This window comes from Manis pentadactyla, chromosome 1 (assembly GCF_030020395.1).
Source record: "Manis pentadactyla isolate mManPen7 chromosome 1, mManPen7.hap1, whole genome shotgun sequence".
NCBI lineage: Eukaryota > Metazoa > Chordata > Mammalia > Pholidota > Manidae > Manis > Manis pentadactyla.
In genome coordinates, this window is record NC_080019.1 from 211,577,657 (window position 1) to 211,721,835 (window position 144,179).

Below are 144,179 nucleotides of genomic sequence, written 5' to 3' on the forward strand. Positions count from 1 at the left end.
GGTTACCAGAAGGTTCATAGATAATTTAGTAAATATATCAGTCTCTATTAAGTTGATGGTCACTCTATTCAAACACAGTCTAAAAGTACTTCTTTTTTATTCTTTTTTATCCTCCACACTTTACGTATTTGATGTCATAATCTACATTTTTGTATATCTTTTAACTGATTTTGTGTATAGTTGATTTTACTACTTTTTTTCTTTTCTTTTTAACATCATACATATTTAGTTAGTAAATTGGTCTACTACATTTACTGTGAGTTTATTTTTACTGATGAAAAATATTTAGGCTTAAGAATTTTTCAATCTACAGGAGTCCCTTTAATGTATCTTTTTAAGGCCACTTTAGTGGTGGTGAATTCTTTTAGCTTTTGTTCATCTGAGAAACTTTTATTCCTTCCTTTATTTCTGAATGATAACCTTGCTGGGTAGAGGATTCTTGGTTGAAGGTCCTTTTGTTTCAATACATTAAATATTTATGCCATTCCTTTCTGGCCTGTAAAGTTTCTGCTGAGAAATCAACTAATAGCCTTATGGTGTTGCCCTTATAAGTAATTTTTTGCCTCTCTCTTCAGCTGCTTTCAGTATCCTCTCTTTATCCTTAAGCTTTTTCATTTTAATTATTATATGTCCTTGGTGTTGTATTCCTGAGGTTCCTTTTGTTAGGGGCTATCTGTACTTCAAGGACCTAGTGTCTCTTTTCTTCTCCAGATTGGGGAAATTTTCATCAATTATTTCTTCAAAGAGACTTTCTAATCCTTTGTCTCTCTCTTCTCCTACTACTACCCCTATTATGTGAATATTGTTTTGTTTTGTTTGGAGTTGTCACAGAGCTCTCTGAGCATCCTCTCAGTTCTAGAGATCCTCTTTTGTCTCTGTTCCTCAGCTTCATTGCTTCCTGTTCTCTAATTTTCATCTCATTGATTGTCTCCTCTACTTGAAGCAGTCTCTTATTCGTTCCCTCCATTGTATTTTTCATTTCGGTTACTGTACTGCTTAACTTTGAGTGGCTCTTTTCAATTCTTGTCTGTTGAAATCCTCCCTGAGATAGTCAGTACTTTTCTGTGGATTAGTGAGCATGGTTATGTCTGTTATTTTGAAATCTTTATCAAGAATATTGGTGATCTTCATTTCATTTAGCACTCTTTCTGGTATCTTACTCTGTTCTTTTGTTTGGAACACATTCCTCTGTCTCCTTGATTTGTCTGGATTTCTGTGTTTTTTCCTTTGTATCAGATAGATCTGCTATACCTCCTAGTCTAGAAAGTAATGGCTTTATGAATAAGGTGTCTTGTGGTGCCCAGAAGCTCAAGAGTCTTTGTTCACTTGTGCCTGGTTCTCCTTTGTGGTGGAGCTTCAGTTGCTGTTGGTGGGCTGTGGTGGGTCCACCTTTCTGCCTACCTGCTGGCAGTGGCTGATCTCTGTCACCAGAGGCCCTTTGCGAACTGTGCAGTGGCACTTCTGCAGGGATCATTGTGGACGGGGCTGCCCCTCTACTCATCTGCCAACAGTCACCAATCTCAGTCTGCTACAGCTGGCAGCTCACATTAGCCTTTCCTTTGTGAGCCTCTGCTGGGATGTTGTGGACCCGGCACCTTTCTGTTTGAATGCTGCCAGTGGATGTTAGGATGACTTCTTAGAGACATGAAATAGGACATCGACTAAGCTTTGTGCAAAGTCTGTTACATACATTTTTTTCATTTAGTTCTCACAATAATCCATTGATTAATTAATTGATCAGTACATTTTTTTATTATCAATAAATATTGAGCTAATATAATTAATAATAGTTAACATGAATTGAGCGGGCATTATGTAAATCCTTTACAAATACTCTCTATATTTACTACTTAGGATTACTTTGGTAGGTAGGTATTGATATTATTTGATTTTATAAGCCAGCAAAAGAGGCATTCAGAGATTAAGAAACTTGCCAAACTCGTAGAATTGTCTTGAATCAAGGCAAAATTCAAATCCAGATCACTCTGCCTTAAAAGCCCATGTTGTTAACCACCACTCTTCATTGCCTTAAATGTTTATTATTATAATTAACATTGGAGAAGTACCTTTCAATTTACAATAGGCTTTCGTAAACCCTTAATTTAATCCTAGCCTAATAACCTTGCAAATGAAAATTCTCTTATATATTTTTCATTCAAAGATGTAAAACACTCTTAAAATACATTCTTAAAAGCCTACTTAAAAAGGTATTAGCAAACCAAAGAAATACCAAGGAAAGCTAAAAAGCTGTAACTGTTTTACTTTATTAATGCCAAGTATATAAAAGTTGGATCACAATTCATGATAATCAGTATCCAAAGGACACTGTTCACTTAATTATGGAAAAGCAAAATATTGCAATGAATGAGCCTTTACTTTGAGATCTAATTCTGTATTTTTAACCAATTAAGGAAAATATCATACAAACCAAATGTATTTTTAAAACAATGGGTAATAATAGATTGTAAAATGGGATCATTGGAATTGGTAAATATGATAAATGAACTCAGGCTGATGACTTCCCTGTTGCTTCCATTTTACACAGGAAGATCTGAAAATTCAGGATATTAATATATTTGGGTTGTTGATTATTTTGTTATTCTAGTGAACAGAATCTAAACGAAAGGGGCTATGCCTGAAAGAACAGGATAATTATAAGTAAATTGACATTTTCAAGTAATTCTATTCCTTTCATCTATAAAATAACCTAGAAATATTATTGTAAGGTAAAATCGAGCCAAAATGACCAGGCAAGGAGGCAACAAATGAGCCAAAAGTTTAATAGGGCACAATCCCCGGCAATGTTCGCCGGTCTGGTTAGTTACAGGCCGGAGAAGTCGTGCCCAGCAGGCAGGCAGTGAGTTTATAAAGAAGTTAGGGGGAGGGAGAGCATAGGTCTACAGTGGTGCGAGGATTGGCTAGCTTAAGGCACGTGTCATTGACTTTTACAGTAGACAAAGGACGAGAAAGTTACTACTCCTTTTCCAGGTTGGGAGGGGGCAGCAGCTGGGGATTTTGGCACATCATCAGGCCGGAATCTGTTGGTCTCTTTCCCTTACTAGGCCGGGGTTGGGGGCTTTGCTGCCCCCTTTCCTTATTTGGTGAGGGCTGAGCTCGTCTGTCGTGCTCACCCCTCCATCCGGTGCCTCCAGCCTTACAATTATAGAGCCACAGAATCATAGGATCTAGAGGTAGAGGGTTCCCCAGGAGGTTGAATGTTTCCCTTCCACAGGTAGAAGCATAAACTTGCTAAGACAGCCATCCACTATTTTACTTCATTTCTTCTTTGCTGGGTGTTTAATACCAACTTGTTCTGTCTTGTAAATCTTCACAGGTATCTGACTTGAGTTTATCAGTTTTGGAAATTCCTAGTTTCCAGGACTACCCACTTCACTTCTAATCTGCCTTTTCACCACTGAGGATAAAAATGTGACATATAGTTTTCTCAAAAAGTTAGAAATGTTGCTATTTTGAAAACTGGGCACCCATCCCAAAGTACTCCATTTTTATGCAAGAGATGAATTATGTTTGGACCTAGGTGATCCCCTTTTAGTAAAAGCTCTCAAGGGTGAATGAAGCACCTGCCAACTAGTTAAAGGGATAGTAACCAAGATGAATAAATTAAGTCTCCCTTTTGTTTAAGCCCAAAGTTTTCTTTCTTCCTGACCTCAGTCTCTGTGGGATAGAAACAGATCCCCACAGAAAGCCCTTATAGCCCAAGAGACGGCAGTGATTCGTTACCTCTAGTTTACAGAATACCAACAATTCATTAGAGTGTATTGTAAGGTATTTTTTCATGTTTCTAAATAATTAAACATATTTGTCATAGACTTATAATACATTGAGAATTGGAATGTACCTGAGAGATATCCATTCCAATTTGCTTATTTGCAAATGAGAAATTTTGTTACTGAGCAATTAAATGCCTTACCCATGTTCATATAGCCACTTAGTGGCAGATGTAAGGCTGGTCTCTTGACTCACAGTTTAACTTTTTTGTCTAGAAATCTTTCAATTAATATTGGTAACTTCTTGTAAATAAGAACAATGTCCATTTTTCTTGGGAGAATAGCAAAAGATCCTGACTGGACTGCAAAAGAGATGCCTCTTTAAGACAAGACTTCAAAAATGACCTTTAAGGGCGTTCTCCATATTTCTGATTAGGAGGTGCAGTAACCTTTAGCGGAAGAAAAGGGCACTCAAAGAATAGAGAAATAATAGTGGAATTACTTTGGCAATTACCGTTACAATTACAAGTCCACCTTTGAAAATAGATGGAGAAATCAGGAATGGAAAGAGTCAGCATCATAGCCTATGAGAAAAACAGATATGTCAATATCAAATATCTAAACCAATCCATTGACTCCTCTGGTTGAAATATAATTGAAAATATACAAACAGTGCCTTTTTTTCCACTATAGTAAGTGGTATTTTCTACATAACTATATGATATTAAATCTGAAGAATTACTTGGTTTCTTTTCATTACAATGAACTATAACCTCATCATCTGTAATGTGGAAATAGAATGACCTAGTGAGCCTGACTCATATGATAAATACAAGTTTAATAAATGACCAGACTGGGAGACCACTGTGGCTTTGAGTGAAATGTTGGAGCTCTGTGTGACTTTGCCTCATTAGAGATGAAAATTATTTCTATTTGCCTTTCTTTAGACTATTTAAGTGTTGACTGAAGCCTCCCAGATCCACATAGTCTATGGAAGAAGAGTTATGTTGTCTCAGATGAGGAAAAGTTTCACATCACTTTTATTTAATCTCCTAAATTCAGGATAACTGAGTGAAAGAAATTAGCAGGTGAACCAAAGAGTATATCTTTAACACTTCCCACAACACAGCCTTTGCTTTGCCCACAAAAGCATCATAAACAAAGCCTATCTTAGCATAGCAGAACACTGACTGGACTCATTCAACCCTTTTTTTGAGCAGGTAAAATTAGCTTTGGCTATCATTATCTCTTCTAAAAATTCAATGGGGAAAATTTTTTACCTTTTCTTGGACATCCACTTTTCAGTATACCCAAATCCATAATTTTCTAATTTTTTTCCAGAATTAAGAATTTTGGTATGGGTGACACAGAGTATCATTTGTAAAAAATCTTCACAACTCTGCCCTCCATCAGTTCACAGTCCCACTTGGGATCATGACAGTGTTTTGTTTTGTTTTTTCAATTCTTCTGTTCTTTTTCCTCTTTGGAGAAGAGAAGCAGTGTCTTTTAATAGTAGTTTACTCATTTAGGGATCTCCTGAGAATAAATGAAACCATTATGTGTTGAGGTAAGCCTCTAAACAAAGATGCCCTGAGAATCTCGATAAAATTCAGAGCTTTAATGCATAGTCACAGAGTCCAGACTCCCTCACTCTCCTGTGCCAGGCTATCACTGAGGTTTGTAAACATAAAAAGGTTTTACCCCCAGTTCTCTCATAGGTTCAGCTGTAGGGCCAAGTGAACACCACATCTCAGCTCGGTGCCAGGCTTATTCTATCTCTAAAGTAGGTATTACCATCTTTGACATCTTAACCAGAGCTTCTAAGTGGTTTCCTATCTCCAATATTCACTAGGACTCTACCTGGACAGATGATTTAAACAGTCATATGAAATACAAATATTCATACCTGTGTGGCACCTTTTTGGATATAAATGCATTTCCTCATTCATTAACAGAAAATTAAGATACTAATTTGGGGGATATGCTTTCTTCAACTGAAGTATTCTTCAAGAACTGACAACTAAGGTATCAGCCTAGCTCTGCCACTTGACTTAAAATTTCTGTGTTCCATTTTTTTCCCCTCTAGGGAAAAGGCCAGAGGTTTTGTAAAAATAATGAAGCCACCACTGGATTTAGATAATCCCCTGGACCAAAAAATGCCCTGTGAACTCAAAATAACTAGTTATTCTGTGGGCTTTGTATGTTTCTGTGCATGCATTTATACCAAGCATTTTACACTGTTTGCCTGAATACTTCTTCATCAAATTAAATTGTTTTCATGTTTTTTCTTTCAATATCCCTTGACTACATCAAGATCCTTGATTTCATGTTAAGGCTTTGAGACTTTGAGGATAAGCGATGGAGGTTCCAGTTCAATCTAAGAATTTCAGAAATTGACTTAAACTGTAATCAGAGTAAAGAAGAAAGTGTCAGAGTATTTCTGTCTGTAATGGAAATAACCACAGAAATGCAAAAAGTCTTTCTCTAGTCTGTCCTAACCAATTCTATTTTAGATTCCAAGGCAACTGTCAATTTAATACCAGGGCCCCTTTAAGCAGAAGTTTTGACTTGCAGTGAATTTAACAGGTTGCAGGCCATTAAATGACTGACTCTCTTTATAACAGTTCCCTCTCTCCTTTGTTTAAAGAAAATGGAAATCACATAGTCTAAAATTCCTGATTATTTTACTTCCCCAACTTAATTCCTCTAACCCACTGGAAGAAACAATGCTTCAGGAAGAATGTTTCGATTTTGATTTCCCTGGAAGCAGACTGAGAAAAAAAATTTAAGTAAAAGTAGTTTATTTGGGAGATAATCCCAGAAAATACAAGGAGGAAGAGGAAGCAAGATGAGGAAGGTACCAATAAAGGGTGTGTGATGAAGTAAATCAGCAGGGGGTTAACTGGAGCTTATTTCCACTGGGGAACTACAAGAACTGGCATAGAACACATGCCTCCAAGCTATCTCAGGGGAGGGTGAGAGAACTGTGGTATTTATATAACAACTCCAACAACTGCCACCAGATTTTAGTTGAGAGCTGCTTATGGGAAGATTGTGCAATTTACTAGCAATAAATCCTTGATGATAATCACTTAAGTCATCTTAACTTCATTTTCTCATATGCAAGTTGGAGATGAATCTTGCGTTACAAGATTGTGGTACAAATTCCATGTACTATTATATTAACGTGCTTGGTAAGTTACAAAGTTACTATACAAATGTTATTTATTATTAATACAGATAAATGCATGCTCCATTACCCCAAGCAGTATTAAGTCATATGAAGAAGCTTAGGCAGACAGGTAGATAAATATCAAAAGCAGTTCATGATCAATGCCATTACAGAAGAGCAATCTTCTCTGATACCACAATGGCTTAGGAACAGAGGCTTTGGAATTCCAGCCTTGACTCTGTGACTGTGTGATCTTGAGCAATTTTCTTGCTCTCCCTGAGTCTCAGTTTTCTCATGTATGGAATGGAAATGACAATTGTTCATGGAGTTGTTAGAAATATTAAATCAGGTAGTGCATGTAAAGTGCTCGGTATTTATTGATGGTGGTATTATCATTACTATCAATATTATATATTACTGTTATTATTTTTGCTGCTGGTGCATGGGATTCAGACAAAGGAGAGTTTACAACTAATTTGGAATGTGGTCAGGAAGAATGTCATTAAATGGGATAGTACATGTGAAAGCTCTTAGTAAACTCTTCCTCCTATTGTCAATTTTAAGGAATGATTATTTATGAATGAATAACGTTATATGACTTGGGCATTATAGTAGGTATAATTATGTCAGGCAGATATGAGAGAGGAGAGGAATGGTAAGCGTTAGAAAAAGCATGTGGTTATGAGTATAGACACGGGCACTGGGGCAGGTTTTGCAAACAGGGGACATTGTGGTTGGGACACTCATGAAGCTTATTCAGCAGAGGAAGAGCTAAGTGGGGGATGGAGTCAGAGTATGTAAGACCTTGAAGGGCCAAGGTAAACAGCTGGAGACCCAGTGAATATTTTGAATAGATCAATGAATTGGAATCATTGCCCACTGGTTTATGCTCCTGAGCCACCTTCTACTCACATGTTGCCTTTTCAGTCCTGAGTCCAGAGTTACTGTTGTCTCATTTAACTTTAATTTACTTCTCCTTACTCTATCCTTCATGTTGCTCTTCTCACACATCATATTAATCTCTTTGTGCATCTGTCCTTATGCTGAGCTCTCTACCTGGAATCCCCTTTACCTGTTCCTTTCTCCTTAATCAAATCTGCCCTAGCCAGTCATGCATTTAACTAACCTGCCCATAGTGATTCCTTCTTCCTTAGCATATTTAACATTTTCCATCTCACCAGCTAATTGACCCATCTCCCAACAAAAGTAAGACCTTTGAATGCAGAGAGTGTGCTTTCTATTTTCATTATTCCCTACATTACTGGATGCACAGAAAGTGCTCAGCAAATGCTTGACTGATGAGACAGGTAGCCATTAAGATACCCAAGGATCTCAGCATGTATCCAACAGGTCAGTGATGTCTTTCTGTAATATGCCTAGTCATGACTGGTAGAGCAAAATATGACTGGCCTGTCTCGGCCCCTTCTAAAGAGGGTCTGGTGGTGTTAACATTACATGGCTGCTCTGTGAAATGGGAACTGTGCAGCTTTCAGGTAGTAATTTGGGAAGGAAAACTGACTCATTCTATGATGTTTCAGATATAATTGACTTACATGCTTTTAAATTTCACCTTGATTCACTACTTGCTCTAGGCTAGAAGATAAGAGACTCAGTTTTAGTTCCAGCCTTGCCATTAATTAGCTGTGTTGACTTTGGGTGAGTCTTTTCCTTTCTCTATTAATAATAGCTATCATTTATTGGACATGAAGTGCTAGGTACTTTACTAGGTGCTGTACATTCATTATTCCATTTAATCCTCACATTAGCTCCATAAGGTGGGACCATGACTATTTCTGTTTTCAGGTGAGTAAAATGAAGCTCAGGTCATTGAAATACTTTGCCCAGGGTCATAGAGCTAATAAGTGGCAGAATCAGAGCTCAAAACCAGGACTGTCTGGTTCCAAAGTTGATGAGCTTAACCATTAGGCTTTATTTCAGTTCTTTAAGTCTCAGCATTTTTGGCCTTAAATGAAGAGATGAGATTAGGATCTCTAGGATGCTTTCCAAGTGTGTGGTTCTTCTCTAAGAACATGTGTTATTTCAGGCATGAAATTGATATCAGTAATCTGTAACCTAACTACAGTCAACTCAGCTTCTAGCCAAAGCTACTCCAATTTCACTGAGGAAACTCTCTCACCTACCCTCTTACCTGGCAGTTTTGCAGGGGGTATGGCGGGGAAGTGGCCTGGATCCAGGACCAAGCTGGTCTCATATTTCATCCTTGGGCCTCACTACTTGATTCAGGCTTGGTCATGTAACTCAATTCAGGCTAGTAGTAATCATACTCAGGGCTTTTATTATGACTTTTGGGGGAAAAAAGTACTTATATTAAAATTGCATCTTGGAGAAAGCACGCAGTCATTCTGCATGTTGCATTCTTCCATGTGGAACTTAACCGACCCAGGGTAAAGCAGAGCCCAAAGAGAGGACTGGGTCCTGGTGACATTGTGTTATCCCTTCAACCCAGCCTTACCTGAAGTCAGGCCTAAAGCTGGACTCTCCAGATAATTAAGCCAATGTTTTCCCTTTTGGGGGTTTAGTTTTCTGTCACTAGCCACTGAAAAATAAGATGAGATTATGGGTCTTTTCTTTTTTTGCCAGAAATCTACCAAAATCATACTGAAGAAGCAATTTCTTCAGAATCAGGCCCAGCCAGAGCGCATCAGGCCTTGAATCCTCTTTAATTATTGTAGGAAATATATTATTACAGTGAATGGAAAGGCACCTAATTTGTCATGTGATAAAATATGTGCTAATGGTACAGTGAAAACTTTATGATTCCCTTCTGCTATTTGGCTTCCTGATCATTTGCTTACCTCCAGAAGATGTTAATTGCTAATTGTCAATGTGCATTTCAAGAAAGTGAGCTGTGCCTGTGATGTCTATTAATTTCAACTGGCAACTCATTTCTGTCCCTTCCATTTCTTTGTAATTACATCTGAACTTGGAAATATATAATCATTTAGGTTAAGGCAATGTGACTTGATTGACTGAATTATCTCTGGACTTTTACATAAGTCACTATGTTTCATTGAATCGTAGAATTTTAGATTTGGAAGAGACCTTTAGAGAACAGCTTTTCCAACCCTTCTAATTTAGTACATGAGGTAAATGGCAGGCAGACGTTGGTACAGAGTCACATGGTAGTTAGAGGTTGTCAGGGTTTAGAATCAAGGTCTTCTGACCTCAAGTCCGGATGATTTTCATCGGATCACACCACACCACTTCTCCTGACCCTGTATTCATATAGTACATGAATATAAACTACAAAAGCCTGAGAAACATGTCAAATATTTCCAAGTCTGCTAGATAAGAATTTACCTCATTGACACTCTCCCCATTGAGATAGGCTAAAGGGAGCACAAACTCCTCCTGGGTAGCCAATCCAATCACAAAACCTATCCAGAAGTTAATATAAAAATGTTAGGCATTTTTCCTCAGAAATTAAGGAATTTGTGATGGATTTTGGTGCCTAGAAAAGAAAATAATTTTCTAGGAAAGCACTTACAAATACAGATAATTCTGGAGTTTTTATTTCTGTAGATTAGATCCATAACTCTTCTTAGCAATACCGTTAGAACTTCAATTTGTGTTGACTATCCTTGGAAATAAGAATGTCCCAATTATTCATTATATGCTGTAAGTTTATCTGTTTCTCCATTTCATATTCACTTGTTCACCAAGATTTGAAGCATATAAGGTTTACTACCATTGAGAGAGAATACTAAATTTATTTTAAGATCACTGAGTTCATTGTAGACTCAAGCTACTTAGCAACTAGCAAGATTATAGCAATGTTATCCTAAGTTAATGGATCATCAGGGAGTCCTTCTCAGGAACTTAATCTGTATACTGCTGTCAGTCACTTGCTAGAAATAAGAAATCAGAGGAGAATCAGAAAGGAGACCAATAGGAGACTTAGAAGCTCAATACTTTTTTAGATTTATAGGGACATATTTTAGTGACAGTAAATAGCTGGCACTGCCAACAATCATCCCTGAGGTTGGCTAACGGAGGGCACAGGTTGTTACACCATCTCTTGGAGTGGAGGGACAGCTGCACAAATTACCCTTTGAAAATGGACATGTTTAAGTGATGGCACTTTTCTGTTGTCTCTGAAAACTGCAGTTTATGTTGCAATTCATCAGTAGAGCATCGACAACAAGGTTTAGGTTCCCTGAAATTTCAAGCTTTTTATAAACTGATTTTACAATAGAATATGAGAGCCTCAGTTCAGAATTAGAAACATAACTTGCAAACTTATTAAGTAAACTTAGATTTTCACACCAACTAAAAAAATAATATTACAAATATGTGTTCAGTTATTGATTAGTATTAGTAGCATTAAGTTCAGAAGAAAAAGAAGAGTAATTTTGGGAGATACCAAAATAAGTCTCAGTGTAATTTTTCCTACAGTAAAATGACTTGGAGATGATTGTACACTTTTCTTAAGAGACTAAGCAAGTGATATTATTGATCCTGATAAGTTCGATTTTTAAATGAAGACAATAACCTTAGGATCTAGTTCTATCTTATGGAAGAGCTGTTGGGAGCTTTGTGGGGGCCTATTAGAAAATATTGAATTCCTGTTAAAAATTCTGTCAAGCAAGAAGGAAAAGTCTCCACCCTTTGCCAGTAGTAAAGCATAATTTATGGACTCGAACGGTTAAAGGTGAGTGGACAAGTTTACTGCTGATTTAGTGTCCTGTCTCTGCCGTTTTTTAAAGCTGCACATAGTAAAGAAAGGAAAGGCCTGTTGACAGGAACTGCCCTCTTGGAGCCATGGATGCGGGTGGAAGGAGAGCAGGAGACTGAATGGGGTGTATAGCCATTTAACAAAGTTGGCAGGTGTTACAAAGATGGCCGAGTTAACAACACAGAAAGGCCCCCCAGAGCCTATTCACAAAACCGCTACAACAACTACCACCTTAACAAAAAGCCTCCCAAGTCAGTGAAAGAAGGGAGAAAAGCTGGATTGTAGGCCCCCAGTGACAGCTGATAGGCAAGTATAATGCCAGCTCTTACTGAGCACATAAACACCTCCAGGACCTTCCAGGGCCCATAATCCTACAAGTCTTAAGTCATGGCAAAGGTGGCCTTTACCTGATGTCTGTGTAGTGGTGTGGACCTATATTTGAATACTTCTCTAAGAGCCACAGAATGCCCAAGTTAGAAGAGATTTACTCATTTCAATTAGTTAAAACCCTTTGTTGTGAAGATTAAATCATTAATTCAGTCTTCAACAAATACTTATTGAGCCTCTACTGGGTATCAGACTTTATTGCCTGATAACCCAGGAAGGCTGTTTGTTTATTGAGTAACAACTGTGTGCCAGGCATGACGCTAAATTAGTAAGATGAATATAGTTCTTGCCTTTTGGGAATTTTCAGTCTAGGGAGGAGATAGACAATAAGCAAATAAACAAATAGAGAGCATATAAATTGTTTTAAGTACTAAGATGAAAACTAACAAGAACAGTATCAAAGAATAACGGGAGGAAGCACAAAGCTAAGACCAAGAGATGGATCACGTCTTGTTCTAGACCACTCAAGAAGTTAATGATTGGCAGGGATTGTTTGTTGAATTATTGAGCTCTTACTATGCACCAGGTTCTAATCTGGGCCCTGGTGATATAGCAGGGAAAACAAAACAGATTAAAGACCCAGTGTTCTGGATCTTAAATTTTAGTTTGGAGAGATAGGCAAAAATAAATGGACAAAAAAAAAACCATATAGTATGCTTGGTATTTCTAATTACTTAGTTCTAGAAATTAAAAAAAACAAAGCAGGGAAGGGGTAAGAGGACTACCATATGAGGGGTGAGATGGTCTTTTAAATAGCTTGATCGGAGAAGGCCTCACTGATAAAGTGACATTTGAGCAGGTACCTGAAAGAGGAGAGGAAATAAGCTGTGTGGGTATGTCAAGGAAGAACATTCTAAACCTGCTCCTGCTCTCAGTGTGTCCTCACTTGTGTTCACCACATTTCACATGCTCAGTAGCCACAGTTGTCCAGTGGCTACAGTGTTAGACATCACAGATCTAGAAGATTTCCATCATTATAGAAGTTTTCTTGGGTAAAAAGAAGGTGCAGGCAGTGTGCAAAGTCCTTCAGATGAAAGAGGGCTTTTTGAACAACAACAAAAAGACTGGTATGACAGGAACAGAAGATTGAGAATAGGAGGGGAGGAGTTCATAAAAGTAATGGGCAGAATGATAAGATTTTATCTTGCAAGGACGTGGGCTTCCACTCTAGGGAGATGGGAAGCCATTGGAGAGTTTTGTGCTAAAGAATTACGTGCTTGGTCTTCTATTTTAAGGGCTCATTCTAGCTACTCTGTCAAGAATAGTGTAGGGGGCAAGGGAAACCAGTGAAGAGACTTTTACAGTCAACTAGGTAAGAGATGATGGCTTTTGATCCAGATGAGAACCAGTCAGACTTTGGATATTTTAAAGGAAAACCCCACAGGATTTGGCAGTAATTTCAAGTCAGAGGTGATGATGATGTGCATTGGGTTTTTATCATCGAAGGTAGTGAAAGTAGTTGGATTCCGATTTTATACTGAAGGCAGAGCCAACAGGATTTGCCAGGGGAATGTGTAAGTGGTATGAGAGACATGGAAGACTGCAGGGTGATTCCAAGTTTTGAAGTTTGAATGAATGAAGGATGGAATTGCTCTTAACTGATATGGAGAAGATTTTGGGTAGAGTATGGGGGAAAGATTGATGGTTCAGTTTTGAACACATTAACTTTAAGATACTGGTTAGGCATCAGCATAGAGATGCCAAGTAAGCCGCTGCATATTGAAGGCTGGAATTCGAGACAGAGTTCTGAACTGGAGATGAATTTCATAGTCATAAATGTGCAGATGGCACTTAAAGCCCAGAGACTGCAGTGAATGTGGGCAGAGATGTGAGAACTGAGCCCCAGAGCACTCCACTGTGAAGTGGTCAGGGAGATAAGGAGAAACCAGCAAAGGAGACTAAGAAGGACTGGACAGTAAGGTAGGAGGAAAACCACAAGGGTGTGATGCTGTGAATGCCAATGGAAGAAACCATTTCCAGGAGGAGGACATGATCAACTGTGCCAAATGCTGCTCGCTGTTCAAGTAAGATAAGGACTTAAAATCAGTGATTGGTCTTAGCCTCATAGAGGCCATTGTCATGAAAGTGACAGTGGAGGTGTCTTTGTCAAGACTAGTTTCAGGGAACTGGATCCAGAGAGATTGGAAGGAGAGCAAGTAGAAAAGTTCTGCTGTAAAGGGCTGCCGAGAAATGAGGCTGAAGCAAGGGGGAGAAGTGAGTCAAGGTTGTTTTCTTTCATTGAGATGGAAGAAATTACTGCACATTTAAATGCTGACAAGGATAATTCAGTAGAGAGGGAAAATTAATTATGCATGAAAGAGGGAACAATTGCTATGGCAATATCTTAAAGCAGACAAAAGGGGATGGGATCTAGTGCACAAACAGGGATAAGGAATTTAGGTAGGATCAAGGATGGTTATTTCAGAATGCCAAGAATAACAGGAGGGAAGGAAGAGCATATGGACACAGTGCAAATGGGTGTGTAGATGTGACAGTGAGAGCTTAAGGAGTTTCTTTTTTGATTGGGTCTGATTTCCTAGTGAAATAGGAAGCAAGGTGATTAGCTGAGAGGGAGGCAGTAGAAGGAATTGGGGGTGGGAGGAGAGAGAAAGCATGAAATAATCCAGGAGAGGGGAAGAGGGGATAATTGGGAAATGCAGTAGGATTATTGGTGAGCACTGAAGTCCTTTTGAGATTAATGATCATGAACTTAAAGGCAGAACATTTCTAGGAGTTGTAATTTTTCCCCAGCCATGTTCAGTTACACAGATAATTTCAGTGTTGCAAAGAGCTGGAGTTAGCTAGGGTGGGGTTTGGTTGGAGAGTATGAAAGCAAGAGGAGAGGCCAGGTAGTGGGGGTTGTGTGCACGTCAAGGAATGTAATGATGTAACAGGAATGCAAGCTTGGTAAGGAGATGAAGCTCTGGGGGTGTAGGGACAGGAAAATAGCATTAGGACTAGTGGATTGCTTGTTCTGGTTAGGTACAGAGAATAATCAGAGTGAGCTGGAATGATAGAAGATGGTGGATGGAGAATGGGATATTGGAGATTAGTGTATAGAAAGTTGCTAAGATCTAGAGTGTGGCTGTGAGGGTGAGTGGCTGGGGTCATGTGGGGGACAAAGCCGTTGAAAGAGAGGAACTAAGTTAAGGGATTAAAATGCCAGGCAATTGGAAGTTAGCTATGTGGATATTAAAGTCATCAGAAATTATGACAGGAGAAGTACTGGAGAAAGTGACAAACAAGTTGGGACCTAAAATATCCAGGAATAATGGAGAGTGACCTGGGGGTCTGTAGAAGCCTGTAACAAAGAGAAATAGTAAGTGGTATGTATAGCCAGATAGTGTAGGTTTTCTAGAGGAGGGAAGTAGTGTCTTTAAGTAGGGTGAGGCTCCTGCCACCTCAGCACCAATTCTTTCCCTAAACACCTTTGGCGTCACCTAACTCCATAATAGGGGATTCCTTCTAGATGAAGCAAAAGGGCTGGGTCTGCTTCCCACTTGATAGAATTGGTATTAGTCATTATTTTTGTCAGTTGAAAACAATACTGTGCACTGTAATATTTTTGGGTCTCAGTGTCTTGAATAGGACGCATGATTGTAGGCAATGCTGGAGAGAATACAGTCCATTGGTGAAAGCCCTCAGTTTCAGAACTAGAGAATCCTATAATCAAATGCCCCTTTCACTGCTTTATAACTGTGTGGCTGTGGGCGAATCACTGAACCTATTTTTCCCTCCATGTCCTCATCTACATAACAGAGTTAATAGCAGTATCTGCTGCCTCAGATTATGGTGAGGATTAAGGGAAATAATCTAAGTTAAGGGCCTTGAATGTACTATGCATTTGGTAAATTTTCCTATTTTTAAAATTCAGGTTGTGAAGTTTATCTTTATTCAATAAGGTTTATTTTACAAAATTAATTCATTCCCTAAATTGGCAAGTGGTTCATTCCTTTCAAGAACTGTACTTGTAATTCAAGTAGGTGCCACCAGGGGACCGGAAGGCCTGTTAGATATCCCAGATACACCTCCTCTCACTGCTGGCCTGGCAGGTTGTGTCCTCTATTCATTTGAGAGGAAAATTTACTTGTGACCTTGAACAAACCATTTAATCTTCTGCACCTTTGTTTCTGTAGGTGTAAGCCGAGATAATAACACTTCTATTACCTAACTCAGGATTACACGAAGAATCAAATGATAAGGGCGAATTACATTGTGTACCATACTATTTATGTAAACATAAGAGCTTTGTGTTACTCTTACTACTAACACTAGCCATTTATACATTTTAAATGAGCTTTTCCCCAAATATCTGGGTAAACTGATGTTTGTGTAACTGGGGTTCATAAAGTTTTGCCCTTGTCCTCATCTGAAATTTTTGTTTTTTTATATAAACAAAATCTCCCATGACAACCTTGTAGCTAACAGTTCACCAGAAGACAAGTTCTGTCAGGACGGGGCTATGTCTGTCTTGTTCCCCATTTTATTCTTAGTACTTGACATAATATCTGACAATAAATCAATCATTGAACCCATCAGTCAGTTTGTTACTACTTGGAAGACGTCTACCTTCCCAACCTACCTAATTTTTCACTGCTCCCCATCTTAAAATCCATGTTCTAGCCATAACAGACTACTTACATTTCCAGGAATGCATCATTTACTTTTATACCTTTGTACTTTGCCTGTATTGCTCTATCAACTGGAATTTTACCCCTGCTTTTCCAAACTGCAAAATTCTACTTTGCTTCAAAGACCACTCATAAAACAGCCTCATTTTTAAAATGTTTTATGTGCCCTGATGAATTTATTCAAACATTTGAAGACTGAATAACAATAGCAACAAAACAAAAACTAATCACAGTCTCTATTGTATTTAAAGGCTGCAGAGGGAAATGGGTTGTAGAATAATATCTCTATGTGGTTATCAGGTCACCCTTCAGGACTGGTGATTGTCCCACTAAGTTGGCAATTGAAAATGACAACCAAACAGCTAAATATCCAGATATAACCAGTCACTTATTTCAAACTTTTCAAAGCAAAGACATCACAACACCTTCTATTCTTTAGCATTTCCTTGAAGGTAAAATGGGATTCTGAAACTTGCTACATTCAGTTTATTAGAATTTACAAACAATACTCCGTGCTCTGGGAGAGGAAAGTAATAGAGCCAGGAGGAAATAAGACAAATGTGTTCAAATCCAAATTGTGAGGCCTGATGGCTTGCATCCCAGATTTTTTTAAGAGATGGGCTTTTCATTTTGTTACAACTCTTGTAGTTAAGGATTTATGTTAAAACCGTGCAGTCCATAAAGGTTGAAAAAACTGAGTTTCTTTATTAAACAATAGGGGTAGAGGTGGGGACTAATACTTTTAGACCAGGAAATGGTAGCCATAGGAATACTGTCCTTTTTGAAATCTTCTTTATTGTCCCTATTAAAAGATGTTCACTCCCAGCTTTTCCTCTGCACTGCATTCTGTGTGTGCAGTTACGTTTGTATTGACCATAATGTCATATTATAGTGGAGCATATAAGCGTTTTCACTGTTACATAATGGGATCTCTATGGGCAGAGATGAGTCTTATTTATAATTGTATCCCCAATGGCTACTACAGTACCTCAAAAGTAGTACATGCCTAAGAACTACTGACTGGGTATATAAGTTGCCAGTAGCTCTGTGCTGATTATTTTACATGAATTATCTTTTAAATAATTGCAATAATATCCCATGGGTGTGATTGCTATTATTATCTTCATTTTACAGATAAGTTAAAAAACTTAAAGAGGTTGTCCAAGGTTTCAGTAAATCAGAGAGCCTATATTTGACCTTAGACAGTTTAACTCCAGAGCCTATACTCCTGAGAACTTTGCAGTTAAAATGAGGGCTTTAAATACAGCATTCTCATCTTGAGCATCTCTAGTTCATGTGTCAAGAAGACAACTTTGCAGAATATTTTTGTGAAAAATAGGATTTGCTGAAACCGTGCACTGCAGAAGTCTGCTGTCTTCTCTTACATTGTACAGTTATTGCTGCCTTTCAACTTTATTTCTTTAGCAAAATAAAGTCGCTTCATTTCATCTCTTCTTGAAAACTTAGCTGTCAATTCCCAGAAGTACTGTATTTCTAGAGAGATGGGAAAAGGAGCAAAACATGAAAGAGGCACTAGAAGAATAGGGTGATTAGACAGAGTAATGCTCATCTGGGCCTGTTTCTTTTGTATTCATGGTTTGGTATGAAGCAGATTCTAGTAGGTCATAAAAGAGCCTTTTCTTTGATATTTTCATTGCCTTTCTATAAAATTTCCCTATCCATTCTTTCCTCCTCTGAACTGATTTAGGAATCTAGAATATACAATTTAGCATTTTGTGTTTACCTAGATGTTTCATAACTGCAAGATACCCTAAGATTCTGAGATTTTAGAGAGTTAAGACTAAGAGACACCTTAGATACCATTTGTCCAAGTTCTTCCTTTTCAAGTGGGAGAATGTAAATGACTTTCCTAGGGCCCTACAGCAGGCAAGAAGTGGCAGGGCCACAATCAGGAGGTAGGGCTGCTTGCTTTCAGATTAGGAGTTTGGCCACTATATCAAACTTCCTCTTGCCTTTTAAATTAGATTTTTAAAAATCTCTTAAAATATATTCTTTCATTTAGCTAACAGACATCTGTGAAATGTCTCCTATGTGCCATGCATGTCTTGGTATGAGGTACAAAGAATAAGCTGTGGTTTAAGGAGCTCAGGCATGGAGTGAAACATTCCCTGAAAACATATTCTTACCCATGGTGAGCATTAACAGTGGTGTATAGAGAATGCTCCCAGGGCTTGTCTGCCCAGAGAATTCCCAGAGCAGGAGTTTCCCCAGACACAGTGGAAGGTGAAAAGCACCCCAGCAAAGGGCTGGGCTTTTGCACTCGCATGCTGCATGGAGGATGATGGTGTGGCTGAAGGCAGAGTGTGTGAGGTAGGGGTGGTGTGAGGGTGAGGTGGCCATGCAGGGAGGGAGGGAGTTGCTTGGGAAGTGGTGGGCAGAGGAGCACCAAACTGTGAAGGGCTAGTATGGCGAACCAAGAAGGACAAACTTTATCCTGTAGGGAAATGGGGAATTACTGCAAGGTTTTAGGTGAGAAATAATAGGATCAGATAATATTCCTTCTACCTTTTTTTCAAACCTCACATAGAGTCAGGCTGGTGCTGGAAAGATAAAACATGACTCTAATTAATTTAAAAAGAGAGTGATAAATTTGTTATCAATATGCACTTTCTCCTTTAGGAATTTCTGGAAAATAGCATACTTTATGAAAATTTAGCAGCATTTTTGGACAATACCTACCCTGCTTTATACATATGGTGGTGGTTGTAAAAGTTACAACCTTTAAAATAAAGGCGTAGTCCATTTATTCTGTTTTTTACATGTTTTTATTGAGCTGTAATTCGTATACCAAAAAATTCACCATTTTAACTGACTACTTCAGCGCTTTTTATTTTAGTATGTTCACATAGTCGTGCAGCCAGCACCACTAATCCCGGAACATTTTCATGGCCCTGAAAGAAACCTGTGCCTCTTACCAGTTGCTCCTTATTCTCTCTTCCCTCCCCAGTCCCTGACAAACAGTAATATCCTTTATGTAGATTTTTTTTCTAGACCTATTCTGGACTTTTCATATAAATAGAATTATACAATATGTGGTCCTTTGTAAATGGTTTCTTTCACACAGCGTTAATATTTTCAAGATTCAGCCATGTAGGAGCATGAATCAGTACTTCATTCCTTCTTATGGCAAAATAATATTCCATTGTGTACACACACACCACATTTTGTTTATCCCTTCATCAACTGATGGACATTTGGGTCATTTCCACTTTTTGGCTATTATGAATAATGTCACTAGGAATGCTCGTGAATAAGTTTTTGTGTGGACGTACGTTTTCAATTCTCTTGGTTATATGCCTGGTAGTAGAATTGCTGGGTCATATGGTAACTGCATGTTTAAGCTTTGAGGAACTGCCAGATTGTTTTTTACAGGAGCTGCACCATGTTACATTTCCTCTAGCTGTATATAAGGGCTTCAGTTTCTCCATATGCTAACCAGCACTTGTTATTGTTTGTCCTCTCTTTATATGGAGTAGTTCTCCACTCGACATAAATATCAGAATCTCACTATAATGCTGCCCTGGCATGCACATAGATGAAGAAGAAATAGAGAAAGAGGCAGCGTGGATTAGTAGAAAATGCTCAGAAAGAACTTCAGGGATCCATACTGGGCACTTGACCTAACGATCAGAGGTTGACAGTGGGTATTTCAAACCCACATTGGCCTTCATTTCTCTGAGTTGTTTCCTTCTGTACAGATTATACTTGGTATTTCCTTCTGTGGAGAGTGCCATATAGTAACATTCTCCAATTTTCTTTTCTTTTTTTTTAAAATTTATATTCTTGCAATTTTTCTTTTTGTGATTTTAGTATATTAATTGAGATCTTTAGCTCTTCCTGGGCTTGTTCTGTAGATGTTTGTAAACTCACCTTTGGTCTTCTCTGTGATAGTTGGATGTTAAACATTGCAGAGGATGTTGTGAAGCTAAGCTTTATCACCACCAGTATATTATAAGCCCGTCCTTATCTAGCACCTTTTTACGTGGTAATACACAAGGCCATTTATTTCAAATTGCCAAGAACACCACGGCAAGAAAGTAACACTCTAAGATGAGAGCCCCAGCGAGACTTGTCAAAATGTGCTTCTTTTGCCTCTTTTAGTAATACTCCTCAGTGATTATTTAATGATTGAGTTGTTGCAGCAGGAGAGAGGGTGCTTGTTGCTCTGGGAAGGGACCAGGGATGGGCCGCAGCTTGGTGATGCAGTAGAGGCAATGTTCTGCCCTTACCTTGTTGAATGCACACGAGTCTGAGATGCAGATGCCAGCACCTTCATCTCTTTGCCTGCCTGAGGGCTTTCTGTGATTACCTTAGTACACTTGCCTGCTTGTAGGCTGAAAGTGCTATGAAATTAACACCCCAGGAGTTGTCCCTAACCAGTGACTGATAGGAGCTGGGGTGTGCATTAGTTTCCTCTGGCTGCTGTAGCAAATCCCTGTGAACTCAGTGACTTAAAACAACACAGATTTATTATGTTACAGTTCTGGAGGTCAGAAGTCTATTGCAGGTTCCAGGGGCTAATGTCACAGTGTCAGCATGGCTGTGTTCCTTCTAGAGAGGATCTACTGGCTTTTTCTAGCTTCTAGAATTATTTGGCTTGTGGCCCTCTCATCACTCTGACCTCTGCTCCATCGTCACATTTCCTTCTCTGACTCTGACCCAGTCAGTTCCCTCTTACAACTGATCCTCATGACTACTTTGCATCTGCCTAGATAACCCTGTATAATCTCCCTATTGCAATATGCTTAACTGAATCACACTAGCAAAGTCCTATTTGCCTTGTAAGGTAATATATAGATTCTTGGAATTAGGATGTGGACATCTCTGGGGGTCATTATTCTGTTTTCCCCAGTATATAAACACCCCAGTTCCCTCACTCCTTGAGTAGGTTAACCCTGAGCGTGTGTTGTACACACTTCCCAGAGTTGCCCAGGGGCATTTAGCTCTGGCTGTCCCCATTTGGTTACTCACTTGACAATACACCCTTTCCTGGTTTCCTTCCCTTTATTGTTTTTTTGCTGTACCTATTTCCTGGGTTCGCTTCTCATAGCTCAGTTCCTTAACTTTTGTAAACCCTTAGAAGAGTGAATTTCATTATGTTCTCAAAGAATGAGAACAAGTCAAAAGGACAGAAGAGCCAGTTTGAAGGAACTCCTACTGACCAAATCTGGGACAATTAGAGCATCAAAATAAATAATGATCATAAAGGAATACAATCTATTGAACTAAAATTAAGAGTTCAATGATAAATAAACAACAAAACAAACTAACAAATAAATAAGAAGAGAAAGCTCTTCCTTACTGTCAAAATCTAATAAATGTAGAAGGGAGGATGGACTTTTAAAATCATCATTTGGCAAATGTCATAATAATAACTGATCCAAGAAAGAATATTCCATGGATGCTAAAACCAGGGGGTGAAGGGTTGAGAATAATAGACATTTTTGTATTCTCATAGTATTTTCCTACAAGATCATTACAAAGGGTAAATGAGTAACTTTACATTGGAGGAACCATGGAGAAAACCTGGTAGACATCACCCTAACCAAACGATCCATTTGGTTAATGGGATGCATTCATAGCATATGCTTTCTGATAAGATGCACTGAGAGGACCTCAGCATCACAGCCCAAAGTGCATACATAACTTGAATCTAATTGTGACAAAAGGTGTGACAAAACCAAATTGAGAGACATTTTATAAAAGAGCTGGTCTGTCCTCTTTAGAAATGTCTGTGTCATGAAATATAAAGATTCAAGAACTATTCCAGATTAAAGGATACTAAAAATATGTGAAAACTAAATGAAACATATGCACTTGTATCTTTGTATTGCTATAAAGACCATTATTGGAGCAATTGGAAAAATCTGAATAAGGGCTGGAGATTAGATAATAGTATTTTATCAGTATTAATTGCCCTGATTTTGTAAATTGTACTGTGGTCATATGCAAGAATATTCTTGTTTTTTATGTTTAGAATGTTTAAGACAATATTTTTATTTTTCAGAAATACACACCAAATTACTTAAGGATAGAGGAACATCACAATGGAAACTTAAAACAGTTCAGAAAACAGGGTGGGGAATAGTGAGTGAGTGTATTTTAAAAACTGTAGTAAAATATCATTTAGAGGATCAGGGTTAAAAGTATCTGGGGATTATTTGTATGATTCTTGCAGCTTCTATGTATACCTTAATTATGACAAAACTTAAAAAATGTAAACAAGTGCAAGGAATTGAAGTCATTGGGTTCATTGCTCTGCTTACTTACAGATGTTATCTTGTCATTATAAGTAAAATGTCCTCCACATTCTTAAACCACAATATCTCTGTCTTCACCATGTCTTAGGAAAGCGCTGACTCTTGAATTGAGTTTCTAATACTTGTTAATAGAGCACTGGATTTAGAATCAAGAAACTGGAATTTGAGTTCTGGCCCAGTAGTTGTGAGAGCTTTGATAAGTCATTTTGCTTTGCTTGGCTTCAAACCATGTCTGGAATGTTAAGGTTTGAACTAGTAGTTATTCCTTATTCCTTCCAGAACACTTATTTATGATTCTCTAATGTCCTTTGGATATTTAGATAACTGAATCTTTTCTTCTGGAGGTCAGAAGTCTATCGCAGGTTCCAGGGGCTGTGATTCATGATGACTCTGCCTCATGATAAATTTATTATGAATTTACATCAAAGATATTTCCAATGTAGGATTGTTTGCTAGATTTCTCATATAGGAAATTGCATAAGTGTAGGTAAACAAACTTCATATTAGTGACTGTTGGGAACAATTTTCTTGGTGTAACAAATAAGCCCTTTTTGCTGAGTTGAGTCTGAACTGGTTTGCTTCTGTAATCTCCAGGCATGTGTGGGTTCCCAACTTACCACTGAAGTCTGAAATGAACAATGTAGTGGAAACTGCTAGGAACAGGGTGATGTGAGCTTAGCTACAGCATCAACCCCACATCTGCTTCACTCCTTGATATTTGGCCGGGGGTTGTTCTCTAGTCATTGCCCTTCCTCTATCTTAAATAGAGGTAATGAGGCTTGAATCTCCCTCTTGCCTCTCAGGAATGCTGCACTGATGAATGGAAATGCCATTTGCTAACTGCTGTGAGCCCTTTTCTTGGGAATATTTAAGTAACAAAGCACCCTCATCAGAGTACAGTCAGCTCGCTTCAAAGCCAGCACCAAGGGACTGAGTCTTTTCACATTAATGTGATCTAGAATGTACCGAAGATAACTTTGCAAGAGGAAAGGAATAGACTGCCCTCTCTCTCCCACACCAGTTCTTCATTTTGCAGTACTTTTAAATTTTCTTCATAGCCCTTGTCATAAGCTGCAATTAATTAATTATTTAACCTATTTATTCATGAGTTCCCCTCAAGAACATAGGTTCAAAGAGGTCAGGAACAAATCTGCTTTGTTCTCCCTGTGTCCCTAGAGCCCAGAACACTGCCTGACAAATAGAAAGAGCTCAATAAAGACTTAATTTAGTGATGAGTGAATTAATTATATAATTCATATATTTTTGCTATTCCTTATGAGAGGATTTGACCACATTTGCCAAGATACTTACTTAAAACTGCTCATGAGCTTTCAGATTTCAATAACCAAACAAACAATTTCCCATGAATGTAGTTTTACCAATTATGGACAACAGATAAATAAATAAGTTGGTACATGATACTTGACATGTCAGTCTCTCTTATATCCATGGCCACTTCTTAAGGTGTTTCAGTGTATGTACTTGGTAAGAGTGAAATGGATAATTCAAAATGTGGATTCTTTTTAGGTTTGTGAAGTAATCTGTGATCTATTTATCTGGTGAAGAATCTCTCACATTTTGTTGTGTTAAGTTGCTGTAAAAACTGCTTCAGTTTTATGTCAGTTTTGAAAAGCTAAACAGTCCACATGGCTGAAGGCAGAAAGGAGTTGAGGGGGCGCAGTAGGGATGCACACTGGGATTAATCATTTGCCCTAAATAATCCCCAACCTGTATATTTCTTCTATGGGTGATTTTTGCTTCTATATAGCTTTAAAAGTTGAGGCAATTTGTGTGTTAAACCTTCCAACAGCCACCTGTGAGGAGTGGAGTCACCTGCCCCTCCAGTCCCCTCTGTGCTGAAGCCCAGAGTCTGATGACCTGCAGCCATGCATGAAATGGTCAAGGGGAAAGATGGAGGCTCTTTTATTGACTGCATCAATGCTTTAATGGTAGCTGAATTTGGAAAATAGACAATGTTCTTGAAACTGTACTTTTTTTTTTACCCTCTCTGAATTCTAGGGAGGTTATTTTTAAATATATATATAGGACACCTGATCTATGGTCATAGATCCCTTTGCCTTTCTGAAGAATGCCATTGACTGTGTCATTCTCATTGTTCAAAACTCTCCACTGGCTCCCCAACACTTGCAGAATAAAGTCTCAAGCCTTCAGTCTTGCACTTGGTTTTCCTCATAATCAAATTTCAGTATAGTGTCTTGGTTATGAGCATAGATTCTGTGATGAAATAACTGATTCTGCCTCTTGGGTGATCTTGGGCAAATTGCTTAACATTTCTAAGCCTTCAGTTTCCTTGTGGAGAAAACAGTGGAACCTGTCTCATGGGGTCTTTTTGAAGACTAAATGAAATTATACATATGCAGTGCCATTGTGCCTAGGACATTGTAAAGGCTCAATAAAAGGTTATAAAAGTTTACCTCTCTCTCCTGATTCAGCAACAGAATTAATTACTGTTGTAAGCACTATTATAAGAACCCCCTAATTTACATTTTCTTTCAGAATTCTTTAGCGTCACACTTTTCCTCACTCCTTCCCCCATTTCCCAAGTTCAAATGATGTTCCTTATTCACTGATATGCCCTGTCACAGGGTTGCCTCCTCTCTAAGTGCTTCTACAAAAGCAATTCCTGCTTTCCTGCTCTTCACAATCAAAAGTGATCTCTCCTTTCTCTAAATTCCCTTGACATTTCTTCTGAGGTGAAAGTGGCAGCCACTTGAATCAAGGATGCTCTTAGGTGGTTGAGATCTGGAGAATGTATTTCTTTCCTATGCGTATCTGGGACGAGGTGATGTCAGTCCTTCCTAGAATGCTGCTTGGCCCTAAGTGATCATGGCCAGCATATAGTAGATGCTCAAAAAAATATTTACTCAGGAAAAGGAACTCTGTGGAGTGAAAGGAACTTTCTTTGGCTACCATGTGTATCAGTCCATCGAAGACCTCCTTTCATCCTAAATTGAAATTCTTCAGGGAGTGTATAAAGTGAGATTCCAGGAGCCTTTTTGAACTTTGAGCCTGTGGAGAATTTGGTGACATTTCAGATATATCTTATGGCTCATAAATTTAAGTTGGTTTTGAGGATTCTATATGTGAGAACTGAATCTTTCCTGATTATTAGTTCTTTTCCCTATAATGATTGTTTTCGTTCATGGCCCAGGTAAAAAAATGATTGCAAGGGGAACAGAGTGCTTTGGTATTTGAAAAGATTATTATGGTTTATTTCTATCTTGCCATCTTCTTCCTTCACAAAATGGCAGAAAAAAGAGGAAGTACACTGTATTTTGAAAAAAAATGTCTCTTTTCAAGAAGATTAGAAATGGCCTGTGGCTTTGCTTAGCAGCATTGATTTGGTCAAGGTGTTGGGGTAAAAACAGAAAGGCACTGCCCACATATATTATAGGAGCTAAAAGCAAGACTTTCATAACCAGAACTGTATGTGAGCATAGATTATTCATCCTTGACAGATTATGTGAAGTAAGCCTGAGACAATTATCCTGATATTGCAAGGTAGAAAAATTGGGTGGAAATCTCAAGTTTTCCTATTTCTGAAATTCAGGACGCTTGGGCTGTAGTTTCAGTTTCTCCACTCACTGGTTGAGAGATCTTGGCCCAGTTGATCTTTTTACCCTGGATCTCAGTTTGTCCATCTGCAAAAGAAGGGTATTAAACTCAATGGTCTGCAAAGTTTCCTCCAACTTTCATTTATCCGTAAGCCTTTATGAGATGCAATTAGGTTGGAGGCGCCCACTTGGTAAGTGAGGAAGCAGAACTTGCTTTGTATGTCATTTTAATGAATGTGCCCTACCTAGAGTTCACAATGACTGCTGGCTAACTGTATTACCCATCCAAGCAGGACTTTTATGGGCTGAATTGTGTCCCCCCAAATTTATATGTTGAAATCCTAACTCCCAGTACCTTAAAATGTCACTGTATTTGACGATAGGGCCTCTAAAGAGGTAATTAAGTTAAAACCAGGACATGTATATGGTTCTGATACAATACAATACAAGTGGTGCCCTTATAAGAAGAGGTGATCAGGACACAGACACACACAAAGGGAAGACCCTGTAAAGACATAGGAAGAAGATAGCCATCTATAATCCATAAAGAGAAGCCTTAGAGGAAACCAGCCTTGCTGACATTTTACATCAGATCTCTTTTCTCCAGAATAGTGAGGAAATAAATTTCTGTTAAGTTTAAGTCATTCAGTCAGTGGTACTTTGTAATGGTAGCCACAGAAAACCAGTACAAGGACTCTGTGTTCTCCAAAGGTAAGTAGAAATTCTACTAGGGGGCAGGAGGGGGGATTTTAGAAAAATTAAAGTGAGAGGAAATAGTTTGAGGGGCTACCCCTAAAATTTTGTTTCCTAAGTACCCAGTCTTTGGGGCAGAAGTTGGACATATATTCACTTATTCCTTGGTGTTAATGGCAGGTTATGCAGGGAATAACAATTAAGGAGGTACCCAGGGTCATGTGCTGTCTTAGGCCTAGGGATGCAGTAAGTGAGTGATGACAATGTGATTCCCCCCCCTCTGTCTTCTAGTGGTGGATAAAGTCAGCAGCTTTCATGATTGGTCAGGAGAAAACAGGCTGGTGAGATAAGGTATAACAGGGTGAACTGACTTAGTCTGAGAGTTTGGGGAAGTCTTGTCTAAAAAGCTCCAAGGAAATAGTAAGAGTTAAGCAGGGAAAGAGGAGGCAGTGTTCCAGGGATAGGGTATGTGTGAAGGTGGGAAGGTCTGATCAAGGATATGAAAAGTAGCCTAGTGTGGTTGCAGTGCTGAGAGCAAGAAGCAGGGATGTATAAATTGAAGCTACTAAATTAGAAAAGATAAGCAGCTTCATAGAGGAAGAGACCAAGACTAGGACTGGGATTGAATCATCCAACCATTCAGCTTTGCGTGCTGGCTCTTCTTGATCATATCGGTCATTCTCTTCTCTCCAAGAGGAACAACCAAGAGATGCTCAAGCCAGCCATGTGCGATTTCTTAGAATTCATGGAAAGAGCTTTTACTATGGATTTCCCTTTCCATGTTCCCTGGAGAACTGACAGGGCCAACTTAAAGAACATGTAAAGACTAGGATCCTGCCTCCACTCTTCTAGGTCTGCCTTGACGCTCTCTTCACTCCCCAGAATTGATGTTGCCTGTGGAGAAGAGAACCCATGTGAGAGAGGGGCTGGGAATAATTGTAGAAATGTCAGAGAAAAGGCCGGAAGGAGAGAGTAAAGAAGACTGAAACACAAAAGATCAGTTTAAAAGGCTCCTCCTTCAGCAAACTTTGATTTGTCCTTTCTCCGTTCCTACCACGGTTGCATAGTACAGAGCTTTTAGGGAGATAGATGTCTGCCTGCACTCTGCCACTGAGCAGTTTTCTGTCTGTACTGTCCCCATTGTTTAGCATTCCTATGGCAGGTACATGATTTTCTTTCCATGTCTCCCCTACTCTTCCCCAGACTCCTTCCCAGCCTGGCCATTGGTAGTTGTGTAACATGAGGAAGATTACATATGCACTCCTGCTAGTTGTCTTCAAAGTGCAAGGTTTTCTGGAAAGAAACAAACGAAAAGGATGGCTGTGCTATTTTGAATAAGGCTTCCAGAGTTTGGGAATTGGGAAAGTGTACTTCGCTGAACTACAGAGAATATGTACTTATCTGCCTGAGGAGTGTATGAAGCTACCACATTCGATGACAATTGCTATTTGCCCAGAAAATGTGAGTCGTTGTATCATGTGTCCAGGATACCACCTTGGGGGACTAAGTACAAATCCCAACAATCCTGGGTTACCAAAGTGCTCAGCCCAAACAGATATCCTCGGTTGCCTGGTTTCTATAAACTCGGATGGAAGTTAAGGCAAAATTTCCCAGGCTTCAATACAGAAGAAGAAAAAAAATGGAGAACACAGGAAATACACTTTATTTCCTAAATCAACCAAATGCCAGCTTGCTCTTTGCAGCAGTCCAAAGCCCTATTATCAGACAAAACAGAATCTAACTAGGAAGATGAATTTGCTTCTAGCAACTTATTTACTCCAAAGTCACAGTTATGAATGAATGAATTCATTCAAAAAAGCTCTGTTGACTCTTGGGTTGTCCAGCGTTTTTCATTGTCCACAAATCTGCTTGTCTCACTTTATATACCCAATAGGAAGCTAACTATGACTTACATTGTCTGTCTGCGGAAATTGATTGGAATGAAGATATCTGTAGAATGGTTATTTGAATCTTTCTCTGGAAGAGACAAATAATTCAGAAGGAGTAGGCAGGGCTGGGGTTGTTGGTAAAATCTATAGACAGTCTTGGTAAAATTTCCCATTTATAAAAACACCATTATGTGCTATGTCCACCAATATATTTGTTAAAAGCAGAATTAGGACAAAGCAACTTTTTTTTTTAATCAATCTCTTCTTGTTATCATGAATTTCTATTCTCAGGAATTAATCAAATTAAGAGTCTAAAGGAAATCCCATAGGAATAGATTCTAGCTTCAGAAATATATGGTATCAGGCTGTATTACAATGTCTTTGACCTGTTTTACTTTTGGGGGACAAAGAGTGCAGTGTGTGAGTTTGGGAGTAGATGTGTCAAAATATGCCTTGTTCTTTATTGCTATTCACAGCCCAAGGCCTTGTCTGTTACAAAACTAAAAAAATCATTTTATTCTAAGCAAGTGGACCATAAATATTTGTATTAATGGTCTAGGAATAAGTTGAAAAGAGGGTTACTTTGTGCTTTAAAACCACACATAATCAGTTTCCATTTCCAAACATGCATTCCTATTTTCTTGTTACCACAGACACCAAAGGAAACTTGTTTTAACTGCAGGCTTCTAACTAGGGTAGACATCAGGATTTAGGGCAACCTCTCATCTGTTCAATGCTTAGGTTTTCCGTATTACCACAACTGAGATTCTACATTGAGGCCCCAAGGGCTAGGAAGGTTTATTAAGCTGCTCTTGTGGGCTTCTTATCTCACCAGGTAGGCACTCCCCCAGGGATTATGTGCAATGGCTAAAATAAAAAAAAAATCAGGAACAAAGCTCCTTCTGGGGCCCACAGTCTTATTGTATAACTCAGCCTCTCCCTCTCATCCTTGCACAAAAAGTTGTATTTTCTCTTGTACCTTGGATTTCTATTAGTCACCCTACAATTTTGGTAGCCCTTTCTCTATCACCAGAGTGCCTCCAGAATCCCCAGCTCCTCTGGGAAGCTTTCTTCCCTATCCTTGGAAACTGGGATAACAGGGATTTGCTCCCTCTGCTGAGAATGCTCTTCCTCTGGATGCTGGCTTATTGAGTGCTACCTCATCTTCAAATTCTGAGCTGTAGTGGGATTTGAAGTTTGAGTTCCCAAAGCAGCCCGGGTCCTTCTTCCTTGTGCTTTTGTGCTACCATTTCATGCTGCTGGTAGTACTTCCATACTGAGTGGTCTTTTACATACGTACGGACTTTAACGTCATGCTTTCCAAAGTAACTCAATTATATGGGAAGTTACTTATTTTTGTGTGATGGGAAAAAAAAACTGGTTCACAAAACCATGTATACCAGGATTCTAATTGTATATTCGTAAGGATATATATCTTTACAATCATATGTATGTATACATATATAAATATACACACAGAGGGAAAAAAGACTAGAAGAAGGTACACCAAATTCTCACTTAGTTATTTTGGAACTGTGGAATCATACACTATTTTTCCTTAACACATACGTTTCTCTAGATTGTCTATGATGAATATATATTACTTTTAGAATCAGAAGAAAATGCCATTTTAAAATGAATGGCAGATAGGAACTGTCTTATGGGGGTCCACACCTAAGCACTTTGGTGAAGTCAAACATTGTTATAAGTGTGTGGTATCCTAACAAGAGGGAATATGGCAACATGCATTTTAGTTAATATTCATAGAGGCCTTGTTTTCATAGTCTCATCAGTAGAACAGGAGATATGTAAATCAGTTTGCCTCTTAGAAGATAGAAAGTAATATATTTTTTAAGTAAAGCCTGTTGAGATCACAGAGATAAGGGATTAGGCATAAAACTCTTCATTTTAGCAGTTCCAGGGATGATTTACAGGAATGATTTACAGGAAAGTTAACATTAGGTTACACAGGGCATCAGAGCAAGGCTGTGCTCCAGATGATGTGGAATAGCTTAAAAGAATAGATCAGAGGAGTGGTTAAAATGTAGGACTAATCTTAACAGTTAGAAAGGAAGAAGTGAGGCAATGTTTTCCCTTACCTAAGCCTGTGGCATTGATCTCACATTAACCAACTTTTTATGGGAAGGACCATGAAAGATCCTGGAAAGTCTTGAATCCTTTTTCCTTCTCCCCAGTCTCAGGAAAGAACTAAATCAATCAAGCAAATGAGATGCCCAGCACGTGACCCCGAGTTCCTCTTTATCTAGAAAATGGTTTTGCGGTTAGTCTTGGCCTTGGAGTCTGATAGCCAGGGTTGAAATCTTGGCTTCCTAACTTATGACTCATGAACAGACACTCAGTTTCTCCATGTTAAAAACAGGATATACCAACTTCATAAAGTTATTGTAGGTTACATGAGATAACACAGGTAAAGTGCTCTCAGCACATCTAAAACATTCCAACTTCTTAATAATGACAATATATGATACCTACTCTGACTTCCACTGCACCCCAGTGGCCTTTTACTTTTTCCTCTTTGGCTTGCTGTTATTTCCACATACTGATCTTGGGTGGGGGCCTTAAATTAGATGCCTATACTCTGAGGCCTCACTGCTCGGCAGTGCCTCCCTTTGCTCCACTTTTCCTTCTGTCTCAAGTGCCAAATTGGATTTTGGTTTATGTGTTCTACATTCCTGATCCAGATTTAGCTGACGGGCCACTTTATAACTGAAAATCTACAAGCTTTAGTCATATAGACCCTGTGTTTAAGTTCTGCTTCTTACCAGTGGTGGGATTTCAGGTTAAATTGCTTGCCTCTCTGAGGTTGAGTATTCATTTTTCTTCTCTCTAATGGAGGGACAGGGGCACTAACCTCCTGGGGCAATTAAGCAGATTAAATGTAAACGATCTTTTTGACACTCCTAGCAGAGGGCTCTGTATACAATAAATGTCTCTCCCTCCTTAGTCCTTCATAAGTAATATTTAAATAGTTTGTTTTCCTTTCCCCCATGACCACCCTGTCTTCTATTTATATAAATGAGACAAGCTAACTTGCAGACTGATGAATTAGAATGCTACTTAATTCAGGACAGCCTCCGTGTTAGGAATTCATGAACATTCTGTCACGACCCAGGCTGAGACTTACCTTGTCAGTTCAATCTTAGGGGAGAGAGGGAGGCCAAGGCGGAGAGGAGAAGAGTGGCGTGGGCTGACCCATTTGGCACCCAGAGCTACTTTCATGAGGCGTATGCAACTAGTTTTGTGTCATATCAAGTAGACAAAACAGGGCATTTGTTTTTTAAAAGGAGGGCTGTGTGTTTATTTTTTAAAAGACAGCCTTTTAATGTCCTATGGTGTCTAGATGGACTTATTCAGGGGAATGGTTGCCTGAATATAAATATCCCACAAACTCTGCAAACTTGGTGATTATAAAAAAGTCATTTGTTTCCAGATGTCAGATACCATTCTTGCAACTGCCCAATTATATGAACTCCACATTTCCCCGTTTAAGCTTTGGAGCTAACAATTGAGTTTGTCACTAATTTTACATAGCCTTCCATGGTTTACTGCTAAGGAAAGAATGAGCTTAGAATCTCCTCCCCAAAATCTTCAAAATTATCTGAGTGGGTAACAGAGAGGAGAGTATAGGGAGAACTGAAAGTTACAATTAAAATTTATCCTGAGTAGACATAGTTTTATTGAGTATGTCACAGATCCCCAGCACATAAAGCTACTTAGGGGGAAGAGAGAAGAGCATTTGAAGATATAAAGCTTTCCAGGTTAACTCTGATGAGCTCTCCTTTATCCATTTTGCCTTTTTCCCATGTGCCCTGCGATCTCTGCCTTAGAACAGATGCTCCTCCCTCCACCACAGAAGGGCACTGGATGGGAGAGAGGAAAAAGATGTGAAGGGCCCCACCCTGGTCACCAGCTTACAGAGCTGTATGGTCTCAGGCAAATGATGACTCCTATGGGTGTGTTTCTTTATCTGCAAATTAGGAAGAATAATACCCAATTTACCAGAACCATTTCTGGGGATTAAATTAAATCCTCAGTTTCTCAGAATATATAGTACTCTGAGCTACACCAGTGGTCAAATGGCTGTGGGAAATGCTGGATACTTTATATTCATACTATCAGATCTCTGAGGGGTTCTACAATAAAAAAAAAGAACCACTTAATTCTGTTCACCTGTTCTGGGCAGTGCTGATCCAGCAAGTACAGAACTAATGAGCTCCCTCATCATCTCGCTCTTCTTACCAGCTCCTCTAACTTGGAGGACAGAGGAGAGCCGGTGTCAGTGCAGGGGGGAGGCTGGAGGACAGGGCAGGGAAATCATCCCCACACCAGATCAGATCAAGTCCTGCCAAGGTGGGACTCCAGGCCAAAATCATTCTAGAACTCAGGATGATGACTCTAAAACTCATCTTTAAAGAAACATTTTTCCTCCAGCTACTCCCTTATAAATAATAATAAAAAAATCTATTTGCAGGCAGGGTGAGAGAGGAAGAATTGAGGTGAAGAAAGCATTTTCAGTTGTAGTTGGAATGCATCAGAAGTAGTTAAATTCTCCTTTTCAATGACTAGAAAAGCAGAAAGTATGGTTTTCCCAGTAAAGTGTTAAAAATATGAAATGATTTTTTTCTAATGCTAAAAAAACAATAATGAAGTAAAAAAAAATGGCTCAGAATATGAACACAGAAATAGAAAGCAAACACCAAGGAAGGATTGATTGTGGTATCCTTAGCAAATGAGTGAACGAATAAATAGGGATCCACAGAGAGAACATAATGGACTTTGGTATTAAAGCTGATTCCTTTTTGTCAATCACACAGCCAAATTAGAAAAAAAAAAATACTGCATTTTTTTAATACTCATGGCATCAGTTCAGTTTGTTAAGTAAATGGGCAAATTTAGGAGAGCCTGTTTTAAGAAACTGCTCCAAAAATAACCTTGTGAAATCAGGTTAGAGATGCATTATATGTCCCAAGGGCAGCAGGAAGCAAAAGGGAAAATATGAAATTAGAAAGTGGCCTGTAATAGTCACTTTGCTGGTAAAGGAGCTACAACCTCCATTATCAGTCAGGACCCAGTTTGATGCCTAATTTCACTGGCTAACTTACCAAATTAAATTAAGTACAAATGAGGAAATACTTGGCTAGGGAAAAGAAGACTGTACCATTTTGCTATCTATCAACTGAAAACCAACTGAATTAGCACAGACAAGGAAAAATAAGCTCAAATATTTTATTGGAGGAGGAAAAGTTACAAGGGATTATCTCCCCAAAATGGCCTGGCAAAATGTAGTTGACAGAAGCACCCAGATACCCTGGTGCCTGCTCTATATCCAGAAAAAAGGAATGGCTGTTTCCAATCATTTATTCCACTAATATTTGAGCACTGATTAGCACTGATTATGTGCCAGGTTCAAACCATTGCTTTATGGGGTAAACAATGCCTCCTCCCTGCTCTGGGCCTAATGCTTCAGTGTCGCTCCCCGTTTACTGCTTGCAGAGTTAGCAGGAGAGTTGGTTAGATGTCTACTACTCTTTGGAGATATTTCAAGACAAGAATCTTCCAGTGGGAAACCCTTCAATGTGGCATCCAAAGCATCTCCAATTCCGTTTCCTGCATGTGCTCTGCAGCACCAACAATGTAGACGCTTTCCTGATCCTCCAGTCTGCCCTTGTGCTAAAATTTTTTCGTGAGTAAACGGAAAGTTGAGTATATAGTGTATTTTTAAAGCATGGGCACCAGAGCTTGTTAAGAATTGTAAAAGATGAGTTTTCCATGGGAATCTGGAAGGCTCCTGGCCTCAGAGCAATAGACAGAATAAAGGGTCCTCCGTGGCCAGGAGAATTAGGGGAAGTTACAGCTCTTCCCTGGGCCTAGGATTTTCTCAGCAACAAATGAAGGCTGTGGGAAGAGATGCTTCTAGCTCAGATGCTAATTTTTCTACTGTAGCTCATTGCTTCAGAATTTGAAAATCTTTTTTTGTCCTTAGAAATGGGAAGGAAAGTGATGATCTTATTTTCTAAGTGACTCATGAAATAAGGGATTTTACAGACATCCTTCAGCCTGCCTCACCTGCACTTTCTTTCTCCTCTTGCTCGCCTTTGCTCAGCTGGCACCTGCTTGCTCTCAGTCCCTTTTCACAGTCTCATCATTCCTGTTGTAACAGTATGTCCCTGGCAGCAGGTGCCATCTGGGACAGCCTTTCTTTGTTTCTCTGCTTTATCAATCCACATGTTCAGATGGTTCCTTTCCTCTAACACCTTTATATGCACCACCCACCCGAACCAAAAACACACACATAGTTTGTAGACTGACCTCCTACCTACATCTAACTTCTTTTGTTCTAGTTTTCACACATGCATTTATTTCCCAGGAAACACTTAAATCTGCAGAACTGTCTCTTTATATTATTTGGATGAAAAATGCCAACTGTACAGATGCTGTCCTATTTTCTTTTAATCATTTACTTGTCTAAGTGGGTATCTCCCCACTGATCCATGAACTAATATGGATCTAAGCATGTAGACAGCTGTTAAAAAAGAAATAACATGTAATAGACTTCAGAGTACTACACAGCTGTATGTTTTAGACTTTGATGGAGAGCGTGGATATACTAAAAGAAACCAAATTTTAACAAAGCCTTTAAAGAAAAGGAATGTGAGACATACCTAATCTCTATTTTTTTTTTTACCATGTTTAGTTATGCATGGGAAACAGTAATTAATACAGCTTTTTTAAAAATATGAACTTTTCCCTCCATTAGGTCTGGCTGGTAATATTTAAAATATAGGAATCCTGCTCATTAAAATAGCTTCATTAAAATAGAAATTTATCCCCTTAAAAAAGATTTCAAAACTTTCTAGGGCCTACTTGTAAAAAGCATCATGCTGTAGCTGATTTTGGTGATTGTTTTTAGGGGTGTGAAAAATACCACCACTGCAACTAGCAAGAACTATAAATGATACATTATTGCAAGTGTTCTAAAAAATCAGAACAAAACTAATTTATTATAGTTCTGTCTTCATTGTACACCACATGTTGGTGAGTTAAACACAACAAAATTATTGTCTTTTCTTTTAAAAGTGTCTACTAAAGATAAAAAGAATAAGGTAACAATTAACATGTAGTTTGTTACATTAAAAAATTTGATATACATATTCTATTGCCTGTTAGTTTGTTCTATGCCTCTTTAACCATTACCAAAAAAAAAAGTCATTGTTCAAAGGCAAACATTCAATTCAGTTGATACAACATTACAGTACAGTCAACTAACATCATTCAAAGAAGGTAACAAATCTAGCCTTAGCTTCTTGAGTTAAAAAGTCTGCAGACCAGATTGCTACAAAAAGGCTCAATGCTGCTTCACAACTGTATGTTAGCTTTTTGTAGGACATGGTACTTTCTGCTGATGGCTTCTGAAGAAGGGGTCATGCTACTGGTAAAAGCACAGGGGAACCCCAACCTGTCATTAATCATTTTATTGAGCATTGTAGTTAGAACAGCATTATTGAGTTTAGCACAACTAAAACAAAACAATAATAATAATAATAATATAATAATAATCATAATAATGATAAGAATAAAAACCAAACACAAACTGGAAGCCTAGAGATGCCACCAGCGTGTCAAACCCTTGCGATACGCTATACTAAAAAAGTTTGAAATATCCACCTGTCCTCTCCACTCTGCCACAAACTAGCAAAGTCAAAAATACAAAAGTCTTCAACTTGTTACTTTTGCAGAATAAAGCAAAAACGTCTTTGTGCTCCTTACTACCAGAAGCAAAATATCCACTGAATTACCACATGTAATAGCTTCTGGATGTATCAACTTGGGTTGGCTTGGTGTCTGCAGAACCATCTTTGTCTTTCTCACTGTCACCTTCCCAGAGGTTAATGAGTGGTGGGTACAGCTCATTTAATGGGATTGAAGAGGTTTTTTGCATATACTTTTTTAATGAATGGTGGTAGTTTTTCCTCTTAAATCTTTTGGCAATATACACAGCAATGGACGCAAGGCTAATGACGGCAAACATGGACCCCATTACTGCAGCAAGCACTGTACTGGTTTCTTGATCAGAAATGTCCAGTGCAAAGGCTGCATTTTTGGTTGTGACATTAACACATGACTTTTGAGTCTGCTGATGAATATTAGATACTGTGAGACACACCTCATAATCTGTGGAAGGCTGCAGATGTGTTAAGTTGTACTCGTGAACGTCTACTGGGACCCTGGCAGTATACGTTATGTGTGGGTTGTCAATCTTCATGGTGGCAGATGACCATTTTAAGTTTGATGTCATGACATTGGAATTAACTTTCCAGGATACTAAAATGGAATGAGATTCTGTCTGCTTGACATATATTTTCAGCACCTGGGTACCATCCAGAAGGGTTCCATTGACCTTAATTGTCACCACACGAGTGTCTGCCCCTTCAACATTCTGAGCAACACAGGTATATCTTCCTGAGTCTTCAATTTGAATGTTAGATATTTCCAAGGTACCTTCACTACTTAGCTTGTATTTATCTGAAAGCATTTCCACAGTTATTTTATTTCCAAGGGGAGTGACCCAGTAAATTTCAGGTTCTGGTTCAGCCATGGCCCGGCAGTCTAGGAAAACTGCTGTGCCGATATCCATGTTTAAATAATTTGGGAATGTGTTGTGAGATATCATTGGGAGGCACTGTTCACTTGAATCCTGGATTAGAACTTCCTTCACTTGCTGCCCTCTGTATTCAGGCGGCATGGCACAGAACATGGATAAGGGCTCCATGAAGCGGATGTTTGTCTTGTTGGAGCTGATCCAGTGGATGACACAGTCACACCTCAGGGGATTGCTGTGGATGCTGATCTCACGCAGGTTGGGGAGGGATTCTACCGTCTTTTGGTAAACGGCATTCAAGGCATTGTTGTTCAGCATCAGGCTTTCCAGGGCAGGAACACTTCGAAAAGCCAAGCGGTGGATGTAGGATAATTTGGGATTGTTGGTGGCTTCTAACTTTGTGAGTTCAGGCAAGTTATCCAGGGCATAGCGGTCCACAGAAACAAGTTCCCCCATATTGTTGATTCCCAATTCTTTTAACCGAAGCATGTTTTTGAAGTCCCCTTCTTGGATTTTGTGGATGGGATTTTTATTGAGGTCTAAAAACTTCAAATTTGGAACTTTTTGCAGGGCAAGTTGAGGGACCTTGATCAGTTTGTTATCATAGAAAGACAAGCTTTCAAGGCTATCCAAGCCCACCAGGGCATTTCCAGGAATATCAGTGAGATACATTCCTGCCAAAACCAAGCTTCTCAAATTTGAGAGGGGTCTGAAGTTCATATCCAGAATTCCAATCACAGGATTTTCCCCAATCATGAGAATTTCAAGGTTGGGTGTTGAATCAAACCAGCGGCTGTCGATAACTTTTAATTTATTGGAGTTCAGGTGGAGCCTTAAAAGATTTCTTAAGCCTGAAAAAGCATTAGCAGAGATAGTGCTAATCTGGTTATGGTTGATATAGAGTTCTTGAAGGTTGCTGAGGTCTTGAAGACAGTAATCAGTCATTTCTGCAATCTGATTTTCCTCCAGATGTAGAGTAGTAAGCTGGCTCAAGTTTGCCAGCCCTACCTCCTTAATATTTGTAAAGTTGTTTTGGGAGAAATCTAGCTCAGTCAAGTTGAAAAGCTGCTGAAGCTCATCCATGGTCTTTGCAATGTTATTGCTCTGTAAGAGAAGCACTTGAGTATCACTGGAAAGGTTACTGGGAATCCTTGTTAAGCGGAGATCATTGCAATCAACAGTGGTGGCTTCTCTGTATGTTGACTGCGGGGTAAACCAGGGCCTTATTTCACATACACAGAGTTGTGGACACTCACTGTTTTGTAGAGAAGACCCAGTTAATGAAGTCATTAGCAAACCCAGCACCAGTTGGCAAGCTGCTAAAATAAAGCTCATCCTAGCCATGCTGGCTTGTTGAGCAAGATCAACTCCCGGCACTTGAAAGTTTTAACAGAAGGCGGACACTATCTGGTGATATGTAGGACAGCAAACTGAAAATGTAAACATTCAAGCAAAGCAAAATCTCTTCTGAGATGTGTAGAATTCCAGAGTCCAAAGGGATGGGTTTCTGGAGTTTCCAAAGGCAGGAAGTGATTTGGAGGCTTTAATTGTGTATCTCAATTCCAGGCATGCCCACAGTTCTGTGGTGTGGGCTTCAGCCACAAAGTATGGAGATGTGCCTGAAAATTAAATTAGAACAGATGTTATGTTTATTCCATACATTTTCTACATTATAGCTTTGTCTATAAAAAGGCATAATCACTTACAAACCCAATAACAGACTGTCCAAAATGACCAAACAAGATTTAAAGTTGCAGGACACACCATGTTCTACTTACTACATTACAACTAGTTTCCACTTTTACAATTAAATTGAGACTGTTTGTATTACTAGGCAAAATCATCACAAACACACACACACACTTTTAATAGGAACACTCAGAAATACCCAAGATATCATTTCTTTAAAAACAAAGATGACCTTAGAAATTACAGGTATTTATAGCTCTAAAAACAAAAAGTTCAAGAGCAAACAGGAAAGAGTTTATTAAAGACCCAAAATTCATTTTTAGTTATTTATACTTTAATTAACACTTCATTTGTTTTCAGCAATTCTTTCTTTTACAAACAGTACACTCTGTAGACATATTCAGCCAGAGCTTTTGTAGCTCAATTATTCTTATGCAAGATAAGAAACTACAAAAGGAATTTTTTATATTCTAATAAATCTTGCCTGAATAAAATAGTAAAAGGACTATTCCACCATACCACTAGTCTTCATTAAAAACACGTATGTGTGCATATACCTCACATGTATAATTTCATCAGTTTCTTGGGAATGTCACTTGGAGACTCACTAGTTATAGACCATGGATATACTGGATATGTTATTAACCACTTGAACCTCTGCTTCTTCAACTATAAAATAGGGTTTGTCCTAAAGTACCTTTCTCATAGGGTCCCTGAGAGAATTAAAGGAATCTGTAAAGTTCTTAGTGTAGTGCCTGGCAGATATTAAGTGTTCATAAAAGTTAATTATATTTATTATCACTTTATGATAATGATTTATTATTAAATTTTATTTATTATTTATAATAAAATTTAGTTATCATTTTATTTAAAAATGGATTCTTTCATCCATTTTAGGTTTAGCTGAATAGTGGCTAGTGGAAAAAAGTAGAAGAAGGAAAGCTGGGCAAACTTAATTTTATATAGCCATCATTCTGTTGGCTTTAATAAGGTCTTCTCAGGTCAAATACATATTGCTCACTTGCTGATAAGGCTAATATTAGTAGTTAATGGTTCTAAATGTTCTGGATTCCAATCAGGTATAAAAAGTCATTATGATCTAGTGTCTATCTTGCTTTCTCAAGATTAGGCCAGTCACTTGCTAAGATATTAAAAATAGAGTTATATGTTCCCTTATATTTATCTTTCTATAATGAACTTCAGCTTTGAGTATTAAGGGAACTTTAGTGACTAGTATTTTCTTTACTCTCGTAAGATTACTATAACGATTCAGTAAAATTCAGCATATAATGTACTTGAAGCCTAGTGGTCAACACAACAAGCTCTCAATGCCTACTAGTTGCTATTAGTATCTTTTTAATATGCAAAATATAGTTATCCTTGTGATTGAATAAGAAGAAGGATAATACAAAGACCCTGACAGTCCTAAAAGTTCTGTATTTGTCATACTTTAGTAGAAAGAAAGAAAAGTGTGTGTTGCATAACGCTGGATACTTGCTGTTCTCTGCAGGAAGGAAACATGTTGGCATTTCCCTCCCCTAATTTGGTTATTTTACCATATACCATGTATGTACAAAACTTTACAATGTTATAAAACTATTTGATTCTGACTCTTACTAGGAAATGCCATAAAGTGAAAACATACCTCAGAGAAAAACATTTTCTGAATAGTCTTACCTCCCAAATTTAGTTCAGTCTTTTTGTTTCCATTTAGAGTAATCCTAAACCAGGTTCATTGACCACAGTAAATGATCAGTTAAGAAAAGTTCCGCTATATGTTATTCCTTAATCTTAATTCAATATAAAAAACAAAAGAATAAATCTACTTTTCATAACTGTGAGATGGAATTTCAACCAACTTTTATGTTTTGATTGAATTTAAGGAAACATAGTGAAAAGTAACATGTATTAAAGTTATGTGAGACTCTCAAAACAATCTGTTGCCATTGAAAAATATATTTTATGGGGCTATATTTTGAATATTGTTATGAGTGATATCTCCACTTTAGATTAAATGATATGATTTGGGGTAACTGCATTGCAGTACTCAAATTTCTCTGTGATACATACACATACCTCTTTAAACAACCAACCAACCAAACCATACAAGCTCAGAATGACAAATGTATCAAACCTAGAGGGAAGACATTTTCCTCTCCCAAACCTGCATTTGGCTCCTTTGGGAGCAGAGAATGAAATTTACTTTAACACAAAAGTAGGTGTTTAAGATGTTCCTACTTATATACCATTCTGAACTCTCATTAGCATATTTCCCTAGCATAATGTTTGAACATAACATTATCCATAGAACAAAACTTCATAAAGTTCTTAAACCATTTTATATGTTTAAAACATAAGGCATATCTCAGGAGCTATTCATTAACTGTTTAAAAGTAAATACATTATTACAGCAAGAGAAGCAACCTACAGACTAATATTCCTGATGAATATTGATGCAAAAATACTCAACAAAATACTATCATACTGATTTCAACAGCACATGAAAAGGATTAAGTTGGATTTATACCTAGCATGCAAGTATGGTTCAATGTAATATACCAAAAATCAATGTAATACACCGTATTAACAAAATGAATGACAAAACCCATATGATCATCTCAGTTGATATGGAAAATGCATTTGACAAAATTCAACACCCTTTCCTGATAAAAACACTAAAGAAACTGGGAATGAAAGTAAACTGCTAAAACATAATAAAAGTCATATATGCAAAGCCCACAGCTAAAACTATATTCAATGATTAAAGAGTATATGCTTTTCCTCGAAGATCAGGAATGATGTAAAGCCTACTCTAGCCACTTCTATTCAGATTAGTACTGGAAGCCCTAATTAGAGCAATTAGCTAATTAAAAACATCAAAACTGGAAAGGAAGAAATAAAATTTTCCTGTTTGCTGATGGTATGACCTCATGTATACAAAACCCTAAAGGTGTCACAGAAAACCCCAAACTATTATAACAAACAATTTCAGCAAAGTTACATGACACAAAACAAGCAAGTAAAAATCAGTTGTGTTTCTGAACACTAACAATGACCAATCCAAAAAGGAAATGAAGAAAATAACCTGACTTAAAATAGTATAAAAAAGAATCAAATACTTAAGAATAAATTTAACCAAGGAGATGAAAGGTTTCTACACAAACTACAAAACATTTCTGAAAGAAATAAAAGATACAAACACATGGAAAGATATTCCATGTTATTGGGTCGGAAGACTTAATATTATTTAAATGACCACACTACCCAAATGACCTACAGATTCAATGCAATCCCTATCAAAATCTCATTGGCAATTTTTGCAAAAGTAGAAAAAAACATCTTAAAATCCACATGGAATCTCAGGGGATCCTAAAGAGCCAAAACAATCTTGAAAAAGAAGAGAGTTGGAATCCACACAATTCATGACTTCAGAAAATGCAACAAAGCAATACTCAAGATGGTGTGGTACTGGCATAAGACAGACATATAGACCAATGGAATAGAGAGCCCAGAAATAAACGGTTCCATATATGGTCAAATGATCTTTGACAAAGTGGCAAGACTACAAAGGAAATGGTATTGGTTATACACATGCAAAAGAATGAGGTTGGACCCTTATCCTACATCATGTACAACAATTAACTCAAATGGATTGAAGACCTAAATGTAAGGCCTAACCTGGAAAACACCTAGGAGAAAACATAGGGGAAAAGCTTCAGAACACTGGATTTGGCAATGATTTCTTGGGTATGCCACCAAAGGCACAGGCAACAGATAATCTGATTAAAAAATAGGCAAAAGATCTGAATAGACAGTTCTCCAAAAAAAGAGACACAGATGGCCAATAGACATATGAAAAGATGCTCAGCATCACTAATCATAGAAGTACAAATCCAAACCACAGTGAGATACCACCTCATACCCATGAGGATGGCAACCCTCAGAAGAATGGAAAATTACAAGTGATGGTGAGGATGTGGAGAAATTGGAACTCTTGTGCATTGTTGGTGGGAATGTAAAATAGTGCATCCATTATGGAAAACAGTATGGAGGTTCCTCAGAAGAATAAAAATGGAATTACCATATGATCCAGCAATCCCTCTTCTAGGGATTCAAAGCAAGATCTCAACGAGATATTTCTCACCCATGTTCATTGCAACATTAATCACAACAGCCAAGAGCAGCCCATATGTCCGTTGGGTGGATGGATGGAAAAAGAAAATGTGGCATACAACATAAAATGGAATTGTAAGCAGCCTTTAAAAAGAAGGAAATCCTATCATGTTTACAATATGGATGAAGCTTGAGGACATTATACTAGATGAAATAAGCCAGTTACAAAGGACAAATACTGTATTACTCTTATATGATGTACCTAAAGTAGTCAAAATCATATAAACAGAAAGCAGGATGGTAGTTGCTAAGGGCTGTGGAAAAGAGAGTGAGAATTGGTGTTTAGGCATGTAATATCAGTTTTGTAAGATGAAAGAACGTGAGAGATCTGTTGCACAACAATGTGGACATACTTAACAACTCTGAACAGCATACTTAAAAATGAAAGATGGTAAACTAATGCTAGTTTTTAATAAAAATTCTCCTTGTAGCCACTTTCCCTGGGGTGGGGAATAGCAAGTTGGAGCCAGACTCAGCTCTGTGTATTGATCTTCCAGAAAGGAATCCCTGTATCTGAAGGCACCCCTGACTTCTGCAGGCACAAGTGGCTGATTGTTATATTTACAAGGCCTGTAAGCTTTTTGAAACAGATGAGTTCAGCACAGAGTTAAGAGTGTAGCTTCTGGAAAGAGGCCTGGTTTCCAATTCAGTTCAGTGACTTTGGGCAGATTATTGAAACTTAGTGAGCCTCAGTTTCCTTATTTTAGAAAGTGCATCATAAAACCTACTTTGCAGTATTTAAAAAGAGAATGAGTTGTTGAATGTAAAGCTTTTGGCAGGGGGCCAGGCACATAGCGAGTGTCCCAAAGATGTTAGCTATTATTATTTACAGATTTGATATATCATGTTGGATCTCTTTAAGGGCATTGAGGACGAAAGGAAGGAGTAGGTAGTTGAAATCAATACAGGGTGCCTTTTGTGGTATTATTAGCAACTGCAAGTTCTGAAAAGTGCATGAGCAGAGGTCTTCTAACAATATAGATAGCGAGTGCAGTTAGAGCCAGAGATTACAGCAAATTCTTTATGGAGGATATATTTTATTTCCCTTGGGAAGGGAAGAAGGTCTTGCAAATGCATTCTGAATGCTGAATCTGCATGGCCTGTTTTTAAAGATATTTAGTTTCTTGGACTTTTGTCTGGCCCCTGACCCTTTCTGACTCTCAGATTTCTTTCACCAACCATTTTCGAAAATTATGTTCCTTGTTCGCACATTATCTAAGGCGAAACACTCTGTAGTGTGTGTTAGTGATCACAGACGGGGGGTGTGCATGGGAGAAAGAGCTGTAATAGTCTCTCCATAACGCATTAAGGAAACAAAATAAAGTGTATCCCCTTGCAAGGACATAATGGAGCTTGCTGAGGCTCTTTTGCATAAGGAACTGTTCCTGAGAACCCACATTATTCATCAGCAAGCCGTGAAGCAGCACGTCTGAGTGGGCTGAGCAACAGAATGAGGATGCCAGGGAAGGGATTCTTAATTTTGGCTTCACCACAAACTTCCTATGTGACCTTGAACAAGTCTAGTAACTTTGTGTCCTATTTTACTTATCTTAAAGTAGGTAGGTTGATAGGAAAGGTAGTCACAGCTTCCCCAGGCCAAAAGGAACCTCAGGAAGTCATCACATCAATCCGTTCTCCTGGTGTCATGAAAACCTATACTTCTAGCCATTTTCAGAGAGGCAGCCCTTCCCTCCCTCCCTCCCTCTCTCGCTCCCTTCTTTTCCCTTTTTTTATTACTAAATTGTTATGGAGGCACACAGTTTGATCATGCCAAGGATCTCAAACTCCAATGCCTTCATGGGCTAGAGAGGAGAAGTCATTTGAATCTAACACAGTCATAAAGAGCTGCAGTGTGCACACACTCCAAAAGGCATGCAAAAATGTTTTTTAACTGTACAGGCCAAAGTCCACCTGTTTCCTAAGGCCTTTTATGGCTTGTGGCAAGTTTGTAACCTCCGAATTCTATAAGTATAATAATAATAATAATAATAATAATAATAATAATAATAATAATATTATCACCTATAATGCTGAGCTAATGGGAGTATTTGATAAGTAGATTAGATATAAGTTAATGTATTATTGGAAATACTCAATATTTGAAAATGTATAATTGGAAATTCCATGTATTACAGTGTGAATCTTTGAGGAAAATGTCTTTGATGCTTTTTAAAAAAGCATTATATTTATAAAAAATTATCTTACACTCCTTCATGTTAGAAGACCTACTTTTAAAGGCAGGCGAAACCTTAGAGATCCCCTAGGTGATCCAAAATGAGCCAGTTAATTGGCCAAGGAACAAAATAAAATCCAAATGCCTTGATGCCAAATTCAGCATTTCCTAATTTGACCACTTTAAATTTGTGTTGGTTTTCCTATTCCCAGAGGAAAATTTGTCCTTTCCCTAATTTTATTTTCTTCTCTTTTTTCTTCCTGTTCTCACCATTATTATTTATTAATAGTTTCAAAAATTCTCTGTTATGCTTGGGTATAAATGCACTAGTATGAGAAGAGGATGAACACAAGTGATCTTTTGATTCCCCTCAATTTTGAGCAGGGCAAACCCATCACCCTGCAGGTGCAATCTCAGCCAGAATGTCTGAGAAAAGCCCAAGGACATAGCTGGTCTCCAACGTGAGCATAAAAGCTGGGGTCACCATTCATCAGCTCCTGAGAGGAAGCGGGCATGGAGAGCACATTAGCCCTTGCAGGAGTGTTGGCCAGGCAGGGTAAAGGGGGCAGGGCTGGACTGGATGGACTGAAGAATTACAAAAGAAAATTAAAAAAAAAAAAGAAGAAGAAAAATAAAAAGCCAAAAAGCCCAAACAGAGCCAGCTGGCTTAAATCCAAATCCAAGTAGGTGGCTTGGCATGCTTGGGAAAAGATGCTTGTGGAAGAACTGTTAGAGAACATGTACTTCAGATTTTGATTAGGCTTCAGCTGATTAAAGGCAAAGCAGTCCAGCCTCCCTGTGAAATAGGGGAAGCACAGTCTGAAGGTTGGATAAGGCCTTAGAGATCACCTGGCACTTCTGAAACAACCTCTCACTTCATGGGGGATGTCTCAGTGAGGTGAGGTCCCATATTTGCAAGCCAAGCTTGACTCCATTCCTACTCCCCACAAACACAATCCTTCACCCTATACAATCACTTACTGCTTCACTTAGCTGAGGGCTAGTTGGCATTTGTGTCCCTGCTCTCTTGAATGGGGTCCTAACTCTTTGAAGGCTGTTGGCCTTTGGCACTCTGTTGGGAGCCACACAAAGACAACAAGATGGCCACAGTTCATGAGGTTCCTGCTTCACTTCCTGGAGATTAGCTGCGAGCCCGCGCGCGCCAACAAGAAAGCCCGCGCGCGCCAAGAGATACTCTTCTCCCCCTCCTTCCCCATTATCATATGCCCATCAGAATGTAACTCGCTGCGCCATCCCTGCTGTGCAGCCAATCCCCTGCTTACAAGTATCCTATGGCCCACTCTGCCCCTGAACATTAGTATATATGTACCCCCGTCTTACAATAAAATTTGAAGGCTTGATCAGAACATTGTCTTGCCTTCGCTCTTCTCTCGCCCCCATTTTCTTTCAGGTCGGATCTCCCTCGTCCCCACAAATAACTAGGTCCCGCTGGACGGGACAAGTGGCGCCCAACGTGGGGCCAGAGGTGCAGATCCTTCACAGGCGGACCCCCGAGTGAGATATCGTCTGCGCAGACCCCTTCTTGATGAAACAATAGGAGACGCCTTTCGCCGCTCACGGAGGTCGTCGTCCCTGGTGAGTACCGGCCGCCTTACAAGAAAATGGGAACTAAATTAAGTAAAGAAGCGGTCTTCATAAGAGACCTAAAAAGTTCACTTAGGGAGAGAGGAGTTCGAGTTAAAAAGAAAGACTTGGTAAAGTTTTTTATTTTTGTTGATGAAGTCTGTCCGTGGTTTATCATTAATGGCCCCGAAATTCATCCTAAAAAATGGCAGAAAGTAGGTAGAGATTTAAATGATTATCTTATCAAAAACGGCCCTGACTCTGTTCCTGTTTCAGTATTTTCCTATTGGGGTCTTATCAGAGATATTGTTGAAAATACTGACCCTGATAAACGTCAACTCTTGTCAGTAGCAGAATATTGCCTCCGCCCCCTATCTCGGGCGGCCTCAAAATTGTCTCTTTCGAGTGATCCCCCTGCTCCAAAATCGGCTAAATCCCCCTCCCCTAGCCCGACACCATCTTTGCTCGGTGCCCTCCATGATACCCCTCCCAAATGTTGCACTTATCCGCCTCTCCCTCGAGATTCGGACTTTGTCGATACACAAAAAGTTTTTCCAGTCGTGACTAAGAGCCAAAATGGCGAGCCTTTAGATCCGGGAGACGCGGCTGAACTAGAAGACGAAGCGGCCAAGTATAACAACCCAGATTGGCCCCTTGCCGCCCCGTCGCTTAACCTCCCTTCTTACACACCCCCAGTTTTGAAAGGAGCCTCTTACACTCCCCCTATTCGGCCTCCCAATGTTTGCGCCCCGGCCTTTTTGCCCCCGTCGGCCCCTCCGCTACCCCCTCCGGCTCCCGGTCCTGTTAGCCCCCCTACCAGCACTGAAGACCTAATAGCACAGATAGTAGAACAAAGAATAACTTGCCATCTCCAAAAATTAGTTGTCTCCCAACCAGTTCGTCCCGCGTTATATTCGCAAAGGGGCCTCTCTAAGAAACCGCTTACAGCCACAAAACCTAATAAACAACCTAAAAAACTGCTCTTTCCTGTTCTTACCCGAGCCTCCGCCCGCTCTGGCCCCACCTCCACAACACATAGTCCGGAAGAGGGCGATCTTAAAAGCGACGGCGAAGACGCCCCTGCTGCTCAGGAAATAGAAAGTGAGGGAGAGGAGCAGGCTGAGCCAGAGCCGGCCGAGCCTGCTGATGGCCCTAGAGAATTTCACAAAATCCATTTCAAAAGCTTAAAAGAGCTGAACGCGGCCGTTAAAGCTTATGGCCCCAATGCCCCTTTTACCCTTTCTGTTCTTGATTCGCTGTCTCGAGGAGGACATTTACTCCCAGGTGAATGGCTGCGTATAGTCCAGGCTGTGCTTACCCGTGGTCAGTTTTTAACTTGGAAGGCAGATTTTGCTGACCGTTGTCAGACCATCGCTGCTGCCAATGTAAAAGACCCTCATTCCCCAACAGCGTCCTGGACTTTTGATAAGCTTACGGGACAGGGCAGATATATCTCTGAAACCAGGCAGCAGCGCCTTCCCCTTGGTCTTTTATCTCAAGTGAAAGATGCCGCTTTGGGCGCTTGGATATCACTTCCTGCTTCCGGGACTGCTAACACTCCTCTAACTAAGATCACTCAAAGCTCGCAAGAAGACTATAGCGAATTTGTTAGCAGACTGTTAGAGGCCGCCGAAAGGACCCTTGGTTCCGCGGCTGCCAATGATAAGATTGTAAAACAGCTAGCCTATGAAAACGCCAATTCGGCATGTCGAGCCGTCCTCCGCGGTAAGACTCGAGACAAAACTCTTGATGAAATGCTGAGAATGTGTAGAGATGTCGATCCTTTTACATCCAAAGTCCAAGCCCTTTTAGCTGTAGGTGCCGCTGTTCAAACTCCCCCGGTTTCTTATCCTCCTTCCTTCCCCAGGGGCGCACCGCCTATGCGTAACTGCTTTAAATGTGGACAGCCAAGCCATTTCGCTCGCCAATGCCCTACCACAGCTCCTCCTCCTAGAGTTGGGTCAGTCCCCGGTATTTGCCCTCGCTGCCATAAGGGGCGGCACTGGGCCAAAGAGTGCCGTAACAATCCAACAAATCCTTTTTACAGTACCACAAATCCTTTCACCCCCCCTTTTCAGGGAAACGGGCTGAGGGGCCAGCCCCGGGCCCCCCAGCCAATTCCATTTCAGCCGGCCTCGGGGAACAGCCTAGCTGTAGCACTCCCGCCCTCTATCGGGCCACACCCGGGAGTGCAGGACTTGACCTCTGTGCCTCCTCCTCAACAATATTAACGCCTGAGGAGGGAATTACAATTATTTCCACAGGAATTTATGGCCCACCTCCCAAAGATACTTATTTTCTAATTTTAGGGCGAGCTTCCACCACAATAAACGGCCTTATTGTCCACCCTTCCTTAGTTGACAATGACTATACTGGAGAAATAAAAATTCTTGCTAGTGCCCCCCAGTGCCCTGTCAGCATTATGAAAGGTCAGCGCCTTGCGCAGGCGCTCCCCCTCCCTTTAAGTACATCTCACCCTGCTATTCATAAGCAGCGAGGCTCCTCTACCCCAGGTTCTTCAGACTTATATTGGATCCAAGCTATTACTAAAGAACGCCCCACTCTTAAACTTAAGATCCAAGGAAAAGTATTTGAAGGAATTTTAGATTCGGGGGCCGACTCTACGGTCATATCTCAGGCTTCATGGCCCTCCAGCTGGCCCTTACACGCTTCCTTGACCCATCTACAAGGAATTGGGCAGTCAAGAAACACCTTACAGAGCTCACAGTTATTAAACTGGGAAGATGAAGAAGGAAATACCGGATTCATTCAACCCTTCGTAGTTCCTGGGTTGCCGGTAAATCTTTGGGGAAGAGATATCCTCTCTCAAATGAAAGTCATCATGTGTAGCCCTAATGAAGTTGTAACACAGCAGATGCTTTCACAGGGTTACCTCCCTGGTCAGGGGTTGGGCAAACTAAAACAGGGAGATCCCAACCCGATACTGGCCACGCCTAAGATAGACCGCTCAGGTTTAGGGTTTGAAAAACATTTTTCATAAGGGCCGTTGCTCCTCCTGCACTCCAGGCAGACAAGATTACTTGGAAAAGTGATGTTCCTGTCTGGATCGATCAATGGCCCCTTACCACTACAAAATTAAATGCAGCCATAGAGTTAGTGCAGGAACAGCTGGCTGCTGGACATATTGAACCTTCTACATCCCCTTGGAACACCCCAATCTTTGTAATCCAAAAGAAATCAGGCAAGTGGAGGCTCCTACAAGACCTCAGGGCGGTTAATAAGACTATGGTCTCTATGGGCGCATTACAACCGGGAATTCCCTCTCCAATAGCCATCCCTAAAGGGCATGTCAAATTAGTAATTGATCTAAAAGATTGTTTTTTCTCCATACCTTTGCATCCTGATGATTGCAAACGTTTTGCCTTTAGTATACCCATTACCAATTGTGTAGGGCCTTCTCCCCGGTTTCAGTGGAGAGTTCTCCCACAAGGAATGGCCAACAGCCCCACTCTTTGCCAAAAGTTTGTAGCCCAGACTATAGACCCCTTTAGGTTGCTCTTCCCCACTTTGTATATTATCCATTATATGGATGATATTCTTCTTGCCGGTCCTGACCAGCAACAGCTCTATGCGGCCAGTCAACAGCTAGTCACTGCCCTCCGAGATCGAGGACTACAAATTTCCCCAGAAAAAGTCCAGGTCCACCCCCCCCAACTATTTTTAGGCTTTGAATTATTTTCTAATAAAATCCTCACTCAAAAAATTCAGTTAAAGAGAAGCTCCTTAAACACTCTTAATGATTTTCAGCGTCTGCTAGGAGACATCAACTGGCTCAGGCCTTATTTAAAGCTGACCACCGGAGAGTTAAAGCCCTTGTTTGATGTCCTACGTGGAGACCCTGATCCTTCCTCCCCCCGCTCGCTTTCATCAGAAGCACAAAGGGCATTAACCATTGTAGAGCAGGCTATTTCTGAACAGACCATTAGCTACTTCTCTCCTCATCTAAGTTTGTGGCTGCTCATTTTCCCTACCCCCTTCTCCCCTACAGGAGTCCTTTGGCAAAACCATCCACTATTTTGGGTTCATTTGCCAGCCTCCCCCCCTAGAGTCTTAGCTACCTATCCTCAATTAGTTGCTGCCCTTTTACGTTTAGGCCGAGAAGCAGCTCTCAAGTTGTTTGGGAGAGACCCTGAAGTTATAACCCTCCCATACAATACATCTCAATTACAATGGCTTATTCAACATGATGATGATTGGGCAATTAGCTGCACCTCCTTCCATGGGACAATAGATAATCATTACCCTGCAGACAGATTAGTCCAGTTCCTTCAAAAGACCCCGGTTGTCTTTCCCAAAAGGACTAAAACCACGCCAATTGCTGGGGCCGTGATAGTGTTCTCTGATGGGTCCTCCTCCGGTATAGCCGCTTTCAGTATTAATGGGCAAGTTACTCGAATACAGACAGACCTCTCTTCTGCACAACTTGTTGAACTAACTGCAATAATCAAAGTTTTTGAGCTTTTAATAGATGCCCCCTTTAACCTTTACACTGACAGTGCCTATGTAGCAACCTCTGTTCCCCTATTAGAGACAGTGCCTTATATACGTCCTTCTACAAATGCTTCCCCCCTATTCGCAAAATTGCAAAAATTAATTCTAAACCGCGATGCCCCTTTTTTCATCGGGCACATACGCGCTCACACTGGCCTTCCAGGGCCGCTTGCCAAAGGCAATGACAGAGTTGATCTAGCGACTCAATTAGTAGCCTCTGTCACGTCAGACTCACCCTTGGCTGCAGCCCAACGGGCTCATGAACTACATCATCTCAATGCTCACACTCTTAGACTCAAATTTTCAATCACCCGAGAACAAGCCCGCCAAATAGTTCGGCAATGTCAAGGATGTCTAACTCTCCTCCCAGAGCCTCATAACGGAATCAACCCCCGGGGGTTAGTTCCAGGAGAGATATGGCAAATGGATGTCACTCATTACCCTTCTTTTGGTAAATTAAAATATATCCATGTGTCTATTGACACATGTAGTGGTTTCCTATGTGCATCCTTGCAAACGGGAGAGGCAACTAAAAATGTTATTACCCATGTTCTCTCATGCCTGGCATATCTACCACCACCTAAAATCTTAAAAACTGACAATGGGCCTGGATACACCAGCTCTAGCTTTAAACAGTTCTGTGCGCAGTTAAGTATTAAGCACATAACAGGAATCCCCTATAATCCCCAAGGCCAAGGCATTGTTGAAAGAGCCCACTTAACCCTTAAAAACATGTTATTCAAACTTCAGTCGGGGGGAGAAGTACTCTATCCGAAAACAAGTAATGCAAAGACACTCCTAAATCATGCACTGTTTGTTCTTAATTTCCTTACTTATGACTCCGCGGGTAAAACCGCTGCTGATCGCCTTTGGCATCCCTCCACGGCAGATAATTATGCACAGGCTATGTGGAGAGATCCGATGACCAACACATGGCACGGGCCTGACCCTGTGCTCATATGGGGGAAAGGACATGCTTGTATATATGATGCTAAGGCACAAAATGCCCGATGGCTCCCAGATAGGCTCATTAAACTTCTAGACACAAATAAAAGCAAAAACAATAACTCTAGTCCAGGGCATGTTAACCCCTGAGAAGCCTTCCCTTTCTGTTTAATTTCAGAAGGCAAGAAGTGGATCCACGCATCTCATGTGAAACCTGTTGTGGAGAGCCCAATCTACCAAGAATCCTCTCCAGCTCAAGATCAGCAGAACGCCCCTAAGATGATCGCCTTCGAACTGTGTGCCATTGTACTGGTACTGTGCTCCCTTCCCCCAGGCAGATGTTCCAGCCCACAGCAGTCTCACAACTTGACCTGGGAGGTGATCAGTGGGACAGGGAACGTAGTTTGGAGTGTGTCAAAAATAGCACACCCCTATTCCTGGTGGCCAGACCTGTACCCCGACCTGTGTACATTAGCAATAGATGCAGCCAATTGGGGTTTGGAAGGACACACAGACTTCCAAAAACCCCCCTCCTCCCCTGGGAGCCTAGGATCGCCCCCTTGGGGAGGATGCGGAGAACCCAGCAAGAGGAGAGAGTTGAAAACCCTCACTTTCTATGTCTGCCCTGGTTACCATCGTAGCCAGGCCCTTAATTGGAAGTGTCAAGGATTATCAGATTTTTACTGTGCAAGCTGGAGTTGTGAGACCTCAGGTGACACCTACTGGCGGCCCTCCTCCTCATGGGACCTTATTAAAGTCACTGCTAATTACACCCACTCAAATCGGGGCAACGATGGCACGTGCAATACATGGTGTCACCCGTTGCGTATCGAATTCACCAATCCTGGGAAACGGAGTACTAGTTGGACAACGGGGGCCACATGGGGACTGAGACTCTACCAGAGTGGCTATGATAATGGAGTCTCGTTTACAATCAAGCTTAAAGCAGAGCCTCTTCCAGCTGTCCCAGTAGGACCCAACGCTGTCTTGCGAGACCAGCCGCGTCTCCCAGCCCCGCCCGCGCCAACCCTAGCCCCACCTGCAGACGCTGCCACCCCTTCCTTCGCCTCCACTCTTAACCGACCCACCTTCCTTCCTAGCACCGGATGGCGCTTTCTCAACCTCCTTGAAGGAGCTTTCCGAGTTCTAAATACCACCAACCCAAATTCTACCGAATCCTGTTGGTTATGCTTTTCCTCTTCACCTCCTTACTATGAAGGACTAGGATTGTTAGGCAATTTTAATAATACGACCAGCCACGAAGCCTGTAGCTGGGGCTCGCAAAAGTTAACCCTGACTGAGGTAACTGGAAAAGCTACATGTTTAGGAACAATTCCCTCAACCCATAAAAGTCTGTGTAATCACACCCTACCTATAGTTTCCTCAGGCGAGAACAGGTATCTAGTCCCTCCCCGTCAAGGATGGTGGGCTTGTAACACTGGACTAACACCGTGTGTTTCCACCTCTGTTTTCAATTCCTCCCATGATTTCTGTGTTATGGTTCAACTAGTACCAAGGCTTATATATCATGATGATTCCTCATTTGTCACTGAGTTCGACCCTAAAAATAGGTACAAGAGAGAACTAGTCTCGTTGACCCTAGCCACATTAGTGGGAGTAGGAATTGCAGCAGGAGTGGGAACAGGGACAGCTGCCATCATCCAGGGGAACCAAAACTATGAAGGGCTGAGAATCGCCATTGACGACGATCTAAAAACCATAGAACAATCTATTACCAAACTTGAAGAATCTCTGACTTCCCTTTCTGAAGTCGTCTTGCAGAATAGACGGGGGCTAGATCTACTGCTCCTAAAAGATGGAGGTCTGTGTGCAGCTTTAAGAGAAGAATGCTGTTTTTATGCAGACCACTCCGGAATAATAAGAGATTCAATGTCAAAGCTTAGAGAAAGGCTAGACCAGAGAAAGAGAGAGCGAGAAGCTAGCCAAAGTCCCTTTGAGTCCTGGTTCACTAAGTCCCCATGGCTCACAACTCTGATCCCCACCATCCTTGGACCCTTAGCAGGACTCCTCCTTTTAGTGTCTTTTGGCCCTTGGGCCTTAAGAAAACTAACAGCCTTTATTCGAGAGCAGGTTGACCAGCTCGTCAAGCCAGCAGTTGCTGTTCATTATCACAGACTTACAGCCTGTGATGAAGAGTCTAATACCGAGCCAACCAACGCTCCCGGTCTCCAGTTCTCAACTTTACAGGCACCTCAACCATGGTACCATCGATTCTGGCACCGTAATTAATGTGGCCCATATGCTGGTCGGCCAGAACCAGACATACCCCATTACCATTTATGAGGGTATGGGCATCGAGATGAGTGCGAGACAAAGTACCGCAAGGGAGGGTTCTTCCTAGAACCTCTCTGGTCCTCCCTGAGAATATGCCTGGCTTGCATAGAGGTTGGTATCCATATGTACATAAAGCCTTAATATCAGCTAGCAATTTGGCTTTCAGCTCTGCCTCTCCTCCCTAAAAGATACCGAGAGCATATAGGTAGACATTCGCAAGATGTTACCTTACTGGAGGAGCCAGGCCTCTATTCCCTCACTCGATTAAGGCCCACCTTTCTGAAATAAATAGAAAGGGAGGAGATGTTGGGAGCCACACAAAGACAACAAGATGGCCACAGTTCATGAGGTTCCTGCTTCACTTCCTGGAGATTAGCTGCGAGCCCGCGCGCGCCAACAAGAAAGCCCGCGCGCGCCAAGAGATACTCTTCTCCCCCTCCTTCCCCATTATCATATGCCCATCAGAATGTAACTCGCTGCGCCATCCCTGCTGTGCAGCCAATCCCCTGCTTACAAGTATCCTATGGCCCACTCTGCCCCTGAACATTAGTATATATGTACCCCCGTCTTACAATAAAATTTGAAGGCTTGATCAGAACATTGTCTTGCCTTCGCTCTTCTCTCGCCCCCATTTTCTTTCAGGTCGGATCTCCCTCGTCCCCACAAATAACTAGGTCCCGCTGGACGGGACAGCACTCCATTAATCAGTTACCATATATTAGAAGCATAGGAGCACATCATTCAGTTTAGGGAGCATGCAGTGGGTTGTTTAATAACCTCCAGCTTGATCTCTGCTTAGGCAGATCAGAAATCGGGTGGACAGTTCAACCAATTATGCTGATAGCCAACTTATTCCAAAAAATTAAGTCAGGTCAGCTTAGCAACCCATACTGAGATTTTTTTTAGCATGGCAGTGAATTGATCATAATGCCTGATATACATAAGCATAGCCAAATTGCAAGTTTAATTTGTAAAATGCATAAATTAAACCTCTCTTAATTCAATGATGGATAGTGTGTTGCAAACTCTATAAGGGCATAGAATTTCCAATGTAAGAAGTGTAAAGTGGATTTGAAGAATGAGTATGAGTTGGACATGTCCCTTCACAAAGGAAAAGCCTCCTGAAAAATATTATAATAATATGAATATAGTTAACTTTACTAGTGGACTTACTAAAATAAAAACTCTGTATTAACAACTAGAGCGAGTGGCTCACACATATTTGTTATCAAGTATCATCACCCCTGTTTTTCACAAAGGAGTCATTACTTGTCCAAGATCTCAAGTGAGACAGTGAGTCAAGGACATAGGCCTGTGCCTTAATGCTCTATTAGCTCAGAATCCTTTCAGGTTTTGGACTAAGAGTTAGGAGACCCAAGTCCTTAGCTCTAGTTTTGTTGCCAGCTCAGCTCATGCGGGCCATCTTCCCTACCTGCTAAGTGATGAGGCTGGGCTAAACCTCACTGATGATTTCTTCAGGCTCCTCCAGCTCCAGGATTTGATGCTGCTTTTCTGGGTTGCTGCTTTTAAAGGTACCCATGTAAGTGGCACTCATTACAACTGGGCTCAAAACACTCAGTCATAGCTTTTAAAGAGAAATTGTGTTTAGCATTTTTTCTTTTTTTTAAAAGCATGGTCTAAGGAGGCAGGCAGAGTTAAGTCTATATCCTAGCAGTAACTCTGGTACCTTAGACAAATGTCTAAGTCCCCTTCTCTAGGCCTTGGGTGCCTCATCTGTTAGAAGAGGATAGTTACAGATCTGCTTCATGTGGGTGTTGCGAAGATTAAATGAGAGAACATTTCTTGAGCAGTGCTTGATACATATTAGATTCTCAACAATCATAAGTTTCCTTTGGAGTCCTGAATTTAGACAGTTAGAATCAGGTGCTGAAAACCTAAGTTAATATTTGCTTTTCTGACAGAGAAATTAATGTACTTCCTGAAAATGATCTAGAACAGATTTCTTTTCTTTATTTTTTTTTAAACTCAACCCTCCTTTGGTGTTTTATTTTTTCCTCTCAACATCCCTAGGAGGTTAAGCAGTATGATTGTCCCTTTTCACACTGGGGAAGCCAATGCATAGAGATAGTAAGTGACTTGCCAAAGACATACAGCAAGAAAGTGATGATCCATACCCTAAACACCACCTTCCACCTGTCACATGATCATCCCAAAGAACCCCCAAGTTTGAATCAGATAAGAGGACTGCTGGCTGGGAGCAGTTATAGCTCTTGAAGGCAATGAAGATTCTTCCCATAATTGGAGTTCAACAAATCACAGTGAAGATCAAGGGATGGGTCATCTCTTTGCCAAATAGCTTGATTACCACTGAGACATCCTCTATCCCTCAGGTAAGAACGGAATAGATGTCTAGAACACTAGAAAGGTTTTAAAGCAAGGCACAGGAATATTTCTGCAGTTTGGTTTGTATTGAATCTTATGAGATAATCCAGAAGGTCCCAAGGTTTTTATTTTGTTTTATTTTAATATGGTATACAGATATATAAGCAGGTGTCCTCCCTCAGACCAAACAATGGACAGAACTCAGAAAAGGCTCAACCTGCAAACTTCCCAAGTACATGACTGTCTTTTCAGTTCAATCCCCTCTCTTTCCCAGCTCCTTTCCAGAATGTATTTTCGAAGGCTATGTCATTTTTGGAAGAAAAAAGTCACACATTTATCTTAATGAGACAATGCTAATTAAATCTTTGCATGCTAGTTACTCAGGATTTCAATTTTGCAGTTTAATGGTAAGCCTCTTTAAAGGACTCTCCTTTACAAGCACAATATTAAGAATTGTATACCTCTTGCATCAAGAGGTTGAATGACACACCCAAAGCATTTCTTGGAAAGAAGTATTCCAAATGATTTAAAACATTTACCAAGCAAGGAAACAAAAAGAAGAAATGGACATTTACTAACACATTTGTATGTCAATCTTAGTTACTCTGGGTGCAAAGATATAAACAATAAGCAAAGGGAATTAAAATGGTTAGCTCAAGAAAGACAGGGTGCATCCTTTCCAAATAATGAGGTATTTTCTAGCCTTATACTTTTCATTTTTTAAATCTACTGTTCACTGCAGGGTCACTTTGGCTGAGTGGTAGACCTAAGAATAACAGCAGCTAGCTCTTACTATGCAACATGCACTCCACTAAGCACTTTACATAAATTGTTTCATTTAATGCTCACAACTCTATGAGGTGGGAGCCATTATTTTTCTTATTTTTACGGATGAAAAAATGGAGACTCAGAAAAATGAAACAGCCTGGCCAAGGTCTTGGAGCCCACAGGGCAGGAGAGGTTCTGTGTGAATCCAGGCATCCAAGGGTAGATCCCAAATCACACTCCTCTTCTGTCCCAACGTTTCTGGCCAGGAGAAGTCCTTGGCAATGTTTTAATCTGCCAGGACTAGAATGAGTCTCACAGGGCAAGGTCCATGTTTCTATCTCGTTCAGTTTGAGTCATTCAGGGCCAGGCACTGGCCTGGTATGTACATGCTGGGCACTCAATAAATAAATTAAAAAATGGACAGAATCAATTAAAATGTGCTTTCCAGATGTTCACATAAGCTTGGAAATATTCACAGTCTTGTTGGGTCTCTTCTTCATATGGGCTGGTACAAACCCTGTATCTTTAAAAGCTATATTCTTTTTTTTTTTTAAAAAAGCTTGTAACTTAGGAAAAACCTGCTCTCTGATTCAGCCTTTACTCCAGACCCTGATTAAATCTGGATCCAGTCTAAATGCAGAAGAGGTCCAATGAACTGGTGCCTAATTTAATTAGATTAATTTAATTAAACAAATATTTATTAGGTGTTTACTTTGTCACAGGGCCAGAAAGACCAGACCTTGCCCTTAAAGGGAGATTATAACCCTATGAAGGGAGAATAAGAAAATACACAAATGACTCTGAACATACATGTCAGAAGGGAGGAATGAAGGAGTAGGAGTAGACATGTGGGTCCTTGGGAGGAAGAGATGAGAGTTGCTGGCCTGTGATTTCTCCATCAGTGCTATCTAGTATGGTTCTCATCGATCACAGAAATGTTTGTATTGGCACTGCCTGATAGGGTAGCTATTCAATACTTGAATTGTGGCTGGTATCAATGAGAAATGTATTTAAGATTTTTATCTTCAGTTTATTTCAATAACATTTAAACACCAAGATGTGGCCAGCAGCTACTGTATTGGGCAGCACAGTCCTAGATCCCCAAACCCAGCTATTCATTAACTAGAGGAGCTTTTTAAGAATGTGAATTCTCTATAGTCAAAATATTGTAACAACTTGGTATGGTGATAGCTGGTACCTAGAATTATCATGCATATAAATGTTGAATCACTGTGTTGTACACCTGAAACTAATGTAATGTAATACTGTGTGTCAACTACCCTTCAATAAAAAATAATTATCTAAAAAAAAAAAAAAACCAAAACAAAACAAAACAAAAAAAAAAGAATGTGAATTCTCATACCATATGGAGATTTTGATGTAGTCTGGGAATATATATATATAAAAGTTCCACAGAAGGCTCTAATGCAGACCAAATCTCAGTATAGGTCTCCCGGATGGGAGCCTTTATAGCTCTTGAAGGCAGTGAAGATTCTTCCCATAATTGGAGCCATCCTGGCTTGGCTGTGCCTACCAGCACTCGCACAAGCTTAGAGGGTCTAGCAAATGTGTTGGTCTGGGACTGATAATCGCAAAGATGTGATATGACTTGGCTTTGTTCTATGCCACTGTTCCCTTCCTCTACCCACTCATCCTGGTGTTCTCAGAGGTGACCCAAACTCCAAGTAATATGTCACTGGGGTCCAAGGTTATGTTCTATTTGTTCTAGTAGCACTGTGCCTGGCCTGTGAGTGTTTAGTGAATGTTAGCTGAAACAACCAAGGTTATGCCACAAGACACATTTTAGACAGTCTTCCATTCACATGGTCTGCTACACCAGAGAACAAAGGCCACCTGAAATGGATGTTATGAACAGTGGATTACCAAAATCAAACACAAGAAAGCCAATGCATTCTTAAAAAGGCTTATGATTTGAATCCAGAAGGAGAGTTATAAAAAGAGAATTCTTTTGTCCAGAATCCTAGGATGAGGCGATCAAAGTTGTTGTCATCAGAACAGAGCTCCTGTACTCAAACCAAGTATCAGAGTGCAGCTTTGTTCTTAGTACCATTTTTGAAAGGAATAGTTGACAAAGAACATTTTGCATAGAAAATAACCTAAGCAAAAAAATGTTTAACCCTGTACCAAATGCCATGACTCTTGGCATATTTCCTAAAAGAAAGTCTGGTTATGAGAAATGTCAGAAATTAAGAATTTTGATGGAAAGTTTGCTACAGAGTGTCTAGTAGAGTGCTGGGCACAGCGTAAGCACTCAAACATGGTTAATGAATGAATAAGCCTATGTAGGTGATAATGTACCTATTTTGTATTGCCTGTCATCAAAACATTTGTCATTTCACGATGGCATTCTTGGGTGAGGTAATTGCAGCAGGTAAGAGATAAAGACAATTCTAAAAACTAGCAAGGCCAATTCATATTATTGTGGCAAAGGTGGAAATGGTTTTGGGAACTCAGGAAATTATCTCTATATTTCCCACTAGGAGAAAAAGATGGGGAATCGTGCATGACACCTGAGAAGGGAGCTCTTCAGAGTATGAGCATAAATTCAGGTTTTTAAGCCAACAGATTGAATGAAAACCCAGCTCTGCATATACATGTGTGTCATTGTTCTAGTCTCCACGTCTTCTTCTCAGGGCAGGGTCAGCATTCTTTCTTAGTGGGGTTAAGAGGTTCAAATGAGTTAACATACATAAAATGCCTAGAATACTTACCATGTATCCTATCATCTGGAACAAAGTGCTTGTTACGGGTTGAACTGTGTCTTCCCCCCAGAAATATATGTTGAATTCTTAATCCCAGGACTTCAGAATGTGACGTTTTTTGGAAATAGGGTTGTTGCAAATGTAATTACTTAACATGAGGTCATTCTAAGGTAGAGTGGGTCCCTGATCCAGTGTGACTGGTGTTCTTGTAAGAGGGGAAGATGTGAAGGCAGAGGCACACGGAGAGGACAGACACCTACTGGGACAATTCCATGTGTCACTGAAAGCAGAGATTGGAATTACACAGCTGCAAACCAAGGAACACCAAAATTAGCCAATAGACCCCCAGACCTAGGAGGAGGCAAGGAAGGATTCCTTTGTAGGTTTCAGACAGAGCACGACCCTGCTGACAGCTTGTTGCCTTGATTTCAGAATTCTAGCAGGCAGAACTGTGAAACAAGACATTTCTGTTGTTTAACCACTCAACTGTTTGGTACTTTGTTACGGCAGCCCTGAGAAACTAAGGCAGTGCTACCTAAATATCAACTACTTTCCTAAGTATTATTAAAGACTTAAGTGCTGATTCTCCTCACCCTCCTTCTCCCCACTGTATACCTACTACACGTAAGAACTGATTATGAAAGGAGGTTGTTTTCTCCTGGTGCCTGTAAATCCTGTGGGTAAGGAGGTATCCATTTCTTAATTTTAAAAGCTGTGGTAAGCTTGGTGATCTTTGCAGCTTCTTTTTCTAGGACCCGGCAAGACTAATACTTATTCATGAACTATCTCAGCTTTATGCCAAAATCATTTTCCTACCACTATTTTGAAAGTCATATACCAGATACAGTTTGAAGAATTCCCATAGCTATGGTCTTTAAAATCCCTTTTAAACCTGATAACAGGAAAGGGAGTAAGACCAGGAAAAAAAAAAAAAGAAAATTTCTGTTTAAATTACTTGTAGGATCAAGAGTTTGCTTTTTTTGTTGTTTATAAGAAATTAGCTATTTGCATAGCTGGAATCATAAAGTAGCAATTTAACATTATTGAACTGAAAAACTGACAGAAGGCTAAACAGAACAAAACATGAACCAACAACTGGGCTATTTTTATTGCTCCTTTTTAGTACCAGCGAGTGCAGTGATAGAAAAAGTACCATGAAATCAATTACTTTCAGTCTTTTTACAAATTATTTTAATTCTCCTCCTGTAATATGTCTATATGAAATAATTGCTTTGTAATTACTGACATGATTAAATGTTAAATAAATGCAAAATATTTAGTTTGGAAGCCTTAATATGCCTAGAAGTCTCAGTTTCATTACTTCTTTTTAACTACTTCACAATGTATTGCTTAGTGTTTTCAGTGCAGACATAGATTTTGCCATACCATGTTAATAAATGTTGCAAACAGAGCCAGATTCTACAGTGGCTCTTGATTATACATTCAAAACTACAGCTAGGCCAATGAAGAAGTAGACTCATCATGGTCGGTACTGAAAGTGCCAATATGTAGGCTGATAATACCAATACTGTAGATTTTTGGATGTTAACCAAGGCAAGCAATTCCATTATATTGTTTCAGATTTGAGTTTGCTCCCAGACCAAATTTAAGTTTAGTTCGTAATAGTGAAAATAACTTCACATCAACCAAATGGCAAACATTTTCACATCCACTTCAGAATATTTTTGCATTTTTCTTTGCCTTAATTCTGTACTGTCTATTGTTATATTTTTTAATACAGTAGTCATCTTTATGAAATATCTGACACTGCAACAAAAATTTTATTAAAAAAAACATCCAATGTCCTTAAGATGGGAGCCTATATTTTTAGCCCTGATCTAGTGACATATCTCCAAAGTGACTGACTGCTTAGAATTTGCCCATTAGAAGACGAAGTGCTGTTTAAATTTTTGACAGAGAAAATGTCAAACACATATCCCTTCCATATTAAAGTGTTCCTTTAAAATTTGAAGACCAATATATGGAAGCATACATATTTTTAACATAAAAGTTTCCATTTACTCAAGGTTAAAGACAGCAGTGTTCAAGTGAATGACAGTATTTGCCCTTCAACTTGATAGACCTTAAGCACATTGTATTTCTCCAGAATGCCATCTTTTTTAAAGAAGCAAAATAAACCATCTGTCTCTGAACTCTTAAAATACACATGGTTTCACGTTTTTTTCCTAAACTATTTTTATGTGACAGTTTGTTATAACAAGGACTTAAAGAACTTGATTTTCTTCACCACTTGGAGAGGATGAATATAATAAAAAGTGTGCCTGCCTGTTCACACCTTCCCTCTGAAGGTGTGGGGACCACAGTGGCTCTCTAGGGAATATGTCACAATGGCCAAAGGACAGGGGTAGAGAGCAAGCTACAGAACAGAAGCCATGGCATGGTGCAAAGTGCTTTACCTATAAGTTCAAAGCACTCAATGGAGGTAGTAGACATGGTTGATTTCCTTTTACAAATGGCTTTAGGGCTCAGAGTAAGACCTGTCCAAATTGCCCCAGCTATTTGGTGAAAGAGCTGAGGTTAAAACCTAGTTTGTTGCATTCTAAAGTCAGGCCCTTGTGATACTACCTGTCTCAGTCATCTGACTGGACTTCTGGGAAAAGTTGTGGATGCACCGCAGCATTCTCTTATGCATACACAAGAAAACAAACTTGTGTAGTAAAACTGTGGTTAACCAGAAATTAGGCTCAGGGAATTTGCAAATTTAATTTTCTGGATAGCTGAAGGTTCCCAAGAAAGCTTTAAGTTTCCATCTTAAACACCCATTTTCCTGCCTTTGATAAGGGTGGTTATGTTTTGGGGTTTTTTAGACATTTTTCTTCAAAGGCCCCACTACTAAACTCATATGGGAAATATTTTTTTCAAATCCGAAGTTTTGGATATTAACTTATTTTCTTCTAAAAATGGACTCCACTACAAAAAATTCCAGTTAATTAGGATTTCTGGTAATCTGGTTTTTAAATTGTTTTGGTAAATTAAAATCAGGTAAAAACTACCTCCCTGAATTTGAAATCGTTTCTTATTACAGATTCTCCTTGATGCCAATGTGTTTCCGTATGTTAGTATGCATTTGAAACTAATGGTGCAATACTCAAAGTGCTCAGATCGTTGATGACCCGGATGTGCCATAAATCCACCAGAGCGCATTAGTGAGACGGTCCTTAATTACACAGTTTAGGCTTTGTGTAATCAAATGGTGGAAAGGAACAGCTGAGAACATTAAAATGCCAGCAGGCATTATAAATCATGTGCTTTCTATAGGCTCTCTTTAATTCACGTTTTATTAAATTCAAAGAATAATTTTGATTGAATATCCATATTGTCATTCATAAACATTAACACATAAAATAATCCACTGCTATAATAAGATCATCTTTATTACTTTACCTCTTAGTTTTCTAATAGAAGTTATAGTTAATTTTTGAACTTTAAATATAGGAATCATTTTTTAATGAAGCAAAATTAGTTATCTCTTAGAAAGTTGACTAAACAAAATATAACATAAAATAAATAAATATAAAATATAATAAAATATATTTTAGAATAAATTGCAGTGCAATCTTACCTACCTAGGACTGCCATGCACTTAATAGTTTTCTGTAGGTATTTAGGTTTAAAGGGTCACAATTTAAACTGTGGAATGTTCAAATGGTTATAATGGAGAGGAGAGATATATTAAATGAGGATAATGAAGACATAATTTGAAAACAAAACCAGCAAATGAGAATTATTTTTTTTGGAGAATTGAACAACTTAAAGTAGTTAAGTTTGGCAACTTGGTGCACAATGTGGACTGGTAGCTTATTTTTGCTTCAGGGATTTTAAGTCTCAAAATCTAGCTAGCACCCAAGTTAGCACTCAAGAGAAAATTCTAGTTTAAAAGTATTACCATCAACATGTAATTTGCTGGTAATTTGGTACCATTTCAAATGCCCACAGGAGTGACAGTAATCAATTAGAATATAGTAGACCCTTGAGTAACACAAGGGTTAGGGGAACCAATCCCACTCCCGTACCCCTGTGCAGTCAAAAATCTTCATATAATATTTGACTCCCCAAAACATAACCACTGATAGCCTACTGGTGACCAAAAGCCTTACAGATAACACAATTAACACATATTATATGTTATATGTACTATATACTATAGTCTTATAAAAACATAAGCCAGAGAAAAGAGTTTTTTCAAATTGTCACCAATCTCCAAAAATCTCCCAGTATATCTGTTGAAAAAAATCTTGTATAAGTGGACCTGCATAGTTCAAACCCATGTTGTTCAAGGGTCAGCTGTAGTTTGCTGAGCAGCAATTCTGTGTAAGGCCCTGGATGGGTGAGGGGGGCACTCTAGGTAGGGGGAAATTTTATGCATAGCAGTGGTGTCTTTAGTCATTTGTGAGCATTTCTTTACAAATCCAAGTTCAGAGACATCATGTTAGTAACTTAAAATTGGTCATAGCCGGCATATTTATATCACAGAAATTGGCACGCTCTGCAATTCAGGGCTTCTTTTTGGAGAACCCCCCTTTAGACACTGACCATCACACTACAAGTGTAAAGGCACCAAAGCGGCAGAGCTGGAATAGGCATAGGGAATAGGAGCTATTTTATTTTTCATGGGATTTAAGGACTGCCAAGAAAGGAGTGGAAATCATGGCAAAAAGGTAGGATCGTACCTACATATGGAGGGCCTTTAATGATTTGCTAAGGAGTTTTCCCTCATTTATTATCCTGACATCTAGAAGAAAACAGATGGCACACTGAAAAGGAAGTGAATAAGGAAAGATTTAAGAAGGGATCATTTACAAGGCATGGACAAGGTTGAGGCAAACTCATAAAGGATGGCCAAGCACCCCTGAGCTACCTACTGCAGAATGCAGGGGCCAAGAAGAAACCAGCTGACAAAGGCCCCATGGATACAGTCCATACAGCTCTGATTCCAGAGCACAAACCAAAGTGGAGAAGGACAGGGCGGATCTGGAGGGCACGTCGAATATACAGCACAATCCCAGAGCCAGTGGGGAACCACTGAATGTCATTTGCCTGGAACTACAGGATTATTCTATAATTCAGAAAGATTGACCCACCAGCTGTGTGTAAGAGAGACTAGAGAGGGAACATAATGGACATGGGGAGACCCAGTTAAGAAGCACTTAAAAGCTAAATAAGAGGTCATGAGACCTGGACTTGGGATCGTGGTGATGGGAACAGAGAAGGCCACGGTTAGGAGACATTAGGGAACTACAGGGGAGGGGTGCCTACTAGATACTAGTTGACTAGATGTGGAGAAAGAGGAGGGAAGAGTTAAAAATACTACCAAGGTTTTGAGCCTTGATGGCTTTGACGACAGTGGTTGTCAAACAAGAGAGGGCCGTGCAAGATCAAGAGCTCATTTTGAAAGTCGGGTGAGTTACCATTTGTATGATTAGAGGGTGGGAAGAGAGAGGGGTTGTAGTACTTCTCCCCCTGGTACCCTCTCTGCTGGGCCAGTTTCCTGCAGCTTTGCTCCTCTGAAGAAGGCTCTGGTATCCTCTTGTATAGCTACAGCTCTTTCTGGATCCTAGAAACCACTGCCTCCTCCTGACCCATTGGTGGTGTTGTGATTTAGTATGAAAATATTAAGTAGGCATTTAGAAATACAGGACTTTAACCCTGGGGGTCAGGTTAAGGCCAGAGAGAAATTTGGGTGTTTTTCTCATAAAGGTCTAGTATTGAAGACTGAAATCTCAAGAGGTGTAGAGAGAAAAGCAGCTTAAAAATGAAAGGGTTCAGGGGAGCCAGAGGTGTACTGCCCTACAGCTCAGTGAAACTCTGCATCTTGCTGAAAAATAAGTGACTCTATTTCCACCATCTCCTTTGACAATTATTTGGTGATAGTGTCTCAGTTTCATTATATATCAATACAAAGATGGAGTTAAAACAAATTGTTACAGGGGCAGCCTGCTAACTCAGTGCTGAAATGGTCTCTGTATTATAAACCATAATAATTGAGATCAAGCAGAAAAGTAGATCTCTCCATGGAGGACAGATCAATAACAACTAGGTTTTATGGTCATTAGCACCCTAATGAAATTACCACCTAAATCTCTTGAAGGATCTTACACACTGAGCGTCAAGTCACCTCTTTCATGCAATCACCAGTCAGATGTGGTTAAGTGCAGTGTACATAATGGAGATTGTGAACAAGAATGATACTCCACATATGCAAAGCATTTGCATGCTAAGCAAGAGGGATTTTTTTAGATATGCCCAAACTGGTATTTAAAATATATATCTGTATCTCTGGGCAGCACAGGCGATGAGTTGTCAGTCAGCCAATGTCATTGATCGGGTTCATTATAATAAAAGGAAAATGTATTATATGGGGGAAAAATGCAATGGAAAGCAGAAGATTAAAGAAGGTAAACTAACACTGTATATACTGTGTCCACTTTCATGTACATTTTATCCACAACCAGGAGTCAGAGAAGTTGAGTAACATGCACAAGACCACACAGAAATGAAGGAGAAACTTTTTCTGTGGTGTGCTGTTTAACTCTTGGAGCTTGGCATGTGCCAGACCAATTATGCCAGGCACTGGCATGCCACTGAAGCAGCCAAGGCCCCTGAACCTTTGCTTATGCAGTTCATCTCTCCAGGCATTCCAGCCTTTTGTTGTCTTTGCTCTTCCATGACTAAATTCAACACATCCCAACCTTCTGTACATGATGCAAACTCTCCCTTTGTGGAATTTCGTGCTAGTCTTCTCTGAACTCCAGGTGTACTCTGCAATAAGGGGGAAAAGGAAGGTCTGAGATGAATGAGACCCTTTTGTTCTATTCTAAGCCACACAGGTCTCTTTCTATTCCTCAAACCCACCAAGCTGTTTCCAACCTCCAGGCCAAGCTCTCCCCCTGCACTCCCTATGCCTGAGTAACTCTCACCCTTGATATTTTGGATGAAATATCACTTGTTCAGGAAGGTTCTCTCTTAGAAGCCTCCAACTAATGTTCTCTTCTGGCCTTGTGTACTTTTGTCACCAGCCGTGAAATAGCCATACTTTCACATTTACTTGTGTGATAATTGGATTAATGCTTTTATCCCCGATCAGATGACAAACCCTATATGGGAAAGGACTCCATTCCATGTTTCAATCACCACTGTATCCCGAGGCCACAGAAAAAGATCTGCAAGGAGGTAGTGCTGTCAATATTTATGCCAAGTGACTGAAGTGAATGACTATTATGCTCTAAGTGTTGTTATCAAGTGCTTTCCCACATATCCACATAGCAACCCTGTGGGTTCATATCACTCCTCCACTCTATAAATGAGAGAGCTTGGGAGCTAAATAAATTCAGTCTTTTAATTGAGATCACACAGGTAGTATGTGATGAAGTTGAGATTCAAACCCAGACTTGTTTTGTCTGAGCTCGTTTTTTTTCTGTCTTGTGGAATTTCCAGAGATGATCACTTAATTATTTTCTGTCTTGTCTCTTTTTATCCAATCTCCCCAGTGAGTCTTGAAACTCATTTGAGATGGAAATAACACCATGTACATTTTTTCACCCCCCCACCACACCCTTCTTTTAAAAGGACTTGATATTCTATATGCATTTAATGAATACTTTTTGATTAGTAACATTTTCTTGGCATTAATAGCATAAAAGCATTCCCCAATGAATTCAACTTTCTATAACATAATAACCTTTCTCAAGGTAATAATGCGCACTAACATCTCTGGTATAATGCAGGTTTATGATCTACTCATTTCTACCAAACTGTGTAAGGAAAAATTTTGTAAAAATTATTTAGAAATAGCAGTAGGACACAATGAAACAGGCATGATATGAAAATCCCTTTCCACTTTCATTCACTGAATATTTATTTATGAAGTACATTTTCTATGTGCCACATGCTTTTCTAGGTGCCAGGGACCCAAGACGGAATAAGTCATAGTTTTTTCCCTTAAGGAACTGGTAGTGGTGGTGGTGGTATTAGAGCAATGCAAATAAATAGTCCTCAGTTAAGATAACACATGCTATACTTGAAGTAAGAGTAACTATATGTGGGAACAACCAAGAACAATGTGACTAACTCAGCCTGGAGGAAAACCAGACTTAAAGAGTACCTGATCTGACACATTTACTACCTGTTAAGATATTGAGCAAATTACAAGTCTCAGGTTTTTTTTCATCTTTAAAGTGGAGATGATACTTATTCCTGAGAGTTGCTATGAACTCCTCTTAGCAAGTGCTATCTATTGGCCCACAAGCATAGCCAGAGGTGACTAGCTGGGTGGTAACGGCTGCCCCCAAGAGCTGAGACAATTGTTATCTACAGTTACCTGTAAATACTGCCACCTACCAGTTGGGAAGCTCTGATTAGGAAGATTAAGCAAGACAATGAGAGTGAAGTTCTCTGTAAATAATTATTATTTCTAGTACTGAAAGAATTCAAAGAAAATGAGGCATTTAATTAATAATATTCTCAACTCTTCGCTTCATGTGTATATGAAAATCTGCTAGCTGTAACAGGGTAGAGGCTAAGTCATGGCAACCTGTCCCTGTGTCAGTGTACCAGGGGTCTCCTTAAGGGCTATTTGATTTGGTTTGCCTGGTGACCAAATTCTCTTGCTTGGTGACTGACTTTGCTTCCAGGAGGACTCTTGGTTATGCTACTTTGGGTTCTAATGTGATTCCCAAACAGAAGGCTTGCATTTTGGTCAAGAAACAAAATGATGATGTGGGAAGAATAATAGTAAGAGTCAACAATTACAAGGATAGCATTGTGTTGTTGATTTATTGAGCACTTACAAGATGCTAGCCATTGTCCTAAGAATTTTACATGACCCCAAAACTTTATTATATAACAGTAGAGAGTTGAAGCTTTCGAACTGCTAGTCATAATAATCTATTGAACTCAGTTCCTCTTTGGGGAACGGTAGCTCTGAACCAAACCTATTTTCTATAGTTAGACAATGTGATTCTGTGAATTACAACTTAGGGGCATTACAGTATTATCATAGAGAGAAAATAGAGAGTGGATACAGAAGAGAATCTAGAAACATAAAAGGGTCTACCTAGTATATTCATCTGTTTGCCGGTTCTTTAAAAGCACATCAACTCACTGATTTCTTCATGTCACAAATATAAAGTTCCCTTGGGGTCTACTAAGGTGACAGCCAGTAGACCTACTGATCTCACAAACACCCAGCCTGAATTTTCTTGTTTCTTAACATCTCTACACTTACCTCTGAATAAGCATCCTTGGCATGTAGACACCATAGCAGTCAGAAATGTTCTATTTCGGCCATATCAACTCTACTCATTGTTGCTATGTCCTAAGTACTTATTTTAGTCCAGGAACTGTGCCCAGGGCTTTACATGCATGATCTCACTGAACAAGTCTAATGATTCTATAAGGCAGATTCGATTATTATCCCTATTACACAGATGGTGATACTGAGGTTCACTGAAATCACTCCAGATGACGGAGCTAACAGGTAGTTTTGGAACTAATTCTTCCCAGCTCTAAGACCTGTCTTGTTATCCACTTTCTTTGCCCTGCCTTGGGCTGTACATCCTGTAACACCACGGCAGTGACTCACAGTGTTCTGATACATTACTTGCATCTTAGAAGGATCCCTTAAAGCAAAACAATCATAAGAAGCAAATCAAAAGTAGTTTTCACAATTGCTAGCAGTTTTAAGCTCTTGTAACAATCATTTAATACTTTTCATAAGATTCAGCAATCTGCTTATGTCTGCAAATACCAAAGACAGTGACTTTTTTCAAAAGTAATCACTTTACTTATATCTTTTCTCTGTGTAACAGAAAGATACTTTTCAATTATTAAAAACCTAAATTTAGACAGTGATGATATAACTTAATATGCAGTATGATGACAATGGTTAGGAGAATATAATCTTTAAGTACATGTTTTCATCCATTTAAAATTATTTGATCTTAAATATAGTTTAAAAATATGCTGTTAATAATTCCAGTGTAATTTTAAAGGATAATTCAATGATGATTGGTTAAATAAAAATACCAAGATCGAGTTCAAAATTTAAATTAAAAAAATACATCATGCTTTATTTTACATAAACCTTTAACAATGGGATATAGAATTTTTAGGGCCAGATGGGCTATAAGAGCTAGTCTAGTCCAATCCTTTTGTTTTATAGCTGCAATTAAAAAGAAACACTGTCCCGTGCTGTAACAGTGCAGGTTCAGAGTCACTCAGACCCAAGTTCCCTGCTCTGACACTTACCAGCTCTGACACTTTATCTGTCCATTAGTCACAGGGCCAGTTCTTGGAAGTGCCCTGCCTAGAAAGCAGGACTGTTATAAACTGAGAAGTGGAAACAGGACTCTCTTCTCTAAAACAGATGTTGATTTATTCATTCATTCAGCAAATATTTATTGAATAAACACTAGTTGTGTGACCTTGGGCAAGTTACTGAATCATTTTGTGCCTAGTTTCCTGAGTTGTTAAGTGGGATCTACTTTACAGAGTTGTTGCAAGGATTAAATGAGTTAATGCATATAAGGTACAAGAGATGGTTGCTAGCACACTGGAAAGGCACAATAACAACATGCCTCTACATTCTATACTAGGTAACAGGGTGGCCCTGGGGATATCATTTGGGAGGCCTATGTAATATTTTCCTCCTTATTACTAAAGCATCTCATTTGCATGGAACATATCTCTCCCTCCATTTCCTAGTCCTGAGGGTGAAGCCATTTGGGAACTTCTTCACCTAGGATTCTATTTTGACAGTGCTATCCTTCACGCATGAAGAGAAAAATATCCCACCAGCATTTTCCAGCACACTTTGTGTTTTTTCTTGGGTTGGCTTTGAAGAGATCTAAGTTTTTTACTGTGCCTCCCAAGTGAGAAATGTGAGTTTGTGAGTATGTGAGGATTCCCCTTGGGATACAGCAAACTAACTGGTCCTTTGGGGGTTAAACCTTACATATAGTCCTTACTGCATGGAATCATAATCAGCTGGAAGAACAAGCAGAGGAAATCCAGTTAATTGTCACCCCAGGGTCTTCAGTGGTTTCTATCATGGTCAGATGAGTTAATATAGATTCCATTAGTGTCTTGGAAACTCAAGTCAAGGCTGAACTCCCATATAACTCTCACTCATGATCTTGGAAATCACAGAATTATGAAGATGAAAAGAACCATGAGTAGTCATGCATCTTCTCAGTCTTCCTTCTCACAAGAAAACACTACACCATCCTAGAGAAGTGAGAAGTTGTTACATCTTTAAGACCTTGAGAGAAGGCTCTCTCTAAAAATTCATTTTGATGTGCAAGTTTACTATTAAAAACAAAAACATAAACTTCTCAGTATGGGAACTAATATGCCTCCCCTGTTGTGTGTATGAATACACTGGTCATGATTATGTGGAAGTAAAGTTAAAAAAGCCCTGCCAAGAAAAGAAAGCACAAAAATCAAACAAAACCAGAAAACTATACCGCTATTGTATTTCTGTGCTAGGCAGAATACCCTCAGTTCTTTCCACATGTTCTGGGTTGTCTCATTTTCTTACCCTAGTATCACTCTCCTATGAACCTTTCTTCCCAGCCTGTCACGGAAATTTTTTTAAACTTCTAAGGTCATCTTCTGATAAGATATTAGACAGAAAGTCTAATTAGTCCTTGGGTATTGGGGAAACCCAGCTTAAGTTTCCCTGCATGATACATTTTATTCAGTGCATCCCAGGCCCTTGCTGTCTTTGGTAACCAAAATGCTAGAATGCTGAATCACTGCCATACCCTTCCCCGTTCTGACTCTGCAGTTCAGGAAGCAGCCTCAGTGTGAATGGAAAAGGCATTGGGTCTGAAAGAGGCAGAGAGTCGTGGGGCTTATCCCAGCTTCAGCCTCCCGTTAGATGTGTGACCTTACACAAATTCAACTTGAGCTAGCAAGAGGCAACTTGTCACCCCTCTTCTTTTACAGCTAAACCTTAGAGATGTATTAAGTGACTTGTCCAAGGTCACACTGAACCTCTCTATGGTCCTGGATCCTCAGTTATTGAAAAAAGGGGGAAAGAATAAGAATGCTTGGTGTGTCAGAATGTTACAGGTCAAATGAGATACATATTTCAGGACTCTGCACAATTTGTTCTAAAATATGAAGCATGATTCACTTTCTTTGTGAACTCAGCCCCACCTTCTCTTCACGCAGTTTTTGCTGTTCTGTATTTCTTGCTACTGACTTTCATATTGTTTCCAGTCTCCTTTCTTGCTTGCTCTAGACACTCTGAATTCTGAGTTCTACGAGGACTTACAAATCCATCCCAGTTAAGAGTTCTCAACACACTTAAGGAGTGTACCTTCTCTCATGCAATCATCCCACTCACTTGTGCTCAGTGAGCCTAGATCTAAAATTGTCTCCTACTGAACACTCGGGCTCCAGGTGAGAGGCTCTTCTGTGAGTTAACTGGTTTGTCCTAAAACCTTCACTGACAGCCAAAATCTAATTAAGGCTCCTCCTACTGCACCTCAGAGGCTCACACTTTCGCCATCACAGCACACTTCACTGCACTTGTCCTATCTGTAACCCTATGAACTTAAACTCACGGTGGGCAGGGCTGAGGTTGGCTAGAGCAGTGTTTCTCCGCCTTGGCCCCAGTGACAGTGGAACAGGTAATTCTCTGTTGAGGGATGTCCTGCCTATTTTAGGATGTTTAGCAGTACCCCTGGCTTCTACTCACTAGGTGCCGGTAATACCCTCCACCCTCAGCTGTGACAGCTGACGAAATGTCCGCAGATATTCCCAGATATGCCCTTGGGGGCTAAATCACCCCCAGTTGAAAACCTCTGTGCTATACCTAGCAAAGTGCCCTTGTCATACTGAGCACAATAAATATTTGTAGAATACATGATGGACAGAAACAAAATGCTTATGAAGAATTTAATGTATAAGCTGCAGAAAAATCAGAGCTAATTTTTTTCTGGCTTTAGCACCTCCTACAATGCCTGGCACACAGCTGGGGCTCTATCTATCTATCTATCTATCTATCTATCTATCTATCTATCTACCTACCTACCTACCTACCTACCTACCTACCTACCTACCTACCTATCTTCCTTGGGTAAACGACGGTTCTGTGATCAAAAACAACTTCCTGTTCCCAAAATTCTTTCCCTCAAGAAGGTCTAGGTGAGGTGGTGGGTGATTGTCATATTACAGGGAGAACATTTTAAAAAGAACAACAAATCTCTTAGCTGTGGAATTAAAACCAGAAAAATCAGCCAGATGCAGAAAAGAGCATCACGGCTGTGTCCCCCAGACCTTTAGCTCTCAATCTAGTCATGGCTTTTGGGGCAGAAACAAAACCGTTTGTAGTGGTGATACCAGAAACATCTAGCATTCCTGGATTCTTCTAAAAACATAACTTGGCTCGGGACACAAAGCACCAGGAGGGTTGCAGGACATCTAGAAGGTCACACATTCAGTCATTAGTGTCAGAACTGGGAAATGAGCCTGCGCCCTCCTGATTCCCTGTACAGTACTGATTACAGTGATTATTATGGATGCAAATTAAGACTTATTACTATTGTGAAATAACAATGCAGGTTAATGATATTCTTTATTGCCATGCTAACATTTTTTCTAGAGGGGAAAATTATAGGCATGAAACCAATTAAGCAACCTTTCTTTCTTTGTAAAGCTTTTTTAGTGTTCCTAAATGAAGATTCTCTGTGCTTACTGCTTAATAGTGCAAACCAAGTTTTTGTTTCTTAGGTCTTACTGAGATGGATGCTGTCCATTTTTCCTGTATGAATTGAAAATGACTATGCTAATACATTACCTCACAAAGGGCAGTCATAAATAGGAAGAACAAATATTTTGAAATGAATATTTAATGGACATCCCCTGTAGAGGGGAGGCATTATTGGAAATGCCTCTTTTGGAAATCTTTGTTAGCTAGAGGCTTGCAATAACCCCTTCCTGGACATCACTGTAGGACAGCTCTCCTCCCGTGATTGAAATGGTGGCTCCAGAAAACAATGGCAGATTAATTTATATGTCTCCCCAACTTTCAATAGTTGTCCTTTACTCCCAAGTCTACAAAACGTCTGCCACAAGAACCTTTCATTTAGAAGGATGTCATGTCACATGTATAGTGTTAACGTAACTATGGTAACCAAAAAATGCCACCAGTGTGTCTGTTTCATATACAAATGAGGGGACAGCTGTGGAGTCCACATGTCTGCCAGTCATATAATAGATGTGAGTTAGGATGGCCTGGGTCAGAAAATCACAACTCATTTATATTAATCAGAGCTTTCAAAAAATAGTCTCAACCCTGGGCTGTAAAGGGTGTAAATGGAAGGCAGAAAGCCACTGTAAAAGCAGCCTTCCTCCACAGCTTTCCAAAGGAAGCATGGTACGTAGCTGGGTGCAGCGTCTGTGGAGGGTACCCCCATGTCAAGAGGGGGCTGGCTTTTGGTGTGTATCATTGCATGGTTAAGTCAACATTCACTGCATCTCAGGGATGATTTTCAGTGTATTAAGTATAACTGTTCCATCTAAGTTAAATGTTTACCTTAGTTGTGGTACTGGAGGCACAGGTTCCACAAACCTTTAACAGTTTCACTGATTAAGTTAGTCCTTCTAGCTCTAATCATTCAATCCTGTCATGTTACGAATGAGAAAACTCAGGGTTGGCGGGGTTAAGAAACTGATCCAAGATCAGCTAGCTATGAGCAGATAATAGCTTTCTTACCAGCCAAATAACTATTAAAATTGCTAATAACATTCTACCTTTACTAGACCTTTTGAAAATGTTAAGTAAAAAATAAAATAATATGTAAGCCTGCATATAATATTTCTTTTAAAAAAGCATATTGAATGATATGCTTAATCATTCCATAGAGTGGCTGTAAGTTCTGGAAATACATACTATATTATTTTATCAAGTACTATAACTGCAGTTGCAATAAACCATTGATTGTATTTGTCTACATTTCAAGACACAGAGGCTATACTCTGATATATCCATAAAGTAGGTGAATGGTAGTATGTTAAAACAAGAAAATTTAAAAAGGAAAACTTCATTTAAGAAGATGTGTAGAATGAATGGTCACTGAAGTATTGCATTTTACAAATAGGGTTTAATTTTTATCTCTATTCTGCACTTTAAGCCAAAACAAGAGAAAATACATGTTTTCCAGACTTCATCTATATAATTATAATTTCAGCCTGAATAAGATACTAATCAAAGCTCTACTCATGAGTTAAAGATACTTCCATTGTTCCCAGAAACCAAAATATAATTCTAAAATAGAATTTGCTTTATCTCCAGACTGGCTTAACCCAAAATAGATGTTCAGCATAATAAGTTTGAAAAATTAAATACAACATTTGAGTAACCTTACATTAGTTTTCAAGTGACTCATTCAAAGAACCATTGTTTTGTAGCCTAAAAATAAATTTTAAGAAAGCATAATCAAAGTCTAGTAAAAAATGACATCCAGGTCCTATTATTTAACATATATTGTTTATGGCATATGGCTTATTTATTGTGGCATAAAAAGCCCACCATTCTGATTTTTTTCATAATCATACTGAACTGGCTTGTGAAGTAGGGGCCGAGTTTCTTTAGTACCTAACTGTTCCCATGAGTATCCATGCTTTAGAATATGAGGTAATTGCCCCAGCAGTTCAGATCAAGAAGCTAGCCTAGCAGGGCCTGCCCAGAGAAAGATTAACGGTTGAGTTTTCCTTTGTGTTTTTGGAATTCCAGACACTACCCAGAGCTACCTGTGTTATTGTTTAGAACCGGGTCTGTAGTTTGATCTGATCTAAGATTTTATTTCGCAGAGTGATTCTTTTCTAACATTTAGTACTTCTTCACTTTTATTTACCAAGGAATGAACTCTAATCTTTCCTTTCCTTAGAATTGCAGAATAAAGATTTCACAAAGACATGATAATAGCCAAAGATTAGTTTTCACAAATATGAGGCTTTGGTCATTTTAAAGTTACCAGGTTTTTTTTTCAAAAATACCCAGGTGGTAACTTTACAATAAAATGGTTTATAGCCTCGTTTAGAGATGTCAACTGTGTTTTATTGTGAACCCTCAAGACCATAATGAAGACAGAATCCCAGGCTTAAGTCACATAAGAGTTTATATAATGATTTGCTACCTCCTGACTTCTAGACAGAAAATGTAATCTTGGCTATAACATTCACTCACTTAAATTTAACTCATTCATTTTTCCCCTCATGGGAAAATACTGCCTTATGCATGAAAGTCACTGAACCAGCAAAAAATAACTTAAAGAAACATTTAAAATAGCAGACTAACATCTGTTGCCCATTCCCCCACCAAACACTGAGCCCTCAAAACAATGTTGTCTTTTTTTTGGTTGTATTTTAATGTCCTTTTCAGTGACTATATAGAATACAGGGGCAAATGCTGTTCAGTGAATAGAGAGGCTTTTGCCCTTCAACAGTGTTTGAGACTGACAAAAGAAGAGGCCACTAGGCTGGCTTGTCAGTAGGTATAATCCCCAGGGCTCACATGCAGTCCACACCGCCTGCCTGCCTTTTGTTCAGCGATCATCCAGCACCAGGAGGTAAGCAGTGCAGTGGTCTCCTAGTTAATGTTAGACAAGGCAGAAATTTCCCTGCTTTGGGGTCCATTGAGTGACTGCCTCCCCATTCACTGTTCTGTCCTGTGACCCAACAACCTCTCAGGTGACTAAGGAGGAGAAGGTTTCATCACCTGCAGTTCCATAAGTTTGGTGCTTTAACAACTACAATAATTTTGACTGGACATTGAACATTCTAGTCTTCATATCAGTTAACTATAACTATCTCCTCCTATGTTGTATATCTCTGAGGATGGAGAGCAAATGTGAGCAGCTGGTAGAAATACAAAAAGAAAAAGAAAAGAAAGTCTAAAAGTTGGGAGGTCAATTCAGAAATCACTTCAAACCACCAGAAGAGGATTAAAGTTACTGTCTGCTTCACATAAACATTTTCCTCATTAGCACAGAACATCCAACTTGAATATTGCACAAAAATATATAGCCAGGTAAAGGGCAAGCAGTACTTTGAGCTTTCAATACAACACTCAGAGAATTTGGCTCTTGCATAAAGGTGTCAGCAAGCCATGGAATTCCCAAACAGAAAAATTCACACTGCGCCTTTATTCCATTTTCTTAAGGTCTATTGTCAACTAAAGACTCCTTGTCTTTTCAAATTCCTTCATGTGAATGGACGAGGCCAGACATCTGCCAGGATCGCTTACATTTGCATGCAAATCAGAGACTTGGGAGCACACATGGCCCTAGAGCCAACACCACCACTTTTACTCTTGACCTAACACTGATCAAAGTACCTTCCTGAACTTCACACTCCTGTAACCCTAGCTCTTAGAAATCAAGTAGTAAGCATATTCAAGTAGTAATTATTTAGACCGTCCTGGCAAAGCAAATTGCAAAACAAAACATACTGTCTTTCAGAAAATCCTACAAGCAAAAGCCCAAGTCAGCAATACCTGTTACCTCGTTAAGTCCCACTTCTTTATTATTTAGGTCTGGGAATGAAAATGTTTATGGTGGTATGAAACTTAGAGAACGGTTCATTTTCCTGTACTATTGTCCTTTGCCTGTGCGGTTCAAATGCCTCAAAAACCATTCACACTCTCGTCATTCATTCATTCATTGCCAGGCACTGTTCTTGGCACAGGGGCTAAAGCGGTGAACCTAGCCGGTGAAGTCCTGGTCTCCCACTGCATGTTCCACAGCCCAATCTCCCAGTCCAAGCATCCATCCCGGCTCCCTAGTAACCGTCCCGGGACGGCTTTTCCCACCTGACTCGGGCGCGCGGCGTTCCGCCAGCTGCTGGATCTTTCCGCCCCACCGCAGCCTGCCAGGCAGGGACTCCCTCCGCGGAAGGCGGTCGCGGCGGGGCCCTGGGAAGCACCAAGACGACGGCTGCCCACACCCCTCCACGCAGCACAAAGGACACTCGCTGGCAAACTTTCCTCTCTACCGACGCCAGCGGAGCGGGGAACCCAGCACGGGCTCCGTTTCTGGAGCCGAGCGAGGCTTCCCTGACATTTCAGCATATCCCCGGCGAACCTCGTGAGGCTTTCACCAGTTCTAGGTTCAGAACGTGTAGAGTGAGGTCTTCTCTCCACTTAGACCTCCCGACAATTGAGTAGACTGTTCTGAATGCTCTGACTTAATACACTCAACGCTTTGCAAATTACGCCCTTTGCTTCTTTCTTTAACCAACAAGGCCATCACCAACACATCCTCTTTTCTCTTCCCACATCTCACCTTCCTTTTCCTTTCCCCCTCTCCGACCTCTTTCTAACTCCTCGGGGCCTCTTTCGCGCCCTTCTGAGACCCCGGCTGCCTACCTCGATCCCATCCCAGCAGCCCTCCTTCCTCCGGGTCCGCGGGCACCGCGCTCCCCCGCGATGGTTCCTGAAATTCAGCGGGCTTGCCTCCTGACACAGCCATTTGCCTCTTTCTGTCTGGCCTTCCTTCCGAACTATCGCTCTACCCCACCCCAGTGTTTTTTGTTCTCCCGCCCCCCTTCCTTGGCGCTGGGGAAGGCGTGGGGGTACTAGATTCCCGTTTCCCCGACTTGGTCATTTCCCCCCAGCTCCAAGAGCCGCGCCCCCTCGTACCCCTTAGGCCCGCAATTTTATCCTGCGGTTCCCCAGACCTTCTCGGGTTCGCCACGCCGCCAAGTTTGCCTTGACTTCCCCTCGCTGCCGCCCACACCTCTCGCCGCCGCCCAGTTGGTCGAGCGCACTTACCCCGAGACTCGGCTGGCGGGGATGTCGGGGTGCGCACGGGCCGGGCACCCGCGGAGGCAGCAGGAGGGAGAGGAGGAGGACCAGCTGAACAGCGCCTCCCCACCAACCCGCAGCCCGCACAGGTTCCTTGGGGGCCCCCCTAGCAGAGAACCGAGATGGGATGCGAGGCAGTGACACGAGCAACAGCTGCTGCGCGGGCCTCGACTCAATCAGGCTCTCGCGCGCGGGCACACAGGCAGGCAGGATTGGGAAGGAGGGTAGAATTGGGGTGCAGAGGGCGGGGCAGAGAGCGGCCAGGTCCCTAGGAAGGTGCCCAGGGCGCCTAGGGATGCCACAGCGCGGTTACCACCGCCCGGGCTAACGCCGCCGGCCCCTATCTCCACGCAGAGGTCGCTGCAAGGCGCGGGCGCACGGGCCTCGCCCAGCTCCCGGCTCGCTGCCGGCGCCCTCGGTGCGCCCTGCTTTGTGCTCCCCGCAGCCGGCGTGCACCTGGTGTAAGCAAAAGCGGTCAGCTGATGGGCTGTGCACTGATTGGCTGCCTCGCGGTCTCCTCCCCTCCCGCCCGACCCCTTTCCTGGCCTCCCCCTCCCGGCCTCCCGCCCCCGACTCAGCCCCGTGCTGGGGCACCATCTGTAGTCAGCCCAACAAAGGCGCAGCTCCTCGGGTCCCGAGTGGCCCGGCAGCCCTGCGCCGCAGCCGCTGCCGCTGCAGGGAGCAGCCTGCCGCCGCTTTTTGTCTGGGGGACGACAGGCTGTGGCTGGGTTAGGGAGGCAAGCACCCTGCCGTTTCTTAGCCAAAGACATACAAAAAAAAAAGCCCGTGCTGGGGGGCCAGCCAGGCGCAATGGTGTCAGATTTCTCCGCAGCGTAATTGTGCTCAGGGGCTGAGAAGCAGATAAAATTTAACCCAGGGGGAGACTCTAGTTTTAGAATGAAATCTGACCCTACGTCTTTGCATGAAGATTCCTTCGGCTGTGTGTGTATATGCCTCAGTGTGCATACAAGCCTCAACTGATCTTCGCCCTTGCCGCGTGAAGTAGTATTTGCGATCATTTAAATGAATGGCGAAGCCATTTCTGATTTAAGGAGAGTTTCAGAAAACGTTTCTGAAACTTTGTAATTACAGCTTTCTGATTTGTTTGGTGTGAAAGTTGTATTTAAATAAGCAGAGATTTGAGGATGCCGTTTGTTTGGAATGGGGGATCTCTGAGATCAAGGAATGAGAATGGGTCTTTGGAAATGGCACATGAACCTGATTCTCCACTTCCAGTGGCGAGCTTAAGCCAGGCTCCAGGAAAGTTCTGGGTACTTGCTGTTGAGAAATCTGTTTTAAACTAGAGAATTATTAACCTCTCAGCTGTAGACAGCTTTGAGGGAGAATGTGGTGACATTTCCTGATAATACCCAAGCTTAGAAATTCTGGAAAGTTTGGAAAGATACATTATTACAGAATCATTTTCTGAATTCCTTGAAGACATAAATTTAATAACAATAATCTTATACCTTGATCCCTATAGCACTTCCTGGAGTCTTTCACAGATGTCTGTTAAATATCTGATGCTCCTATATGTCCTGAAATGTTATCATGAAACTGGCATGTAAATACCAATGGATCACAGTGTGCCTTACAAAACTCTAGAGAAAGAACGATTAGGATTCGGGGTAGAATGTAGGTGAAAAGTAGAGCAGCTATACAAAAAGGCCCATTGTAATGACGGTGGGAGGGTGATGCCTATAAATGATTTAAAAACTTTCAAAGCAAGTTGAGTCTAGAACTTTTCCCCAGGTCCATACTTGGGTGTCTTTCCCCCTTTCTCATACTGATTATATGCTGTTTGGGGTTTGTCTGAAAGAAGGTGGGCCTTTGGTGGAAATACAGAACTTGAATGATCAGGGAAAGATAGAACATGTATTTCTTGGGAATCTCCATTAAGTTTCACAGACTCTTTCTGAGAGTAGAGGGGAAATGATGCTGTACCCTACATAGTGGGGTTTTACACAGGCATATCCTATGGGGCAGTTGAAGCAGTTAATGGTGGTAGGTAGTTTTTCTTTCTAGGAGGCAAGATCTGTCACAGCCTCCAGGTTTAGGAACACCCAGCTGAGAAGAAACCAAGTCAGACGTGAGTATGTGAGCTTTGAAACCAGGCCCAACCTACTTTAAACCCAAGTGCTGCAATTTATGAGATGTGTCCCTCTGGGGCAAGTCACTTTATGTCTTTAAGCCTTAGTTTCTTGGGCTATAAAGTGGGCTTGATAATGGCACCTATCCCAAAGAGTTGTGCTGGTTAAGGAAGAGGAAGCATGTGAAATGCTTTGTGAAATTCTTGCATATAGTAAGTGTTTAACAAGTATAAGCACCAGGCATTATTAACCAGGTAGCAAAGACCAAAGGAGGACACCTGGTCAAACAGGCGGGCTGGTTGTTTCAGAGAACTGACACAGCTGACAGAATATCTTAAAGGCACTAGCAGCTCCAATGAGAGAAGCAGACTCTGTCTCCCCAGTGTTCAATCCATTACTTTTTAAATCAGCATATCACTTTAAAAAAACTGATTTCTTTCTTCCACAAAGCAAGAGTGGCAAAGGAGCTCTGCTATTTCTCCTTGATCACTCCATTGATTTGGCTCCAGACTGAAGGAGCATTATCATTAGAAAGAAATGGTTGTGTCAGAGGTGGGGAAGGGGCTTGAGCAGGAGGATGGGGATTGCTGTGTGTTGGACACATTGCTGTGAGATAGAAGGGGACAAATGCAGGCCTAGCAATCAAAAAGGATTCTGAGAGAGGGGCGGAAGATGGCGGCGTGAGTAGAGCAGCGGAAATCTCCTCCCAAAACCACATATATCTATGAAAATATAACAAAGACAACCCTTCCTAGAATAAAGACCAGAGGACACAGGACAATATCCAGACCACATCTGCACCTGAGAGAACCCAGCGCCTCGCGAAGGGGGTAAGATACAAGCCCCGGCCCGGCGGGAGCCGAGCACCCATCACCCCAACTCCCGGCGGGAGAAGAATAGGCAGAGCGGGAGGGAGACGGAGCCCAGGACTGCCAAACACCCAGCCCCAGCCATCCGGGCCAGAGTGCAGACACAGTGCATGCGCAGAGGGCCCTGGATACTAGGGAAATAGGGCAGCAAGAACAGTGAGTGGGCACCGGAGGACATAAGAAAAGCGAGTGACCAATTTTTTTTTTTTTCTGTTTTGTTTTGGCGAGCGCTTTTTGGAAGTCTTAAAGGGATAGGGACCCCAATACTAGGGAAACAGGTCAGCAAGACCGGTGATCAGATGCCGGAGGCTGGTGCCGGAGAATAAAGAAAAACGAGTGGTCACCTTTTTTTTTTTTTTTTTTTTTTTTGGTGGTCGTTGTTTTGTGTTGGCGGGTGCTTTTTGGAAGTCTTAAAGGGGCAGGGCGGGACACTTAATCCAGAGGTAGGGAATCCGGGATCTCTGGGCACCCTAACCCCTGGGCTGCAGGGAGCAGGGAGGCCCCTTACGGAGATAAATAGCCTCCCAGCAGCTCCCGCTCCAACGCAACTCCACCACTTTGGAGTAGCTGCCCGAGCCAGGCCACGCCCACAGCAACAGCGGAGATTAACTCCATAGCAGCCGGGCAGGAAGCAGAAACCCTGTCTGCGCTCAGCTGCCCAGCACAAGCCACTAGAGGTCGCTGTTCTCCCAGGAGAGGAGGGCCACAAACCAACAAGAAGGGAAGTTCTTCCAGCCAGTCACTCATCCCAGATCTGCAAACTATTCCTATCACCATGAAAAGGCAAAGCTACAGGCAGACAAAGATCACAGAGACAACACCAGAGAAGGAGACAGACCTAACCAGTCTCCCTGACAAAGAATTCAAAATAAGAATCATAAACATGCTGACAGAGATGCAGAGAAATACGCAAGAGAAATGGGATGAAGTCCGGAGGGAGATCACAGAAATGAAACAAACTCTGGAAGGGTTTATAAGTAGAATGGATAAGATGCAAGAGATCATTGATGGAATTGAAACCAGAGAACAGGAACGCATAGAAGCTGACATAGAGAGAGACAAAAGGATCTCCAGGAATAAAACAATATTAAGAGAACGGTGTGACCAATCCAAAAGGAACAATATCCGTATTATAGGGATTCCAGAAGAAGAAGAGAGAGGAAAAGAGATGGAAAGTATCTTAGAAGAAATAATTGCTGAAAACTTCCCCAAACTGGGGGAGGAAATAATCGAACAGACCACGGAAATACACAGAACCCCCAACAGAAAGGATCCAAGAAGGACAACAGCAAGACACATAATAATTAAAATGGCAAAGATCAAGGACAAGGAAAGAGTTTTAAAGGCAGCTAGAGAGAAAAAGGTCACCTATAAAGGGAAACCCATCAGGCTAACATCAGATTTCTCAACAGAAACCCTACAGGCCAGAAGAGAATGGCATGATATATTTAATACAATGAAACAGAAGGGCCTTGAACCAAGGATACAGTATCCAGCATGACTATCATTCAAATATGATGGTGGGATTAAACAATTCCCAGACAAACGAAAGCTGAGGGAATTTGCTTTCCACAAACCACCTCTACAGAACATCTTACAGGGACTGCTCTAGATGGGAGCACTCCTAGAAAGAGCACAGCACAGAACACCCAACATATGAAGAATCGAGGAGGAGGAATAAGAAGGGAGAGAAGAAAATAATCTCCAGGCAGTGTATATAACAGCTCAATAAGCGAGCTAAGTTAGGCAGTAAGATACTAAAGAGGCTAACCTTGAACCTTTGGTAACCACGAATTTAAAGCCTGCAATGGCAATCAGTACATATCTTTCAATAGTCACCCTAAATGTTAATGGGTTGAATGCACCAATCAAAAGACGTAGAGTAATAGAATGGATAAAAAAGCAAGACCCATCTATATGCTGCTTACAAGAAACTCACCTCAAACCCAAAGACATGTACAGACTAAAAGTCAAGGGATGGAAAAACATATTTCAAGCAAACAACAGTGAGAAGAAAGCAGGGGTTGCAGTACTAATATCAGACAAAATAGACTTCAAAACAAAGAAAGTATGAAGAGATAAAGAAGGACACTACATCATGATAAAGGGCTCAGTCCAACAAGAGGATATAACCATTCTAAATATATATGCACCCAACACAGGAGCACCAGCATATGTGAAACAAATACTAACAGAACTAAAGGGGGAAATAGACTGCAATGCATTCATTCTAGGAGACTTCAACACACCACTCACCCCAAAGGATAGATCCACCGGGTAGAAAATAAGTAAGGACACGGAGGCACAGAACAACACACTAGAACAGATGGACCTAACAGACATCTACAGAACTCTACATCCAAAAGCAACAGGATACACATTCTTCTCAAGTGCACATAGAACATTCTCCAGAATAGACCACATACTAGGCCACAAAAAGAGCCTCAGTAAATTCCAAAAGATTGAAATCCTACCAACCAACTTTTCAGACCACAAAGGCATAAAACTAGAAATAAACTGTACAAAGAAAGCAAAGAGGCTCACAAACATATGGAGGCTTAACAACACGCTCCTAAATAATCAATGGATCAACGACCAAATCAAAATGGAAATCCAGCAATATATGGAAACAAATGACAACAACAACACTAAGCCCCAACTTCTGTGGGACACAGCAAAAGCAGTCTTAAGAGGAAAGTATATAGCAATCCAAGCATATTTAAAAAAGGAAGAGCAATCCCAAATGAATGGTCTAATGTCACAATTATCAAAATTGGAAAAAGAAGAACAGATGAGGCCTAAGGTCAGCAAAAGGAGGGACATAATAAAGATCAGAGAAGAAATAAATAAAATTGAAAAGAATAAAACAATAGCAAAATTCAAAGAAACCAAGAGCTGGTTCTTCGAGAAAATAAACAAAATAGATAAGCCTCTAGCCAGACTTATTAAAAAGAAAAGAGAGTCAACACAAATCAACAGTATCAGAAACAAGAAAGGAAAAATCACGACGGACCCTACAGAAATACAAAGAATTATTAGAGAATACTATGAAAACCTATATGCTAACAAGCTGGGAAACATAGGAGAAATGGACAACTTCCTAGAAAAATACAACCTTCCAAGATTGACCCAGAAAGAAACAGAAAATCTAAACAGACCAATTACCTGCAACGAAATTGAAGCGGTAATAAAAAAACTACCAAAGAACAAAACCCCCGGGCCAGATGGATTTACCTCGGAATTTTATCAGACATACAGGGAAGACATAATACCCATTCTCCTTAAAGTTTTCCAAAAAATAGAGGAGGAGGGGATACTCCCAAACTCATTCTATGAAGCTAACATCACCCTAATACCAAAACCAGGCAAAGACCCCACCAAAAAAGAAAACTACAGACCAATATCCCTGATGAACATAGATGCAAAAATACTCAGCAAGATATTAGCAAACCGAATTCAAAAATACATCAAAAAGATCATACACCATGACCAAGTGGGATTCATCCCAGGGATGCAAGGATGGTACAACATTCGAAAGTCCATCAACATCATCCACCACATCAACAAAAAGAAAGACAAAAACCACATGATCATCTCCATAGATGCTGAAAAAGCATTTGACAAAGTTCAACATCCATTCATGATAAAAACTCTCAGCAAAATGGGAATAGAGGGCAAGTACCTCAACATAATAAAGGCCATCTATGATAAACCCACAGCCAACATTATATTGAACAGCAAGAAGCTGAAAGCATTTCCTCTGAGATCGGGAACTAGACAGGGATGCCCACTCTCTCCACTGTTATTTAACATAGTACTGGAGGTCCTAACCACGGCAATCAGACAAAACAAAGAAATACAAGGAATCCAGATTGGTAAAGAAGAAGTTAAACTGTCACTATTTGCAGATGACATGATACTGTACATAAAAAACCCTAAAGACTCCACTCCAAAACTACTAGAACTGATATCGGAATACAGCAAAGTTGCAGGATACAAAATCAACACACAGAAATCTTTGGCTTTCCTATATACGAACAATGAACCAACAGAAAGAGAAATCAGGTAAACAACTTCATTCACAATTGCATAAAAAAAAAAATACCTAGGTATAAACCTAACCAAAGAAGTGAAAGACTTATACTCTGAAAACTACAAGTCACTCTTAAGAGAAATTAAAGGGGACACTAACAGATGGAAACTCATCCCATGCTCGTGGCTAGGAAGAATTAATATTGTCAAAATGGCCATCCTGCCCAAAGCAATATGCAGATTTGATGCAATCCCTATGAAACTACCAGCAACATTCTTCAATGAACTGGAACAAATAATTCAAAAATTCATATGGAAACACCAAAGACCCCGAATAGCCAAAGCAATCCTGAGAAGAAAGAATAAAGTGGGGGAGATCTCACTCCCCAACTTCAAGCTCTACTACAAAGCCATAGTAATCAAGACAATTTGGTACTGGCACAAGAGCAGAGCCACAGACCAGTGGAACAGATTAGAGACTCCAGACATTAACCCAAACATATATGGTCAATTAATATTTGATAAAGGAGCCATGGACATACAATGGGGAAATGACAGTCTATTCAACAGATGGTGCTGGCAAAACTGGACAGCTACATATAGGAGAATGAAACTGTACCGTTGTCTAACCCCATATACAAAAGTAAACTCAAAATGGATCAAAGACTTGAATGTAAGTCATGAAACCATTAAACTCTTGGAAGAAAACATAGGCAAAAACCTCTTAGACATAAACATGAGTGACCTCTTCTTGAACATATCTCCCCGGGCAAGGAAAACAACAGCAAAAATGAGTAAGTGGGACTATATTAAGCTGAAAAGCTTCTGTACATCAAAAGACACCATCAATAGAACAAAAAGGAACCCTACAGTATGGGAGAATATATTTGAAAATGACACATCCGATAAAGGCTTGACGTCCAGAATATATAAAGAGCTCACACACCTCAACAAACAAAAAACAAATAACCCAATTAAAAAATGGGCAGAGGAATTGAACAGACAGTTCTCCAAAAAAGAAATACAGATGGCGTACAGACACATGAAAAGATGCTCCACATTGCTAATTATCAGAGAAATGCAAATTAAAACTACAATGAGGTATCACCTCACACGAGTAAGGATGGCTGCCATCCAAAAGACAAACAACAACAAATGTTGGCGACGCTGTGGAGAAAGGGGAACCCTCCTACACTGCTGGTGGGAATGTAAGTTAGTTCAACCATTGTGGAAAGCAGTATGGAGGTACATCAAAATGCTCAAAACAGACTTACCATTTGACCCAGGAATTGCACTCCTAGGAATTTACCCTAAGAATGCAGCAATCAAGTATGAGAAAGATCAGTGCACCCCTATGTTTATCGCAGCACTATTTACAATAGCCAAGAATTGGAAGCAACCTAAATGTCCATCAATAGATGAATGGATAAAGAAGGTGTGGTACATATACATAATGGAATACTACTCAGCCATAAGAAAAGGGCAAATCCAACCATTTGCAGCAACATGGATGGAGCTGGAGGGTATTATGCTCAGTGAAACAAGCCAAGCGGAGAAAGAGAAATACCAAATGATTTCACTTATCTGTGGAATATAAGAACAAAGGAAAAACTGAAGGAACAAAACAGCAGCAGAATCACAGAACTCAAGAATGGACTAACAGGTACCAAAGGGAAAGGGACTGGGGAGGATGGGTGGGTAGGGAGGGATAAGGGGGGGGAGAAGTAGGGGGGTATTAAGATTAGCATGCATGGGGGGTAAGAGAAAAGTGAGGGCTGTACAACACAGAGAAGGCAAGTAGGGATTGTGCAACATTTTGCTATGCTGGTGGACAGTGACTGTAAAGGGTTTATGGGGGGACCTGGTATAGGGGAGAGCCTAGTAAACATAATATTCATCATGTAAGTGTAGATTAGTGATACCAAGAAAAAAAAAAAGGGCAGTTCCTATGTGGTAACCTCCAATGAGTTCTACACAAGAATATAAAGAGCATATAAAAGTGTAGGCAAAGGGTCTGTTTGTGTTTATACAGAGGATCAAAGCCTAATTGGGCTACCCCGAAAATGAACTAAGATACTATATGAAAAAGAACTTCCAACATCAGCACTCTCTGGAAGACTCATGCCAGAAGATTATCATCAAAAACCCCAACAAAGATCCACGCACTGCTACAGCTGTAGATGCACTCATCCCACCAGTTCCTGGACTTGCCATGGGAATGAGGAATGAGATATTTAAGCTGTCCTGTTCATACAGTAAAACAACAAATTTGGCTGGATCTATACTGTTGGAACTCAATCAAGAATTAGGAGAAGTGGAAATTGTAGCGCTCCAAAATCTTACAGCTACAGACTATTTACTGTTAAAAGAACATAAGGGATGTGAACATTCCCCAGGCATGGGTTGTTTTAATTTGTCTGATTTCTCTCAGACTGTTCAAGTTCAGTAGGACAATATCCACCATATCATAGATAAGTTTTCACAAATGCGTAAGGTGCCTAACTGGTTTTCTTGGTTTCATTGGAGATGGCTGGTAATTACAGGTATGCTTTGGTTATGTAACTATACTCCTATTATGTTAATGTGTGTGCGCAATTTAAGTAGTAGCTTAAAACCTATACGTGCTGAAGTTACTCTACAAGAAGATATGTCAAAGAAATAATCAATCTTCCCATGTTTTCTTGCCTGCTACTTCTATAGCTTTTCTTCTTCCTTCCTAATTACAACCCTTAAATAGAATTCGTGCCTCATATCAAATTTACCGAGTATCATAATTCTTCCAAGTGGTAAAGATACCTCAAGACAAATGCTGGACATAGAAGCTACAGGGCATAAATATGCAAAGAAATAAAAAGCTAACCATTTCAAACAATAAGGCTTCTCTCTCACTTACCAACTTTACATTTCCCTGTATGGCCCCGGAAGATGACTGGTTAGCCAGAGACGGGTAAGATCCCTCAAGGGAGGAACAACCTAAGACAGGCACAGTCGCAGGGGGGTCATCAGGTGAGAAATTGGGGATCAACAGAGGTGAGGCTTAGACCCTCACCCCCCCTGTTCTGAGAGAAATCTTCTGCATACGTGGATGTTTTATTGCCCTTGTCTAGCTTGGATTAACACATAGTCTACAGGCACACACCTGATCATCTACATTTGCTCCCTTACAACACTAAACTATGTTTTCTACCTTTATCTTGTATCTACCTACCACTTCAGCATTTTATTAAAAGTAATAATAATAAAGAGAGAAATGTGGTATCCACATATAAATCAAGTATAAAAATCAAGTGAGTATTCATATTTGAACTGACTGTTTATAGCTCATAATGCATGAGCAAAACCGAAAGCTTCTGTGATGACTGCCCTTGTATTGTTCACTATGTAACTTATTCACTATGTAAGAATTTGTTCTCCATGTAAGAACTTGTTTGTTATGCCTCAGAAGATTGGAGACTGATGAAAATTTGTCTTGGGGTGGATTAATGATTGTGCATTGTGCATTGACTCACCTATACAGAATTTTATTGTTGTTAACAACCATTTGATCAATAAATATGAGAGATGCCCTCACAAAAAAAAAAAAAAAAAGTACACACTTCCAATGGTAAAATAAATAAGTAACTGGATGTATTGTATAGCATAAGGAATATAGTCTAGATATTGTAACAGCTTGGTATAGTGATAGCTGGTACCTAGAATTGTCATGTATATAAATGTTGAATCACTATGTTGTACACCTGAAACTAATGTAATGTAATACTGTGTGTCAACTATCCTTCAATAAAAAATAATTATCTACAAAAAAAAAAGGAGTCTGAAATTTGGTCCAATGACTGGAAATTCGGTAAACTGCCTAAATGGTTGCTTGGTCCACATTTTAGGAACAACCATTTTGTGACTCTGCAAATGGATTTCTGGATTCTTTCAACCAACTGACACTTTAAGGTCCAGGACTTTATCTTAATATTTATTTATTTCAGTCATTGTAGAAGACCTTTGAGGCTTTGGAGAAGAATGAAAGCAGATAGAAAGGCCTAAGATTTCCCAAGAGAGCCATATCTTACTGTTGATCTACAAGGAGTTCTTGCTTCTGGAGCTGACCTTGTCGAGATAACTACACATCCCTCCAGGGTCCCCCACCTTCCCCTTGAGGTTCTTTAGCTTCAGTTTGAAAGAACATTGTAATTGTATATGCCTGATTGTACTGATCCACGTGATAAATGAGGGGAAAAAAAGAAAGCTGAAACTTTAGATGGTGATCATATTAGAATAATCTTTAAAAGAACGTCTGTATTTTGCAAACAAAAGTATAATATGACATCTAAAGCCACGATTTTAAGTTGAAAATACATATTCCTCTAATTAAAATATTAATAGGGTGCTGGTAGTCAGTGTTCCTTCCAGCCTCTGAATTGTAGAGTTTTAAAATAACCACCACCAAACTCTTAGAGGATGGTGACTGTACAGCTCATAATTATGTGACTGTTGTGATTATTATTAACTTCCATATCACATATGTTGTTTCTCTAAAAACTTTTGACATGAGTGAGTTTACTATATATGCCTAGTTCCTGTTCTTCTAGTTTTGTAGCACATGCAAAATCATTCCAGTGTAAAAAAGCTGTTTGTTCAGGTTTTTGTAACTAAGTTTATTTTAGCATTTGTGTCTAATAATTTTACATGAAACTCAGATGACCAACCATCTCATTATGCCTGAGACTCTCATTTAGTCCTAAAGGTCTCACATCTCACAAAACCCCTCAGTCTGGGGCAAAACAAGATAGTTTTTTGCCCTAAATAGAACTCAAATTAATAAGTGTAGGTGCTGTTGTGACTTTAGCTGGTATAATCTTGCAGGTACACCAAATAGCATTCTTATGTGTGATTGGATCAGGAATCCTGTTTCCACTTGTAGAACTTAATTCATGCAGAGCCCTGGACAATTACCTAATCCATTCTCCTCATTGTATAGATAAGGAAAATAAGCCCTAGAAAGGGCCTCTGCTGGTTTGTTAATAAAGAATACACTAAAAAGCTAGACTGCCGTTTGAAGGCAGAGGTCAGATGGCCAGCTTCTAGTCCAGCACCCAGCATGTAACAGGTACTCAGTAAACATTTTTTGAACAAATGAACTGAACCAATAAATAAATGAATACCTTTATGAAATTAGAGCTCTTCATATTCTTAAAAAGTCATTGAAATTATAATGCTTAATGGCTATATACCTCCACCATTCTTCTGTTGAGAAATAAGGGCTCTATCAGTTATTTCATATAATATACATACCATATATATATAGTTAACATACTTATTAGAAATGTCCTTTTATTGAGCTATAGATACATAAAGTTCAGTTTGAATTATCAATTTAATATAATCAATTTTTTTCTATTTTCATTACTATTTACCTTTAGACAGCCTGACTTTATTAAGAAAATAAAAGTTTATTTAGGTTTATTGCTTTTATAATGTAAATATTTTAGTTGGTAAGAGAATTTTAGAATCAAGTTTCTTAGTTTTCAATTATCTGCTTTCCATTTTGCTTTGCCTATATAATAATAGCTAACATAAATTAAGTACTTACACAGAGTAAGTACTTAAGTTGTTAACTAGGTACTACACTTGTTAATATTTCCTATATGGAGAGAGGCAGTATAATATAGTTATAAGCTCTTGATTTGTGCTGTTGAGATTGGTATTCCACCTCAACATAGCTGTGTGAATGTGAAAAAGTTACATAAACTCTCTGTGTTTATAAAAGTATCTGTATTATGGGGTTTATGAGTATGTGCCTAGCATTTACTTAATACTAGCATATTAGTTAATATAATGTTAGATGCTTGAACAAATAAACTGAAGAACCCCAGAGGCTTAAATAAGGCAAGTTTATTTCATACTCACTTAACAAGTGTGTTTCTGACCGGGTGTACTCCACAGAGTCATTCAGAGCCCAGGCTGCTTCCGTCTTTGGTTCTTCCTCCTCTGTTCTGCTGACTTCCTTCCATTCCCACAGAGGATGAGGAAAAAAGAGAAAGATAAACAAGGACCACATGGGAAAACTTGATGAACCAGGCTAAGAAATGGCTTGCATCACCTTCCCCTACATTCTTTTGGCAAGAACTCAGATACATAGCTACACCTTTCAGCAAGGGAAGATGGGGAATGTAGAGGTGTGTGCCTGAAAGGTAGAGGAAGAAATTCTGCAGCATATACTGATCTACATTAAAATTATAGCAACATATTTTAGAAAGACAGCAGTCTGTCCTGTCAGCTCTTATCTTACTTAATCCTTGTAATGAATCTGATAAAGTAGGAGGGAGAGAATGTCTGGATCAGGATCATACAGAAAGTAAAAGGCCATCATTACAGCAAACAAAATACATATGAAACAGCTAGTAGACAGGGCTTTCAAATTCTTGGTTCCTCCTAAAACTGTTCTTGGCTGTTTGCCAACCTGATTACCATTACCACCTTGGGTTCCCAAAGTTCCCAGAGACCTCAAGCAAGGATAGGAAGACTGTCAACTGCCCCATCAGTCATTTATACTCCATTTTCTTTCAGTACCTATAAAACCTTAAGGAAGTTCAGAATTGTTTCTCATAAGATAATGCTTAGAGACTACTGCCCTGGAATTCAGTGTCCCTATTACCATAAATTTAATATCCACATTTACTTTTAGTCCTAGGGGCCTACCAGGCTGTAAAAAAAAGATTGGCAGGTAGAGTAGACACAACTGGTTTATATACATTCTGCAGAAACACTGAAGCGCACAGAATTTTCCCTGCATTTTATCTAAAACCTTCCTCTGTCAAGTTTGTCTGCATTTTGCCTGCACTTCAATTTATTTTTATAATAGAGATGCTCACACTTTTTATCTCTGTGCATGTTAACAGTCTCTTCTGGTAAGACATAGCCCATATTCCATTTTCATGGATAACTAAGTACTCATTTACCAGACTAATCATCTTCTGAAATCCTTACTCTCTTAAATTTGATTCAAATTTTACCCTTGATTTTGTAACTGTGCTTAAACCTTGCACTGAACACACTCTTGTCTTTTGGAGAATGGACTTAATTTTTGAGTTTTGTGACTTCAGGAACGGAAAGCTGAAGAGAGGTATGTGATATATAAATGGTGATTTATGCTAGTCATTAGAAGCAAGTCCATATTGTAATTCAGTTCAACCAGTGCCATCAGTTTGAGGGCTGAAAAGAACCTTAGAGATAATCTGGCACAACCCTCGCATTTTATAGATGAACAAACTCAAGTGCCCGGGACACTAACACTTCCATATACTTCAGATCATCTGGGAAATTGACCCAAGGTCATACTGCTGTTTAACAGGAGCACTAAGCCTAGAGTGTAGTTCTCTTGATATTCAGGTCAGGAATCTCTCTAATGTTAGCATGACCGTAATGACGATCCTCAGGCCTCCCAGAAGTCTGTGAATATACTCTCAGGAGTCAGCTAGGTTACTATAAGAAATCTTTATATGTCTGATTCCAGTGATAATAAGAAAAATTAATATAAGCTTATTCTGAATCATCTGAGTGACCTTCTTATAATTGAATGCAGACAATGACATCTAGTGCCAATGTCTTTGTTTGTGTTTATGATCATGTTGATGCCAAATAGTACCACTTAAAGTGTTTGGAGTTAACGAGAGAAAAACAGAGATGTTTTGATGTATAAATGATGTCTTCTCACCAGGTAAAGGCCAAATGATTTCTGCATGTATTCTAAGAAAGGTCCACAGAAATTTCGTGAGTTTAAGGTGAAGAGAGAAAAAACATGGGTGAGAAAACCAAGTCACCTATGACATGTAATAGTCTAAGCATGCAAAAAAAGAAGAAAAAAATAGATTATCAGTACCATAATCACACTCCAAGAGGTGACTTAATTTCAGAAAAAAAGAAGGAAAAAAGTTCAAGTATTATATAAAATTGATGGTTGAATTTGTGTTTAACTAGTTTGGTAGATTTTTTTTTTTTAACAGTTTTAGGTAGTTAGATATAATTGCTGGTGTGATTTGAACTGTGTCCCCCACCAAATTCATATGTTGAAGTCCTTACCCCCCGGTACCTCAGAATGTGACCTTATTTAGAAATGGGGTCATTGCAGGTGTAATCAGTGAGTCACATTGGAGTAGGGTGGGCCCTGATCCAGTATGACTGGTGTCTTTATAAAAAGGGTAAATTTTAATGCAGATGCACACACACAAGGAGAATGCCATGTGAAAACAAAGGCAGAGATCTCTGTGATCCTTCTACAGACTAAGGAACAAACCAAAGATTACCAGCAAACCACCAGAAGCTAAGCGAAGTGGCCTGGAGCATTCTCCCGCACAGCCTCAGAACCACTCAGCTCTGCCAATATCTCAATCCCCAATTTCCAGTTCTCAAAACTATGAAATTATAAATTGCTGTTGTTTAAGTCACTCGGTTGTATTTTGTTACAGCAGCCCTTGGCAAACTGATGCAATTGCCATACTATAAACTGCACGTATTTAAAATGTATAATTTTGACTTTTGTATACACCAGTGGAACCATCTTCACAATCAAGATAATGAACATATCCATCACCTTCAAAGGGGTCTTTGTGCCTTTTTGTACTAGCTTCCTTCCTCCCCACCATGCCCTCTTCCTTGCTGCCCATTGGTACAGTCAGTAAACTTACCTACTTTCTGTCATTATAGACTTATCTGTATTTCTTAGAATTTCTTTCACTTAGCATAATTATTTTGAGATTCATCCATAATGTTGTGTGCATTAAAGTTTGCTAACTTATTGCTGAAAAGAACTTTATTATATGGACATACCAATAAGTTTATTCATTCACCTGTTGATGGACATGTGAATTGTTTCCAGTTTTTGCCTGTAATGCTGCTTTGGATATTTGTGTTCAAGTCTTTGTCTGGATATATGCTTTCATTCTCTTGGGTAAATACCCAGACATGAAGTCACTGAATTATGTGGTAGATGTATGTTTTAACTTTTTATGAAAATGCCAGACTTCGTTCCAAAATGGTGGCACCGTTTTTCATTCCCACCACCAATGTGTGAGAACACCGTATGACTTGCACATTAAAAACTCTTGAAGGTGAATTCCTTAAGGGAAGTAGGAACTTAAGAGTAAGGATCACAGTTACCACCCTGCCTGTTGCCTTACACAAAGCTTGATTCATACACTTATGTTACCCAACTGTATGGTTTTGAATGTGCAATCTGATTTATAAATTGGTTCAGAAATGGCTATTCACAGTGTTAGTCACACACTGCATGTGCATAAATCTCTAAGGAGACCTGGAGCAAAAGTCAGAAGATAGGAGTGTGCCACTGACAAGTCATGTACCTCTCACTGTGCCATCAGCCATCTCTCAGCTTGAATGTGCCCCCAGAAAAGTCAAAGTAAAGATATCTGTCCAGTCTTCTTCCTCATAGGGTTTTTTTCTGGATCAAATCAAACTTTTCAGGGAAGCCTTTTGCAAACCGTGGAATATGTAGACTGTTTTTTTCATGATGCCAGGATAGTGGGCAACTCTTTGAGAGGAGGGTTTCCATAATGAGGTTCTCACAGATTGTGACAGCCTGCATGATGTGGATGTGTCTAATATAGAGTACACTGGCTGATTGTACCTGTTCCTTTCCCACTCATTCCTGGGCAGAAAACAATTTATCAGCAGAACTTGGGACAAATGGCTAACTGCCCTCTAGGACAGTTTCTCTTGAAGTCTGAAAGGAGTCTGGGATTGGAAGGCAAGAGGCAATTTTCTGTGCAATATTTCCCATCATCGTTAAGTTTTTGTTGTAGTAATAATAAGTATAGCAGCTAACTCTTAATAAGCACATATTATATACTAGGTTCAATTTTTGCATAAATCCCATGTAATTTTATGACAATCCCATAAGCTAGATAAGTAATATTATTACTGTCAGTTTTTCATATGAGATCATTGAGATCCTAATGATTGGAGATAATTTGTCCCGGACACCAGAGTTCATGCTCTTAGCTATGATATGATCTGTAGTCTCTGATCCTGTTTATGTTACAGTGGTATAATCGGGAGGGTCTGTACCATTTTGATGGGAAAAAATTTGAAAATTAAAAAAATAGAAAGGACTGAAGTAGTGTGCCAGGAACTGTCCTCAAATACCTTAATACTTTAAGAAAGTAGGACTATGAGGAACATTACTCACATTTTATTAGAGTAACAATGATATTCACAAAATAGTAAGATCTGAAAGTCGACAGTGGGGGATTTGAAAATTTGTAAAATGTAAAAGGCAATGAAATTTCAATTTGTAACACTGGAAGTTTTTGAGAGGTGTGCAGGTAGGGCCAGCCTTGGGCTATGTAGTTTATTTTTAAGGGCTGAGCAATCATACTACACATAGTTTTGCCAAGGACTGATTCCTGGAATGTTACTTGGTGAGCCTATAATGAGAACTGGATTCTAGATTAAGCTTTACCACTGATAGTTTTCACTTCTCCAAACCCCAATTACTTTATGTGTAAAATGAAGCAGCTGTTTGAATGTATGTTTTTCACATTTTCTTCCCTACAGAATTATTTGGTTAAGTTAAATCATAAGGAAATAACACATTAAGACATAAAAGCCTCCTCACCGTTGTCACTGTTGCCCATCACTTGCTACCCTAGGCACCATGGAATAGAATCCAGAAACCCTAAACAGCTCTCCCTGCCTGATGATGCTGCCATTGTCTTTGCCAGAAGATCTGAGTCCCCAGCCTGTGGCTGTCTGTTCTTGTAGCTCTCTTGTATCTCTGTGTTGCTTAACTGAACCCAGGCCCTGTGCAGGGCAGGAAGCCAGCTAGCAAGCGGTTGGACTGGGTGCTAGGTATTTGCCGTCATTGCTCAGTGAAGATGGCTGGAGCAGGAGTCCCTACTGAACCTTCACCATCACTGCTCCTTGACGATGAGGGATCCAGTTGGCTGGTCACTCACTAAATAGGCTCCCAGAGCTCTAAAGACTAAAGTTAGAAAACCATCCAACTAGATTATTTCTAAGGTTCTCTCTAGTGCTAAAATTTCTTGACTCTGTGCATTTCCAAGGTTAAATTAAAGTAGAGGTGTTTCAAGAAGTATTTTCCTGTAGGGCTTAGTACTTCTAAGATATTCTCTGTAATTAGGAGTAATTAAGAATATTATACTGAAGGGATATGACTTCATGTACATTTGTGTTTGGGTTGAATTCCTCAATTAGGTATATTAGTACAAGAATATCCAATCACACAAAACAGAAGGAAAGGGCAAGGGAGAAAAGGAGGAACGTTCAACAGAGATGTATGGGTATTCTTTTCAGAAGGGTATATATTGAGTCCTTCAAGGGTGTATGTTTAAGTAGTGAGTACTTGCAGATGCAGTTATAGAAGTGCTTATAGTGTTTGGCATGGGTTCAGATCTACATGCTCCAAGAATAAAATTCCAAAAATCAAAAGAAAGAGAAGGCAAACTTAAGCTACCTTAAATCATACAGATACCTGTTTCATAATCTTTTGCTTTCTAACATCTTTCAATTACTAGAAAATGACTATTCTAGTTATTATCTAGTCACCTTGACAACATCAGAAATCAGTGAGGTGCCATATTACTAGGCATGGTATGTCCATCAACTATGATAGCTTGGAATGTACTATGTGATTATGCCTAAGAGCTTGGGCTCTGGATTCATTCCCTTTAACAATCGTTAGTTAATTTACCCATTAGATGGAAATAATGATAAAGGCTGCATGGTGTTATTGCAAATGCAGTGGAATAACATGTTAAATTATTAGCATGTTGCCTAGGGCATAAGAGATGTTGTCTTGTACAGTCACAGGGACACTACATTGGCCTTTGGGCCTTTGGAAGCTGCTTGGTGTTGGCAGCTGAGCAGTGATTTGGGGAGGCTGCTGCTTGAGAGGAAAAGCAGCTCTTCTAGTTGATCTTTTAGAGAAGAGAGATGTGATACTCATAAATGTGTAATCAACCCACAAGTTCTCCACCATCACTAAAACATAGAGGTGAATCACCCCTCTTCCTTGGAGTCTTGTTTAACTCTTTAATTATTCTTGCTCTTTCTAATGGGCCGATTTCATCCATGTTCATTTCAGTAAACATCGGCAGGCATTGGCTACATGCAAAGCCTTTGAACTGACAGACTGGATAAACAAGGACCCTAATTCAGCAAGTATTTGTTGAATTTCTAGTACTATTTTATGGAATGTTTTTAGCTCAGAGCTTAGCTAGGCCCTAGAGGACCAAAATGGCCCATGGTAGAGACATGAGGGGATGATTAAAGGAGTAGATTTAGGATTGAATCTACCCCTATATATGTGGGAAAACCACAGGTAGGGTAACCAACCATCCCAGTTTTCCTGGGACAGAGGGGTTGCCTGGTGCACAAACTTTTTCTTTTTTAAACCAGTACTGAAATCCTTTCCCATATGTGATATATTGGTGCTAAAACCAGGAAGGTTCTGGCTAACCCTGGATGAATTGGTCATACTGACAGATTTTATATCCCGTCATTGGGCAATCTCTCTATCTTTGAGGAATTTAATTCCCTGCATTCAAAATGAGAAAATGTGCCCTGGGATGCAGCTGTGATGTGGTACAAAGAGGTCTGGAATGGTACTTAAGAGAGCTGCTGAGACCTGGGCCCTTACTCTTGCTACTGTGATCACCCTTGACAAATTAGTCACCTCTCTGCACCATAACACCCCCATCCAGAGAAGCAGGGATACCTACCCCGTGGGTGTTTGTTTGAACAGGTTAAATGAGATAATGTTTTTACATTTTCTATTTTTACACAAGGAAAACATACTATGGTAGCTTAAAAATAAGAAATTTCATGTCCACACTTGTCTGCCTTAGCTTTCCATCATTTGTGCTTCTTGTATTGCCCTGAAAATGCTCTTTAAATGTTTCCATTGTTTGTGTTCTAAGTTACTCACAGAATGTAAACTCCCTCAGTACAAGAATGATCTTTTAACATCTTGGGTATCTCCTAAAAGCTTCTAAAGATAGCATGGTCAAATTAGGGAACACAGAGTGCTTAAGTTGGTTTCAAACACCCTTTAAAATATGCAGCAAATACTGCCTTTATTTTTTATCTGCATTTTAGACTACAAGGCTACTACCACAAATGTTATTCTTACATAGATAAAAGGAGCCTGCTCAGACCATACCCTTTGGAATACTCCCCATTAGCAAAATTACTACACTTTAATCCCTTTACCTGTGTGATTCTCTTGCCATGTGCAAATTTAATGGAAGGGAAAGGTGGCAGAGAGAGAACAGATGTATACCTTGCCATGCTAAGTAGGCAGAAATCCTTCCAAGCCCATGAGCCTGAGAAAACACAATTGAAATGTCAAACCTAACAGTGTGGTTTGTGGAGTTTATAAGCAGCAAGAAGTCAGCACATACAACTGCACATTAGCCAAATGGTGATTAACTTCTTTGTAATTTCAAATTTTCTGTTAACGTAATAGGTTAGTGGGTCTGCTCATTTAGGAAATCTTAAAAAGCTTTCTTTAAAAGTACCAGGAGAGAAAATGTCAGCCATTATCAGCTAGCTTGACTCTTCCTGTATTAATTCCCTATCTCTCTTTCCAGCCTCCCTCCATCTCTTTCACATCAGGCAGTTTCTGCCACTGATTTCATATGGAATGGTCATTCAGCATCCCTGGTACATGTGGTGGTGCCGGTCTTTATATGAGGTCTCCTCCTGGTGATTGAATCAGCTGGGCCAGGTGCCCTTATGGCTAAAGGTGCCACAGATTCTGAGAGCTGGCTCATCACTAAGTCCTTATGCTCAACCCCGAAACCAGACTGGAGAGATGTACTAAAAATCACAAACTGACCCATCCCCTTCTGATGCTTGAAGGATGTTCCTGAGTTTGTGCCCATAGATTATAAGACATTATTCCCAGTGTTTTATTTTTAGGGTGGGAGAAGTGAGGAGGGTTTAACAGCACGTTTGTAATTGCTAAACAAACTAATGTAACCTCAGGCTGTATTTAAAAAGGTATTGTGTTAGAAACAAGGGAGGAGGAGTTTTAGCAGCCATGAGTAGCTGTCTTCAAATTAAATTATTCATTTGTTCAACTAAAATGTATGACATCTATTCTGTGAAAAGGCACTGGGCTGTGAAAGATACAAATATAATAAGTAGCACCCTAGAACAGATATAAGTCATATTAAATGATAATTCTGTGAGGGGACTTCTGCTTTTCTGGTTTGGCTCACGGGACTGTCAGTCTTTACCACAGCAATCGTAAACCAAGATGTCTACATGAGGCTGGCTGATAAGTAAGAAAAATGGCCCAAAGGAGACTGTGCCAAATTGGATATACTAAGCCGTGTTTAAACTGATCAGCTGCTATTCAGTGCAATTAGATTGCCATATTGTGAGAATGTGGATCTGGTTTTGTCAAGAGAAACTGGGGATCAAGAATCTTACGTGAAATATTTCATTATAAGATGTTGTCAAGATGGTAGCTAATTCAAGTGTTTAAAAATTTGGACTGTTCTTATACGTCCTTGGGCTACATCCTGCTCATGGGCCTCCAATTTATAAATTCTGCTCTAATCAGTAAAGTTTACCCAATCAAGGTATATTTGCTAATATTTAGAGGGGATCTTCAATGTGAGACTCTGTGTAAATAACCGTTTGGTATAGATTCCCAGGACTCTGTAATAAGAATGACTCAGTTTACTTCATGTAAGTAGTAGGTGAGCATAAGAGTGACATATGTATATTTTATATGATTTTGGTGGATGGATTTGGTTCTTAACTTACAGTGGAAAGTTTTTAGCATATTCAGCTGCCTGCAACCTGGAAGCATTTCACACTTCCACTGGAACAGGTAAAGGGAATACAAACTCCTGGACTCCACTTGCTAATACAAGAGTGACTAAAACTATTTCTTTGGAGCTTTCTCAGGATAGATTAATGGTGCCTGCAGGCCAAATTATCTGTTGATGCTTTGAACTTGATGTCCAGAGCATCCTATCCATTACAAAGGAGGTTGCCTTCTCTGTGTCCTGGCAAAAAAAGAAATGCATGTGCTCAATTACTGGGTTGATGGTTCTCAGGTCAAGTCTGGAATTGCCTGGATGGAACTTCTGTTTCTCATGGACCATAACCACATCTCATGTCTTCTTCACCTGTTGTCTGTATCATGCCAAAAATAGAAATGTCCCAATTTAACCACATACGTGAACTAGTCCCATTAACAAGAGAAGCAATGGACCATTTTCTCCTCAGTTATTAATTATGTATAAAAAATTTACAATACCAAATCTGATAATGGTTAGCATTTTATATGTTAGTGTGGAATAGAGAAGGTAGATGGCATGTACTTAATTTTTTTTTTGGCTAAGTAAAATAAATGGAGTAATAGTTGTTAGTATCAAAGAAGGGTGATCATTCACTATTTGTAAAGAAGTAAAAATTTGGCTGGTAAATTTGTTCAGATTTGTCTTTCCTGGACTTGGAAAGCTAGAATTCAGGCAGACCCTGTTACCCACACAGAAACTGAAGTTAACTATGTTGCTTATGATTCAACTGAATTAGGCAGTTTTCTTGTTAACCAGGCTGTCCCATATTATCATAGGTAGAGTATGGTTAATACTCTTTGGGAGGGGCTGGAGGAGTGAGGAACACATTTTATACTTGGTCACGAGATGAGCAATTGAAGCATTATCAGGTGTTGAACTTTTCACCATTATTTTCTTAATGAAAGACATTGTTATTTTTACATCTTTTGTATAACAAATAGAAGAGTAAGTTATGTTTCACAATTATCTGTAGGTAATAGAACGTACTTTTGACAAGTCTTTCATTTTCAACATTTATAATTTTATTACAATGGGGAGTTGAAGTTTTTATGCCCTTTTTATCTTTGTTTATGCAGTGTGTTTTCTAAAGTTCTTTTGTGAGTGTATGCTTTCTAAGCATTAAGTACTTCACAAAAAGAACCCATTATTCATTCCACCAATCTCATGAGTTACATATGGTTATCCTGCTTTTTTGTAAGAGTTGAGGCTTAGCATAATTAGCAACTTGCTTGAAATATTATTGTTAATAACTTAAAAGAGCAGGATTTGAACCCAACTGTCTTATTCTTATGATAATTATACTGCCAGCTTTGAAATATCCATGTAGCCTGTTCAAGTCTCAAAAAAATTACTTTTATATTTACACTTACCCAGAACATAGTTGAGTCCAAATATTTCTAGCAAATACATTTAAACTGGGAAGTTAACACTTGAGAGGCAAAGAGATGGCACATACCCATGTGTCCATTAAATTTAAAATGGAACAGGAACACAATCAATACCAGGGTCTTGTGGCAAATTAACTGATATAACAGTAGAAATCATCTTCGTTCTTATGGAGAATGGTAGTTGGATCTGTGCTCTTACTTTATGAAAATCTAGACTGAGGCTTGAGAACAGATTTCATCCAGGTGCCTGGACTCTCCGATCTTTTAGGCACATTATTTAGATCTGATCTCATCAAACTGTCTGTGTCAAAATGAGTGTAACCCAAATAAAAGCTGGTGCTCTGCATAGTCTAGTCCTTGTCAGTGTTGCCTTAGAAGAAAATTATAATCCTTGAATCAAAAGTAATTTAGAGAATTTGAATCTTTACTGGAATCTCTTGAATAATGTCAAGGCAGATACATGAAAGTCCCATCAATTTTTTATTAAAATCATCCTCTCATGGTTCTCTCAAAAATCTCTCCTATCAGTAGCTGCCCTTAAATTTTTCTTTCTCTCTCCTGTCAACACTCCAACTTCTTTCTTTTATAGGGTTAACAAGTCTCTGTTTCCAGTATCTTATCTCTTTTCCTTCTACTACTTGTTCTTTTCTTCCACGATTATTTTTTAAAATACTGCCTCTCTCTAACCATTACCTAGATTCTCCTTCACAAAATCCCAGGAATTCATATTAGAGAACTCTTGAGGAGGGTAAGGCTAGGCATTCTCATATTTTAATAATTTTGCTCTGCCACACATAAAAATACTATATGTAATTCCTAAAGATGATACATAGCAGATATGCCTGAGCATGCTTAATTGAGTGCTCCTTGCACCCTTACTATGAACAAAACTGAAGAGCAGCAGCAGGTTCAGGTACAGAGTGTGATTCAGTAATGGTGAGATTCAAGTATATTGGTGAGATTCAAGTATATGGTGAGGTGTAAGGTCAGGTTCACAGATGGAGTGAGTTTCAGGCCTGGGTTGAAGCTTAGCACTGGGTGGATAGGATGGTATGTTTTTTGGGTGGTTTTTAAAATAACAGGTGATGACTTCTACTTTAAACAACATTAAAGTCCCATGCCAAAATAACGGTGTCAGAATGTCATTTGTTTTGCCTTTGATGCAGTGCAATATTCTTGCCTCACTCTTTTCTAGGTGTATCAGTTTGTCCAAATGTCTAGGTACCAGATGAAATATTAGGTTGGCAATCATAGAATCTCTGGCATGGAAAAATAAAGGTCATGGAGTTCAGCAGTTTCCAAATCTCAAACCTGAGCTGCTTTTTCAAAATGCATGTTGTATTCTACTCCTCAGAGGTTCTCATTTATTAGTATGCTCTGAGGTTTCAGAATTTGTTTTTTTTTTTTTAAGTCTTCCTGAGTGTTTTGTTAGCCATTCTGTTTTGACAAATTATGATCAAATTCAGCTCTTTCCATCTCACCTGGTGCCTGAATTCCCTCTAAAAGCACACTTCTTGGTGTTTAGCTAGGGATACTGTTGGTGCTGGTGAAGAAAGTTCAGATTTACCAGGTGCTTGCTAATGGCTAGACACTGAACTAGTCTGAATGTGTAGATCAAATATTAGGTTGGCAATCAGAATCTGAGGCACGGAAATGTAAAGGTCATGGAGTTCAGCAGTTTCCAAATCTCATACCTGAGCTGCTTTTTCATATTTAATTTGTCAAATTTGATGAATATAACAATATCAGGAGACAGGTACAGTTTTTATATACATTTCCCTACAAGTTTTTGAATTTGCTATGAACTCACTGTTTTCTAGGTTTTTGCTCAGCTAATACCTGTCTTCTGAGACACTCCCTGTGTAATCTCTAGCTTTGGTTACATGCCTCTCCTTTGAGCTTCTATAGCATGTATGCTTACTTTTATTCTTCTGTATATTGTGGAGAAGTCAGTAGAGTTTAACAGCTGAAAGTCTGAATTCTGGAGCCAGACTCTGTGGGTTTCAACCAGCTCTGCCAGTCTCTGGAAATGTTACTCTGGGCAAGCTCACCTTGCTCTGCAGTTTTCTCATCTGTGAAATGAGGATTTAAAATAGCACCTCCTCTTTCAATCTTGAAGGAGTGGCCTTCTGTCTGAGATGAACCTTATCATTCAATCCTGCCTCAGCTCTTGGTTGTTTTTTGGATCTTTGTACTTGTCCAATCAGCCTATTATATTTTTAACAGCTCCCAGTAGTTGAGGATGCACCAAGACCTGTCAGGGAGGATCTCAGTCAGCACCTAGATTCAGGCTGATTGGGAGCCAGACCCTCAAGCATCAGGTTTTAAAAGTACACAAATAAATACAGTCCTGTGGGGCCACAGTCATAAGCCTTGCTGGCCACCAAAGTCAGGAGATCTGGAGCTGTCTCCTGCGCAGCCATCACAAAAATCAGGGCTGTAGATGAGTGTATAAGCTCTTTTCTGGGTGTTACAGGTGAGCTGGAATGAGGCAGACGGAGAGCACCAAGATGGTATCCACATCGTATGTTTCTTAAGAGCATTTCTGTGGTTCATTAAATGTGTGCCAGACTTGAAGCCTGCACCTCAGACAAAGTTCCAGGACAAGCAAAGAACCCTCTTCACAGGAAGACCAGGACTGTGCTTCATTCTGCTGCCTGCGCTGTGCCCTGTGGGTGGTAGCCTGCCAAGAATGGCTAATTGCCAAAGTCTCTTGGGTCCAAGAGGGCATGGCCTCCTGGCCACCAAAGCCAGTTATCAAGGGTGACTTATAGACATCAGCCACAAAAACTGAAGCACGAGACATAAAAACCAGGGTACCAGGCATATGTAAAGCTCCTTTTCAGGAGACAGTGGCATTCTGGAGCATGGCAGAGAGAGAACACAGAGATAGCGTCTGCATTGCAGTGTCCCTAAGAAGGATTACAGACAGCTTCTACATGCATTTTAATTAGAAACCTGTCTGTCAGGCCACAGTCAAGATGATTAGCTAATATGCTAACTTCACAGTAGGACTGAGCTCCTCGGTCTGTTGTCTCTTGCTGTGTCCTGGGGATGGTAGCTGTTTAAGAACTATTTCTCCATTGGCTACAGCCCTGTGGGATCCACAGATGTGAGTCCCACTGGCTACCAGAGCCAGATAAGGTAGAGGTGTCCCCAGGCAGCAGTTGTAAAAATCAGGATACCAGACAAGAATATGAGCTCCTTTCAGGGTGACACTAATTATTATACTCCTATGGGACCAGGAATTCAAGCTTCCCCAGCCTCCAGAGCCAGGCAATCAGGAGGCATCCCCTAGGAAGCAAATGCAAAACTGGGGCATCAGACGTGTGTAAAAGCTCCCTTGCAAGAGATACTGGTGCTCTGGAGCATGGCAAAGAAAGAGAGAGTGTGAAGATGATGCCTCTCATTCTCCAACCCTGAAGAGTGTTCTAGCAGGTGCCTAGATATGTGTTAAAGCAGATGCCTGCTGGTCAGGTCAGTGCTCATGTATAACCAGGTAAGGCTCCTTCACTTTAAGTCTAGGTGCAGTTGGCTCTCTCAGAGCTGGACAGGTGAGCTTGAGCATGGGGGCTATTTCAGTGTGGTTTCTCACATTGCTTCAGTCTTGTGGGTTTCAGGACGTGAGCCCCATTGGTTTTCAAAATTAGATGTTTAGGGGGCCCATCTCTCAAGTTGTGTTTTGAAAGTTGGGATGTCTAACTTGGGGTTTAAACCTTTTGCTCCTTAGGGAGAAGTTCTGAATTTTGAGTTCCCTTCTGGTTGTGGGTCACTGTACCAGGGGTGGGGTTTATTGTGATATTGTGTCCCAGTCTCTCCTACCCATTTGATGTGGTTTTCTTCTCATTTGCTCTACGTGCATTTGTCATTCAGTGAGCCTATAGCCTAAAAGGAAATGATAGATATATATAGATGGGAAGGAAGAAATAAAACTATTTGCTGCTGACATTTCTATGAAGAAAATGGTTTCTATCCAAATAAGTGGCTAGAAACAATAAGTGAGTTCAACAAGGTTGCAGTATACCAAAATGCCATCCAAAAAAACAATTATCTTTCTGTATACTACTAAAGATCACGTGGAAAATGAAAGTCTAAAAATCAATGCCATTTGCGATCACTCAAAAAGAAAAAAAAGAACCTATAGGTTTCTTTTAATAGGCACTTGTTCTACATGTAGCTGTTGACTCAGTGTATCCGGAAGGAGGTCAGTTCAAGATCTTTCTACATCTTCAACTTCTTAATCAAAACCTTGATTGTTGTTTCATCTATGGCATAAAACAAACACAGGAATTAAGCAAAATAAAGAAACAGGAATATGTTCTAAATGAAAGAACAAGACAAAACCTCTAAAATAAATAATGAAACGGAGATAGGTAATTTACCTGATAAATCAAACTAATGGTCATAAAGTTGCTCAGCAAACTGGGGAGAATAGATGAATACAATGAGAACTTCAAAGGACACAGAAACTATAAGAAAGTACCATGCAGAAGTCACAGAGCTGAAGAATATGGTAACTGAACTGAGAAATACACTGGATGGGTTCAACCACACACTAGATGAAGAAGAAGAAATAGTCAACTCAAAGACAAAGCAGTGGAATTTACCCAGTCAGAGCAGCCAAAAGAAAAAAAAAGGAATGAAAAAAAGTGAAGATAGCTTGAGTGGATTATGGGACCACAAAAAAGGACTAACATTTGCATCATAGGGTTCCCAAAAGGAAAAAAGAGAGAAAGAAGCAGAAATCTTATTTGAAGAAATAATGGCTGAAAACTTCATTAACTGGGGGAAAGAAACAGACATCCAGATCCAAGAAGCCCAGTGAGTTCCAGTAAGAGAAACCTAAAGAGAACAATACCAAGGTGCATCATATCTAAAATGTCAAAAGTTAAAGGAAATATTAAAAACAGCAAGAGAAAAACAATTTATTATATACAAGGGAACCTCCGTAAGTCTCTAAACAGATTTTTCAGCAGAATCTTTGCAGGCCAGAAGGTAGTGGCATGTTATATTCAAATAAATAATCATATGACCAAGAAAAGTTGTGCAGTTGTGAGAGAAAGAACTTTACAGACACATAAAAACTTAAGGAGTTTATCATCACTAAACCAGCCTTACAAGAAATGTTAAAGATACTTCTTTAAGCTGGAAGAAATGGTGCTAATTAGTACAAGAACACATATGAAAGTATGAATCTCACTGGGAAGGTAAATCTATAGTAAGGGTAGTGGATTAGTCACTTACAAAGCTGGTATGAAGGTTAAAGACAGAAGTAATAAAAAAAAACTATGATTACAAAAATTAATTAAAGTACACACAGGGTAAAAAGATATAAAATGTGACATCAAAAACAAAACATCGGGGAGAGAATTTTATGGAATCAACCTTAAGATGTTGTCAACTTAAAATAGACTGTTAACACATATAAGTTGTTACATGTAAGTCTCACCATAACCATAAAGTAAAAACATACAGCAAATATGCAAAAAAGAAAGGGAAGAATTAAGCATACCACTAAAGAAATTCATCAAACCACAAAAGAAGAGAGCAAGGGAACAAAAATGAAAAAGGAACTACAAAGCAACCAGAAAACAATAAACAAAAATGGCAATAAACATGCTTTTCAATAACTATTTTAAATGTAAATGCACTAATTTCTCCAATAAAATATCATAGAGTGGAAAATGGATAAAAAGACAAGAATCATCAGTATGCTGCCTAAAAGAGATTTACTTTAGGTGTAAGTACATACTCAGACTAAGATGAAGGGATAGAAAAAGATATACCATGAAAATGGTAACCAGAAGAAAGCTGGAGTAGATATACTTATATCAGACAAAATAGATTTTTAAATGCAGACTGTAATAAGAGACAAAGAGGGGTGTTACCTAATGATAAAGAGGTCCACTCATTGTGAAGATATAATATTTGTAAATATTTATGCACTTAATATAGAAGAACCTAAATATAGAAAGCAAATCTCAACTAGGTGTAAAAGGAGAAATAGATGGCAATACCATAATAATAGGGGTCTTTAATACCCAATTTACATCAGTGGATGGATCATACAGACAAAAAACCAATAAAGGAAATCAGTCTTAAATTACACATTAGACCAGACAGACTTAACAGATATTTAGAGATCATTTAATCCAAAAGCAACATAGTATACATGTGCCATTTTCCAATATAGATAAAGTGTTAGGCCACAAAACAAGTCTTAATAAATTTAAGAGTACTGAAATCATATCAAGCATCTTATCTAACCACAGTGGTATGGAACCAGAAAATAATTAAGTAAAAAAATGGGAAACTTCACCAATATATGGAGATTAAACAACATGTTACTGAACAACTTGTGGGCAAATGAAGAAATCAAAAGAGTAATAACAAATAGCAAATGAAATTGGAAATGTAATGTACTAAAATTTATGGGATGAAGAAAAAGCAGTTCTAAGAAGGAAGTTTTCATGGTTGTAGGTGCCTACCTCATGGAACTAGAAAAGTCTCAAGTAAACAGCTTTATACCTCCAAGAACTAGAAAAAGAAGAAAAAAGTAGCCCAAAGTTAGTAGAAGGAAAGAAATAATCAAGTACAGTAGAAAAAAAAAATGAAATAGAGACTAAGAAGACAATACAGAAGGTCAATGAAACTAACAGCTGGTTCTTTGAAAGGATAAACAAAAATGACAGACAAACCCTTAACTAGACTCACCAAGAAAAAAAGAGAGGACTCAAATAAAATCAGAAATGAAAGATATGTTACAACTGATACAGCAGGAATACAAATGATCATAAGAGACCACTATGAACAATTAGACACCAACAAATTGGACAGCCTAGAAGCAATGGAAAAATTCCTAGAAACAAACAACTACTGAAACTGAATCATGAAGAAACAGAAAATATGAACAGACTAATTACAGTAAGGAGATGGAATCAGTAATAAAAATTCCAATAAACAAAAGTCCAGGACCAGATGCCTTCACTGGTGAAAGAAGAATACCAGTCTTTCTCAAATGCTTCCAAAAAATGGAAAATTCTTCCAAACTAATTTTACAAGGCCAGCATCACCTTAATACTAAAACCAAACAAGGATGCCACAAGAAAATTGCAAGTCAATATCACTGATGAACATAGATACAAAAATCCTCAACAAAATTTTAGCAAGTCAAATTCAATAATGCATTAAAAGGATCATATACCATGATCAAGCAGGATTTATTCCAGGGATGCAAGGATTGTTTGACATCCACAAATCAGTCATTGTGACACACCACATTAATAAAATAAATGATAAAATTCATGTGATCATCACAATAAATGCAGAAAAGGTTTTTGAGAAAATTCAACATTAGTTTATGATAAAAACTCTCAAAAGTAGGTATAGAGGGAACATACCTTGACATAATAAAGGTCATATATGACAAGCCTATGCTAATATCACACTCAACAGTGAAAAGCTGAAAGTTTTCCTCTATGATTAGGAGCAAGACAACAATGCCCACTCTTGTCACTTTTATTCCGCATAGTATTGGAAGTCCTAGTTATAGCAATAAAGCAAGGGAAAGAAATAAAAGGCAGGGGTAAAATTGTCAGTTTGCAGATGACATGGTATTATATATTGAAATGTCCTAAAAAATGCCATAAAAAACTATGAGAACTAATAAATGAATTCAATACATTTGCAAGAAACAAAATCAATATACAAAAATCTGTTGCATTTCTATATCCTAATAATGAACTATTAGAAAGAGAAATTAAGAAAACAATCCCATTCACAATTGTATCAAAAAGAGTAAAATACACAGGAATAAATTTACCCAAGGAGGTGAAAGACCTGTATATTGAAAACTGCAAGATATTAATGAAAGAAATTGAAGAAGGCACATACACAAGCATACCCCAGAGAGACTGCAGGTTCATTTCCAGCCACTGCAATAAAGCAAATACCATAATAAAGTGAGTCATTTAAATTTTTGATTTCCCAGTGCATGTGTTATGTTTATACTACACCATAGTCAGTTAAGTGTGCAATACCACTGTCTAAGAAAAATTGTATATACTTTAATTTAAAAATAATTTATTGCTAAAAAATGGTAACCATCATCTTGAGCTTTCAGTGAGTTTCAGTTACTGATCACAGACCACCATAACAAATATAATAATATGAAAAAGTTTGAAATGTTGCAAAAATTATCAGAAGGTGACATGAAGTGAGCAAATGGCTGTTGGAAAAATGGTACTGATAGACTTGCTCAATACAGTGTTGCCACAAACCTTCAGTTTGTTTAAAAAAATGCAGTATCTGTGGAGTACAAGAAAGCAAAGTGCAACAAACCGAGTATTGCTTATAAATGGAAAGATACCCCATGCTCATGGATTGGAAGGATTAATATTGTTAAACTGTCCCTACTACTCAAAATAATATACAGGTTCAATGCAATCCCTATCAAAATTCCAATGGCATTTTCCACAGAAATACAATTATAACAATCATAAAATTTGTGTGGAACCATGAAAGACCCTAAATAGCCAAAGTAATCTTCAGACAGAAGAATAAAGCTGGAGGCATGCTCCCTGATTTTGAACTGTATTACAGAGCTGTAGTAATTAAAATAGCATGGTCTTGACATAAAAAACAGACACATAAATCAGTGGAACAGAATAAAGAGCCTGGAAATAAACCCATGTATATATGATCAATTAATTCAGAACAAAGGAGCCAAGAAAATACATCAGAGAATAAGAAACCTATTCAATAAATGGCAATGGGAAAATTGGGCAGCCACATGCAAAATAATTAAACTGACCCACTGTCTTATACCATACACAAAATTAACTCAAAATGAATTGAAGATTTGAATCTATGACCTGAAAGCATAAAACTCCTAGAAGAAAATACAGCCAATAAGCTCCTTGACATAGGACTTGGCAATGATTTTTTAAATTTGACACCAAAAGTAGCATCAACAAAAGCAAAAATAAATAAGTGGGACTCTATCAAACAAATATAGCCTGCACAGCCAAGGAAACCATCAGAAAATGAAAATGTACTTATTTTTTATATAAACTGAATGGGAGAAAATAGTTGCAAATCATATAGGGGATGTTTGAAGTCCTCAGATACCACTTTGCTTTTAGGAAAGATCTACATTAGTACTTTGCACTAACCAAAATAAATCTGAAGAGGATTTTCAAAAGACAAAGCATGAACATAGACTTTGGGTTTGGGTTGCCCCACGGCCTTTTAGAGACAACATTCACCCTGAGCAGTGAGAGTGGCCAAATTCCTTTCCCAGAAACTACAGTCAGCCTCTCAGCATTAGCCACCACAGCTTCGAACTGAGTCTATTAGCATCTGTGCTTTATCTTGATTTATTTTGTGCATCCTTTGGCAAGATGTGTCCTAAAGTATCAGAAAAGCCTAAGAGAGGTTATTTTTTAGGTTTGGGAATGCTAAGACATTTTTCCATATAAATTAATGGTAATTCTTTCTTTGCTTTATGTCATTTTCAGCTTACAAATTGTTTCATAGGAATATTCTACTTTTAGATAGTAAGGGATACCAGTCAAAAAAAAAAAATTGGTAGTTGCTAGGAGTGTGGGGTCTGGGGTCACTTCTTTTTAATAAAGTGAATTTTAAAAATAATTATACCAAAGTACAGTTTGTGGAAGCACTTTTAACCATCATGTGTCAGACTACATATATAATAAAAAATTATAAATCATGTAATTGAACAAAAACTAATTTTTATATAAATTGTTAATAGATACCTAACTATAATATGTTTTAAAAATGAAATCATGAGTATATAGTTGATAAGGATAAATACACAATCAAAAGCTATACAACAACATTAACAGCAAATCCAAATACAAAAGAAGATATTCCTCTGAGTTTCATTTTTCACTGAACATCAGATACTGTTGCTGTATTAAACTGAGTTAAAGACAAAGAAAATATTTAAAAGTTAAATAATAAGAGTTAATGCTTCCAAATCTCTTTCTTTTGAAACAAGGCAGTTTGTTATTTGATTTAAAATGTGCAAGAGAATTGAATTCAGCTTACTGTGACAATGGCAAATGAGTTAAAAAAAACTATTTCAATTTTTATTAGTCCCCTTTCCATGATACAAAAGACCAGCCCCTGAACATTGAACCACTGAACTAATGTTAAAGGTGATAACTTAGTGATTTAAAAAATAATATTAGTTACCACATAACAATTTACTTTCAGTCTTTTAGCAAATATATAAGCTTCACTTTTTCCATTACAGAGCTTGCATACACTATATTTATATTCCTCATTGTATAATTTCATTTGTCTATAAACTCAAGCTCAAGAGTGAGTATTTAAGTATGGAATCCCTGAAAAATAGACTTATGAGAACCAAAATCAACTAGTATTTAGATTATTTAGTGTATAGTATTTACTTTTTAAGAAAATCATGCATTTTCTTAAAAAGTAATGCAAAAGTTATATCATTTTTACTATTAACAGAAGCCTTATTCTGCACTTCCTCATACCTCATATTTAGAAAGCATAGTTAAAAGGATACATCTTTTATTCCTTTTGTCATTTATTATTCTCTGTGGATATATTCTCTGCATCTGATTGGATCTTTCAATTTTATTTCATTTTCTGTGTGATATTGTAGAAAAGGTGTTTAATCAACGTCTAAAATGAAAATATTACAAACAAGCAGTTAACCATATTTTTCACCCAAAGTGCTAAGACAAACTCAATCTCCAGGGTTTGTTGCTATTACCAATGTATTAAAAGGGAAAGAGTTGTAGACAATGCATGTAAATATATAAGTAAGTGAATAAATAAAATATGCACCTTTTCATAGGACTTATGTGAGGATTAATGCATTAATATATGTTACGTACTTATAATTGACCCAGGAATGGAATAAATGCCTGATAAATGTTGCCTAATTATTATCTTACTACACCAAATTTTAATTGTCCATTTATTTATCTTTTTAACTTGCTAGGCTATGAGCATCTTGATGAAAAAGATTATATCTTGTTCAATCTTTTATCTCAAGTGTCCAAGTGCAAGGCCTCACAGATAAGTGCTCAGTAATTCGTTAATTCTTTATGTAATTCTGATGTGCAAGAGGGTTCAGAATAAAACATCATAAAGACCTCCAGCTCACACACTGATTTCTCAGAACATTTACGACCCTTCTAAATGAAACCATTCCACTGTCAATTAGTAGTAACTTATTTTATTGTTATTTAACCACATGGCTCTCTAAGTTTATTCACTGCTTTGCCTGTTAGGCAAACTTGGATGTGAATCTTGTTTGCTTCTCTTACTCTCAACTTGGTACGTCATTGCACCTCTTAATTAAATGCTCATTTTCCTCATCTATAGGCCTGAAATGAAATGTGTACTAGTAGGAGTAACAGTGTTGTATGAGAGACATGATGTTAGTGCCTATGATGGAAAAGATGCTTAGGAAGAGGAAGGCAGGCTTCTTCTTGCATGGAAGGAATTCATCACCAGCGTTTGTTGATATGGTCTTGGCCTCTTTTCAGTATTCTGCATTTACATGGCCTGAAATCTTCCGGGGTCAGATTTTTTTAAGCCCTATGATGGTTGAATTGTGTCCCTGAAAATCGAAAACAAACAAAAACATTGAACTCCTAACCCCCAGAACTCAGAATGTGACCTTTTTTGGAAATAGGATCATTGTGGCTGGAATTAGTTAAGGTGAGGTCACACTGGGTGGGTTGGACCTCTAATCCAATATGACTGATGCCTTATAAGAGGAGAAAGAGACACAGGAAGAAGAACACGAAGTGATGCCAGAGAGACTGGCATTGATGCTGCTGCAAGCCAGGGAACACCAAGAACTGAGGCCACCACTAGAAGCTAGGAAGGGGCAAGGAGGGATCCCACCCAGAGTCACAGGGAGCATGGCTTTGTTGATACCTTGAAATTGGACTGGTAGCCCTCAGAACTGTGAGAGAATATATTTTAATTTGTTTCAAACTACCCGGTTTGTAGTTCTTTGTTATGGTGGTCCTAGGAAATTAATACAAGTACAATGCTAAACTTAATGATGACCACTTCCCAAAGTTACTCTAGAAAAAAAGGGAACTTGCACCCTATTAAAAAAATGGGCAGAGGATCTGAACAGACACTTCTCCAAAGAAGAAATTCAGATGGCCAACAGGCACATGAAAAGATGCTCCACATTGCTAATTATCAGAGAAATGCAAATTAAAACCACAATAAGATATCACCTCACACCAGTTAGGATAGCCAACATTCAAAAGGCAAACAACAACAAATGTTGGCGAGGATGTGGAGAAAGGGGAAACCTCCTACATTACTGGTGGGAATGTAAACTAGTTCAACCATGTGGAAAGCAGTATGGAAGTTCCTCAAAATACTAAAAATATAAATACCATTTGACCCAGGAATTCCACTCCTAGGAATTTACCCTAAGAATGCAGGATCCCAGGCTCAAAAAGACATATGGAAGCAACCTAAGTGTCCATAAATAGAGGAATGGATAACGAAGAGGTGGTACATATACACAATGGAATATTATTCAGCCATAAGAAGAAAAAAAACCCTACTATTTGCAACAACATGGATGGAGCTAGAGGGTATTATGCTCATTGAAATAAGCCAGGCAGAGAAAGACAAGTACTAAATGATTTCACTCATCTGTGGAGCATAAGAACAAAGCAAAAACTGAAGGAACAAAACAGCAGCAGACTCACAGAACCCAAGAATGGACTAACAGTTGCCAAAGGGAAAGGGACCGGGGAGGATGGGTGGGAAGGGAGGGAGAAAGGGAATAAGGGGCATTATGATTAGCACACATAATGTTGAGGGGGAGCATGGGGACGGCAGTATTGCAGAGAAGACAAGTAGCGACTCTATAGCATCTTATTACACTGATGGACAGTGACTGTAATAGGGTATGTGGTGATGTGGTGGGGACTTGATAATGGGGGGAATCTCGTAACCACAGTGTTGCTCATGTGATTATATATTAATGATACCAAAATTTTAAAAAACAGAAGAAATAAAAAAGGGAACTTGTGAAACTTACTCCCCAAAATGAGCAAATTGAGGTTTTCCACAGACGTCACATTTTTCCTCTTTAAAAACTAGTGTAACTATAGGATGGTAAGTTTATGGGGAAAAGAGAGAGAAACAAATCCTTGATCTGCCACACTCCTCAGAGGCTTTCTTCTTAAAAAATTTTCTCCCTGAACTTCCAAACTTTTTGTAAAAAAGTTTGAGTACCTGGAGGAGCTGAAGGCTTTCAGTTGTACTTATTCAGAAAGGTTAGAAAATCCTGTTTGCATTTATTATTTATGAGCTGTGGCTTCATATTACCACGTGGCCACCTATTGCTTGCTTTTAAGAACCTGCAAATGAGATCAGATTCATTATTTTTTAATGTAAAGAGGATAATAGCAAACTCTGCAGTGCAATATACAGCCAGTCTGTCACTCTTGCCCTAGAATATGTATTAACATTGTTCATTTAGAGACTAGTAAACTGCATGCCATATTTACAAACATCATATTTGACATAATAGCAGTATTTGTTGGAAATAGCTTTCAGATGTTTAATTGCAGTACATGATTCATGGGAAAATCTTTAATTCTGAGTAATTTTATGGTACTCGAACTTGGGAGCACATTTTTCATTAAAGCACACGTCTAATAAGGAGACCTATTAGCTTTACTCTCATATTTCTCTTTCAACAAGGCAGCAGCTGCCATTTCTGCTGCTAAGTTTCCCTCAGCATCTAAGTACAATGAAGATGAAATCAAAATAGTCAAATGAGTTGGGGTAAAAACTAAAAACTAACCTTAAAGTAATCCAAAGTGTTCTGGAAGATAATTTTGTTTGTATTTATTTCAAAACAGCCTTTCTCCTGGGGAGAAAAGGTTTTCTGCTGCCAGTCTGAATTCATGTAACTGGGAATCCAGTTCTGTCCTGGAAAAGCTGCCATACTCTGACTTTTGCATATGTCCGCCTCTCATTTATCCCTCCTGACTTGAACTTGAAGGAATGTCTTCAGCTGTGGAATGATGAAATTCCTCTCTTGAAGGACACAGTTTCACATTCCTGAGGTGATTTTTTTTGGTTCTGGTTATTAATACACGGTTGTGGTTTTTTAGTGTTTTTTACAGATTAGCCTATATTCCTCCTGGAATCTTCCTAAAATAGCTCGACTATCATAGAATTATTTTTTCCTCTTGAAATCCACCTTCCATTGCTTCTGGTGTCTCTATCTCTGTTCCCCAAAACACCTACTAAATCATTGTCACTTCATTATTCAACTATAATCTACTGGAGTTTACAAACTAAAGCCCCTGCCTGTGTTTGTACTACTCACAAACTAAGAATGTTTTTAAAATTTTTTAATGATTGGATAAAAAAAAAAAATGGAAGAATGGTATTTTGTGACATGTGAAAATTATATAAAATTCAAATATCGGTGTTCAAATTAAGTCTTACTGGAACACAGCTGCACTATCTGTGTGCATATTATCTATGGGGGTCATGGCCTATAAAAGCCCCATGATTAGTCTAGTCCAGTCCAGTACCTCAGAAGTTCTGCCTGCTCCTCACAGTTCTGAATCCACCAGCACCACCTTAAGACTTCTTGTTCCTGTCATGTCCCTTGGCCTTGCATCTGTTTATTTCTGCCCTTTCCAGATCCTTCTGTGTGGCACTGCAGTAGTGTTCTACATGACCAGATCCCAAAGCTGTCCAAGACAGCTCTGTAGGCCATGATCTAGTGTCAGGCACCCCCGATTCCAGCTCATCTGTCAGTATTGCGTCTGTCCTAATCAGCTTGGGCTGTATAACGAAATACCAAAGACTGGCTGGCATGAATAACAAACATGTCTTTTTCATAGTTCTGGAGGCTGGGAAATCCAAGATCAAGGCACTGACAGATTCCCGATCAGTTGAGGCCATGTTTCCTGGTTCACAGACAGCCATCTATGTCCTCACATGATGGAAAGGGGCAAGAGAGCTCCTTGGGGCATGTTTCATAAGGGTACGAATCTCATTTATGAGGCTCCACCGTCATCACCTAAGCACCTTCCAAAGACCCCACCTCCTTGTACTATCACATTGGGGATTATTATTTCCACACGTGAATTATGGGGGCACACAAAGAATCAGCCCATAATAGTACCCCATCTACTCTTTTCCAAGAGGAGGGCTTAGACAGTGAGGAGATAGAAGTCATGAATTTTTTTGAAAGGAATGGCTCTCAAGCTGACCCTTTCTCATCTTGTATTTGTTTGATTTTTTAATTAAAGCTTAAATATAAGAATCTGTTTTTATACTTGTTAAATTTCTTGATAGATTTCAGCTCAACATTTGCAGCCTGTGGTGATGGTTTTGAAACTTCACTTTGTCACCCATTGTACTGCTATCTTTTCCACAGTTGTGTTGTCCTAAAAATCTTTTTGCAGACACGTTTTACATTTTCACTACATCTGATGTATTGATTAAAATATTGAAGAGAATTGGACCCCGAATAGAGCTTTGTGGGACCATCCTGGAGACTTCTTTCCAATTCAATATTGATTGATTAAGCAGCACTCATTGGGAATGGTTCAAATAATTACCAATCCCTGTAACAACAGGTGATTATGGAAGACTGTGTGAGTGCTTTGCTAAAATGGATATGAACTGTATCTAAGCCCTTCCCCTGATTCAGTAGCTTAGAGGTTCCCATCAGGTTGTCTTTGAGAATGACAGGGTCAAAGGAGAAATTTTTGGAGGCAGAGAGACCTGAGTTCAAATGCGGTGTGCTGCCACTTCACTCAGTGAAGTGCTTGTCTAACCTTCGGTGCGGTTGCAAGGATTCGATGAATTGATAGGTACACTATTAAGGCAATCAGAACATGGCATTATACATAGCAACTGCCCCGTCAATCGTAGCTTTTATTATGATTAGCAATGAGATTATCAAGAAAGGAATGAGGTCATTTTAGGATGACTTGCTCTCAGTGAATTCACAAAGGCATCCAGTGGAGAAGAAATTTGTTTCTAAATGCCCACATACAGGCATACTTTGTTTATTATATGCTTCCCAGGTACTGCATTTTTTACTAATGGAAGGTTTGTGGCAGCCCTGTGTCAAGCAAGTCTGTTAGCTCCATTTTTCCAAAAGCATTTGCTCACTTTGTATTTCTGTGCCATACTTTGGTAATTCTCACAATATTTCAAAGTTTTTCTTTGTTTTTATATTTGCTCTGGTGATCTGTGATTAGTGATCTTTGATAGTACTATTCTGATTGTTTTGGGTGCCACCAACTGTGCCTGTATAAGACACTGAGCTTAATTGCTGAGTGGTGCATGTGTTCTGACTGTTCCCCTAAACAGTTGTTCCCCATTTCTCTTCCTCCCCTTGGGCCTCCCTAGTCCCTGAGACACAACAATATTGAAATTAGGCCAATTATAACCCTACAGTGGTCTCTTAAGTGTTCAAGTGAGGAGAAGAGTCATATGTTTCTCACTTTGAATCAAAAGCCAGAAATGATTAAACTTTGTGAAGCAGGCATGTTGAAAGCTGAGATAGTCTGAAAGCTGAGCCTCTTGTGCCAAACAGTTAAGCCAAGTTGTAAATGCAAAGGAAAAGCTCTTGAAGGAAATTAAAAGTACCACTCCAATGAACACACGAAGGATAGGAAAGACAGCCTCATTGCTGATGTGGAGAAAGTTTTAGTGGTCTGGATAGAAGATGGAACTGGCCACAACATTCCCATAAGCCAAAGCCTCATCCAGAGCAAGGCCCTCACTCTCTTCAATTCTAGGAAAGCTGAAAGAGGTGAGGAAGCTGCAGAAGAAAAATTTGGAGCTAGCCTAGGTTGATCCCTGAAGCTTAGGGAAAGAAGTTGTCTGTGTAGCATAAAAATGCCAGGTGAAAGCAGCAAGTTATCCAGAAGATCTATCTAAGATCATTAATGAAAGTGGCTATTCTAAACAATAGATTTTCAGTGTAGATCAAATAGCCTTAAATTGGAAGAAGGTGCTATCTGGGGCACCTTCTTTTCATAGCTAGAAAAGAAGAATGTGGCTTCAAAGCTTCGAAGAATAGGTTGACTCTTTTTAAGGGTTAATGCAGCTGCTGACTTGAGGTTGAAGCCAGTGCTCATTTACCCTTCTGAAAATTCTATGGCCCTTAAGAATTATGCTAAATCTATCCTTACTGTGCTCTATAAATGGAACAACAAAGCCTGGATGATAGCACACCTCTATACATGTTTTACTGAATATTCAAAGCCCATTTTTGAGAACTGCTCAGAAAAAGATTCCTTTCAAAATACTACTTCTCCTCGACAGTGCACCTGGTCACCTAAGAGCTCTGATGGAGATGTATAATGCGATTAATGTTGTTTTTGTGCTTGCTAACGGAGCAGCCATTCCGCAGCCCAAGGATCAAGAAGTAATATTGACTTTCAAATCTTGTTATTTAAGAAATATTACATTTCATAAAGCTCTAGCTACCACACATAGTGATTCCTATAATGAATCTGGGAAAAGTAAATTGAAAACCTTCTGTAAAGGATGCACTATTTTAGATGCCATTTAGAGTATTTGTGATTCATGGGAAGAAGTCAAACCATCAACATGAACAGGAGTTTGGAAGAAGTTGATTGCAACTCTGATGGATGACTTTGAGGGGTTCGAGACTTGAGTGGAGGAAGTCACTGCAGTTATGGAAATAGCAAGAGAACTAGAAGTAGCAGTAGCAGTAGGGCCTGAAGATGTGAGTGAATCGCTGCAATCTTGTAATTTACCGGGCTTTATTGGGTGAGGCGTTACTTCTTTGCATGAGCAAAGAAAGAGATGGATTCTACTCCTGGTGAGGATGCTGTGAAAATTGCTGAAATGGCAACAAAGGATTTAAAATATTACACAAACTTGGTTGATAAAGCAGCCGCAGAGTTTGAGAGGATTGACTCCAATTTTGAAAGCAATTCTGCTATGAGTAAAATGCTCTAAAACAGCATCATATGTTCATCAACATTTCAGAAAAATTGTTCATAAGAGAAAGAGTTGATTGATGTGGCAAACTTCATCATTGTCTTATTTTAAAGAATTGCCACAATCACCCTAATCTTCAGCAAACACCACCTTCATCAGTCAGCAGCCATCAACCTCAAGGCAAAACCCTCCACCAGCAAACACATAACTCACTGAAAGCTCAGATAAAGGTTAGCATTTCTTAGCAATAAAGTATTTTTTAATTAGTGTACCTTGATGTTCAGACATAATGTTATTGCACACTTAATAGACTACAGTATAGCATAAACACAATTTTTATATGCACTAGGAAACCAAGAAATACATTTGACTTGCTTTACGGTGATAATTGTTTATTGTGGTGGTCTGGAATCAAATCTTCAATATTGCAAAAGTATGGTTGTATCATTTTTTTTTGATCCTTGATTTTTGTATTTTGCATGATTTGATGTTATATATACTGTCCTGTGGTTCCTACAGTCTACTCTTGGCTGAAATTTGCCATCCTACATATTTTCCTCCAATTGACAAATCTCCTTTTTATTTAAATCCTTAAATATTCCTGATGATATTTTTGTTTTCAGGCTTTCTGTTATATAATTTGCTTGAATATGTGGATATGAGCATGTGGAAGCAACTAGGTATTTCTGTGTAATTTCTTTTTTGGGAGGCTTCTCATCAGCTGAAAAACTTGATTTGGGGTTAAGAGCTCAGGATCAGAAATGAAAATATCTAGATACTGTTGCTTCATCTGCTACTTAACTAGCTGTGTGACCTAAGATGTAATGCCCAACCTCTCTTAGTTTATTCCTCTGTACATACTGGGTTCAACAAGATGCTTTTCATGAATTCCTTCTTGTTCTAAAAAACATCATAAATGATCTATTGAGCATATACAAGAAACCCTCAGAGGAGTTTTTAGGGAGAGAGATGTGTGGTATCATTCAATAACTACACAAATTTCAAAAGATGGCAGCAAAATAAGGGTGGCATATAAACTCTGCAGAAATTCAGAGAAGGGAGGGAACTATGGGTATCAGACTGTTGGGAATAGATTTCATGGATGAAGTCTAAACACAAAGGAGAATAGAGATGATAAAGAGTTGATGTTAGAAATACTTTTTATTCTTGTTTTATCTTGTTGATGTTTTAATCCTCTCCAAGGTCAGTATCAGTGCAAGATATCTGCCAGTCTTCTTTGGAGTATTGCCTTGACCCTTAATGAGGAGTCCTAACTTCTACTTTGATTTCAGAAATGGACAAGACATCACCAGTTATTTCCAAGCACACTATTTTGAAGTGGAATATCATCTTAGTTAGAGTGAAATAATATTCAACAAGGAGTCATACAGCTAGGCAGAACAATTTAATAATTGTTCTTGGCTTTAGCAGCATTTGAAAGCAAATATCAGAGTTGCTTGCAACTCTGAAAAGTGCTACTGTTTGCTTCTTAATGTTGAATAAAGATAGAAAAAAACAGGAAATAACTGATGACATCAATTTAGCTTGCTCTTTTGAGGGATGCAATGAAATGGGGTAGTTAGGAATAGAGTCTCTGGAGTTGGACTCTGGACCCATCATTTGTGTTTGGATGTGGCTGGGGAAGTTACTTAGCCTTTTTTACCTCAATTTCTTCATTCATAAAATAGGAAAATAAAATTTTTAGAGATTTTGTTAGGGTGAAATGCATTATGACATAAACAGTTTAAACTTGTTGGATTGGAGTAAATGCTCACTAAATATCATTTATTATTATTACTACTGTTATTATTATTAGTGTTTTTGTGTTCTCCTATAAATGCATGTGTTAACTAAAAAGAATACAAGATAGAAACAGGGCTGAGAACTAGAAGGGAGGAATGAGAAAAATTTTGAGTATTTTTAAAGGCATAAATTATAATAGATGGAGTGTTGGCTACTATAAATTCTTGAGAAGTGAATTCTTCAACAGTCAATGCCTCATGCCTGTTTATTTTTCATGCCTCTTCACTTTTTTTCGGTTGTAATCACCAGTCTGTTCTCTGTGTTTATGAGTTTCTTTCTGTTTTGTTTCTTTGTTCATTTGTTTTGTTTTTCAGACCCCACATATAAGTGAAATTGTGTAATATTTGTCTTTCTCTGTCTGACTTATTTCACTTAGCGTAATACTTTCCAGATACATCCATATTGTTGCAAATGGTCAGATTTCTTTTTCATGGCTGAGCAATATTCCATTGTATACATGTTCCACTTCTTTTTTATCCATTCATTTCTTGCTGGACATTTTGGTTGCTTCTATACCTTGCCTATTATTAATAATGCAGCCATAAACAAAGGGGTGCATATATCTTTTAAAATAAAGAATTATGCTTTCTTTGGGTAAATGCCTAGAAGTGGAATTACCAGGTTGTATGGCATTTCTATTTTTGTTTGTCCATACTGATTTCCATAGGAGCTTCACTAGTTTATATTCCCAGCAGTGGTGTATAAGGATTGCCGTTTCTCCACATCCTCGACAATACTTGTTATTTCTTGTTTTTTTGTTGATATTAGCCACTCTAACTAGTGTGAGGTGATATCTCATTGTAGTTTTGATTTGCATTTCCTTGATGATTAGTGATGCTGAGCATCTTTTTTGTGTGTCTGTTGGCTGTCTGTATGTCTTCTTTGGCAAAATGTCTACTCAAGTCCTCTGCCCATTTTTCAGTCAGATTATTTGTTTTTTTGGTGTTGAGTTTTATGAGTTCTTTATATATTTTAGATATTAGCCTCTTATTGGAAATAACATTTGAAAATATCTTCTCCTGTTCAATTGGTTGCCTTTTCATTTTTTTGATGGTGTCCTTTGCAATGCAGAAGCTTTTTAGTTTGAGGTAGCCCCACTTGTTTATTTTTGCTTTTGTTTCCCTTGCCTGGGGAGACATATACAGAAAAATTTTACTAGTGCTGATGTTCAGGAGTTTGCTGCCTATATTTTCTTCTTGGAGTTTTATGATTTTAGGTCTTATATTTAAGTCTTTAATCCATTTCAAGTTTTGGTGTATGGCATAAGACTGTGGTCCAATGTCATTCTTTTGCATGTAGCTGTCCAGTTTTCCCAGTACCATTAATTGAAGAGACTGCCTTTATCTATTATGTTTCCTTATCTCCTTTGTCCAATATATTAATTGACCATATAGGTGTGGGTTCATTTCTGGGCTCTCTATTCTGGTCCATTGGCATATGTATCTGTTTTTGTGCTAATACCATACTGTTTTAATTATTGTAGCTTCATAGTATAGTTTGAAATCAAGGAGCATGATACCCACAGGCTTGTTTTTCTTTCTCAAGATTGCTGTTATTTGGGGTCTTTTATGGTTCCATACAAAATTTAGGATTATTTGCTGTAGGTGAGTGAAAAATGCCATTGGTATTTTGATAGGCATTACATTGAATCTGTAGATTGCTTTGGATAATATGACCCTTTTGACAATATGAATTATTCTTCTCCATGAGCATGAAATATCTTTCCATTTATTTGTGTCTTCTCCAGTTTCTTTCATCAGTGTCGTATAGCTTTCAGCGTATAGTTATTTCACCTCCCTGGTTAATTCATTCTAGGTATTATATTCTTTTTTGATGAAACTGTAAATGGGATTGATTTATTAATTTCTCTTTGAATTAAATTTCTGTTAGTTCATTATTTGTATATGGAAATGGAACAGATCTCTGTGTATTGATTTTACATCCTATGACTTTACTAAATTTGTCAATTCTAGTGGTTTTTTGGTGGAGTCTTCAGGGTTTTCTATATGTAATATGTCATCTGCAAATGGGACAATTTTATTTCCTCCTTACACATTTGGATGCCTTTACTTTTTCTTTCCTTATTGCTATGGCTTACAGTATTTTGTTGAATAAAAGTGATGGGAATAGGCATCCTTGTCTTGTTCCTGATCTTAGAGGAAAAGCTTCCAGTTTTCCTCCACTGAATATGATATTAGGTGTGGATTTGTCATGTAATGGCTTTATTATGTTAAAGCCATGCCTTTTTACTCTTAAATTCAAAATTGTTGCAAGTTGAAAAGATCTAGAATTTTGAGATCTCTCTGGACTTTAGAAACATAATTGTCATGTGACTCTATTATTTTATTGTTTAAGACTCATTTATTATTGGAATGTCATTCCTTAAACATGGCATGAATGTAACAATATAAAAATTAAGCATTGCTTTGCCTAGCCTGTGAATTCATTTTATGATTAACTATGTAAAGAATTTAATTATACAACAAAACAGTAAAAAAACCAAAGCACATTTGTTGAAATTGTTAAAATGAATATGAATAATCAAAGATAAATACATCCCTTTAAGGGTTTTTGACAAAAAAATCATCCCTAACCCTCAAATGGGCATAATAAATACTCCCCTTTCTAAATTGCTCTGATCTGTTTGCCTTGGGTTAACTCAGTTGTAAGAATAAACCCCTGGAGACTATAGAATATGAAACATGTAGAAATGAAGAAAGCACAATAAGGCATTAAGACTTGGAGCACCAGGTAGGAAATTCATCTGCTACTGCAGGGGGTCAACTAGCTGATGATTATAGCACTGCATGCATTTTTAATTCTATAGCTAAGAGCTAAGAGCTATTTTCTCAACTCTGTATGTATTTTCTTTTCAGTCTTCTGACAATCAATTCTCTGTCTCTTTCTTTTTTTCCCTCTTTCCATATCTACTTTTACTGGGGACAAAATGGGTGCTAGTGGGAAGCAGTAAAAAGAAATAATAGGATGAACACAGTCTAATGTATATGTAAGTCCGGGGAAAGGAAATTCTGGGGTAAAATACCCCTAAAAACCAAAATCAGTCAAAGGGAGAAATAAAGTTTAAAACCCATTTATTTCTCACAAACTGCAGTCCCAGTCCGTCTTTCTTCTCTGCTCCAGCAGTCACCACACCAACCTTCCCCCTCACCCCTCAGGTACAGATAAACCCTCTGTTGCCCAGGTAATCACCCACTGATATGGAGATGAAAGATGCAAATGCACTAAAGCCTACTTCTTTACACCTCTGAACGCCTGTTGATATGCAGATGTACCAAAGCCAGGTGAGATATTCTGGAAATATTACAATTTTACCCACACTCCACCCCTCCAGGATTCTCGCCTTACAATCTACATGCTTTCAATCTTCCGCAATGGTCCCTGTGCCAGAAAGCTGGAGCACTGTAACTAGATTCTACAATAGCAACAGAGGATAACAACAATTTAGAGATAATAAAGAGATAAAAATTAAGATACAGCAAGATTTTGTTACAAAAATTCTAATAATCCTCAAGCCAGAGGAGGTTCCAGTCCACAAAGACTTTAGGGCCGATAAGACACATGTTTTAATGTCACCAACATAGGTAAATCTTGTCCATCAGGTAGGATGCATGCAAGAGAGTGGTCCTGTGATAGGACTGTAGCAGGAAGGGGGGCCCTTCCAGGGCTAATACACCATACTTTTACTCCTTTCCCTGTGGGGGTTACTGAAAGGTCTATATATAGTGCTACTGGAGGTGCCTGCACTGGCCATAATGATAAAACAAAACTCCCTGGTAAGATGCTCTTACCTTCTGGCCGTTCAGGATATACTACTGTGGCCTTTGGCAGCCACTCTGCTGTTATTCCAGGAATACACAGGAGGCCAGCTTCCAGGCCTTGTCCCCAAGGTGCCAGGAGAGCCAGCCATCATTGATCCATGTGTCGAAAGGTCCAAGGCCACGTCCACTCAATGGAGTCTCCGGGGTTCAGTGCAGTTGGTGCTGGCAGCAAGATGTTATTCTGGTGGCCAAACCTCGGCTTCAGTGATTCTTCCTTGGTTTGTACTTACAGTTGTATAGGGGAGGCAGCCATACGTGTTAACATGTCTACAGGGCTCAGGGCTCCCTTTCAGGGTCTCTCATTCAAATGCCGTAGCACAGTCCATAAGCGGACTGACCATCCCTGCAGACTATTGGTATCTGACTTTAGTCCTGATTTTAACAAGCCATTGTACCTCTCTATCATGCCTGCTGCGGTAGGATTGTATGGCACATGAAACTTCCACTTGATTCCCAGCTGTTGTATCCATTCTTGCAGTGTATGTCCAGTAAAATGGGTGCCCTGATCACCCTCAATCACCTGTGGTTGGCCATTGGCAGCAAAGACATGCTCCAGGCCTCTTTTGGTCATTTTACTCCTAATTGCTGCACATATCCTTGCAACACATGTCCAATAAAGTGGGTACCTTGATGGCTCTCAGTAACCGGCGATCGACCATAGGCTGCAGAGAGACGCTCTAGGCCCCTCTTGGTGGTTTGCTGATCTGCACAACGTGCAGGGAACTCCTTCTGGGCTTGGCCAACTTCTTCAAAGGTGAAAGGCAAGCCCCACAGACGGGCCCACATTGTCTTTTGCCCCATGTGCAACAAACACTGATGTAGCCATTAGGCCACATCAGAGGCAGGCTTTCCTTCTAGCCAGCGCATCTGGGCCAATGTGTCTGCTTCATCATTCCCTGGGGATGCCAAAGGCAAGTGGCCAGTCACATGATATATGGTAGGTGTCTGTGCCACACCACTCCGTGGCCTTTGGGTCCAGTCTCGCACCCACCCCACGATGGGACAGGAGGTTATTACCTTGGTCAGAGCCATTCCGGCGATGGGCTCTGTAGCCAGCAAGGCGTGGTACACAGCAGCCAGTTGCTTCTCTGTCACGGTGACCGGGACCTCTGTCCCTTTCCATGGTTGTGGCCAGGCTCCGGCCGGCAGCAAGAGCAGCAGCAGTGGCAGAGGCAGTAGCCTTAGGCTCGGGCCACGGGCCGGGGTCGGCATGGCCGGCAGCGGTGGTGGCGCCTCCACGACCACACGAGTGTAGACACATGTCCCTCGGCGCGAATGCCACTTCTCCCCATCATTTCTAAGGGCTGCCCTCTCAAAGGTCGCACTCGTTATAACAGATTTTGGGTTTGGAGGAATCCTGCCAATACTATGCCAATTCTAAGTCTGGGGAAAGGAAATCCCGAGGCAAAATACCCCTAAAAACCAAAATCAGTCAAAGGGAGAAATAAAGTTTGAAACCTGTTTATTTCTCACAAACTGCTGTCCCAGTCCGTCTTTCTTCTCTGCTCCAGCAGCCACCACACCAGCCCTCCCCCTCACCTCTCCGGTACAGGTAAGCCCTCTGTGGCCCAGGTAATCACCCACTGATATGGAGATGAAAGATGCAAATGCACTAAAGCCTACTTCTTTACACCTCTGAACGCCTGTTGATATGCAGATGTACCAAAGCCAGGCGAGATATTCTGGAAATATTACAATTTTAACCACAGTATATTTAAAGGTAAGAAAGAATATCTCTTGAACAGTGCGAGGTTTTAGGGAGTGAAATGCTCCTTCCTTGATCCATTAAACAAGACTAAGCAAAGCACTCGAAAATACTTACCAAGAAAACCTCTGTTTTGGCAGGAAGATGGGTTAGATGCCCCAGTTTCTCCATCTTGAAGTTATCTATTTTGGTAACATAAGACTTGAATTATCATACTGAGTACTGAGAAAATGTTTGCTTTCTCAATATGGCAATATCGGAGCAATTGAAAATACAGCCAATAAAAAGCTGCAAGACAATAGCTTATATACAAAACCAAACAAACTTGGCCTCACAATGAGCCTCTTATTGACTAGAAGGCTTAGTTTTCTTCCAGGTAGGAAGTCACCAGTGAATGTATTGAAATGTGAATAGACTTACCTTTCCTCAAAGAGGAAGTTACTTTAGATAAGACACATGCAGTATTTGTCGCCTGAGCATTTCTTTATCATTCATTCTCTTACCAACTTCATTTTCTTTGCTCACAAAATACAAACTGCTCCTTCTCTGCAAAACCCGTTTTTTTTCTACTTAGAAAGAGGAATCATATTTGAAATGATACAATGTGTGTTCATGCACCCTCCTACCAAAGAAGGACTGAAAACTACTAACATGAAAAACAAAGTTTTTTTTAACCTTTTCAAGAGTTTTGACTTGTAACATTGATGTTTTCACCTCCTGCCTGATTATCCATCATCACTTTGACATGGATAATGTATTCTCTTTTATGATCTTCTTTCTTAAAATGAGTATGTAAACTAAAGGCCCCTGTTGCCATTTAGGAGTACAATTTTTCTCTAAACCCATCTGACATTTCAAGGCTTCACATCTGCTACTTTGTGATAACATTTTCTTTATAGACCATGTGGTTTCTAAAATGGTGTCATGTGAATCAAAATCTAGCTAGGAATGTTTAACATTCCTAAGCTTAATGTTGTTTTAGTATTTCATCCCTTATAGGGGAGAGGGTGCATGGTGATTATACTGTGCCCTTATCTAAAATGTATGAAGCACATTTTTTCTCTTGTGACCATTCTGCTCAATTGGAAGTAACTACCTGGATTACTGGGTTGATATTGGCTATTTATGGATGCACAAGTAAAAGAGTCCTTGCAATTTGAGGTGTCTGTTTTAGGTGAGGGATTGGGCAATGTCCTGTACTTGACAGTCCTTCTTTATAGACTCTTTACAGATGAGAGAAAGATGTCAATTCTGTCCCAAACACACTTAAACATTCCTGGCTAAGACAGCCGGGTGGCCATGGGCATATGACAACAAACTTCTACCTACCTCTACTACTCTTTCTTCTCTCCTAGTTTGACTGATATTTAATCCCTGTGAGTTTTCTGAACAGAGAGGAATAATTGCTGGCCTTTATCAAAAAACCCTCGGCAATGTGATGTGTGCTCATCAAGATAAACGTTTATCTGCAGCACTCATTTCTGGGCCTCCAGGAGTTTCTTAATCACCAAAGAGATTCAGGTTGCAGCAATATTTGTTGATGCATTTTCAGAGGCCAAGGTAATTTGATGGCCTGCAAATGAAGATAAGAAGAGGGTTGCAGACTGGGTTGCAGTTGCCAGTAGATAAGAGCATGTTATTCCATGCCAGAGGTTAATGGAACTTGTCAGTGTGGTGGTGATTTTCCCAGTCCTTTGTCCCCATTTTGAGAGAGGACACAGCGTGAGCCAAACACAAGATCCTGTTTCCAAGAACACCTGTTGCTTCATGAATCAAGCATATGGATACTTCTTGGGAACTTCTGTTCTTATATTCTGTCTACATTCCTGGCGTGAGCTTTCCTCTAGCTGTGCCTTTGGTTGCCAAATGGCTAATCTTCTCTTTGATGCATGTTGTATCCTTGCAAATTTAAAAAATTTTTCTTTTTTGTTTCTGAGCAGGATATATAAATGACAGAAATATATTACAAGTCAACATGTAAATATCTCTGTCAGCTTTAGCAGAGAGCTCTGAGTAATAATGATCTGTGAAGGAGTCCAAGTTAATTTTTATCTTTGTATTTAGAATGCGGGCAGTCAGACACATATAAACATATCCACTCAATATCCAGGACTCCTCTCATGCCTCTTGTCTGCATGTGAGTCCATATCTAGGGAAATCTGGCCTCTGCCACTCTAAGTGATTCAAACACGGTAACTAAATTACTAGCATTAATTTTCAGTGGATTTTTTTTCTTTCTGCTTCTCTGAGTAGCTGTAAATGAGTTCTATTATTTTTAAAATGAAAATATGTAGTGGCCCAGTGTATAACAGATAAGTACGATTCACCAGCCTAAATAAAGCAATTTACCCTAATCAGGTTCTTTCACCTAGAAAAAGAAGGGTCATCTTGAGAAAATAAAAAGGCTTGTTGGCTCTGTTTTGAAGGCATTAGTCATTGTGTAATTTGCTACCTATTATAATAATACCATATCCCATTTGTTGAGTACTTACCATGAGCCAAGCTTTGAGCTAATGTTGCATGCATGATCCCATTTCATCCTTATGGAAACGTCCCGAGGTGGGTATGTATTTCCCCCTGAGAGGTGAGGACACTGGCTTAGAGTGAGGAAGCAGCTCGCCCAAGGTCACACAGCCCAGAGATTGAACTAGGTCTTTCTGTTTCCAGTGCCCATGTCCTTTCCTGCCTCCCAATAAAGTGACAAACTTAGCCTTCAAACAAACAGTGCAATAGAATGTCCTTCTAGTTACTGAATTTCTCAGGCCTTCCCAATATTTGCCCGGGATCTTGAATATATGCATCCTAACAAGAGTGAGCCCTTGGTGAGGAGGCTACAACTAGAGCCCCTGTCTTCTGGCTCCTGATCCAGAACTCGTTCTCAGATTCCCCACTCCCTCTGGGGACTGATGGCAGGAGGAAGACAATGGCGAACCATTTTCATGAGCCCTTCCTTCACGTACCCCCTCTTTTCTCTCTGTACCCCACAGCCCTTCCTCTTTTGTTGCTGTATTCATTTCAGACTACTCTGCCTTGGCACTTTGTTGCATATGTATTTGCTCTCTGTTCATTCTGTTTCCCCAGAAGAGAACACCTGCCCCAGGAGAGGATGCACACACTTTCATTCACTACTGTGTCCTCAGGACCTAAAAGAGTATCTGGCCCTAGGCCCTCAGTAAATATTTGTGGGATAAATGAAGACACAGACCTTTACAAGGCTAACTAAGTTGACTTCATTCCCTTGAACTCTTTGTTGTTTGAAATTTTGCAAAAACCCCTTTCCTTCACATGGTACATATGAAGAGCTGTGGACACTTTGTTCTGTACTCTAGAAGCAGTGGGTTTTTTGCTTTATAAAAATGATTTAATACATCATTAATATAGTAACGCTTCATACTCAGGACACACCTATCTACACACTGTCTCTTTTGAAAGCTCAAGCCAGTTTGTAATTAAATACACTCAGAAGTAATTGCCCTAATTTTTTATGCAACATCATAGCACTTGGAAACATTTGACGTTTCTTCTCCTCCTCCATTTTTCAATAAGTAAAAAAACCCAAAAACAGTAACAAAAGAACCTGTTCTATTGATTCAGTGTCTTGTAGAACCTTTCAAATGTTCTTAAATTTTGGCAGAGTGTGTACATACTATCTCATGCTAGTGGGTACAGATTTCCCAATTCTGAAAGCTGCAAAGGAAACTTCAGCTTTAGTGAGGTTTTGTTGTCTTTTGGGGAAGAAAGAAAAAAGCTTCAGGATTTCCCAAGGCATTTCTGGTCTTGGCTGATCCCATGCATTGAAGAGTTTTTAAGGACTGTGGTTCAGGCAACATTACAAACTTTCTCGGGAATGAATATTTACGAAGGTGTGAATGTTGAAGGGTTAAGAAAGGCCATGAAAGTTTGGCACTTGCAGGAAAGAAAATATTTATATGTTTCTACTATTAATCTAGGAAATCATATTCCTTGTGTTTGGGTAAGGGGAAAAAGCTTTCTCCAAATTTGATAATGCAACTACATAGAAAGTGATCTTCCTTGCATATGCAAATGACTCATTCTGAAAGGGTTTTCTCAAAGTTACCAGCTTTTTCACCTTTCTTTCAGTGCTACTAAAGGTTCTTTGCTTTCTCTTTTCTTACCTCCCCACAGTGAGCTTTTGCTATGTAATTTCTTCTGAAAGATCCAAATTTCATTGACTCCTTTTACTTTAAAGTGTTTAACAGCGAATGATCTATGTTGAGCTAAATAGGGGAGAATCATCTGTATAGTTACATTTCTTTATATCTCTCAGCACATGTTTGCCTATTTTAAATGCTAACGTGGCAAACTATGTTGGATAAGCATTCTGGGGTGTCAGTGTGTTCGTTATTTTGCAATATAAAGTGGAGATATTCAATCCTTGAAATTGCTTTCTGAGATTGGATGCTGTACCGTATCTCCTAACTCATACTTTTCCTTAATAAAAAGCTACTACAGGAGGAATATGCTTGTTCATACTAGATCAACTCTCTACTAAAAAAATGGATTAAGATATTTTGACATTTGTTCTTTTGGGAAAAACTGTTTCAGAGTGTGTGTGTGTATGTGTGTGTGTGTTTAATATGCTGCTATTTATCAGCTAGGTCGACTTTTTTAGGAAAGGCATGGCTCCATTATAAGAAAGTCAAGAGTTATGAGTATGGCATCTCTGGAAAGGCAGATCTGGATTTGAATTTTCACTTTAGTTTCTAGCTTTGGGCAAGTGCTGAATCCCTGTAGGACTCTGCTTGCTTGCTCATCTACACAATGGAGATAATAAGAGCTTCTGTCTTAAAGTAGAATTAGTAGGAGGGCTAAATGGTTAATCTGTGTAAAGCACTCACCACAAAGGTGAGCACATGACATGTCCTTAGTTTAAGTTAGCTACTATTATTGTTTATTCAGCTGGCAAGTGAACACACACTGAAGCAGACCAGGGTTTGGAATGGGAATGGTCGGTAGCCTGTGGGTCTTAATTAGTTAATGCCATGTCCTCCAAGAAACCTGCTTTGAATCCCCAGATTAGGGTAGGCAAGCCCTGGTATAAGCTTTCACAGCATCCTTTATTTTTTTCTTTATAACATTTACCAGAGGTTTAATTATTTATGTGATTATCCATTTAGAGTCCAGTGGGTAATGTAAGGGATCCTATATGTGTTTTGCCCACTGCTGTGTGCCAAGTGCATTTTCCACAGTGCCTGGAACAGAGGGGACACTCAGAACCACTTTGTGGATGGATGATGAATTCAGGAGAGTTGGGAGGTATTCAGGTACCTGATGGAGCACCTTTGTTAATGAATGAATGGATAGATGGATGAATGGATGAACTCTCTGGTTTTATCTGACTTCTTTGGCTGCTCTTTTTTTTCTAGGGTGCTTTCTGGAAAAGGTTGGCGCTTTCTCCTTTGATTAATGTTTAATTGTATTTATATATTTAAGAGTACAAATTCAGATTACTCTGCATTTCCAATTCCATGTCAGGAGAACTATCATATCACTTGGTTATATCACCATTCTAGAGTCTTCAGGCCAAAACTAGAGAAACATGGTCCTTGAGGCCTTGAAATAGGTTCTATCTCTGTGTTGTGCATGATGCTATAAAATCCCCCTTTGATGATGGCTTCTACAAGCATACAGTGACTTGAGGGTCTTTGTGCAGTTGGTTTCATACAGTGTGCAGTGGGAACCACATGTTTACATGCACACGGGGCTAGACAAGTAACAAGCTAGTGAAGTTGGCAAGCTGGGGACAGTGGCAAACTGGACATGAGTCCCTCATTCCAGGGACAGCCCTCACTCAGTTCCTGCTGATTTTTATCATATTCAATAGAGTCCGGTATTGCCAGAACTGCCAATTTTTTCAAGAGAAGCTAGACATCTACATTTCTGTGAGAAATTCTTCTACTTAAAAGTATTGTCAACTAATTCTTTTATTTTTTGTTATGAAAAACTTATGTGGTCCCAGACAGTAGTTCTAATGGTTGAATTTCAGCACATAGGGAACTTGTCTTGACAGTTGTGTAAAAACCCAAATCATTCTCCGTCAAGTGAAAAAAAAAAATAGTGGCCTAAATAGCGTGAGAAAAGCTACTACAAAAAAATGTCTATAAAGAGTTGGCTTGTATAGATATAAATACAGGCTTTGGATTGATACAGATCTGAGTTTGAAATTTGACCTTGAACAAATTACTGAACCTCTCTGAGATTGTTTCTACTGATAAGATTCTTTGATTTTCTGGGGGCTTATTTAGCAAGAGAGGAACATAAACTTCTATCTGTACTTCTTAAATATGCTCAATTTACTCAATGCACATATGTAATAGACAAAACCTTGAAATATCAAAATGAACATTTAAAATTTATTACAAATGCAATTAACTGAACTCTTACAGTACAGATTACAAATATTAATGTGCCTAGAAGTTTTAACACTATAAATACTGTAAAGAGTATACACTTGAACTGTTCAAAATTATTGTTGCTGTCTTATTTATTTCTTTATTATTTCTGTATATAGTCTTAAGTACCCTTGTAGGGTTACAACAGTATTTGTTTTAATTTAATTTAAAAATTATAATAGGGTTTATATTGACATCTTCCCAGGATTACAACGTCTTTGCTGGTTAAAAAAAAAAGGCAACCCCAGTATCTTATCACACCACCTCAGTTTTAGACCAAGGATTATCAACAAGGTTAATTATTAATCTAGGACCTGGATTATCAACAAGCTGATATCTCATCTGTCAATGGTACTGATTATATGTTCCAAATTAATTCAAATTTTAGCCACTGATCATTTGTTAAGGTCCCTATAAAACTATACTTTGTTATATTAGTGGCATGGTTTGTTTTAGTCAGGTGTCTTTCTCTTAGATTCAGATATTTTCAACTAGTGTTTTTCTCCAGAATAAGGCATTCTTTAAGTTTCTCATGGCCAGCACCATACCATCAATTATTTTGCCAATGATTATGCATTGTGCAGTCCTATACATATTATTAGCAACTTACCTGTGCTTCATTAATATTTTATTATGAGTAGGGCCATCTAGCTCTCTGATGGCATTTGGCAAACCAGTCATCACAAAATTCCCTGTTGAACCCTCTCCATTTGGTCATTGAGTCTGACCACTCTTTGGACCTCATTTTACCTGGTTATTACCCAGTGACCATAATAAGTCTTTCATATTTGGGAGGCTAGTTCCAAAGTTCCCTGGAACCATTTGGCTAACTTATAATTCCTTTATCTACTCTTCTCTACTTATACATCAAGTACAATATCTACACCTTATGAACATATGTGCAGAAGAATAGAAGAAACAACACACCTACATGCAATCTCTTTTAATGATTACACCCAGTTAAAAAAAATATGTATTTATAGTCACTCTTCTTTTTTGCATTAGAACTGCTGTTTAGTTTGCTTTGTGTTAACTTCCCCCATTTTATCAGGATGGAATTTTGGCCTTTCAAAGACTCAAACATGTTCCATTTAGCCATAATTATTATTCTTGCTCTTTAATGTTCAAATTGCCTTGAGTTGGTTGATATGGGTCTCTGAGCTGGCCATTTGTCCTGATGTTCTCAAGGGTATCATTGTTTTCTGGCAATATCGGATGCTACAGGCTTTTCTGATATTATTCAGCTCCAAGGCAGGGGAGCTGTTACCCTCTGAGAATTCCAGGCTTCTTTTTAGGAAAAACATATTAGAAATTCATGTCTGTTCTCCAGAGACCCACATAAAAAGATGATGGGGTCAAAGTGCTGCTGACACTAATGGGTCATTTTTAAAGGAAAAGGTGAAAAAATACATTTCCTTTTAGGAAACTGAGTTCATATTAATTTTCCAACTTAGCTATTCTCTTACTCAGTCTTCCCTTAAATATGATTTTCTAAGTAATTTTCTCCATATTGGAAAAAAAGGTATCCCCCCAACCATATTGAAATTGTATAATCTCTATTACCATCCTTACATAGTTTTATATTCCACCAATCTTCAGTCACTGTGGGGGTTCTTCTTCCTGTGGAATAATATTTCTACTCCTGACCCAGAGCTCCTAAATCCCTTGGAATTTCCTGGGTGGTGGGAGCATGTTTTGTTCTAAGGAGGTAACTCTTGATGGGCCCCTGGATCAGGCTGGTGGCCCGAAAGACTAAGCCATGTTTAGAAGCTTGGAACTTTCAGCCCTACTCCCCATTCTACAGAGAGGTGAGAAGGGTTGGAAATGGGCTTAATAATTGATCATGCCTTTGTGATGAAGCCTCCATAAAAATCCCCAAAGTATGGGGTTTGGAGAGCTTTGAGGTTAATGAACACACCCACAAACCAGGAGGGTGAGCACCCCAACTCTGCAGGGACAGAAGCTCCTGAGCTCAGGACCATCCAGACCTTGCCCTGTAAGCCTCTTCATCTGGCTGTTCCTTTGTATTCTTTAACATGTCCTTTGTAATGAATCAAAAGTAGTAATAAGCAAGCTTTTTTCCTAGGTTCTGTGAGCTGCTCTAGCAAATGATCAGATTTGAGGGAAGGAGCTATGGGAACCTCCCATTTGTATCCAAGTCAATCAGAAGCACGGGTAACCTGGGGCCATTACTTATGATTGGCGTCTGAAGTGAGGGGTAGTGTCATAGGACTGAGCTCCTAACCTGTGGGGTCTGTCCTAACTCCAGGCAGTTAGTGCCAGAGTTGCTTGGTGTGGAAGACACACACATGTCCTCAGTAGCATGGCTCTAGTTACATGTAGCTTGTAGGGTCATTGTGAGGAGTAAAGAAGTCTCACAGTACACAGCACAGAGGATACATTTGGCAAATGGAAGAGCTAATATGGATACATAACCATAGATATGCTTGCCTACTATGCAAGCTATCTCTTGCTTAGAAAGCAGAATTCATAGGTAAGCTGTAGAAGCGCTATTTAAAATGTATAAGTGTTACACAGAAAAAAAGTTTTCCCAGAAATTAATGCCATCTATATCTTTCGTATTGGTATTCCTTATGTGACATTCTTAGCTCTTTTAAATATTTTTGTATTAACATTGAAATTATCCATCTGAGTGTTTTCTGCATCTGCTTGGGTATTAATAGTTTTGTTTTCATCTGTCTCCATCTATGGAGCTGTTATACCATAAAGGATTGGATGGCTTGGCCTGCAACCAATGGGCAAAGCAGATCCAAAGGTTAGGTGATTTATGTATGTGGAGCAACCATGGCCACAATCCCACAATTCTTTTTGTAGCTGCCTTTTAAATCCAAAAATTACCATGGGTGACACTATAAAAGTATAATCTCTATCCCCACTTCTTTTGCATTACTGATTAAGCTGATTTTGAAGGAGGCCTTATTTTTTCTATTAGTCAGAATTCAACCAGTCTTTCCATACATGCCCACTAAATACCTATTCTGTGATTAAAGCTGTCTGGAATACATAGAGACATAATACCAAGGGTCCTATATTAAAACAACTCTTCACTGTTAAGGAAAAAGAGCACTAGTCTTAGAGCCAAAAGTCCTTGTTTTAAACTCAGTTATATCTTACTAGCTGTGCAATCTCAGATTAATTGGCTTCCTTTTCTGGGGCCCTGTTTACTCCTCTGTGCATGAGGGAAGAAAATACTTACCTAGTTGGATTATAGTGAGGATTAAATTTAACAAGATAAAGTTTTTCAAAATTCTGTTTATACACTATAAATATAAATACAAATGTTTTACTAGTGAAAAGCAGAGTATGAGGTACATTGCTTTCATGACTTAGGCAGACATAGCTAATTTGCTAACTGTAAAGTAATTGCCATTGCCAAAAAAGTATCATATTCATAAGGTGCCTTATAAGTTCTGAGGAGAAAGAGAGCATACTTTAGAAACTGAGGTGGTCAGGCAATGCTATATATAGGAGATAAGACTTAAATTAGACTTTGAAGAATTGCTAAGAATTTGGGAAGAAAACAAAGGAACAGAAGTAAGGAACCCCCTAACATTTCAGTGCACAGTAAATAGACCCATCTGGCTGTAACTGATTCTGAAAAGAGCAGAGAGATGTAAATTTGGAGAAGTAAGATGGAGCTAAATTCTGGGGGTTCATGAATCCCTGGCTAAGGATTTCAGATGTACCGTCAGCAGCAGGGAAACTTTAATGGCCCACAAATCAATTTTAAGCTATCAGTCTCCTGAAAGAGATTTTGTCTATCCTTTGACTCACACGTAGGTAATTGCTTTATTTGATGATGGGGTGAGGTTTGCCTTGATGTTATTTTCAATAATTTTTAAATAATTCTTTTGGCAGTCCTTGAAAATGATTCTGGGAAATATTTTTCTTTTCCTTTACAAAGGTGAAATTTCTGGATGAAATTTTTTAGACCAGTGTGTTGGATTTTCTAAGCCCATGTCTTCCTTTCCCCCTTCTTCTTACAGACAAATATTTGGATCTGTTCCCAAGCCTTCCTGTGTGGAGCCCTCTTGTGCTGTGCAGCGTGCTGTCCTGTGGCAGCATTCAATTGCTGCGTGAGCGTGCACTCTCTGTCTTCTCTGCTGTCTCCCTGGCCCCTGCCCTAGTACCAGGTACATAGTAGCTCTCAAGAGAAGTTTGTTGAACAAATGAAAGAAGGAAAGAGGGAAGGCTAAAAATGAAGGAAGGGAGGCAAGAAAGCAAGCCCTCCTAGAAAACGAAGGGCAATATCATCTGAACACAGCAGATTGCAACCCCATGTGTTGGACCATTTATAAGCTCAGTTCTTCATGATTTGGGTGTTAAAGAGTGAAATCAGTAAGAAAGATATATCTTGCAAAAAAATAAAATGTTTGAGAAGCACCTACGAATGGAAGGCCAGTGGGGAATTTCTAATTAACCATATTTTCCTGGCCATTTTTCCCGTCTATCGACTTGGTATGATGTAAGTTAAAACAGCTTAGATGCTTGAGGCAGATTTAAAGGAACTCTGAGTGGCATGAAGGCTAGGAGTGTTGGGTAATAGTTGCTGTGTTGGCTGGTTGCCACTGTGTATTGACAAAAAGAAAGTCACAGGACTGTTTTGTTCTCCGTTGCCTTCCACCTTTTTTCTTCCATCAAAGAGTCCAAAATGTGGTGGTATTTTTAGGAGAAAATGAATAAACAAGCGCGAGTAATAAATAACACTAATCTATTATTTAGAGACATTAACAACTTCTCCTGTGTATATATGGTATTGAATAGGGGGAGAAAAGGGCAGAAAATAGCATCGGAAGATGAAATTGCAGAGTGACCTTTGAAATGCCTTCATTGTATCACTGCTGTCCTATGGGACTAAGTTTATATGAGAGCAGGGATTTCATCTAGCTATAAAAAGGGGGAAATCGCCACTTTTTATTTTACCATTAATAGCCTCTAGAATGGTGGTATACATTTTGGTTGCCAAAGCCATATGTGGCTATTTAAATTTAACTTAGATGAATTAATTTTACATAATTTTACATAAATGAATTAATACATAAAATTTGAAATTCCATGCCTCAGTCACATTACCACATTTCAAGTGCTCAGTAGACCACATGTGGCTAGTGACAGGATCCTGGGCAGTGTAGATACAGAACTTTCCATCATCAGAGAACATTCTATTAGATGGCTTCACCTGTTTTCTTGACAACAACCAGACCTTGGTCAGAAACACGAACAATGGTGACCTCTGACCTGAATCTCAGTGACTCTAGGTCTTCCACTTCAGGTTTTTTAAAGTTGTTCTCATTTTCATTACATGTATGGACAGTTGAGATTGTACTGAGCCTGTTGGGAAAGCCTAGGATGGTTTGGTAGGGAGCAGCAAAGGAGGAGCTTCTACTAATCACACTTAAGTATTTATTTCTTGTTGCATGGGAGAGGTTGAAAAATAATGTTAACTAATTACATGCTTCTTTAAAACTCCAATATAACATTTTCCAAAATATGCTCTGAGGGGCACTCCAGAGAAAGGTCCTTAGACAGACAGGGCTCCATATCAGATAAGTGTGGGAAATACTCCAGGCCATTCTCCATACAGCAGTCGAAGTGAGCTTGTAAAATTGCTCAGGTTATTTCCCCTCCTTCTTAAAACCAAAATCCAGCCTCCCTACTAGGAGGTCCAAGGCCATGTGGATCCTGCTTGCCTTTGCAACTTCACCTCTTGCCACTCTCTCCTGCTTTACGCCATGCAGACACATTAGCCTTTTTAGTCCTTTAAAGCACCATATTCTTTGTGGGCTTATGTTTTTGCACATGTTGTTCCTCCCTCATGCAAAGTTTTCCTCCCCATGCTCCTTTGGCAGGCTCCTTTTCATAAATTAGTTTGCAGCTAGAACATCCCTTCTCTGGGGAGGAATCTTGTGCCCACCTCCCCAGTTCCCAGTAGTTGTCTATCTCAGAGGGCTAAGTTTTTTTCCCCTGGCCATTCCCTTTACAATTCATCTTTACATATTGGCTTATTAACTTGTTTATTTTCTGTTGACACCATTAGTCTGTAAGTTCTACAAGTGTAGACTCCATGGCTATTTTATTCATCAGTTAGCACCTAGTGTGCTGAAGCCAGCTTGAGCTGGCTGGAAAGGGCTGACTGTGTGCATTTTTTCCCTACTCTGTGTTCAGTGATGTCACATTGATAGCTTGAAATCAACCACATTGGAATATATTCATTATAGAAATTGGCAAACACTACAAGTCAGGGTGTTTGGTTTCCTTTTACTTGGAGAGCTGGTTTTTATACTTTTAAAATGTGCCAGCATACCTCTGTTACTATGTTGCCTGGCATATGGTAAATCTTTACTCTTTGTTAGAGAATGAATTAGTGGCTCTTGGACAGTCAAAATACCCACCAAATAGGTTAGTGTTCCAAGAAGTTCTGTGCCTCAAATTTGTACATAACCTGATATTCCCAAGCATATATGGACAAGCAACACTTTCTCAAGTTTTTGAGTGTCACTCAAAAAAACACTGGAAAACACTGCCCAAAACATTAGGGAAAGGAAATACACACACCCTAATTTGGCTCCCGCACTGTATAAAGACTCCTAACAGAAGATCCACAGCATCTATTGTAAGGAAACTGAATCTTATAATCATTAGGCGTTGCTGTTGTGCCTACTATACAGAACACAGTGCTGGGATAATCTTACAGCAGTAATCTTATTCAGTAGGGAGCCCTTACGGGAGGTTATTTATATAATCTATAAGCATAAATTAGCTATGTGTTGTATATAGAAATTGTGTAGAAGCTATGTAGCATTCAAAAGAAGTAACAAAAATATTTCCTGCCCACTAGGAATTACAGTTTCATTGAGAAGACAGAGTCACTGTCTAAGGAGATGCTAAGTGGCTGTGCATTTGATCATGTATCCATTTTATGGACCATAATTGAGGCTAGATCAGAGAGATAGTATGTTCCAGATGAAGTCAGAGGGGTGGGAATACTTGATCAGTTGTTTCTGTCACATCAAGTCATCAGAGACGTTGGAAAAGGAAAATCAGATTTTGGGGATCTTGTAAACTTAACTAATGGGGGAGGAGGGCTCTGAAAATTTGGGTAAGTGAGGCTAAAATTCATAATGTAAGAGTCTGCTTTATAGAGACTCTTCTTGGGCTCTTAGAGTACAGCCAATCCTTAACCTGTCCTACGGAGAGCTTGCATGGTCTGGCCAGGCATCTGTAGCATCACTGTGCATGATTCTACCATGACCACTCTTCTTTATTCCAGACAAGACACCCTGCCCTCGGTTCTGATCCCTGAATTATGCTCTGCTTCCTTCTCCAGGACTTTTTCTGTGGTTAAAATGCTTTTCCCCATCCCCACCCCTTTATCTAGTTAACTTTTACTTATCCTTTAAGTCTCAACTTGACCATCACTAATGGAGCAAAGTCTTTTCTTACCATCACCCTGCTTGTATGTACATTAGATTACGTGGTTTTAGTCACAAATAAAGTTGTATTTTTAGGATTTCAGAAGTTATATCAGTTTGTAATTACATATTCATTAATCTGAGCGGTTATGACCTGTCATTCTCACTACACCATGTATTTCCTAAGAGTAGAGACTGATGTTTTCTTTGTATCCCCAGAACCTGACACTATAATTGACACTTAATACATATTGGTTGAATGAATGAAATGAATTAAATGCAGTTGATCAAAATCACAAGTATCACAAAACAGGGTAAGGGAGCTGATACTTGTATAGTAGATACAGTCTTCAAAATTATCTTGACAGAGTAATACAACAGGTCAAATGTAACAAGATGAAATTGAAGAGGGGAAAGTCTGAAGAAGTGAGAATGCAGAGTAGAGCAGATGGGGAAGGAGCACGTTTTAACTAACGAGTTTTAATGTGGTCTCAGTGTGGCAGGAAAGCTGATGGAGCTTCCAACTATAGTAGCTAGAGTGTATACACACTACATGAGAAATAATTGTTTCCCTCTCACCTGCATTCATGGAAGATTATGCCCAATTCTGAATAAAAAATACAGAAAAGGAAGCATATCCAAAGGAGGATGAGCAGAATAAGTTGGAGACACAAAATGATATAAGAGCAAACTTTAAGGGATTAGCAATGCTTGTCCAGGAGAAAAAAAAGTCTGTGAGGGGTCATGTCCATTGTCTGAAAGCCTCTGGCTGTTCTGAATATTTTAAGAGACTAGATTGCAATGGTGGACAAAAACATAATAACACCAATGACTCTGTTACTTTTTTTCCTTTAAACAGTAGAAAAAATACTGAGATTTTAATTTTAAAAGATACTTTTGGAAATGCACATGGAAAGGAACTAGGCCTATTCTGAAAGGTGTAGGAAAAGGTCACTATTAGGACAACTATTAATAATAATTAGAAATATCCTGTAATGGGCTGCCTTATGAAAATGGTGAGTAACTTGTAGGTAGAGAAGCAAACTAAGTCAGTCTGGTAGAATGTTGAATTTGTTGTTGAGGGCACTTCATGTATTAGTTTAAAGCTTGGCTGGGTCACCTCTAAAATTCAATGAGGAAGTAAGGATGGCAATTGATCTCAGATGGCTGCTCTTTGAAGATGGAGTTTGCAAATGACTTGTTGAATTTGGAGACAACCAAGATGTCCTCCAATAGGTGAGTGAGTAAAACCGTGGTACATCCAGACTGGACTCTTAGTCAGCTAAAAAGAAATGAGCTATCAAGTTATGAAAAGACATGAAGGAAACTTAGATGCATACAACTAAGTGTTAGAAGCTAATCTGAGAAGGCTACATAGTGTATGATTCCATGTGTATGCCGGGAAAGGCAAAACTACGAGACAGTAGAAGGAGCCATAGTTGCCAGGGGTTGCTGGGAGGGAGGGATGAATAGGCAGGGCACAGATTTTCAGGGCAGTGAAACTATTCTGTCTGATACTATAATGGTGGATATATTTGTCAAAACCCATAGAATGCATATCACTGAGAATGAACTATAATGTAAACTTTGGGTGACCATGATGTATCAGTGCAGATTCATCGACTGTTACAAATAAAGCAATCCGGTGAAGGATTGTCCGGGTCAGGAGTGCTATGCATGCTTCACATGGAAACTCTATTTCCTGCTCAATTTTGCTGTGAATCTAAAACTGCTCTAAGAAATAAAGTCTTTAAAAAAATAAGTTGTGCCCATTCAAAGAACTGTCGTCATTCATCTTTTGTTTTTGAATGTTAGACTTAGAACTTTGATTTTCAAACTTTTACCATGTCTCTCCAATTTTGTCAAATAATTTTGTTGTAATTTTCCTGAAAATGTAGGAACACTTTTCTTGAGTATTGGTACCAAAATCACTTAGGCTTTTCTCCAAGTATCATTTGTATGAAAATCTAAATTTAGTCACAAAATAGTTTTAGATTTATCTGATAATGTATGTAGAATCTTGTCCTGAATAATGTAGTGCTTTGCTGT

General features: G+C 39.3%; 1 protein-coding gene across 1 annotated transcript; it reads right to left on the reverse strand.

Moving 5' to 3' along the window:
• Window positions 1-34,285: 34,285 nt before the first annotated feature.
• Window positions 34,286-80,154, reverse strand: LRRN1 (leucine rich repeat neuronal 1). Its single transcript, XM_036878147.2, has 2 exons — window positions 79,677-80,154; window positions 34,286-39,291 (listed from the first exon to the last, which is right to left on the reverse strand). The coding sequence occupies exon 2, from the start codon at window positions 39,014-39,016 to the stop codon at window positions 36,866-36,868; it is 2,151 nt and encodes a 716-aa protein (XP_036734042.2). The 5' UTR covers window positions 39,017-39,291; window positions 79,677-80,154; the 3' UTR covers window positions 34,286-36,865.
• Window positions 80,155-144,179: the final 64,025 nt, after the last annotated feature.

Bases quoted from the DNA above. Each gene is read 5' to 3' on its own strand.
- LRRN1 (XM_036878147.2), bottom strand. From the start codon at position 39,016: ATGGCTAGGATGAGCTTTATTTTAGCAGCTTGCCAACTGGTGCTGGGT.